Here is a 144,179-nt window from a genome sequence, read left to right as displayed (position 1 = left end):
CCAAACACGAAACACACTCATACTATGTCATAATATTGACATTCAGTCCAGGAATCCTCCACTGTAACAGCTCCTTTACTTTGCAGTGAAAATTGATTTGTATATTTTTTGCCTCTGAGTCCTTGTGGGATTTTTTTTTTATTCAAACAGAAAGTCACAAAAGTTATAATCATCCTTATCAGTTCACTCCCATGTAATTAATTTTTTTTTCATCTTGATCTTTTGTTAGCACTTTGATGAGTTCATCAGTTTTCCATTAGAGTTCTGAAAACGCTTATTCATTCAGTTCAGCAGTATAGTCGGTGACCAGAAACCTGTACTTTGGTCAGAGTCTTTTCCATGAATTCCTTGAAGATGAAACCCTTTTATAGGAACATATTTGCAAAAGCATCAGAGTACACCCAGAACTGTCTGTAAATGACAAAAGACTTAAAAATGACCACGGTTAAAGATTTGATGAAAGTTCATAATAATGCAATTGACAAGGAAATTTAGTTATTTCTGAGATATACATTTTAAAGTAATAACTAGAATTATGACTTATAACATTATACCAGAACATATAAGATTTTCAGAAATTTCATGTAATGTCTGAAACATTTATATTAACATATTTCCATACAAATAACCCAAAGAAAGTTTAGTATTAGTTGTTGTTTTTTTTTTTTTTTTTTTGCGGTACGCAGGGGCACAAACCCGTGTCTGCTGCATTGGCAGGCGGACTCTCAACCACTGCGCCACCAGGGAAGCCCATAGTTTGTTTTTTTATACTGCAAGTTCTTATTAGTTATCAATTTTATACACATCAGTGTGTACATGTCAATCCCAATCGCCCAATTAAGCACACCACCATCCCCACCTCACCGTGGTTTTCCCCTCTTGGTGTCCATACGTCTGTTCTCTACATCTGTGTCTCAACTTCTGCCCTGCAAACCGGTTCATCTGTACCATTTTTCTAGGTTTCACATACATGCGTTAATATACGATATTTGTTTTTCTCTTTCTGACTTACTTCACTCTAGACAGTCTCTAGATCCATCTACGTCTCAACAAATGACTCAATTTCGTTCCTTTTTATGGCTGAGTAATTCCATTGTATATATGTACCACAACTTCTTTATCCATTCGTCTGTCGATGGATGGGCATTTAGGTTGCTTCCATGACCTGGCTATTGTAAATAGTGCTGCAATGAACATTGGGGTGCATGTGTCTTTTTGAATTATGGTTTTCTCTGGGTATATGCCCAGTAGTGGGATCGCTGGATCATATGGTAATTCTATTTTTAGTTTTTTAAGGAACCTCCATACTGTCCTCCATAGTGACTGTATCAATTTACATTCCCACCAACAGTGCAAGAGGGTTCCCTTTTCTCCACACCCTCTCCAGCATTTGTTGTTTGTAGATTTTCTGATGATACCCATTCTAACTGATATGAGGTGATACCTCATCGTAGTTTTGATTTGCATTTCTCTAATAATCAGTGATATTGAGCAGCTTTTCATACTAATTGATTTTTGAATAGTGAACCAGCCTTTTATATTTGGAATAAATCCCTCTTGGCCATGGTGTATATAATTTTATTTATACATTGTTGGATTTGATTTGCTAATATTTTGTTGAAGCTTTTTGCATCTGTGTTCATGAGAGATATTGGTCTATAGTTTTGCTTTCTTGTAATACCTTCATTTGGTTTGGTATTAGAGTAATGCTCTCCTCATAGAGTGAACTGGGATGTGTTCCTTCTGCTTCTATTTCCTGAAAGATTTTGTAGAGAATTGATATCACTTGTTCCTTCAGTGTTTGGTAGAATTCATTAGTGAAACCATCTGGGTCTGGTGCTTTTTGTTTTGGAAAGTTATTAGTGATTGATTCCGTTTCTTTAATAGATGCGGGTCTATTCAGAGTATCTATTTTTCCTTGTGTGAGTTTTGGTAGATTGTACCTTTCAAGGAATTGGTCTGTTTCATGTAAATTATCAAACTGTGGGCATAGAGATAGATTTGTTCACAATCTTTTATTAACCTTTCAATGTCCATAGACTCAGTAGTGGTGGTCTCGTCTTCACTTGTGATATTAGTAACCAGTGCCTTCTCTTTTTTTCTTTTGGTTAGCCTAGCTAGAGGTTATCAATTTTATTGATCTTTTCAAAGAACCAACATTTTTGGTTTCATTTTCTCTATCATTTTCCTGTTTTCAATGTCATTGATTTTTTTGCTGTCATTTTTATTTCTTTTTTAAAAATTTTATTGAAGTGTAGTTGACTTACGATATTCTGTTAATTTCTTCTGTACAGCAAAATGACCCAGTTATACATATATTTTTTTTTCATATTCTTTTCCATTATGGTTTGTTACAGAATATTGAATATAGTTCCCTGCGCTATACAGTAGGACCTTGTTGTTTCTCCATCCTATATATAATAGTTTGCCTCTGCTAATCCCAAACTCCCAGTCCTTCCCTCCCCTAACCACCCGCCTGCACCTTGACAACCACACGTCTGTTCTCTACGTCTGTGAGTCTGTTTCTGTTTTGTAGATAAGTTCATTGGTGTCATATTTTAGATTTCACATATAAGTGATGTCATATGGTATTTGTCTTTCTCTTTCTGACTTACTTCACTTAGTATGATAATCTCTAGGTCCATCCATGTTGCTGCAAATAGCATTATTTCGAAAAAAAAATAGCATTATTTCGTTCTTTTTTATGACTAATATTCCATTGTGTATATATACCATGTCTTCTTTATCCATCCGTCAATGGACGTTTAGGTTGTTTCCATGTCTTGGCTATTGTAAATAGTGCTGCTGTGAACATAGGGGTGCATGTATCTTTTCGAATTATAGTTTTGTCTGGGTATGGGTATGCCCAGGAATGGGATTGCTGGATCAATATGGCAGCTCTATTTTTAGTTTTTGGAGGAACCTCCATGCCGTTTTCCATAGTGGCTGCACCAATTTACATTTCCACCGGCAGTGTAAGGGGGTTTCCTTTTCTCCACACCCTCTCCCGCACTTATTATTTGTAGACCTTTTAATGATGGCCCTTCTGACTGGTGTGAGGTGCTATCTCATTGTAGTTTTGATGTCCATTTCTCTAATAATTAGTGATGTTGAGCATCTTTTCATGTGTTTGTTGGCCATCTGTATGTCTTCTTTAGAGAAATGTCTATTTAGGTCTTCTGACCATTTTTCGATTGGGTTGTCTTTGTAGTTGTTGAGTTGTATGAGCTGTTTGTATATTCTGGAAATTAAGCCCTTGTCGGTCACATCGTTTGCAAATATTTTCTCCCATACAGTAGGTTTTCTTGTTGTTTCTGGTTTCCTTTGCTGTAAAGCAAAAGCTTGTAAGTTTGATTAGGTCCCATTTTTTAATTTTTGCTTTTATTTCTATTGCTTTGGGAGACTGACCTAAGAAAACATTGGTACAATTTTTGTCAGAAAATGTTTTGCCTATGTTCTCTTCTAGGAGTTTTATGGTGTCATGTCTTATGTTTAAGTCTTTAAGCCATTTTGAGTTTATTGTTGTGTATGGTGAGAGGGTATGTTCTACCTTCATTGATTTTCATGCGGCTGTCCAACTTTCCCAATACCACTTGCTAAAGAGACTGTCTTTTCTCCATTGTATATTCTTGCCTCCTTTGTCGAAGATTAATTGATCATAGGTGTGTGTGTTTATTTCTGGGCTCTTTATTCTGTTCCATTGATCCATATGTCTGTTTTTGTGCCAGTACCACACTGTTTTGATTACTGTAGCTTTGTAGTATTGTCTGAAGTCTGGGAGGGTTATGCCTCCTCCTTTGTTGTTTTTTCCTCAGGATTGCTTTGGCAATCCTGGGTCTTTTATGGTTCCATATAAATTTTAGGATTATTTTTTCTAGTTCTGTGAAAAACAGCATGGGTAATTTGATAGGGATTGCATTAAGTCTGTAGATTGCTTTGGGTAGTATTTTAACAATATTCTTCCAATCCAAGAGCATGGGATGTCTCTCCATTTCTTTGAATCGTGTTTCGTTTCCTTTATTAATGTTTTATAGTTCTCAGCATGAAAGTCTTTCACCTCCTTGGTGAGGTTTATTCCTAAGTATTTTACTTTTTTGGATGCAATTTTTTTTTTTTTTTGGATGCAATTTTAAAAGGGATTGTTTGTTTACATTCCCCTTCTGATATTTCAGTGTTAGCATAAAAAAATGCCACTAATTTCTGTATGTTAATCTTGTATCCTGCTACCTTGCTGAATTCATTTATCAGTTCTAGTACTTTTTGTGTGGAGTCTTTAGGGTTTTTCTATATATAGTATCATGTCATCTGCGTATAATGACAATTTTACCTCTTCCCTACCAATCTGAATACCTTTTATTTCTTTTCTCTGATTGCTGTGGCTATGACTTCCAATACTATGTTGAAGAGAAGTGGTGAGATTGGACATCCTTGTCTTGTTCCAGATTTTAATAGGAAGGCTTTCAGCTTTTCACCATTGAGTATTATATTGGCTGTGGGTTTGTCATAAATAGCTTTTATTATGTTGAGATATGTTCCCTCTGTACCCATTTTTGTAAGGGTTTTTTGTCATGAATCGGTGTTGAATTTTATCAAATGCTTTTTCTGCATCTACTGAGATGATAATGTGGTTTTGTCCTTTCTTTTGTTGATGGGGTGTATCACATTGATTGATTTGCGTATGTTGAACCATCCTTGTGACCCTGGGATGAATCCAACTTGGTCGTGGTATATGACCATTTCTATGTGTTGTTGGATTTGGTCTGCTTATATTTTGTTGAGAATTTTTGCATCTAAATTCATCAAAGATATTGGCCTATAATTTTATTTTTGGGTAGTCTTTGTCTGGTTTTGGTATCAAGATGATGGCAGCTTCTCATTTTTATTTTTTTCTTCTGCTTGCATTTGGTTTATTTACTTTTCTTTCTCTACTAAAGTGGAAGCTTAGGTTTTGATTTTGTATCTTTTGTCATTTATAATATAAAATATTACAATATTATTATAAAACGATAAGTTGTATTTTCATCTAGTTCAAAATATTATTTTAATTTGTCTTGAGATTTTTTCTTTGGTCCATGTGTTATTTATAAATGTGTCATTTCATCTCCAAATATTTTTAGAATTTTTCAGCTATCTTTCTTCTGTTGACTTCCAGTTTAATTCCATTGTGGTCTTAGAGCATGCTTTGTATGATTTCTGTTCTTTTAAGTTTGTTGAGGTGTATGTTATGGCCCAGAATGTAGTCTATCTTGGTCAGTGTTCCATGTCAGCTTGAGAAATATATATATTCTGCTGTTGGGTATTGTTCAGTTCTACTATATCCTTACTGATTTTTTGCCTGCTGGATCTGTCAATTACTGATAGAGATGTGTTGACACCTCCAAGTATAATAGTGGATTTATCTATTTCTCCTTTCAGTTCTATCAGTTTTGTTTTTTTTGCGGCATGCGGACCTCTCACTGCTGTGGCCTTTCCCATTGCGGAGCACAGGCTCCGGACGCGCAGGCTCAGCGGCCATGGCTCATGGGCCCAGCCGCTCCACGGCATGTGGGATCCTCCCGGACTGGGGCACGAACCCGTGTCCCCTGCATCGGCAGGCAGACTCTTAACCACTGAGCCACCAGGGAAGGCCCCAGTTCTATCAGTTTTTGCCTCAGGTATTTTGCATGTTCTCTTGTTAGGTGCATATATGTTAAGGATTGTTATGTTTTTCTTGGAGAATTGATCCTTTTATCATTATATAATGCCCCTTTCTATCCCAGATAATCTTCCTCGTTTTGAAGTCTGCCTTGTTTAAAATTAATATAACTACTACCGCTTTCTTTTGATTTGTGTTAGCATGATATATCTTTCTTCATCTCTACTTTAAAAAAATTTTTATTTTTAGTTGTGGTTAAAAAAACCCCACATAACACAACAGTTACCATCTAAACCATTTCTAAGTGTACAGTTCAGTAGTATTAAGTATATTCATTGTTGTACAGTGGATATCCAGAAGTTTTTCTTCCTGCAGAACTGAAACTCTATACCCATTAAGCAACAGCTCCCCACCTTCTTCCTCCCCAGCCCCTGGCAACCACCATTCTACTTTGTTTCTATGAAGTTAACTACTCTAGATGCTTCATTTAAGTGGACTCATACAGTATTTGTCTTTTTATGACTGGCTTGCTTCACTTGCCATGATATCCTCAAGGTTTATCCATATGGTAGCATATGTCAAAATTTCCTTCTTTCTTTCTTTATATTTTTTAATAGATCTTTATTACAGTATAATTGTTTCACAATACTGTGTTTCTGTTGTACAACAAAGTGAGTCAGCCATATGCATACATATGTCCCCATATCCCCTCCCTCTTGAGCCTCCCTCCCATCCTCCCTATCCCACCCCTCTAGGTCATCGCAAAGCACCGAGCTGATCTCCCTGTGCTATGCTGCTGCTTCCCACTTGCTAACTGTTTTACATTTGGTAGTGTATATATGTTGATGCTACTCTCACTTTGCCCCAGCTTCCCCCTCCACCCCCGTGTCCTCAAGTCCATTTTCTATGTCTACATCTTTATTCCTGTCGTGGCACTAGGTTCATCAGTACCATTTTTTTTTTTTTTTAGATTCCATATATATGTGTTAGCATACGGTATTTGTTTTCCTCTTTCTGACTTACTTCACTCTGTATGATAGACCCTATGTCCATCCACCTCACTACAAATAACTCAATTTTGTTTCTTTTTATGGCTGAGTAATATTCCATTGTATATATGTGCCACATCTTTATCCATTCATCTGTCAGTGGACACTTAGGTTGCTTCCATGTCCTGGCTATTGTAAACAGAGCTGCAGTGAACATTGTGGTACATGTATCTTTTTGAATTATGGTTTTCTCAGGGTATATGCCTGGTAGTGGGATTGCTGGGTCATATGGTAGTTTTCTTTTTAGTTTTTTTAAGGAACCTCCCTACTGTTCTCTATAGTGGTTGTATCAATTTACATTCCCACCAACAGTGCAGGGCGGTTCCTTTTTCACCACACCCTTCCCAGCATTTATTGTTTCTAGATTGTTTGATAATGGCCATTCTGACTGGTGTGAGGTGATACCTCATTGTAGTTTTGATTTGCCTTTCTCTGTGACATTGAGCATCTTTTCATGTGCCTCTTGGCCATCTGTTTGTCTTCTTTGGTGAAATGTCTATTTAGGTCTTCCACCCATTTTTTAATTGAATTGTGTGGTTTTTTGATATTGAGCTCCATGAGTTGTTCATATATTTTGGAGATTAATCCTTTGTCCATTGTTTCAGTTGCAAATATTTTCTCCCATTCTGAGGGTTGTCTTTTCATCTTGTTTATGGTTTCCTTTGCTGTGCAAAAGCTTTTAAGTTTAATTAGGTCCCATTTGTTTATTTTTTTTATTTCTGTTACTCTAGGAGGTGGGTCAAAAAAGATCTTGCTGTGGTTTATGTCAAAGAGTGTTTTTCCTATGTTTTCCTCTAAGAGTTTTATAGTATCTGACCTTACATTTAGGTTTTTAATCCATTTTGAGTTTATTTTTGTGTATGGTGTTAGGTAGTGTTCTAATTTCATTCTTTTACATGTAGCTGTCCAGTTTTCCCAGCACCACTTATTGAAGAGTCTGTCTTTTCTCCATTGTATGTTCTTGCCTCCTTTATCGTAAATTAGGTGACCATATGTGCATGAGTGTATCTCTGGGCTTTCTATCCTGTACTAACTGATCTATATTTCTGTTTTTGTGCCAGTACCATACTGTCTTGATTACTGTAGCTTTGTAGTATAGTCTGAAGTCAGGGAGCCTGATTCCTCCAGCTCTGTTTTTCTTTCTCAAGATTGCTTTGGCTATTCGGGGTCTTTTGTGTTTCCATACGAATTGTAAAATTTTTTGTTCTAATTCTGTGAAGAATGCCATTGGTAGTTTGATAGGGATTGCATTGAATCTGTAGATTGTTTTGGGTAGTATAGTCATTTTCACAATGTTGATTCTTCCCATCCAAGAACATGGTTTATTTCTCCATCTCTATATGTCGTGTTTGATTTCTTTCATCAGTGTTTTATAGTTTTCTGAGTACAGGTCTTTCACCTCCTTAGGTAGGTTTATTCCTAGGTATTTTATTCTTTTTATTGCGATGGTAAATGGGATTGTTTCCTTAATTCCTCTTTCTGATTTTTCGTTGTTAGTGTATAGGAATGCCAGAGATTTCTGTGCATGAATTTTGTATCCTGCAACCTTACTAAATTCATTGATTAGCTCTAGTAGTTCTCTGGTAGCATCTTTAGGATTTTCTATGTATAGTATCGTGTCCTCTGCAAACAGTGACAGTTTTATTTCTTCTTTTCCAATTTGTATTCCTTTTACTTCTTTTTCTTCTCTAATTGCAATGGGTAGGCCTTCCAAAATTATGTTGAATAAGAGTGGTGAGAGTGGATATCCTTGTTTTGTTCCTGATCTTAGAGGAAATGCTTTCAGTTATTCACCATTGAGAATGATGTTGGCTGTGGGTTTGTCATATATGGCCTTTATTATGTTGAGGTAGGTTCCCTTTCTGCCCATTTTATGGAGAGTTTTTTTTTTATCATAAATCGTTGTTGAATTTTGTCAGAAGCTTTTTTTGCATCTATTGAGATGATCATATGGTTTTTATTCCTTAATTTGTTAATGTGGTGTATCACATTGATTGATTTGCATATGTTGAAAAATCCTTTTATCCCTGGGATAAATCCCACTTGATCATGGTGTATGATCATTTTGATATGCTGTTGGATTCCGTTTGCTAGTATTTTGTTGAGGATTTTTGCATCTATGTTCATCAGTGTTATTGGTCTGTAATTTTCTTTTTTTGTGATATCTTTTTCTGGTTTCGGTATCAGCATGATGGTGGCTTCGTAGAATGAATTTGGGAGTGTTCCTCCCTCTGCAATTTTTTGGAAGAGGTTGAGAAGGATGGGTGTTAGCTCTTCTCTAAATGTTTGATAGAATTTGCCCGTGAAGCCATCTGGCCCTGGACTTTTGTTTGTTGGAAGATTTTTAATTACAGTTTCATTACTTGTGATAGGTCATTTTATATTTTCTAGTTCTTCCTGGTTCAGTCTTGGAAAATTGTACCTTTCCAAGAATTTGTCCATTTCTTCATGGTTGTCCATTTTATTGGCATATAGTGGTTTGTAGTAGTCTCTTATAATCCTTTGTATTTCTGCAGTGTCAGTTGTGATTTCTCCTTTTCATTTCTAATTTTATTGATTTGTGCCCTCTCCCTTTTTTTCTTGATGAGTCTAGCTAAGGGTTTATCAATTTTGTTTATCTTCTCAAAGAACCAGCTTTTAGTTTTATTAGTCTTTGCTATTTTTTTTGTTTCTATTTCATTTATTTCTGCTTTGATCTTTATTATTTCTTACCTTCTACTGACTTTGGGTTTTCTTTGTTCTTGTTTCTCTAGTTGCTTTAGGTGTAGGGTTAGATCATTTATTTGAGATTTTTCTTGTTTCTTGAGGTGAGACTGAATTGCTATAAACTTCCCTTTTAGAACTGCTTTTGCCGCGTCCCATAGGTTTTGGGTCGTTGTGTTTTTGTTGTCATTTGCTTGTATGTATTTTTTAATTTCTTCTTTGATTTCTTCAGTAATATCTTGGTTATTTAGTAGTGCACTGTTTAGTCTCCATGTATTTGTGGTTTTTACAATTTTTTTCCTGTAATTGATTTCCAATCTCATAGCGTTGTGGTCAGAAAAGATACTTGATATGGTTTCAATTTTTTTCTTAAATTTTCCGAGGTTTGATTTGTGACCCAAGGTGTGATCTATCCCAGAGAATGTTCCATGTACACTTGAAAAGAAAGTGTATTCTGCCACTTCTGGGTGGAATGTTCTATAAATGTCAATTAAATCTATCTGGTCTGTCATTTAAAGTTTGGGTTTCCTTATTTATTTTCTGTTTGGATGATCTGTCCATTGGTGTAAGTGGGGTGTTAAGGTCTCCTACCATTATTGTGTTACTGTCGATTTCCCGTTTCATGATTGTTAGCATTTGCCTTATGCATTAAGGTGCTCCCATGTTGGGGGCATAAACATTTATAATTGTTATATCTTGTTCTTGGATTGATCCCTTGATCATTATATAGTGTCCTTCCTTATCTCTTGTAAGTCTTTATTTTAAAGTCTATTTTATCTGATATGGGTATTGCTACTCCAGCTTTCTTTTGATTTCCATTTGCATGGAATATCTTTCTCCATCCCTTCACTTTCACTCTGTACGTGTCCCTAGGTGTGAGGTGGGTCTCTTGTAGACAGCATATGTACTGGTCTTGTTTTTATATCCATTCAGCCAGTCTGTGTCTTTTGGTTGGGACATTTAATCCATTTACATTCAAGGTTGTTATTGATATGTATGTTCCTGTTACCATATTCCTAATTGTTTTAGGTTTGTTTTTGTGTTTTCTTCTTTTGTGTTTCCCGCCTAGAGAAGTTTCTTTAGCATTTGTTGTAAAGCTGGTTTGGTGGTGCTGAATTCTCTTAGCTTTTCCTTGTCTGAAAAGCTTTTAATTTCGCCGTTGAATCTGAATGAGATCCTTGCTGGGTAGAGTAATCTTGGTTGTAGGTTTTTCTCTTTCATCACTTTAAGTATATCCTGCCGCTCCCTTCTGGCCTGCAGAGTTTCTGCTGAGAAATCAGCTGTTAACGTTATGGGGATTCCTTTGTATGTTATTTTTTGTTTTTCCCTTGCTGCTTTTAATATTTTTTCTTTGAATTTAATTTTTGTTAGTTTGATTAATATGTGTCTTGCTGTGTTTCTCCTAGGGTTTATCCTGTATGGGACTCTCTGTGCTTCCTGGACTTGGGTTGTCTCTTTCCTTTCCCATGTTAGGGAAGTTTTCCACTATAATCTCTTCACATATTTTCTCAGACCCTTTCTTTTTCTCTTCTTCTGGGACTGCTATAATTTGAATGTTGGTGGGTTTAGTGTTGCCCCAGAGGTCTCTGAGATTGTCTTCTTTTCATTCTTTATTCTGCTCCTCAGCAGTTATTTCCACCATTTTGTCTTCCAGCTCACTTATTCATTCTTCTGCCTCAGTTACTCTGTTATTGATTCCTTCTAGTGTATTTTTCATTTCAGTTATTGTGTTATTCATCTCTGTTTGTTCTTTAGTTCTTCTAGGTCTTTCTTAAACATTTCTTGTATTTTCTCAGTCCATGTCTCCAGCCTGTTTCTGAGATTCTGGATCATCTTTACTATCATTACTCTGAATTCTTTTTCAGGTAGATTGCCTATTACCTCTTCATTTATTTGGTCTTGTAGGTTTTTACCTTGCTCCTTCATCTGTGACGTATTTTTTTGCTGTCTAATTTTTTTTTTCCCTTTATTTTATGAGTGGGATTGTGGTCTTGTCTTACTGGTTCTTTGGCCTGAGGCTTCCAACACTGGAGTTTATAAGCTGTTGAGTAGAGGTGGGTCTTGGTGCTGAGATGAGGACCACCGGGAGACCTCACTCTGATGAATATTCCCTGGGGTCTGAGATTCTCTGTTAATCCAGTGGTTCGGACTTGGAACTCCCACCACAGGAGCTTTGGCCCGACCCCTGGCTCGTTAATGAAGATCCTGCAAGCCACATGGGGTGGACAAAAAAAAAGAACAATAACTAAGTAAAAAATAAGATTAGACTAGAAAACGAACAGATACGTTAGAAAAAAAATAAAAATAAAAATATAGATGAAACAACAACCAGAAGGACCACAGTAGTCAAAAAGAGGAGGAGAAAAAAAAAGGTGGAAAAGGCCTGGGTTGTGGGGAGAGGGGCATAAGCAGGGGTGAGGTTTGGGCGGTGGGCAGGGCCTATGCTTAGGACCCACAGGGCTGGAAAGGTGTGGGAGGTGTGGGGTGTAGGGCTTAGGCTCAACAGAACAGAAGGGGCCCAGGCTGCCTCCCGCCTCTGGCCTCAGAGGGTGGGGGACCCTACCCGGAGGGCCCCTCCTGCCTGCCTCATTTCCCCAGCCTCTCTCCTATGCCCCCAGGACCCATGTGGCCTGGAGAGGGCTTTGCAGGGCTTCCTTCTTTTTTTAAAGTTGAGTAATATTCCATTGTTTGTCGAGGCCACAATTTGTTTATCCATTCATCCATCCATTGATGCATACTTGGGTTGCTTCTACCTCTTGGCTATTGGGAATAAGGTTGTTAGGAAAATGCGTGTGCAGAAGAACCAAGGTGGCAGAGTAGAAGGACATGCTCTCACTCCCTCTTGCGAGAACACCAGAATCACAGCTAGCTACTGGACAGTCATCGACAGGAAGACGCTGGAACTCACTAAAAAAGATACCCCACATCCAAAGACAAAGGAGAAGCCACAGTGAGATGGTAGGAGGGGCACAATCACAGTAAAATCAAATCCCATAACTGCTGGGTGGGTGACTCACAGACTGGAGAACACTTATACCACAGAAGTCCAGCCACGGGAGTGAAGGTTCTGAGCCCCACATCAGGCTTCCCAACCTGGGGGTCTGGCAACAGGAGGAGGAATTCCTAGAGAATCAGACTTTGAAGGCTAGTGGGAACTGATTGCAGGACTTTGACAGGACTGGGGGAAACAGAGACTCCGCTCTTGGAGGGCACACACAAAGTAGTGTGCACATCGGGACCCAGGGGAAGGAACAGTGACCCCAGGGGAGACTGAACCAGAACTACCTGCTAGTGTTGGAGGGTCTCCTGCAGAGGTAGGTGTGGCTCACCATGGGGACAAGGACACTGGCAGTAGAAGTTCTGGGAAGTACTCCTTGGCATGAGCTCCCAAACTCATTCTATGAGGTCACCATCACCCTGATACCAAAACCAGACAAAGATCTACAAAAAAAAAATTACAGACCAATATTGCTGATGAATATAGATGCAAAAGTCCTCAACAAAACACTAGCAAACAGAATCCAACAATACATTAAAAGGATCATACACCATGATCAAGTGGGATTTGTCCCAGGGATGCAAGAATTCTTCAATATACACAAATCAGTCAATCTGACATACCATATTAACAAATTGAAGAATAAAAACCATATGATCATCTCAATAGATACAGAAAAAGCTTTTGACAAAAGTCAACACCCATTTATGATAAAAACTCTCCAGAAAGTGGGCATAGAGGGAACCTACCTCAACATAATAAAGGCCATATACGACAAACCCACAGCAAACATCATTCTCAATGGTGAAAAACTGAAAGCATCTCCTCTAAGATCAGGAACAAGACAAGGATGTCCACTCTCACAACTATTATTCAACATAGTTTTGGAAGTCCTAGCCACGGCAATCAGAGAAGAAAAAGAAATAAAAGGAATACAAATTGGAAAAGAAGAAGTAAAACTGTCACCATTTGCAGATGACATGATACTATACATAGAGAATCCTAAAGATGCCACCAGAAGACTACTAGAGCTAATCAATGAATTTGGTAAAGTTGCAGGATACAAAATTAATGCACAGAAGTCTCTTGCATTCCTATACATTAATGATGAAAACTCTGAAAGAGAAATTAAGGAAACACTCCCATTTACCACTGCCACAAAAAGAATAAAATACCTAGGAATAAACCTACCTAGAGAGACAAAAGACCTGTATGCAGAAAACTGTAAGACACTGAAGAAAGAAGTTAAAGATGATACCAACAGATGGAGAGATATACCATGTTCTTGGATTGGAAGAATCAATTTTGTGAAAATGACTATACTACCCAAAGCAACCTACAGATTCAATGCAATCCCTATCAAATTACCAATGGCATTTTTTATGGAACTAGAACAAAAAATCTTAAAATTTGTATGGAGACACAAAAGACCCCGAATAGCCAAAGCAGTCTTGAGGGAAAAAAACGGAGCTGGAGGAATCTGACTCCCTGACTTCAAACTGTACTACAAAGCTACAGTAATCAAGACAATATGGTACTGGCACAAAAACAGAAACATAGATCAGTGGAACAACATAGAAAGCCCAGAGATAAACCCACGCACCTATGGTCAACTAATCTATGACAAAGGAGGCAAGGATATACAATGGAGAAAAGACAGTCTTCAATAAGTGGTGCTGGGAAAACTGGACAGCTACATGTAAAAGAATGAAATTAGAACACTCCCTAACACCATACACAAAAACAAACACAATGGATTTGAGACCTAAATGTAAGACTGGACAGTATAAAACTCTTAGAGGAAAACATAGGAAGAACACTCTTTGACATAAAGCACAGCAAGATCTTTTTTGATCCACCTCCTAGAGTAATGGAAATAAAAACAAAAATAAACAAATGGGACCTAATGAAACTTCAAAGTTTTTGCACAGCAAAGGAAACCATAAACAAGACGAAAAGACAACCCTCAGAATGGGAGAAAATATTTGCAAACGAATCTACAGACAAAGGATTAATCTCCAGAATATATAAACAGCTCATGCAGCTCAATATTAAAGAAACAACCCAATCCAAAAATGGCCAGAAGACCTAAATAGACATTCCTCCAAAGAAGACATACAGATGGCCAAGAAGCACATGAAAAGCTGCTCAACCTCACCAATTATTAGAGAAATGCAAATCAAAACTACAATGAGGTATCACCTCATACCAGTTAGAATGGGCATCATCAGAAAATCTACAAACAACAAATGCTGGAGAGGGTGTGGAGAAAAGGGAACCCTCTTGCACTGTTGGTGGGAATGTAAATTGATACAGTCACTATGGAGAACAGTATGGAGGTTCCTTAAAAAACTAAAAATAGAATTACCATATGATCCAGCAATCCCACTACTGGGCATATACCCAGAGAAAACCATAATTCAGCAATACATATGCCCCCCAATGTTCATTGCAGCACTATTTACAATAGCCAGGTCATGGAAGCAACCTAAATGCCCATCGACAGACGAATGGATAAAGAAGTTGTGGCACATATATACAATGGAATATTACTCAGCTATAAAAAGCAATGAAATTGAGTCACTTGTTGAGATGTGGATGGATCTAGAGACTGTCATACAGAGTGAAGTAAGTCAGAAAAACAAATATTGTATATTAATGCATGTATGTGGAACCTAGAAAACTGGTACTGATGGACCAGTTTGCAGGGCAGAAGTTGAGACATAGATGTGGAGAACAAACATGGAGACCAAGGTGGGGAAAGCTGCTGGGGGGTGGGGATGGTGGTGTGCTGAATTGGGCAATTGGGATTGACATGTATACACTGATGTGTATAAAATTGATGACTAATAAGAATGTACTGTATAAAAAAATAAAATTCACAAATTAAAAAAAAAGAAAATGGGTGTGCAAATATCTCTTTAAGATCCTGTTTTCAGTTCTGTTGGATACTCAGAAGTATAAATTGCTGGATCAAGTGGTAATTATATTTTTAATTTTTTGACGGATCACCATGCTGTTTTCCATAGTGACTGTACCATCTTACACTCCCACCACAAGGGTGCACAAAGTTTCCAATTTTTTCACATTATTGGTAACACTTGTTATTTTCTATTTTTTGTTTTGTTTTAGTAATAGCTACCCTAATGGTATGAGGTGATTCCATTCCTTTACTTCTAATCTATGTCTTTGTATTTAAAGTGGGTCTCCTGTAGATAACATATAATTGGATCTCATTTTTTCAATATCCTCTCTCAGTCTCTGCCTTTTAATTGGTGTGTTTAGGTAATTTATATTTAGTGAGTATTTATTATACATTGCTGTTTATAGCTGTTTATTATACATTGCTCTCATTTGTTTTCTTTTTAAATTTTCCCTCTTTTTCTGCCTTCTCTGGATTTATCTGAGCAAATTGTTAAGATTCTATTTTCTCTCATTCCTTTTTTTAAAATTAATTAATTGATTTGGTTGCGCCAGGTCTTAGTTGCAGCAGGCAGGCTCTTTATTTGCGGCTCGCTGGCTCCTTAGTTGCAGTATGTGGACTCCTTTAGTTGCGGCAGGAGGGCTCCTTAGTTGCAGCTTGTGGGCTCCTTAGTTGCTGCTTGCCGGCTCCTTAGTTGCGGCATGCAGGCTTCTTAGTTGTGGCATGTGAACTCTTATTGCAGCACACATGAGATCTAGTTCCCTGACCAGGGATCGAACCTGGGCCTGCTGCATTGGGAGTGTGGCCTCTTAACAACTGCACCACCAGGGAAGTTCCTTTTCTCTCATTTCTTAGAACTTCAATTATACTTCTTTAACAAATTATTTTTTACTAGAAGCCCTAGGGTTTGCAGTTTGCATTTACACTAATCTATGTCAACTTTCTTTTTTTTTTTTTTTTTTTGCGGTCCGCAGGCCTCTCACTGTTGTGACCTCTCCCGTTGTGGAGCACAGGCTCCAGACGCGCAGGCTCAGCAGCCATGGCTCACAGGCCCAGCCGCTCCGTGGCATGTGGGATCCTCCCAGACCGGGGCGTGAACCCGTGTCCCCTGCATCGGCAGGCGGACTCTCAACCACTGCGCCACCAGGGAAGCCCTGTCCACTTTCCAATAACACTATTCCATGCTTCATGGGTAGTGCAGATACCTTATAATAGAGTATTTCCAGTTCTTCCTTCTTGTCCCTTATAGCATGGCTGTCATTCATTTCACTTACATATAAGCTATAATCAGCAAATATATTCTTGCTGTTATTTTGAATAGTTACTATTAGATTACGAATTTTGAAAGTAAAAGGTTTTATTTTATTTTCTTTCCTTTTCATGTTCTTCCTTTCTTTATGTAGATCTGAATTTCTGACCTATATCATTTTCCCTCTCTCTGAAGAATTTCTTTTAATACTCTGTGCAAGGCAGGTTGACTGGTGACAAATTCCCTCAGTTTTTATTTGTCTTAGAAAGTCTTTATTGCTCCATTTTTGAAGGATAGTTTTGTTTGATACAGAATTGTAGGTAGGTGGATTTTTTTCTTTCACTACTTTAAATATTTTAATCCAGTCCTTTTTTGCTTGCATGATTTGTGAAGATAAGTCTGATGTAAGTTTTATCATTGTTCCTCCATAGGTAAGGTGTTTTTTTCTTCTGGCTTCTTTCAAAAATTTTTGTCTTTGATTTTCTACAGTTTAAATATGGTATGCCTAGGTGCAAATTTGGTGGGGTGGGGATTTATTCTGCCTGGTGTTTCGGAGCTTCCTGGATCTGTGGTTTGCTCTGTGACATTAATTTTGGAAAATTCTCAGTCATTATTACTTAAAATATTTCTTTTTGCTCCCTCTCTCTCTCTACTTCTGCTATTCCATTATGCATGTGTTACACTGTAATTTTCTCTCAATTCTTGAATAGTGTTGTCTTTTTCATTGTTTTTATTTTCATTTCAGTTTGGGAAGTTTTTATTAACATATCTTCAAATCCACTGACTCAGTGTCAAGTCTACTGTGAGCCCATCAAAGGTATTTTTCATTTCTGTTACAGTGTTTTTGACTTTTAGCATTTCCTTTTTTCAAAAAATTGTATTGAAGTATTGTTGATTTACAATGTTGTGTTAATTTCTGCTGTACAGCAAAGTGAGTAAGTTATACACACACATATATATATACACATTGTTTTTCATATTCTCTTTTTAAAAAATATTTATTTTTGGCTGCGTCAGTTCTTAGTTGCAGCACATGGGATCTTTCGTTGCAGGACACAGACTCTCCGTTGAGGCACGTGGGCTTCTCTCTAGTCGTGGTGCATGAGCTCCAGAGTGCATGTGTTCAGTAGTTGCAGTGTGCAGGCTCCAGAGCACGTGGGCTCAGTAGTTGCAGCACGTGGGCTCTCTAGTTGTGGCAGGCGGGCTCCAGAGCACATGGGCTTTCTAGTTGTGGTGCACGGGCTCAGTGTTGTGGTGCGTGAGCTTAGTTGCCTCATGGATTGTGGGATCTTAGTTCCCTGACCAGGGATGAAACCTGCATCCCTGCATTGGAAGGTGGATTCTTAACCACTGGACCACGAGGGAAGTCTCTCATATTCTTTTCCATTATGGTTTATCACAGGATATTGAATATAGTTCCCTGTGCTATACAGTAGGACCTTGTTGTTTATCCATTCTATATGTAATAGTTTGCATCTAGTAATCCCAAACTCCCACTCCATCCCTCCCCTACCCCGCCCTTTGCAACCACAGTTCTGTTCTCTATGTCTGTGTGTCTGTTTCTGTTTTGTAAATAAGTTCGTGTCATATTTTAGATTACACATATAAGTGATATCATATGGTATTTGGCTTTTTTTTTCTGACTTCATTTAGTATGATAATCTCTCGGTCCATCCATGTTGCTGCAAATGGCATTATTTCTTTCCTTTTTATGGATGAGTAGTATTCCACTGTCTATATGTACCACATTTTCTTTATCCATTCATGTGTCAGTGAACATTTAGGTTGTTTCCATGTCTTGGCTATTGTAAATAGTGCTGCTGTGAACATAGGGATGCGTGTATCTTTTTGAATTATAGTTTTGTCTGGATATATGCCCAGGAATGGGATTGCTGGATCATATGGCAACTCTATTTTTTTGTTTTTTGAGGAACCTCCCCACTGTTTTCCATAGTGACTGCACCAATTTACATTCCCACCAACGTGTAAGGGGGTTTCCTTTTCTCCACATGCTCTCCAGCATTTATTATTTGTGGACTTTTTGATGATGGCCCTTCTGACAGGTGTGAGGTGGTATCTTATTGTAGTTTTTTTTTTTTTTTTTTTTTTGCGGTGCGCGGGCCTCTCACTGCTGTGGCCTCTCCCGTTGCAGAGCACAGGCTCCAGACGCGCAGGCTCAGCGGCCATGGCTCACGGGCCCAGCCGCTCCGCGGCATGCGGGATCCTCCCAGACCAGGGCACGAACCCGTGTCCCCTGCATCGGCAGGCGGACCCTCAACCACTGCGCCACCAGGGAAGCCCACTTATTGTAGTTTTGATTTACATTTCTTTAATAGTTAGCAGTGTTGATCATCTTTTCATGTGCCTTTTGGCCATCTGTATGTCTTCTTTTTTTTTTTTTTTTTTTTATGGTACGCGGGCCTCTCACTGTAGTGGCATCTCCCGTTGTGGAGCACAGGCTCCGGATGCGCAGGCTCAGCAGCCATGGCTCACAGGCCCAGCTGCTCCGTGGCATGTGGGATCTTCCCGGACCGGGGCACGAACCCGTATCCTCTGCATCAGCAGGCGGACTCTCAACCACTGCACCACCAGGGAAGCCCCTGTATGTCTTCTTTAGAGAAATGTCTATTTAGGTCTTCTGCCCATTTTTCGATTGGGTTGTTTTTGTTGTTGAGTTGTATGTACTGTTTGTATATTTTGGAAATCAGCCCTTGTTGGTCGCATCATTTACAACTATTTTCTCCCAGTCCATAGGTTGTCTTTTCATTTTGCTTATGGTTGTCTTTGCTGTATAAAGACTCGTAAGTTTTATTAGGTTCCATGTGTTTATTTTTGCTTTTATTTCTATTGCTTTGGGCGACTGACCTAAGAAAACATTGGCATAATTTATGTCAGATAATGTTTTGCCTCTATTCTCTTCTAAGAGTTTTATGGTGTCATGTCTTGTGTTTAAGTCTTTAAGCCATTTTTTTTTAACATCTTTATTGGGGTAAAATTGCTTTACAATGGTGTGTTAGTTTCTGCTTTATAACAAAATGAATCAGTTATACATATACATATGTTCCCATATCTCTTCCCTCTTGTATCTCCCTCCCTCCCATTTAAGCCATTTTGAGTTTATTTTTGTGTATGGTGTGATGGTGTGATCTAATTTCATTGATTTTCATGTGGCTGTCCAGCTTTCCCTATACCACTTGCTGAAGAGACTGTCTTGTCTTCATTGTATACTCTTGCCTCCTTTGTTGAAGATTAATTGATCATAGGTGTGTGGCTTTATTTCTGGGCTCTCTATTCTGTTCCATTGATCCATATGTCTGTTTTTGTGTCAATACCACACTGTTTTGATTACTGTAGCTTTGTAGTATCGTCTGAAGTCTGGGAGGTTATGCCTCCTGCTTTGTTGTTTTTCCTCAGGATTACTTTGGCAATCCTGGGTCTTTTATGTTCCATATAAATTTTAGGATTATTTGTTTTAGTTCTGTGGAAAATGTCATGGATAATTTGATAGGAATCTCATTAAATATGTAGATTGCTTTGGGTAGTATGGCCATTAAATTTCTAATATGATAATTCCAAAGTCTGGTAATCATGCTTTGTCTCTTCAGATTGTGTCTTTTCTTGCCCTAGCTTGTTTGTAATTTTTTTGTTGAAAGCTGGGCATGACATATTGGGAAATAGGTAAATAGGCCTTTAGTGTGAGATTTTATGTCTATTTTGCTGTGAGTTAGGCTCTGTTTAACGTTTGCCGTAATTGTAGGTGTTGGGGGCTTCAGTTTCCCCTAGTGTCCTTGTTTTTGTCTCCCCTCTTTCTTTTGGCTTTCCCTAGAAACTCTTTTTTTAAAAAAATTCTTGAGATATAATTCATATACAGTTTACGCATTTTCAGTGTACAATTCAGTGGTTTTTGATATATTCACAGGTACATGCAACCATCACCACAATTAATTTTAGAACATTTTCATCACTTCACAAAGAAATCTGAACTCTTTCCCTATCACCCACCTATACCACACTCCCAGCCTAAAGTAATCACTAGTTTTCTTTCTGTCTCTATATGGTTCTCCATTCTGGATGTTTCATATGATTGTAATCATACACTACGTGGTCTTCTGTGACTAAGTGCTTACACTTAGCAAAATGTTTTCAAGGTTCATCCATACTGTAGCATACATCAGTACTTTATTCATTTTTATGGCAAAATAGCCATTTGTCAAATGTATCCATTTGTCAGTTAATGGACATTTGGGTGGTTTGCTTCCTTTGTCTGTTATGAATAAAGCTGCTGTAAACATTTGTGTACAAGTTTTTGTGGGAACATATTTCATTACACTCAGGTAAATAACTCGGAATGGGATTGGTGGGTCATCTGGTAAGTGTATGCTTAACTTTTTAAGAAACAGCCAAACTGTTTTCCAAAGTGGCCATACCACTTTGCATCTTCATCAGCAGTTCATATTGTCAGTTTTTAAAATTTTGAATTATTTTCATAGGTGTGTAATTGTAGTGGATATACCGCTACACACTATTGGAAAAGATGTTGAACATTTTGAATCTGTTTTCATGTGCTTATTTGTCTTTCATATATCTTATTTGGTGATGTATCTGTTCGAATCTTTTGCTTGTTTTTAAATTGGGTTGCTTACTGAGTTTTAGTTCTTTATGTATTCTTGATATGTTCAAGATATAAGCCTTTTATCAGATATGTGATTTGGAAATATTTTCTCTCATGCTGTGGCTCTTCATTCTTTCTAGTGTCTTTCAAATAGTGGAAGTTCTTACTTTTTTCCAAAGTACAACTTACATTTTTTCTCCTATGGATCATGTTTATAGTATAATTTCTAAGAAATCTTTGCCCAACCTAACATCACAAAAATTTTCTCTGATGTTTTCTGTTTCTATAGAAGTTAAACGGCCTTAGGTTTATCATGTATGTCCACGTTTTACTTTGAATTAAATTTTGCATAAGATATAAGGTATGTTTGGAGTTGTGGGTTATTATTATTTTTTTTTTAGCATATGGACATACACTTTTTGAAAAGATTATCTTGTCCATTGAGTTGCCTTAGCGCCTTTGTAGAAAATCAATTGACTATTTAAGTGTCAGTATATTTGTAGGCAGTCTGTTCTGTTCCATTAATCTGTCTTTATGCCAGTACTACACTCTCTTGACTACTATACATTTATAGTAAGCTTTAAAATCTGGCAGTGTAAGTCTTACAACTGTTTCCTTTTTCATAATTTTCTTTGATTACTATGGTTCCTTTGCCTTCCCATATAAATTTTAGCATCAGTTTGATATGTACAAAATGTCCTCCTGGAAACTTTGATTGGAATTGCTTTGTGTCTATAGATCTGTATGGAGAGAACTGAAAAATCTTAACAATTTTGAGTTTTGATACATAATATGTATCTCTATTTTTTATTATCTTTTTGATTTCCTTCATCAGCATTTTTGTAGTTTTCAGCACACAAACCTTTTACATGTTTTCTAAGATTTATTTTATGGATTTTGGTGCTTTTATATAAAGTATGTTTAAAATTTTCGGTTTCCAATTTTTTATTGCCAAGTATAAAAACACATTTGACTTTTTGTATATTGACTTTGTATCCTGAGAACTTCCTAAACTCAATTCTAGTAGCTTTTTTGTAGATTCTTCGGAATTTTCTACATAGACATTGTAAGTCAAAAGTTTTGTCTCTTATTTTCTGATGTGTGTGCTTTCCTTTTATTGTCATATTGCACAAGGAAGGACCTTAAGTTTATCTTTGATCTATCTTTATGCCAATACTACACTCTCCTGAATAGGAGTGGAGAAAGTGGACACTGTATTTGTGATTTTAATTTCTTAAAATTTGCCAGGACTTGCATTATGGCTCAGCATATGGTCAATTGTGGTGAATCTGCCACATAAGCTTCTAAAGAATGTATTCTGGAGTTGCTGGGTATGTCTAGGTATGTCAATTAAGTCACATTTGTCAACCATATTATTCAAATTGTCTATATCCTGTTGCTTTTTTTTTTTTTTTTGCCTGCTTGTTCTACTGAAAGAGATGTGTTAAAATCTCTAACTATGACCTTGGACCTGTCCATTTCCTTTTATGTAGTTGTCTATTTTTCCTTTATGGATTTTGAGGTGTGTATCAGTTTGGAGTTGGTATAACCTCCTGGTTAACTGAAATCACTTTATCATTATGAGGTACCCCTCTTTACTGTAAGTAATATTTTTTGCCTTGAGGTCTACTACTTCTGAAATTAATGTAACCATATCAGTTGTTGGCTAAGGTATCCTTCCTCCTCACTGGTCTTTAAGCTTCTCCCATTGTGTTTGGTACAGAGTAGGAAGTGATCAATACGTGTTGTGCATGTGACTGTCAGTTTTTTTTTTGTTTGTTTTTTTTTTTTTTTCGGTACGCGGGCCTCTCACTGTTGTGGCCTCTCCCGTTGTGGAGCACAGTTTCCGGACGCACAGGCTCCGGCCATGGCTCACAGGCCCAGCCGCTCTGCGGCACGTGGGATCTTCCCAGACCAGGGCACAAACCCGTGTCCCCTGCATCGGCAGGCGGACTCTCAACCACTGCGCCACCAAGGAAGCCCTGTCACTCAGTTTTTTATGTTTCAGATGTGAAATAACCATATATGTGATTTGTTTGTATATCCCTAAACAGTGTTTCATTTTTACCTGTTTTCAGTCTTTATATAGACTGAAACTATACATATTTTATTTTTTTCATTCAACATCGTTTTTGAGATTTATCCATGTTTTACTATAGTCATTGATTTTTCACTGCTGTATACTACTTCACTATATAAATAACACCACAGGAGACCTCATTCAGTCCCATACATTCCTTAAAAATACTATCTTCCAAATTTCTCTCTCTAGTCTTGACCTTTCCTTTGAGCTCTAGATTCAACATCTCTCCTTTGATATAACAAGGATCTCAATTTAACAACCAAAAGACAATTCTTGATTTCCTACTCTCCCCCTTCCCAATCTGTTCCTTTTTCAGTATTCTGTATCTCCCCATGACACCAAGCTGTACAAGAACCAAAATCGAGATGGAAACACATTTGGTTTTACATTGAGGCATTAGCAGGGGGACAGACTGACTTGACTGGGGTAAATATGGTGGGATATGATGAAAGTGAGAGAGATGGGCAGGGGCCAGAACATGTAGGGCTTGTATACCATGGTAAGGAGTTCAGATTCAGTATGAGTGTTATACGAAGTCATGGGAGGCTTGGCAAGAGGGAAGACCAGTTAGAATACAGTAGTCCTGAAGAGTCAAGATGATGGTGGAAACTATAGCAGTAGTAGTAGAGATGGAGAATGGTGAACAGACTTGGAATATATTTTGGAGCCAGAGATGGTAGAACTTGCTGATAGACTGGATGCAGGGGTGTGTAATAATTAGAGTTAAGTCAAAGACGACTTCGTCTCTTTTCCCATATCCCATTCCTTCTGGACCCTCCTATGAACTGTATTATTAGGTGCTCTCATTCCCTCTCCCATTTTTGCCTGCCCTTTCATAGTTTCTATCAATCCATCTCTGCATCCCATCATAGATGATTTTATAAGATCAGTCTCCCAATTCACATTCTCTCTTCACCTGTGTCTAATCTGTGTTGATGACTATCAAGTTTTCAATTTATGACTTTTTTTCATTTATGAATGTTTCAAATTTGCCTTTTATTTTTATTTATTTTTGCGGTACGCGGGCCTCTCACTGTCGTGGCCTCTCCCGTTGCAGAGCACAGGCTCTGGATGCGCAGGCTCAGCGGCCATGGCTCACAGGCCTAGCCGCTCTGTGACATGTGGGATCTTCCCAGACTGGGGCACGAACCTGTGTCCCCTGCATCGGCAGGCGGACTCTCAACCACTGTGCCACCAGGGAAGCCCTGCCTAACTTTTAAATAATGTTTTCCTTATTTTCATATCTAATTAATCATTACTTTATGGTCTTTCAGATTATTCTATTTGCAGTTTTTATTCTATTTTTTAAAATAACTTTATTAAAGATTATTTAATTTTTGTCTGCATTGGGTCTTAGCTGCAGCACGCAGGATCTTCGCTGAGGCATGCGGGATCTCTCGTTGTGGCACATGGGCTTTTTTTTGTGGCACGTGGGCTTCTCTCTAGTTGTGGTGTGCAGGCTCCAGGGCATGTGGGCTCTGTAGTTGTGGCTCGTGGGTTCCAGAGCATGTGGGCTCTGTAGTTTGTGGCACGCAGGCTCTCTAGTTGTGGCGCGTGAGCTCAGTAGCTGTGGCGCAGGCCTAGTTGCCCCGTGGCATGTAGGATCTTAGTTCCCTGACCAGGGATCAAACCCTCGTCCCCTGCATTGTAAGGTGGTTTCTTTACCATTGGACCACCAGGGAAGTCCCTATTTGCAGTTTTGAAATAACGAATTTTCCTATTTGCATCTGCTGACTCTTCCTCCTGGTAGTTCATTGCCTCCTGTAGATTGTGTGTGTGTGAGTTTAATCTTAGAAGCTTTTCCCTGTGGCAATCCTAAGGGACCCTATCTGAAACTGTTCCTATAGGGCAGTTTTGTTTGCTTCTGCTAGGGTCCCAGAGTTGATATGTTATTTTCTTAATTTGTGGTTCTTATAGCTATACATTTAAAATAACCCAACCTTACTTACCTTTGGTACAGGTATTCTGGGATTCTGATTTCTCATAGATGACTTTGTGATTCTGGGCTCTTGGACAGTTCTACTAGTCCTGTTTCAATACGTGAACTCTTTGTGGCTTTATGGAGAGGATTAAGTTATAGTTCCACTTTCTCCTGTGAGCCTGAAACCATGGCTGTTGTCCCTACACAGGTAGTAGGATATTAGCCCCTATATTCTTCAACAGAACTTCACTGGTTTAAGGGAATTTACTAGAGACTGGTGGGAACCCTTTCTTTAAGCAGGAGGCAGTTTTTGATGTCTGAGACTGATTTGTGTGACTAGCAAATATTTTGTTTATTGACACAACTCAAGTTTTTGCTTCGTAGATTCACACTGAGTACTCTGGCACTTGAAAACAGATGTTCCTGCAATCAGTTTCACTTAGATTCCACTGATGCCAGCATGTATTCTGGGAAAGTGGGAGGTCTATCTTTAATCGGGAGGTATACGATTGTACTGGGATTAAATATTTGGAACAGATATGTGATGCAACACTGTTACTTTTCTGTCATTTCTATTATGCTCTTATAGTCCCCCCACTTTTGCCTCTGAGTGGTCACATTCCCAAACAGCTTCTCTGTGCTATGTACAGTGGATATTCTGTATAAAGTCAAGAATTTCCTTTTTGTCTTCCACCAAATTTGACTGTAAATCCTAAATAATGAAAAAATAACCATTTAATTAGTAAGAAAAAAGATCTTGAGCATTTTTTGACCATATCTAAACTAATAATCTTTTGCTTTTTCTAGTGATCATTTCCTACAAATAACACACAGTTGCACATATTTTTACGGTTAAATCTTTTTTTTATTCTCTTGTGGAATGCTATGTTTAATGTTACAGTATGGTTGTCAAAGCTACTGAAATGTGACACATATCCATGTCTAAATGCTGCAGAACAATATAACTTTATTTTAACAAAAAGTTATTTTACAGCTGAGGTCTGATGGTTTTGAAACCAATGCCTATGTGTATGGCCAGCCACAAACCTGGGGGATGTTTATTTCCTGTACATGTATATACAAATATATCCCATACATATATATGCACACAGGCATGTATTAATTTATGTGTGAAATATATAAAATTATATACATACACATACATGCATATCTATATACATATACCCACCCTCACTATTGAGCTCACTTTTCTAACACTAATCAGCTTCATGCCCACTTATTGCTGCCCGGTATAAACTACACGATTTTAGTGCCAATACCAAGCACCCTTTCGGATGCAGGATAGGTACATCTGTGCATATAGATATGTGTATTTATGTATGTTTGTGTGTATAAAGGAATCATTTCTCCCTTTTATGCTACAGTCATGCATTACTACGATAAACAGTCTTTTCACCATAGGTTTTGAAATTCTAAACAGTGTAAAATCTACTTCTGGAAAACTGTATAGGTTCATAGTTACAAAAAATATATATTTTATATATATATATATATATATGTGTGTGTGTATATATATATATATATATATATATATATATATATATATATACACGATTGAAACCTATTGAGTAGATATGTCCTCAGAATCTGGCTATATCCTAGCCCTTAGATAAATTAAAAGAACACCCTCTTAATAGGATGTTATGATAGCCTTAAATAGAACATTACCTGTATTTAGAATAGTTGATGTTTTAAAAGTTAACAAAATGATGTTAAAGATTTGAACAACACTATGCCATTGCATTAAATATATAAACGTTTCCACCAAAGGTTTGGTTCAATTACTTGTCTAAGATTTTCATGTTCCAAGAGTGACCAGTATTGCGGTCATTATTCTTAAAATTATGGCTCATTAAAGGCTTTTATACAAAAAAAAAAAAGCCCTAGTTTTAATCATTTATAAAAACAAGTTCTCTTTAAAAGGAAAAATGTACATGAACACTAACGTACTCATGGATACTATCCTGTACAAAGTGACTGCTATGTAAAGATAGGAACACCTCATGGTAGCACATGTAAACTGGTTTGGTTCCTCGGCTCTGCAGCGATTCAGCATGTGTAAAATTTAAACCACTCACATCAACATTTAAATTTAATACAGTGCAAATGTTTGAGAATAACCTGTTCCCCCCAGTGAAACAAGAACCAGCGTTATGCTGAATATTCTTCAGATCTATTTACACATTGAGCTAAAAAGTTCACCATAAACTTTGAAATTTGCTGAATATCAGCAGAAATGTTACTGAACTAGCAGCAATTGCATTTACAATATCTGATAGTTATTTGAGAGAATGCATGAAATTTTCCAGGCTGTACTCTGAATCGTATTGCTCTTGATCCCACAGATCGCTCAGGTTTTCAAGAACTGATTTCATACTTGCTTTTCCAGAAGTAGAGGTGTCAGCTTTTTCTGCTTTGCCGTCCTTAAGAAAAATTGGCAGAAAGATAAAATGAAAGATTAATTTCAGAAATTTTATTTTCCTTTAAAATATCATAGTTGTTTCTAACATTGCACTTTTTCAAGAGTTAAACACTTCAAAACATGGGTAAGTTCGTGAACTCATAAAATAGCCTATTTTCCCACAGCCCTAATAATTTATCATTTTACGCTTTGTATTTGAGAAGAATTTTAAGAACATTGCAAAGAATTCACTGTTAACTGTGTCACTTGGCTTTGTCATTCTTCTCCCCTGTGTGTGTGTGTGTGTGTGTGTGTATATATATATATACACACACCTGTGTATATGTTAGATATATAGTTAAATTATCAGCCTTTCCCAAAACCATCTGAGAGTAGGTTGTAGATATTATGCCCCTTTATCCCAAGAACAAGGACATTCTCTTACATAACCAAAGTACAAAGATCAAATTAAGGAAATTCAATATTGGTATATTAACATGATCTCATATGTAGTCCATATTCAAATTTTGCCAATAAGATCCTTTATGGCAGTAGTTCTTGCTTCCTTGGAACACCCCTTGAGCCCAGTTTCTGCTCACTGAAAGTCACCCATAAGAATGTTCTTTCAAATGGAATAAAATACATTTGAAGCAATCCATGTTTCTTTGAGCCTTTTTTTCTGGGTTACACAGATCCTGTTCTTTCAATCTCCCTTATGTGACATGATTGAAGAACTCTTCTCCATTCTGGCCATCTTTTGGGGATTCACTGATTTGTTACTGTTTAAAATGCAGCACCCAGAACCAGACAGTATTCTAAATGTGGCTTAACACACACAGAGTAGAGTGGAACTACTTTCTCTCACATTTGGACACTATAATTCTGTTATTACAGCTGGTTTAATTGCATTATATAAGGCCATTTCTCACCCTAATTTATACTGAGTGTACAGTTGGTTTTCTGAACCTACACAGGACTTTAAATCCAACCCTATTAGTTTTACATTATTAGACCAACCAATATTTCCAGCTGGTGCATCCTTTGATAATGGATTGTTATCTGATATATATTAGTTCCATCATCCACATTAACAACAATAGCTACTATTTATTATTTTCATAACTCTAGTAACATAGGCATTGTTATTCTGCCAAGGCTGAAGATGGTCAGAGAAGTTAATTTGCCTAAGGTCGCCAGTTAATAGGAGGCAGGGCAAGAAACACAGACCCAGGTCTAGCTGACTCCAGAAACAGCTGTCCTTTAGCAGGTAGGGACTAAGAAAGAAAACCTGGGGAAGACACTGGAGACATCAATCAGAATGTCAGACCTTCAAACATGCCCTAGTATCCTGGAGAGTTTTAGCTGGACATCAAAAATTCCCTCAAAGGGTTGTCTAGGTGATACTAAAGTGAATGGCTTTTGCTGCTCCTTTTAATACTTTTACCAAGCAGTCCCAGGAAGTCTGTGAATACATTAAAGATACAACAAATTGTATAAGAAGTTCTTTACCTTATCAAGAGTAAACAGATCAAGGAGTTGATCTGTCCCCATAGTCTGCAAACTGGAATTCTCTTGGCTAATAACAGTATTTGCTATGTTCATCTTGAACTTCTGCAAACCCATTATTTTCTCTTCCAACGTTCCTCTGGTTATCAATCGGTACACGTTAACCACACGTTTCTGAATGAGAAAAAGAAGTTAAGCAACTGTAGCATGAATAAATGGGTAAGTAAATTTTGAGATTTACGAAGTCAGAGGGCTTGCATACTTGTACTAAGTGCTTAACTACCATTGAATTAGGATTGTGTTTTCTTTATCTGTGCCCATGACCTTAAAATGTTTGTAGACGATCACAGAATATTAGGAATGGACAGTTTCCCAGGTTTTCTTAGCCCAGGCACCTCATTTAGCACGTGAGGAAATGGTGCCACAAAATTAAGTGACTTGCCTAACGTCACAACCCTTACTAACATAAGAGCAGGAACTTAAACCAAGGCTTCCTGTCTTTTGGGGGGAGTTATTTTTCCCAGTGCACAAGTTAACACTTGTGAGTGCTGACTTTTTACCTGCCCAATGCGATGGGCCCGGTCCATGGCTTGTAGATCACGCATGGGATTCCAGTCATGCTCCACAAATACCACTGTGTCAGCGCCTGTTAAGTTAAGCCCCAGGCCACCAACGTGAGTTGTAAGTAAGAGAACATCTATGGATGGATCGTTGTTAAACCTAAAAACATAGATATTAAAAAATAAAATTAGTACATTTCTTCCTAAAGTTCAAGTAACAGAAACTGAACTGTTTAATAAAAATTAAAGAGCACAAATGAGAACACTGCTTTATAATCCACGACATAGACATTTCTGTGACCACCTGAGTTCAGACTATCTTCTTTTAATATACATAACATCTTTAGTAGTAGAAAGAAGGTATTCTAGAACATGTCAGAAATTTCATACCTAGCAATTAAGTCCAATTGCAAAATGGATGCAAAAATGGAACACTAATTATAATTAAGACAAAACCCAACTATGAACCTTTAACATATGGAGACAGAAGAGTGTAGAGAAAGGTTAGATCAGTCAGGGAAGTTAGAAGATTAGCGTGCTGAGGGTTGCTAAAATTGTACTAGTCCTAGAAGATATTGACAAAGGACATCTGGTGGCTTCTAGGAAAAAGAAAAACTAACATTACTAAGCTACCATTTATTACTCACTCTGAGTCAGGCAATGGGCTTTGTACTTTATATGCTTTATGTTATTTCTTACAATAGCTCTATAAGATATTATTATTGTTATTTGAGAGACTCTCAGGCTGTATGGATAATAAACAGGCCCAAGAGAACACTGCCTCAATGGTAGAGTCAGAGTCAAACCCGGGTTCAAAGTCCCTTCGTGGGTCTCTGTTTTGTGCCTAAAAATCTCTTAGGGATGCTTGTTAAAAATGCCCACTCTTGAAGTCAGCAGGCCTGGGACAGAACCTAGGAATATGCATTTTTAAAAATGAACCCCTGCGATTTCCAGTGCAGAGGGAGCAGACCACACGTAAGAACACTGTACTCAGTGATTCTGCTTCCAAGCTAGGCCAGCTTCCAACTTGTTTTCAGCAGAGACAGAGGGATCAGGATAAAGAGCTTAGTTAAGCCACTTGTTTGCTTCCTCCTGCCCCAACTCCCATAAACAGATGAGGGGAAAGCAGTTACCTGTTTTTTGTTGATGCCTTAAATTTCTTTCATGCCCTTAGGAGTGCTTTCCTAATACAGTCACACTTTTTTCCCCCTAACTAAACAAACTATTCAATTATATTTCTGCAGTTCTGTATTTTAAAAAGGTAAAGGTTTAGTTGGGTTGAATTATACAAAAAAAACCACATTTGCAAATATCTAGCCAAAGAAGATATTTCATGAGGCAAACTTCTATGTAAGTAATAATAATAAATTGACTATAACTTGATTTGTAAGATTTTAGAAGCCACTCACCGTGAAACAATGGAATGCCTCTGACCAGGAGGTATGCTACCATCTAATCTCAAGTAAGTGACAGAGGGTAAGTGAGGCTTGAGAAGATCGTGCTCTACTATATCAAGCATGCTTTTAAGCTGACAGAAGATCAGTATCCTGTGCTGGGCTACAACAGACTCTGTGCCACTCTCGGAAGTGCTGCCATTTCCCAAACCACAGTCCAACAGCAACTTGAAAAAAGAATCAATTGTTACACAGATGTCCAATAAAAGTAGGCAGTCAATCTCACCAAAATAAATATTCCTCTTTGTGGTGAGAAAAGGTTAACTTACCTGTGACCTGAAAAGCAGATTAGCATTTGGGGCTCTCATTTATAACATTTTCTACACTAGACCATGTGAAATCTAAAATCTTCATCTGTTATTTATTCTCAATAAAATTTAAGCCAGAATAACTACAAAAAGCTAAAACAATAAAGTCCAGGTTTTACAATAAGATCTTAATTTTTAAGGCTAGAAAAACTAAATGGTATTAACATTTACATTAACTTGAAATTGGTTCCTTTAATTTAAGCTTTCCAAATTCCAGAATTTTTTAAAACTCCATTTTTAACAGTTATGCCAAGAGTGACATGAGCAAATGGCAGAGCAAGCAGTTCCTAGAAAAATTAATTCCAGTGATCCACACTGACACATATAATCAAGCTGTTGAAAGACAAAGACAAAAAGCGAAATCTTGACGACACCAAGAGAAAAGTGACCACCCCACCACCACCACATGACCTGTGGGATCTTTGTCTCCCAACCAGGGATCAAACCCGGGCCCCGGCAGTGAAAGCGCCAAGTCCTAACCACTGGACTGCCAGGGAATTCCCAAAAGTGACTTCATGTAAAAGGGATTCTCAATGAGATGAACACCCCTTTTCTCATCAGACACCATGGAGGACATGACCAAGAAAGTTAAAAGACCATCTACAGAATGGGAGAAAGTATTTGCAAATCACGTATCTGATAAAGGCTTAATATCTAGAATATAAACTCCTAAAACTCAACCAAAAGACAACCCAATGAAAAAACAGTCAAAGGACTTAAACGGGCATTTCTCCAAAGAAGATATACAAATGTCCCAATAAGCACATGAAAACAACATCATTAGTCAATAGGAATAGCAAATCAAATCAACAATGCGATACCACTTCATACCTATTGTGACGGCTATACTAAAAAAAAAGGAAAATAAGTGTTGGTGAGGATGTAGGGAAATCAGAACCCTGGCACATAGCTTGGGAATGTAAATGTTGCAGCCACTGTGGAAAGCAGTTTGGCAGTTCCTGAAAAAGTTAAACATAGAATTGCTATATAATCCAGCAATTCCACTCTTAGGTCTAATATCTAAAAGAACTAAAAAGAGGGACTCAAACAAGCTAATGTTCATTGCAGCATTATTCACAATAGCCAGAAGGTGGAAACAACCCAAGTGTCATCAACACATGACTGGATAAACAAAATGTACTGGTGGTGGTAATAACAACAACAACAAAGGACTATTATCCAGCCATAAAAATGAATGAAGTGCTGATATGTGCTCTAACATGAATGAACCTTGAAAATAAGTGAAATAAGCCGGCCACAAAAGAACAACAATATGGTTCCACGTACATGAAATATTTAGAACAGGCAAATTCATACCGACAGAAAGTAGATTCGAGGTTCCCTGGGGTTACAGAAAGGGGAGTGGGAAGTTATTGCTTAACAGGTACAGAGTTTCTATTTGGTTGATGGAAAAATTTTGGAAATAAATAGTGGTAATGGTTACATAACACTGTGAATGTTGTTAATGCCATAGAATTCTAGTTAAAAATGGTTAAAACGGCATATACTATGTTATATATTTCACCACAATTTTTTAAAAAGCTGTATCAAAAATTTAACAAGCCAAATTTTAAAATAAAAGAAATAGTAAACACCTCAGTAATCTTTTGGAAAAGCAAATTTACCTACTGTTACAGACCAAGAATGTACAACACACATCTAAGCACTTAGAAGACCTACTTACTTGTTTCAAAGCCGAGAGTTTAGGGGCATGTTGAATATCATGGAGAGAAGAATTCTGAACCGCGAGTTTCTCAGTAGTATTCTTGAACTCTGGGTGTTGAGGTGTTAAGACTAATGCTGGATGGTTGCACAGTTTACGCAGGTACTGTAATGCCTTTAAGAAAGGGGAAGAAAGTATATACAAGTCTCCTTCACGTGCCACAAATGTTCATGTCAGTATCTTTCCTATGCTAGTCCATCTATCTAAAATGCCTTTCTTCTCCTTCTCACTACTCCTCTGCTCATTCTTCAAGAAACAGTTCAAGTACCTCATCTGTGATGTCTTCATCTTACACAACTTGTATTTATTTTTGTGACAGCATTTATAACTTGTATAAATTGTACTGTTTATGTCTGTCACCCCCACTAGACAATGAGCTTTTCGTGAAAGAATGTCTTATTTATTAGCTCCTAGCTAACTCTTTCCCACTCAAAGTGCCTGATAATGCTGATAGATGATTCTAGAACTAGACATCATTTTCTAAAGAAAGGTTTCTCAAACTTCAGTGGGTATAAAAACTTCTTGAGGACCTTATAAATCTGTAAATCTCTCCCCTCTACACAGTATTTTGATTCAACAGGTCTGGTGGTGGGAAAGGTAAGGTGGAACTAGGTGGTTGTGTTTCAAGTGGTTGTGTTTGAGAATCAGAACCCCCTCAGGTCTTTTTTTTTCTTTCTCTGATTCAGCCATACCCTTTGTCTTTTGTCATTTACTTGGCTTATAGTTTGGGTCTCAACTGTATCCGTAAGCACTATGACAGAAACTGTGGGAGAGGTATAAGCCTTCAAAATCACCTTTTCCCATTTCTATCCTTAAAACTGCTACAAGTATTTAATTTATTGGTGACAAGGGGGTTTGGAAGGTATTCTACAGTGGAATATTTCAAAAGGGAAAGAAAAAAAGTGAGTTGATACTCTTTTTTCTCAAGCACATTCATCATGTGTCTCAGGACTTCTGTGCTCTATGTATCCTCTGCCTGGAATCACTCCCCACCACCACATATCTGCATGTCTCAATCTCCCTTCAGATCTTCCCTCAAATGTCACCTTCTCAGTGACATCCCTGATCACTCTATTGAAAACCACAACCTACTGTGACTCCTATACTGTATAACCCCATACTTGCCTTTATTTTCTTTTACATGATATATATATTTTACTTACTTAATCAATTTTCACCTCTACAAGGGAAGGGGTCTGTTTTGTCCACTGCTTTAATTAACCCCTGAGGTTATAGAAAAATTACTGCCTTGTGGTAGATGTTCAAATATTTTTTGAATAGAAAATAAGTTTCTCTATTTTAAAACCCTTCTTTTAATGTAATATACAAACATATATTGTGGTTTTTACTTTAATTTTAATATTAAATTACTTATTAATTACTAATTATGAATATGAAAATAAATTGGTACTTTTACCTATTTTCAAGAATGTATACACAATACTGAAAAAAACTAAATAAATCCGTATTTCAGTGTCCCATGTAAAAACTGCTGCACTGAAGAACATTGTTCAACAACATTTAAAAAGTGGACTGTAATATATACCTGGAATACATGGCCTGTAGCTTTAAGCTTTGGTTTTTCAGTTTCTTCAGAAAGTGCAGCTGAAGAAACTGTTTCATCAACATCACACTTGGCACGAGACTTAGCAAAATCCTCATAGAGCTGAACCTGTAAAATTCCCCCCATGAAAGCAATAAGTATAATTATTTTCAATTGTTCAAAACATAACTAGCGGGCTTCCCTGGTGGCGCAGTGGTTGACGGTCCGCCTGCCGATGCAGGGGGCATGGGTTCGTGCCCCGGTCCAGGAGGATCCCACATGCCGCGGAGCGGCTGGGCCCGTGAGCCATGGCCGCTGAGCCTGCGCATCCAGAGCCTGTGCTCCGCAGCAGGAGAGGCCACAACGGTGAGGCCCGCGTACCGCAAAAAAAAAAACCCCAAAAAACCCCACATAACTAGCAAAGGCCAATAAAAGCAGTAATTTAAATCAGCCCTCATCAAAGAAAATAAATTATGATACCTATATTTCACTACTTGATTACAGATGATCCACTGCATCTTGGTAAATTCCTTTTAAATTACATTTAGAAAACAAGTTTAACACATTGTTTGGCTGCTAAAATATTTTTAAAAATAGTCAAATAGTCCTAGACCCAATTTTTCCACTCTGTTCAAGAAGAGAAATACATTACCAATAAAAGAGAACTTTAACCCTTACAAGTAAATGAGGAAATCTTCCTTAAGTGAAGTTATGTGGTCAAGACCCTAATAGGTATATTTCAAAAGACCAAGTTTAAAAAAGGATACTAACTGCAGAACCCATACCAAGTTCAAAGTATTATCTTGGAGTCTGGGTTCCTGCCTTGTATATGCTAAAACAATGTGAAAGGGAAGAGAATCTAGAGTGCTAGAGAACAGAAGTCAGAGAATAAAAACCTGCAGGTGCAAAGCGAACCCAAATGTCACTTCCCTCCCCAGCCCCCTTCCTCCAGACTACTTAAATGTGTTTTATGAGGATGTTATAATACCACCACCAGTATATCATCTCAGGTTTTTTCATATGGCACCTTCTCTTTATTATACTTAACTTTAAAAAGTCTTGATTTCATTACCTCTAAAAATTTTTCCTTCAAGAAATATTAATCCAATTTTTACAAATGAGGGATGGAGGCTCAGAGAGATGAGGTAGATAATATAAATGATCACAGAGCTCTTAGCATCTAAATTAGTGTCCTGTCCACTAAACTCAGGTTGTATAGATAAATACTAAAAGGTTAAATGTCTATACACTGGAGGGAAAGCAGCAGTTTTCCAGGTATGTCTGTATATCTTTTTTTCATTTGACTATACTAAATCAACTCTAATACTGAAACAGACTGATGCTCACTAACCTAGAACACAAAGTAAACGTTCAAACAGAAAATTCTGCTTATAGGCCATATCTTACTAAGAGAAGAGACAGTTTCCCCTTACAAAATTACTGCACAAGGAAAGGCATACAATAAATTCCTTTGATAATAGTCTCTATGTACAAAATCAGAACTGTGCAGAAGCCAATACTTATTTTGAAAATTTATTGGCAATACTTTAAAAGGGACAAGGTCCCACTTCCCAACTTAGCCCTGATGTATACACCTATAATGCTGCTGCAAGGATATGACATTATAGGCAGACTTCTGGCCCTTATAAAACATTGGCTTACTTCTATATCATTTTAACCTTTCAACTTTTTCAATTAACTAGACATATATAACAAAGCAATTATGATACTGGATTTTGTTTTAATGCTATATTCAAAATGCACATACCCAAATGTGTACTTACATATCCAAACAGATTCATTTAGGTTTTATCTACACCTGTTTGAAACTGAGTATTCCTGAAGTCTAAGGAAGTAGAAGCTAGATCAGAGTGATAAACCAAAGGCTAAATCCCCTTTATTCAATACTTTTGTGGCTTGTTCAAAACATTCCCCTAATAAACATACCACCAACAACCACAATTGCGATCACCAGATTCCTAACCTGGAGAGTACTAAGAGTACAGTAATAGTCTTGAATAATTTTGGGCGGTAGATCCTGCAAAACATCTTCTTTCATTCTTCTCAAAAGAAATGGCAGGACTTGGCGGTGCAGTGCATCCATCGCGAGAACACCTATTAATAATAAGAGAGTTAACTTAATTCTATTTATTATTATTATTATTAATTTCTCTTAATAATAAGATTAAATGGCTTCCCAAAAGTTAGATATAAATTATATTCACTTGCACAGAGTATATAACTGTATCTCTTTTTCATACCTGCTTCTTGTTCACGACTGGAGCTTCGAGCATCCCTACTTGCTAATATAGGTTTACCATATCGTGCAGCAAACTGGCGTTCAGTCCCCAAAAATCCTGGCATGAGGAAATCAAATAATGACCACAGCTCCAAAACGTTGTTCTGAATATAAGAAAGGAACACCAGTTATCTTGTGTACTAGGATTATTTCCTTACACTTAAAAATGGAACATTAATGAAAGCCCACTGTGATGGCATAGATTATCACCACATTTTTGGGTATAAGTCTATATATACATATATTTTAAAGATTTTTTTGATGTGGACCACTTTTAAAGTCTTTATTGAATTTGTTACAATATTGCTTCTGTTTTCTGTTTTGGTTTTTTGGCCGTGAGGCATGTGGGATCTTAGCTCCCCGACCAGGGATCAAACTCGCACCCCCTGCAAAGGCAAAGTCTTAACCACTGGACAGCCAGGGAAGTCTCTATAAGTCTATATTTTAACGTGTAAAATTTGGAGAAAATACTCTATCCTATTTGGAGGAAACTTTCAAGTCTCTTCCACCAGAATAAGCCTTGGTCCGTGGTATTTAAATCCTACTGGTAGGTTCCATCAAGTAGTAAATAGAAGAGAAAGATGAATACATGTCTGATTCTTTTAACTTTGAGACTCAGATTAGCAGCAAGATTTAAGAAATTTGGCCAATTACCACCATTTCTTCAACACAGGAAAACCTAGAAGAGTTTGGTTATAGGTCAAGTCTACCCAGTATTTATGGGTCATGAGGAACAGGCACAGGTTCTTTCCAATTCTGTTGGAGTTTCATGAAAAAAGAAATCAACACCTTTTCATTTTAGATGCTTTCCCAGTATGTGTGGATCCTAAGGTACCATCCCATCTGTTTACCCCTTCCAGAAGCCCTCCTCACCAGGCTCAAGCAGTGGCTCACCATGCTGGGCTGCCATTCTATACTGAAACCCTTCTAATCCCACCTAGGCTCTGCCCCATGACTCATGGGCTACCATGGCTGTTTGGTGCAGAAACCCACCCACCTTACAGCTTCAGAGCTAAACTGTTGAGGTGTGGAAGGGGAAAAGAGAGCCTTTAAGCAAACAAATACTTCTTTTGTTGTGAAAGCTATAATCAATTTTAAAATACTGTGAAGTTTCCATATAAGCAAAACAAATCTTGATATATCAAACCTAAAGAGTATGCTGCGGAGCAGCTGGGCCCGTGAGCCATGGCTGCTGGGCCTGCGCGTCTGGAGCCTGTGCTCTGCAATGGGAGAGGCTGCAGCAGTGAGAGGCCCGTGTACCACACACACACACAAAAAAACAAACCTAAAGAGTGATTTTTTCCTCTTATTTATTTATCTATCTATCTATTTATCTATCTATTTATTTAGGCTGTGCCATGTGGCATGCAGGATCCTAGTTCCCAACCAGGGATCAAACCCATGCCCCCTGCACTGGGAGGGCAGAGTCTTAACCACTGGACAACCAGGAAAGTCCCTTTTTCCCTTTTAAATGTACTTTTTCTTACTTCCATTAAATTTTCATATGTTTGTAATTACGTTCTCTCTTGTGGTTATTAAAATCTGAAGTGTTTACTTAATAGACAAAACCATAATACTTTAGTAGTCAGTCTATCACCAAAAATAAATTTAAAAGAAAAGTAACAAATACATAAAGAACCATCATTTTTTTAAGAGTCAGAAGCAATCTTAGAGGTCACTTGGTGTCTACCCTCCTGCCAACTGGAGAAGGATGGAGGGTATCTTCCCATCAGACTTGGCTATCCAAGCTAGATGTGAACATTTGCAACCAATTCCTCTGGAAGATAAGAGAATCTTTCAAAAATATCTAAAGGCATCTACATACTCAGCCATCTCCTTCCTTTTCTAAGATAAACTGTTACAATCTCTTTCCTTCAACTGCTTCCTAATCTCAGGTATTCATACCTCTCCTATATGATGAGTCACCTCTGAATCATCTCTAGCTTCTCAATGTTAAATCAGATTGTATTATACTGCAGAAGGAAGATGGCCAATGTGGAAGACTTATGTCTTATAAGACTTATATTTACATAGCCTAAAATTACATTTTAAATATGAGATTTAAAACCTAGTTTGCTCACATACTGCTACATACCAAATGAACCATTATAAAAGCAAGATAATTATTGGAAATTATCATTCCTATAAACTAAAAAAACCTCTTTAATTCACTGTCAAATGCCAAGCCTTCTCTCCACATGGCAAATATTAAAAAAAAAAAAAAAAAAAAGGTAAATAATTACCTGGATTGGTGTTCCAGAAAGAATAATCCTATAATTAGCAGTCAGTTGTTTTACTGCTTTTGACAATTTTGTTTTTCCATTTTTGATGACATGGCCTTCATCAAGAATACAGTAGTTAAATTTAATATTTCTGAAGAAAAACAAAAATGTTAGCATCTTTTACTATATGTCAGGAACAATATGAAGTCTTTGAGGCAGGAAAATACTAAGTCTCTCTGAATTTGATACTAAGTCTTTCTTTAAAAAAGTTTAATTCTTACCTAAAGAAATCTATGTCGTTTCTCACAACATCATATGAAGCCACTATCAGATTGTGCCTTTTCACCTGATGCTGTAACCTGTATTTAAAAATACATAAGATTACAAAATGGGGAATCTGCAAAGTTTATAATATGCTTTCAAAGGGAAAACCACAGATGCCATTGTATAAAGTGCTTTCAATCTACCTAAGCCCAATATTCCCTTCTGCTTACTCTACATCCATGACCCTGACACCTGAAGGCCATTCTTCTTATGACTTGGCCTTGTTGCCCTAACTCAGTCTGATTAGAAAAGAGACAGGTACCTGACTCAAAATGTGGAGGTCATTTTAACTTTATTTGCCAACACCTCTTCCTTGGAGGCACTCACTATTCCTTCACCATTCCATGTTGTGCTCGGGGGTAGAGGGGGAGCTATCAATCACACGTCCTCATAGTCACCAAAGAGATGAAGCATTTTAATCAGGTCAAGCCATTCACAATATTTTATCCCCTGACCACAAAGACTGGTTTGGGGGCATGACCCAGTCAAGGCCAGTCAGTCATCTCAGGTACTGATATATTCATGATGGGAGAGAGAAGATTTCTGTTTATTATAGTTGCCAAGCTAGGAGAATGCCCATGGTCATCTTACCTACCAACAGTAGACTGAAGTCCAGTAGAGATCAACAGAACAAGTTATACGTGGGGAAGAATAGTAAATTAGATGTACCTGAAGCAAGAATTCACCCCCTGAGATTCTCAATTTAATTAATGAATTTGCCATTTGCTTAAGCTAGTCTGAGCTGAGCTTCTACCACTTGTAAATGGATGAATTCTTTTACAATAAATTCTTTAAGAGTACAAGCTGTTGAGCTGCCTGTGTTCCAATCTTCATTTAATTAGCTGAGTGACCTTCTTCCCAGACCCCATGTCTTGGACTCCTCATCTGCAAACTGGGAATAATAGTACCCATACCTCATAAGGTAATTATGAGAATACACAATTTTACCTAAATGTAAATAAAACTGCTTAGAATAATGCCTAGCCAGTAAGTGCTCAATATATGTTAGCTATTATTAACAGAAGGGCAGCAAATCTATGGACTAATCAGCAATCTATGACCATCCAAGCTTTAAAAGATTAACTGAAATCAGGGCTTTCCTCATGGCACGGTGGTTAAGAATCCGCTTGCCAATTCAGGAGACACGGGTTTGAGCCCTGGTCCGGGAAGATCCCACATGCCACAGAGCAACTAAGCCCATGCGCCACAACTACTGAGCCTGCGCTGTAAAACCCACGAGCCACAACTACTGAGCCCGTGTGCCACAACTACTGAAGCCTGTGCACCTACAGCCCATGCTCTGCAACAAGAGAAGCCACAGCAATGAGAAGCCCACGCACCACACCGAAGAGTAGCCCCTGCTCGCCGCACCTAGAGAAAAGCCCGTGTGCAGCAACGAAGACTCAGTGTAGCCAAAAATAAATAAATAAATTTATTTTAAAAAAAGATGAACTGAAATCAATGATATACCACCCTTCAACATTTGTATTTAGGAACAGAGATGTACTAGTTGATAGAAAGAAGGTAAAACTAATAGAACTCTAGCGTTTCTGTGGTATCAGGGCAACTAGAGCAAGCCACTGTGGACCAAAAAGCATTTTTGAGGAGAGAGAAGAAGAAAGAGGGAGCACTTCGGGAAAGTGAGTAGAAAATGACGATACAACAGAAGCACCTAGAAGATACTATGATCAGAAGACTTCCAAGAAAGGCATAGAGAATGGTTTTGGTTCCTGACAGTTTCCTGGCTCCAAAACTTAGAAAGCCCAACTGATTGTTAACAATGGCTAAAGTCCTTGAATTTTGATGAGTCTCACTGATTATATCTTTATTATTCACTCACCTTTCTTAAATAAGTAAGTTGCTATGTCTGACAACCAAAAAAGCTAACTAGAATTCATTTTTAATCGATTTTATTCTTCCAAACTACTTAAAGCAAAAGATAAAACATTTTTTTGTTGGATAGTTCTTACCTTATTCTTTCAGTGGGAGGTCCAGTATAATGCAATGGATTGAGATATTCTCTGGAGCAAAATTTACCTACTTCATCCACCCAATGACCTGTTAATGTTGGCGGACAAACCACCAAGGAAGGAAGTGGCATACATTCTGCCAATTTTGATCTTGCATATTCCTGGGCCCTTTAGACAGCAAAACACAAGGAATTAACCAGTTCGTTTAAACTGCTCAGCACCTGAAAGCCTTCTTTTAAAATAACATTTAAAATTACCTGTGACAATGATCTCCTGCTAGAATGCAGATGGACTGTAAAGTTTTTCCTAAACCCATGTCATCACACAGAATTCCATGAAGCTTATACTTATTAAGAAATGCTAACCAGTTCACACCATCCTGAAAGGTTGGGAGAAAAAGAAAAATGATAAATGTGAACAGATCATAACAAATTTTTTCTTGTAAAGAACATGTTTACACAGACCAAAAAATCTGTATTTTTACAGGCAATGAGAAATAAATGGGTATAAGACACTAGACAGAAGAACTGAATTAATAAATCAATTTTTAAACTCTTTAAGGCACATTTACAAGGAATAGTCACTATTTATAAGTATAAAACTTTACCTGCTGATATTTTCTGAGTTCAGCATTGATTGGTACTGGAATCTTGTAATTTTCTAATTTTTTCCCATCTAACAATTGCTCCAAAAAGTGTCGTTCCTTGGCTTTCAACTGGATTAATTCTTCTGACATATTTGGAGGGTCTGGAATGCCTGCCTAAAATTGTTTTTTAAAGTGTATTAAAACTATTTGCTACTATTTATTAATTTTTCCATCCTCAGATTATGAAATCATTTCACATCTTATCAAAATACAAATGCAGAGATAACACAATATTGTAAACCAACTATACTTCAATTATAAAGAATACCAAAAATAAAACATATATATGTATATATATATAAATGCAGAGAAAAAAGCAATTCAAAAATAGTATGATTTTAAAGACTGGAAGACAAATATTTAAGAATTTGACAGGTATTAAAAGTGCTATAATGAGACTACTAAATAAACACATTTGAGATATTTTAAAGAACACAACTACAATTTATTTTTTCCAGTACCATGGCATTACTTGATAAAGAGGCAAATAAAATTGTACAGTTTATTTTAAGTGAAATCCTGTTACTGGAGCTTCTCAATTTTAGTGTTATGATACCCCAGGGTATTGGTTCTCAAAATGTGGTCTGCAGACCCCTCAGGATTTCTAAGACCTTTTCAAAGGGTTATTGACGTCAACTATTTCATAACAAAAGAAAGACTACTTTTTTCACTGTGTTGACATTTGTTCTGATGCACAAAAATAATGGGCAAAACTGCTTGTGCCTCAGAAAGAATCAAGGCAATGTCACCAAGTGTACTGGTAGTCACTGTAGTATTCCTCACAGCCATCCACCAGCTTTTTTTTTTTTAATATATATTTTTTTTTTGCTGTAGGTTTTTTTTTTTACATCTTTATTGAAGTATAATTGCTTTACAATGGTGTGTTAGTTTCTGCTTTATAACGAAGTGAATCAGTTATACATATACATATGTTCCCATATCTCTTCCCTCTTACGTCTCCCTCCCTCCCTCCCTCCCTATCCCACCCCTCTAGGTGGTCAACACCAGCTTTTTTTTAAAGGTGGTTTCACTTAAGAATGTCCTTGGGGGCTTCCCTGGTGGCGCAGTGGTTGAGAGTCCGCCTGCCAATGTGGGGGACATGGGTTCGTGCCCCGGTCCGGGAAGATCCCACATGCCACGGAGCGGCTGGGCCCGTGAGCCATGGCTGCTGAGCCTGCACATCCGGAGCCTGTGCTCCGCAACGGGAGAGGCCACAACAGTGAGAGGCCCGCGTATCACAAAAAAAAAAGAAAAAAGAAAAAAAAAGAAATGTAAAGTGAAAGTTAAGAAATGTAAAATTCTCAGAAAAGAACTTCAATTAAATTCAATTAAAATATATGTTCCTTATAATACCAGAAATAGTATCAGGAGTGAGGTGTATACACTGAGTCTTAAGATGATTGCATGTTATATTTTCAGAAGGTTTTTTTTTTTTGCTGCGCTGCAGGGCTCGAGGGATCTTAGTTCCCCAACCAGGGATCAAACCTGTGCCCCCTGCAGTGGAAGCGCAGAGTCCTAACCACTGGACTGCCAGGGAATTCCCTCAAAAGGTTTTAGAATTAACAACTTTGTCAAGTAAGATAGAAACTAACATTTTAACACATCTAATACCATAATGACAACCATCAAAATGAAGCCTTTCTGCACAGTGCTTTATAAGTAAGAAATCTTCAAACATTTATCCTCATGGACCTTTTAATAAATGACCACCAGATATAAGGCCATACAATAGGGACATTTCCTAACAACGATTAGGATTCATAAATACTGTTTAGTGCCAGGAACCCTTCCTTTGAGTATCTTCCTCACCCCAATTCCTATAAAAGCAGCAAGAGTTACTAATAGTGCAAGGAATTAAAGCTTCTATCAAAACCACTGGTTTATATTCTCTGAATCCTTGACTGAAAAGTACATGATTCTTCCTATGAAGATGGGGCAGAGCAAATCAAGATAAAGTGAAACAGGAATTAACTTGCATGACATTCTTGTTTCTATTGCTGCATCTTCAAACTCATAGCATCTAATCTGCTATTAATCCTATCCAGTGTGTTTTTATTTGTAATTATATCTTTCAACTCAAGAAGTTCAATTTGGGTTGTTCTTATGTCTTCCATTTTGCTCCTTATCACACTCATGCTTTCCCTCTACCTTCTTGAACATATGGAGCATATTTTAATGTCCTTGTATACTAATTCTATTATCTGGGTCATTTCAGGGTCTGCTTCTATTGACTGACTTTTCTCCTGGTTAACTTTTTTTTGGGGGGGCAGGATCTCAGTTCCCTGAGCAGAGATTGAAACCTGGCCATGGCAATGAAAGCCTGGAATCCTAACCACTAGGCCACCAGGGAACTCCCTCTGGTCAATTTTCTGATGGGTGCTAAACGTCGTAAGTTTTACGCTGTTGGGTGCTGAACTTTTGGGGGTTAAACAGTTTTTTCTTTTGGGGATATAGTTAAATTACCTGAAACCAATTTGATCCTTTTCAGGCTTGCTTTTAAGCTTTATTAAGGTGCGTTCAAATCAGTCTTCTGTCAAGGGTTAATTTGGCCCTGCTACTCAGGCAATATACTTCTAAGGACTGTACTCAGTGCCCTATATGGTAGGTCCTCTGACTCAGCTTGGGGGAAATACCTATTCTTGACCCTGTGTGAGCTCTGGGAATTGTTCCACCTACTCCTTTCTGATTTTTCCCCCCAGTCTCAAACATATTCTCATACATATGCACAGATGAATGAATACTCAGCCTTTGTGTGGACCTCTGGAGCTTCCTCTCTGTGCAGCTACTTCCTCTCAGGTACTCTGCCTTGCAAATTCTACCCATCTTGTCCTCTCTGCACTCTGACTCTGCTAGCCTCTGTTTAGGTTTCACTTCCCTGTCCTATGGTCTGGAAACTCACTCCAGGCAGTAAGCTAGGGCATTTCATTTGTTCCCTTGTTGTTCAATGTCTGAAATCCATTGTTTGATTCATTTTGTCTGTTTTTCTAAGTTAAGGTAGGAGGATAAATCTGTTTTATCATGGCTGGAAGCAAAATATGCATCACATCCTTGTAATTTTCACATCTATCAAAGGGAATCTTATCAATCTTTTCTCAATCTCTAAAGTTCAAAATCTCTTTTCTTTGCCAACTTGTTATCAAGTACTGTTATTCTCCCTTAAAAAAAAAGTAGTTTAAAAAAAAAAAAAAAAAAGTAGTTTAGACTCTTTATCACCTCACAGTGGATCTGGGCTCTGGGGGCACTTACATTCTAATCCACATTCAAACAGCTATTAAACTGATTTTCCTAAAACACTGCTTTCATCATCTACTCCTTTGCTCAAAGAACACATGATGGTTTCTCATCACTCATTGATTTCAATGCCAAAAAAGACCAAGGGGACAAAGCATAATCAACTTAGTTCACAGATAAGATGATGCAAGGCCCAAAAGTTAAAGGATATGAATAAGACCTAGGAAGCAGAGGATGGAAACAATTCAGGAAATGTCACTTGGGTCTTTTGATACAGTAGTCTAGTATTTTTTTAGTCACGGTGGTTATTTTAACATATTGTGGAAAAAATATTCATGCAGAGAAATATATAAACAAATGTACAGATCAATAAATTAGAAAACAAACAGCTCTCTAACTACTGCCTGATTAAGAAAAACAGCCCTGCCATCATCCTACAAGATCCTGTGAGCTCCTTCCCAGTGATAACCCACTCTCCTTTCCTCAAGAGGTAATCATTTTACTGACTTTTCATGGCAGTTTCTTTTTTACCTTTCTTTATACCTTTATCACCTAGGTATGCATCCCATGTACTTTTGCCTATTTTTGAACGTCATAAAAATAGAATCTTACGTTAAGGATTCACTAATTGTCGTATGTATCTGTACTTTGTTCGTTCTTATTGCAGTATAATAATCCACAGTTAACATATCTACTCTACAGATAATGAGTAGCTGAGTGGTTTTAGACTACTATAAATAATGGTATAAATAGTATTCTTGAAGGTGTGTCTTGGATGTATTCTGAATTTCTCTAGGATATATACCTAGCATAGATTTGATGGGTCATTGGGATGGGAATCTTCAACTTTACCAGATATAGCCAATTTTTTTTTTTTTTCAGAGAGGCTATCATCCAACTTACGCTTGTATTTTGCTGGTGGAAATATAAAATGGTAGAGTTACTCTGGGTAAAATAGTTTGGCAGTTTCTTAAAAAGTTAAACATGATATGATCCAGTAATTCCACTCCTAAATATCTGCTCAAAAGAAATAAAAGCAGGGACTTCTCTGGCGGCCCAGTGGTTAAGAATCCATGTTCTGGGGCTTCCCTGGTGACGCTGTGGTTAAGAATACACCTGTCAATGCAGGGGACATAGGTTCGAGCCCTGGACCAGGGAGATCCCACATGCTGCAGAGGAACTAAGCCCGTGCACCACAACTACTTAGCCTGTGTGCCACAATTACTGAAGCCTGTGTGCCTACAGCCTGTCCTCTGCAACAAGAGAAGCCACTGCAACGAGAAGCCCGTGCGCCACAACGAAGAGTAGCCCCTCGCTCGCCGCAACTAAAGAAAGCCTGCGCGCAGCAACAAAGACCCAACGCAGCCAAAAATAAATTAATTAATTAAAGGAAAGAAATAAAAGCATACATCCACACAAAGACTTTATAAGTGCATAAAGTGCACATTCATAGCAGCATTACTCATAATAGCCAAAAGCTGGTAATAAGCCAAATGTCCATCAACTGGTGAATGGATAAACAAAATGTGGTGTCTCCATAAAATAGAGTATTATTTGGCCAGTAATACTCTAAACACACCCAAAAGGATAATACATCCAAAAGGAGCTACTGACATACTACAACACGGATGAACTGCATATATACTTACTTCCTGAATTACAAAAATCCCATAAAAATATATAAGTGGCTAAGTGGAAGGGTCCTGGCTTTTCCCTTGCTTCAAGGCACTTCTATTTCCCCCATTGGCCACATATATTATTTCTGTAGCATGAATATACTCCAAAATTCTCCAACTTCAGCCTTCTAGTCTGCTTTCTCCATAATCCAACAGAGACATCATTTGCTTTTTACACTTTCAATTACTATCTTTCAAATTTACCTTTCACGTAAACTTCAGAACAGAATCTTTACATAGATGTTACCAGGGATACTTAGGAACAATTCTATTTCTAGAAGAGCATCATTGAATTATCATTCTTTTAGGAACCATAGTTTTTGTTTGTTTTTTAAATTTTTGGCCGTGTCGTGTGGCATGTGGGATCCTAGTTCCCTGATTGAACCCGTGCCCCCTGCAGTGGGGTCTTAACCACTAGACTGCCAGGGAAGTCCCAGAACCATAGTTTTATGTAAAACACTGTGTTAAAAAAAAATTACCCATTAAAGCATAAAATTCTTAACACTTATAACATAAACATATTCAAATCTTTTTTTAAACCTGACATGTTCTTTAAAAAGGGTTACAATTACTATGAAGTTACTGAAAACATTAAGTCCATAAACCAAGAATCTTCAACTTACCTCAAGTGGCATGAGTCTAATTAGTGTTGCAAAGCACTGTGTAGCCATGAATCTTACACTGTCCGTCTGATCACTCATTCTTCCCAACACAGGCACGACTAAAAGGACAATATATGGAACAATACCAACATCCAGTTGTTCCATTACACCTGAGTAAGTTATTAAGGAAATTTCCAACTGGTTCCAAGGTAGATGTTTTCACAAACTAAGACCATGACTTCTAAAACAGTTCCTCATTTTCTCACCTGTATTATGAAGAACTGACTGTCCCTCAAGGTCTATGATTCAACTATAACAGCATTTGTACAATGTTACTCCTTTGTGAACATTATGTAACTTTCTCATGATTAAGAAGATAAAATGATGTTTTTCACCTGAGGAAGGCTGGAGGTAACTTTATTAATAAGACTTTTTTCCATAGAGAAATTCCTACAAGTTTCTAGAATTCCCATACCAAAATTGAGTTACAATTGCAAGCAAGGGAGCACAACTCAGCGTCAAAGATTAATTCCAAATTTCCCACCAACATCTCAACAATCTTAAACTGGACATAGCAGGCCCAGTGAGTTCAGTCCTCCTGTAATCTTTAGCATTTCTGAGCCAGAGTTTCTAACTGATTTGATCTCCACCCGTCTTTCTTGCTCTTATACCGAAATATCTTTCGGGTTATTTCGAGAAAAGAATGTCAGTGGATGCCATACCCTTGGTAAAAGCTCGCCTGTAGGGCTTCCCTGGTGGCGCAGTGGTTGAGAGTCTGCCTGCCGATGCAGGGGACGCGGGTTCGTGCCCCGGTCCGGGAAGATCCCACATGCCGTGGAGCGGCTGGGCCCGTGAGCCATGGCCGCTGAGCCTGCGCGTCCAGAGCCTGTGCTCCACAACGGGAGAGGTCTCAACAGTGAGAGGCCCGTGTACCGCAAAAAATGATAATAATAATAAATAAATAAGCTTGCCTGTATATTTCTAGTTATTTAGTATATACTTAGTCATTTTCTACCCAAGTAATGAACAAAGCAAACATAATATGTTTATAAGAACTACCTATATCTGATTAATATTTTAAAAAATTGATTATAAACCAAATAAACAGATTAGTTACTAGATAAATAGTTCATGAGGTACATAAAATTTTTGCCTGTAAAAAGATCTCTTAAAATTAATAGTAATTCTTCAGACTTTCTGTGTGAATATTTTCATAATCAAATGTAAATATATTTATAATGTATTATAATGTAATAAAAATACACTTCAAAATAAAATCTAAAAAAGTAGGTTTCTTTTTGGAACAAGGCAGGTTATGTGCGTATTAGTTTTTGTTCTGTTTTGTTTTGTTTTTGCTGCACTGCGCAGCTTGCGGGATCTTAGTTCTCTGACCAGGGATCAAACCCATGCCCTCAGCAGTGAAAGCATGGAGTCCTAACCACTGGACCACCAGGGAATCCCTGTGCATATTTGAATAAATTTTATTTTAGTCATCCTTAAATAAAATGAATATAATTTCTGAATAGTTTGTCAAAATAAAAAAGGATACAGGCAAGTGCTTCAATTGCACCCTCTTGTTTGATATTGTCATCAATTGCTCCCAGCCATGGAAGAACCTTCTCCAAAAAAATATTCATTGTTTCCATGGTACCTATTTTGCTCATGACGCCTATACAACGAGCAGCCATGTGCCTCACTGCAGTGCTGGGGTACTGAAGGCACATATAAAGATGAGGCAAATGCTGTACCAACTAAAAACAAAAAGTTTAAGATAATCAGAACACTCATTAGGGAATCTACTGTTTAAAATATAACTATAACGGCCCATACTCAGAGGCTCTTAATATTCTAAGTAACTCTAAATCCAAGAATATCTCCAATTACCTCAAAACATTACTGTCAAAACATCCTCAATAAAAATTTAAATCTAAGTTGTTATTATAATGCTTTTAAAAAGAATAGAAAGGAATCTCCCCTGTTCAATATCCTCTTAGGCATCAGGGAACACTCAATTCTTTCCAAAATTAGCAGGGAACGCATCAAAGGGACTTGCAAAAATCTCCTACTAAGGGTGGGAAAATGACACCACACATCATCAGCCCCCTCCCAATATGGCTTAGTTTTAGGTACATACTTTTTTATTCACTGGGTTGAGTGATCTCGATTTTGTTCTGGGCACTATACTTTGGTAGGTATTTTCCACTTTAACTTCCTGGCTTACCAAAGGCAATATGATCACAAGACCACAACATATCCCATTATTAAATGTCTGCTGCATGGAAGCCAGGATTAATGCTCATGAGATCCAGGTACTTGCTCAACAGACTAGCCTTACAGCTCAGCTGAATGCATGCTGTTGATCACGGAGGGTGAGCATATAAAGGATTCTGCCCTTCTTTACTAATGATAAATCCGCAAAATTTAACAAGAATATGCTTTATTACTATATAAACAGAAAAATTTCACTCTTCTCTACTCTCTCCTAGATTCTCCCTCTTATATTAGATGGGAATAGAGAATTGGAGATAGCACCCTTCACAATGTTATAAACTGCAGAGAGCTTCCTATTGCAGTTATACGGAAAGAGTAATACTTTCTTCAATGGAAAAACCAGACAATTAATTCTCTAGTCTATGTTCCTCCTCCCTCTGTTCCAATTTTTTGGTAAGAGATATTTTAACAGTCAAAAAATAAACCCAGGTTCTATCTTTGCCACTGACTAGTTTCATCTCTGAGAGGTAACTTCCTTCTACCATTACATTTATCTTGGAAAGAGGTTTTATTTCATGTACTCTTCCTTTCCTAGACTATATTATTAAGATGGTATAGATGAATAGGGATGCGGCTTTCTTTCCTGTTTACACCTGGCTTCTGTGTCATCAGAGCCCTGTCCCTACTGCCCTGTATTCTAAGCTCCCAGAGTGGGTTTTCTATCATTCATGCACCCAGCTCTGCCTCAAAGCCCATAAGAGTTGAGTTGTCAGGAAAGAAGGAATCTAGATATAGCATATAAAAGAAAATGCAATTATAAGAGATGACATCAAAGTTGCACTTTTCATTCAAGCCTTAAGTCTAATAAGACTACTTGTTTTACTAGGAAAAAAAACTACACTTGCATTAGTTAGTTACCAAGGGATGAAGCTCAGAATCCATTGACACTGCTGCTGTTTCAAAAACTTGCAGAGAATTCACCAGTTCTTGGGCAGGGCCATCTCCCTTTTCCAGGAGGGACTTTCCATCTATTAAAACATATTGATTTAAGTGCATATTACCTTGCAAATAATTCTTTAAAATCTAGAGCCCACAGAAAGTTTTAGCACTCCCCCAGGTACTGTGGGAGAGTCTATTTTGCTTTATAATGTAAAATGAAATACCATGCCCTTAATTTAACTGCTGAGGTACTACACCTAAAGCAACTAAAGATGTTTAACATAATGATCCATTTCAAATATCTGTTTCTAAATATGTAATAGAAAAAGTAAAAAGCAAAAAGTATGCAAAATGACATGAAAATAAATTAAATGTTTGTACCAACCTTCCATTTAAAAACTTACCAGCTGGCCTGGGATAAACAGGTATAGGCATTGTTATTTTATAAGGACATACGTAATGAATATATACTGAAATTTGTTTAAAATGCAACTCGGAAAAATATGTACACACCAAAATTATTTATGTCGATTGTATTCCTCAATGGACCAACCATAGCATCCCAGAGATGTGGTAACTTCACTGTCATTTCACCACCAAAATGCTTCACTATAGTTGTCAAGGCAAATTCAGCTCCTCTCCGTTGTACCAGGTAAGGCTTCTGGGCCTAAAATTCAATGTTAGTTGAAAACGAAATTTGAGAAAAAAGTATAATGCATTTGAAATGTTATTAAGATAATTTAAAAGTCACTACCTAAGAATTCACAGTGTTACCATTAACTAATTAAGCAATTACTGGACATATTTACCATAACTATAAACATTTCTCAATAATTAAACTTACATGGGCATAAAATCCCTAACTAGATTTTCACATCCAAAGTAAAATACTTTCGGGGGGTTGGAGATAAGGAATAGACAAATATGTGCTGTTTCTAGAGACAGTTCTAAGTAACATGTTTTTTTCTTCTCTCCACCCCAAAGAAACAGGTAGAGAGAGGAAAAGGAGATAAAATGATGGGCCCTTATTTATATTTGCTTAAGGGATAGAATATGAGCATCTATTTAATTTAACCACAAGATTAATAACCTCTTACTTATCAGTATTTTTTTTTTTTTTTTTGCAGTACGTGGGCCTCTCTGTTGTGGCCTCTCCCGTTGCGGAGCACAGGCTCCGGACGCGCAGGCTCAGCGGCCACGGCCCACAGCCCCAGCCGCTCCGCAGCATGCGGGATCCTCCTGGACCGGGGCACGAACCCGTGTCCCCTGCATCGGCAGGCGGACTCCCAACCACTGCGCCACCAGGGAAGCCCAGTAATTTAATTATAATTAAATAGAAAAGAAACTGTCCCCCCAGAAAGATACATATATATTTTTAAATGAAGGAACTATGTAAACCATGTAAGTATAGATATTAAAACTACAATAAATTTTTGATTAAAATTATGGGAAGAATATAGATAGTGAAAAAACCTTCATTCACAGAATATTTTAAAAGAAATATACACAATAAGCTAAGATTTTGGTTTAAAAAAAGAAACTTAAAATAGGCCTATACTTTATAGAAATATATTAAACACATGTCTTTTAGCATTGATAGTTTATTGCTGAACTCAGGTTAAGTTCCTATGTCTTGCAACCAAAAGAGCTACCTAGAGCATTCATTCCATTGTTAACAATGTGACTGTAAGATTTTCCAAAACCAAACACTTTTTAAAATCATCTTTAAAGAAGACTGTACTGTAGAATAAGTAGACCAATGAAACAGAATAGAGAGCCCAAGGAGATCCTTATATATACAAAGCATAACATAAAACAGAGGTACCATTATAAACCAGGAAGGAAAAGATTCAACGGTGGGATAAACTGGCTGTTCATGTGGGCAAATAAATTTAGATCCCTACCTCCCTCACATCACATAGTTAATAAATTCCAAGTTGACTAAAAGTCAGATAGGTAAAACTCTGACGTGTATAAACTTATCCTCTGAATATCAACAGCAATTCCTGACACTGATAGGACTGGGAAAAGTTAGCTTTCACTATTACTTAACATCTCTGTAGTCACTGTTATAGGAATTAGTTTATATTCATGAATGACTCTTGTACCCACTACTGAGAAGGTTTCTTGCCTAGGAAGATAATCATCAAGTTAAGCTGGTAAAAATAATAAGAGGCATGAGAAATTTGAAGAAGTTTTCAGTTTTTCTGGACCCTGTTGCTGCAGTACTCCAAAAAGTTATTAGCCCCAGTTCCTTCACTTAAAAATATTAAAATACAATTCTAGAAGCTGATATGACAATTTAGCTCTCAATCTGTAAGATATTTGTTTTAAAATCAGAGTATTCAAAGAAGAAAACTATTTACCTCATCAAGTTCAACAAGGATATTTCCACTACCTCCTGCAGGAAGATCTGCTATTTGAGCTTTTACTGCTTTGGGGGTAGGACCTCGCCTACTTGTGATAGCAAAAGCAGCTTTTTGATGCCTATAGAGTGTAATTATACCCCTGTGCTTGGTGACAGTATGATGCATTCCATCTTTTTCAGAGTTGGATCCTATTAAGGAAAAAGGTTAAATAACTTTTAAAGCATAATATAGGTGACCAAATGTTTCCTGCTCCAAAAGAGATACAACACATTTTAAAATTGTCTTTTAAGCCTCAATTTTTATAGGCCAATAATATTTTCTTTAGACAATGAAGTGGTAACAAAAATCAATAATTTATACCATTGAATGCTTTAATATTTGCATAGGACCATACTTAATACAACCAAATTTGCAGCATCATATTAACAACAAGAAATATTACATGCAAGAACGAAGGTACCTTCAGTTAAAAGTACATTAATTCTTTAAAAATGAATGCTTCCAGGCATAAAAAGAAACATTAAAAAACAATGCAAGTAAGTTTTCTTTTTAAAAAAAAAAAAGTCCATAGTTACCATGAATTCAGAAACACCAACCACTGTAAAATATTGCTGCCTCACATAGCTCTCAGGGACAGGGATGGGGGAATTTAGGACTAAGGTATGTGAAGAAACATTGGTCCTTGAGATTAGCCTACAAAGAGCAGTTACTTTCCATATAAATTTTCTGGATGAAAATAGAAAAGCTGTTTAAGCATTATTTGCTAAAGGTAACAGAGCCCACTTATCTCATAAGACATGTACTAAATTAGAGAAACCAGAATTTTACAGGAAGAACTTTTATTCACCACTGGATATAATTAAGTTTTCTAGCTCTGTTAACAGTAAACCCTATAATTATGGTCTTGAAAGAGAAGTTAAGCGTTAACACCTGTCTCATAGAATTCAGTCATTTTATATATCAGGTCTTTTATGAATAACTTATTTAAGTTAAGAGGTTGTGATTTTATTAGCAATATGTGCAAATTCTCTCAAAATGGGAAAAAGCTCCAACATAAACTGGATTTGTGCTTAAATTATACCTGTAAGTGACTATAAACAAATTTAAATGGTTAATTCTTTCTCTACCCCAAATAAAACTTTAGATATATACCTTTAGAATTTTCCTGGCCACTTTGTGTTGGTACTGGACACGTGACAGAAGGAGTTAGATATGGGTCCACACAAAGTGAGCTACAGAGATTTTTAATAATTTTTGAATTGGGACAGGGCGTCCTTCTTGTGCACTGCTGAAGCAGTTTGGCTATGCACTGAGCCGCGTAGTTCTGCACTAGAGTATTCTCTTCTTTTTTAATTGTCTCCATTAATGGTTTTATAATAGGATTTAATTTCTCCGGAAGTTGCTGCAAGCTTACAACTGCACATGCAGCAAAAGTATGCACTCTCAACTGCAACACCTGCCACTCCTGGTTGGTCTCTGTAACGGTCATTTGGACCTGCTGTCGTTTACTATCTAACTGCTGTAACACTTGAAGATTTAAATCGAAAGATGATGTGACTTCATTAAAAACAGCAGTGACCTATTAAAAAAGAGAAATCAAAAATCATTAAGGACATCAACCCCAAATAGCCTGTAAACTCCTAAAGGGCAGACAACAAACTTTCTGTTTCAATTTTAAGTTCCATGATATCTAGTACTATTTTAGTATTCAGTAAACTAAATAAATGTCTAAAACCTTCCAAGTAAACTTTATTTTATTTTTTATTTATTTATTTTTTTGTGGTACGCGGGCCTCTCACTGTTGTGGCCTCTCCCGTTGTGGAGCACAGGCTCCAGACGCGCAGGCTCAGTGGCCATCGCTCACGGGCCCAGCCGCTCCGTGGCATGTGGGATCCTCCCGGACCGGGGCACGAACCCATGTCCCCTGCATCGGCAGGTGGACTCTCAACCACTGCGCCACCAGGGAAGCCCTAAACTTTATTTTAATCTGACTTAATTTAACATTAGTATTATATTGTTTAAGAAAGACAGTTTCTTGAGAGACTTATTATATCTAATAAGTTTGAGTGAAAAATCACACACAATACCCATATAGTGAAATGAGAACGCTGTAAGCAAATATAAACCAACAGTTAAGAGAGGATGGTACAATAGTCATTAATTATTTAATTACCAAGAGCTGCTTAAAGCTGTAAGACTATGGCATCAGACTACTTTACAAGCCCCATTAAAAGACTGTTCAATACATCTTCTTAAAACAACTTTATGAGATATAACTCACATACAATACACTCATTTAAAGTGTACAATTCAATGGTTTTTATTATATTCAGAGTTGTACAACCATCACTACAATTTTAGAACATTTTCATCACCCCCATGTAACCACTTATCTACTTTCTATCTTTATAGATTTGCCTATTCTGGACATTTCATATAGATGGACTAATATAATGTGTAATCTTTTGTGACTAGATTCTTTCATTTAGCATAATTCTTCCAAGGTTCACTGATGTTGTAGCATGTATAATAACTTCATTCTTTTTTTTGCCAAATGATATTACACTATATGGATATATCAGTTGCATTTTTCCATTCATTAGTTGATGAATGGATGGGTTGGTTCCACCTTTTAGCTATTACGAATAATGTTGCTATGAACGTTTATGTACAAGTTTCTGTGCACACATTTTTTAAATTACCATTTAAAGACTGTGTGATGGATTACACAACAAAAATAGTCTTCTTGTTTGATGGGTAACTGCAATCATAAAGGGGCTCCATAAATCCAATCTGATCAATGTTGGTCAGAAAAGCCTGTAACATTAAAGAACCTACCTTTTTTTTTAATGGAGAACCCAATTTTTCAGACTTAGAAATAATCAATTCCCTTATGGACAAGACTGATAATGCCAACCTCTATTATAAAAAGCAAAATAGGCACACAAATAAGATCTTCTTTTATCATTATAAAATACCAAAGACTTTAAATTGAGCTGTATCTGCTTCATCTTGATCTGTTCTCTACAAAGGAACATGACCACATACCACTTCTAGCTTATACTCTCCACTTTGCTTTGTCTATTTTATGTGTTCAAGCTTTGCATAAGATTATTTGAAACAGGTTTCATTACTAAAAGTTTAAAAACATTGTCCTAAATACACTATGCTTCTGTCAATTTTCAATGATTCTAGGCAACTTAGGAAAAGCTTTCCAATTACCCCAAATTCACTCAACAAATATTTAATGAGCAATACTAAGAGATGAATATCAATGTCTTCATACACTCAAAAAATGTTGAGAATAATGTGGGAGACAGATACGTAAGTAAACAAGACAATGTAACATGAAACTGAGGTAGGTGCAAGTTGCTGTGGTAGCACAAGGATAGCTTAACTCTTCTTAGAGGAGACAAAAGTAGAGAAGGCTTGCCAGAGGCAGTTAACACTTATGCTAGGTTCTTAAACAATGGATAAGTCTGGAGTTATGGGGACATCTTGGCAAACAGAGTGAGGTAGGGAGTGCAAAGTGAGGCACTGTCCAAGGAACTGACAACAGCTTACCACGGCCTGAGCACAGGGCGATGAAGGAATGTCAAGAGATGAACTTGGGATGAGCATAGAGGCTGGAGGGTAGGGAATTTCTGGCAAAGGAAAGAGGAGCTCAGACACCAAAGTGAGAATGAGTGAAGCAAAGAAAGTGAGTGAGGGTGGTGTACTTCTGCAAGAGAATAACTAGGCTTAAGTGGAGGAAGTTTGAGAATAATGAGGAGAAAAGAGATGGGGAATTTAGAGAAGGTGTTGAAAGTAAGAAAAAAACTAAAATCAAGGAAAAAGAAAATAATGTTTTTAAGTAGGGGAGGAATGTGTTCAGAGTGGCACTAAGAATTTCATTAGTGTGGCACAGCAAGCAGGATGGAATGAACCAGAGACTGCCTGGAGCCTTAGAGATGAGTCAGGACCTAGTCATAAAGTACTAAGGCCTTTGACTGGGTTGTGGTGATGGAAACAGAGAAAGGATAAACATATGAAACTTTCTGAAAGGAAATGTTAACAAGATTTGAGACTGTGCTTATAAAGGGTTATTTTCTGTTAAAAAATAAATCCCAATTTTGGTTGTGTTAAGTTTGAAATGATAGTGAGATATCCAAGCAAAAATGCCTAATTGAAGAACATAAAAGATCAAGAGAAGATAGCACAGTACATGGTTAAGAACTAAATTGTGAGAATGGTGACAGACAAAGGAAGACCTTCAGGAAATGCCTATATGTTGCAGGTAAGAATAAAATAGGGATGCAAAGAAAGTTACAAAGAGCAGTGGCTCTTAGCCAAGGCCAAGACTAATCTTTTAAAATTGCTCTTCCCTCAAATATGCTCTTCTAGAGACTCTGATATCCCAGGTCAAAACCACTGGACTAAGGAAGCTGATGAAACAGAATAGGAGTTTCACTGGGGAGTGAGAGGTTTGAATAAGAAAAGCTTTAAGAGTCCATGTAATAGCTTTAGAAAGAAATGTTGTCAGAAACAGTAAGAAGGGAACCCAGACCTTAAAGAAAATTTGAGGTTTTATTCCAGGAAGGCAAAATATGGGGGAGGGGAGGCAAAAAGGAGAAATTATAGAAAAACAACAATCAGAAAAACTCAGAAAAAAAATTGAAGCAATTTTAGCTTTTTTTCACAGGTGAGAACAAAAAAAATTTCAACTATATTATTTTTTTCAATAAGAAAGGGGGATAAGAAATGAAGCATGCTCTTTCACAGCAATCAACACAAGTGAAGCAGCTGAGTTTCTGGTTCTTGAACTCATAAAAGGAAGAACTCATTTACACCACCTAACCTCAAAGACTTACTAAGTACAAAGATACAGTAATCAAGACACTGGTGCTAGCATAACAGACAAATAGACTGAACAAATAGAGCCCATATACAGACACACATTTACATTTCAATTAATTTTTGACAAAGGTGCCAAAGAAATTCCATGGCGAAAGAAAAATCTTTTCAATAAATGATGATGGAAAAATTAGGTATCTATATGAAAAACAAAACGCAATCTCTACTTCACACTATATATAAACATAAATATGGATGATTGAACAAAAACTAAAACTACAATGCTTTATAAGAAAATGTGTGTGAATAACTTCACCACTTGGAGATAAAAAAAGGTACCTTAGGTCACAGAACACAATAACCATAAAAGAAAATAACTGATAAACTAGACTTCATCAAACTTAAAAATATCTGCTCATCCAAAGACACCATTAACAAAATGAAAAGGCAAGCCACACAGTGGGAGAAAATATTCGGAAAGCATCTATCTGACAAAGGATTGGTATCCAGGATATATAAAGAACTCCTACAACTCAATAATAAAAAGACAACAGACAAAAGATTTGAACAGACATTTCAGAAAGGAAAATCAACAAACGGCCAATAAGACATAAAAAAGTGTTAAACATATTAGTCATCAAGGAAACACAAGTTAAAACCACAATGACACTATCACACAACCACCAGAAAGGCAAAACTTACAAGGAGTGACCATCATCAAATGTTGGTGATGATGCAGAGCAACCAGAACTCTCATATATTGCTGATTAGAAGGTAAAATGATACAGCCACTTTGGGAGAAGTGCAATTTTTTATAAAACTAAATAAACACCTCACCCTATGACCCAGCAATTCCACTCCTATGTATTTACCCAAGAGAAATGAAAATATGTCTTTAAAAAACTTGTACAAAAATGTTTATAGCAGCTCTGAGCTAAGAACTTGGAGTAGCCCAAATGTTCATCAAGCAGAGAAGGGCTTACACTAGTTGTGGTATATTTATACAATGAAAGAAAACTCAGCAATAGAAAAGAATGAATTAGTGATACATATAACAACATGTATTATTTTACAAAACATCGTGCTGAAAAAGATCCTTACACCAAACAGCACAGAGTGTATGATTCCATGTATATGAAATTCTAGAACAGGCAAAAGTAATCTATGGTGAAGGTAAAACCAGAACAATGGTTATTTGAGGGCAGGGGATTGACTGGGAAGTGTTATGGCACTGTCTGTATCTTGATAGAGGTTTGGGTTTCACAGGTATTTGCTTCTGTTAAAATTTATCATATGTTCCACTGGAGATTTGTACAATCCATAGTACATAAGTTTTACCTCAAAGAAGAACAAAAAAACGTAACTCAATTTTAGTTAATGACACAAAAAAAGAGAAAAAAACATAAAAACTGAATTTTAGTTTAAGTGTACTGATATCTGTCTGTAACTTACTTAAAAATGCACCAAAAATTAATGGTTGAATAGAGGGGTAGAGAGTTGCATATATATGTGATAAAGCAAATTTAGTAAAATGTTAACTGTGTAATCTAGTTGGTAGGTATATGAGACTTCATTGTGTAATTCTCTTATGTTTGAATATTTTCATTGTAAGTTGGCAAAAGGGGGGGGAAGTACTCAAGAACTTAGAGAATCAATTTTTTCTATACTCTGCCAGTCTTAAGCAAAACTGAGAAGTGACAAAAATGTAACAGTTTTTTCTAATAAAGGTATATTGGTTTGTCAAAGCAGAGATTAAAAAAAAAATCCCTTCCCCATTCTCTTATTTCAAGGAAAGTCAATACAATGAAATAACCTTTCTAAAGGGTAGTGATGACAGGCTACCAAGCCATAAATAGATTCAACAAATTAGTGTTTTTGTGGTAAACATGACATGACAAAGTTCTTATCCTTATTTCATGCTCTAAAATTAAGAAGGTTACTTCTTTACTCACCAGGTCATTAGCTTGATCAATTGTAAAAACATTGTTGTTTACTCTATTACCAACTTCAATATGTGCATCAGCTAATGATGAAATAAGCTGTTTACACTCATTCTGCATTCGTGTGAATGGAACGGCAATTTCATCATAATATAAATGTTCTGAAAGGATATCAAGTAAACGTGGCTGCACAGCTAGGGTAACAGCTCTACACTCCTAAAATATAACAGACAACAAATATTCAGGGCAAATATGCAAACATAATTCCAGAAATGCATAAATCTTCGCTTGCAAACTACCAAGTCTAAATTTCTATTGATTTTGAACCTATATTCTCTTATCTCCCAGAACAACATAGTTATTAGTTGCACAGAGAAAAGGTATCACACCCAAACTACTCTAAAATTTTAATATGAATGACTATAGCACATGCACATGGAACTATTACAATTCCATTAAACTTTCCACTTAATTACTCTTACTTTATTCTGAATTTATTCCAAGTTTACATATATATTATATACCACAGATTTTAAAATATACAACTGTAAAAAGAAATCAGCCAGAAAAGAACACTTAGCATGCACTAAAAATGTTATTTAAAAACTCATTAGATTTCTTAACAGTTGAACCCACAGCTTCACATGCCATACTGTAGAAATGGATATATAATTTAAAGGCTACTTACCTGCCCCCAAATTTAACTAACCCTTCCCACTCTCTCTGGTTGTTGCCTGCCCCAACCAGAGGGGGAATGACCTCAGTGGTGAGCCATGAGGGGTTCTGTGGGATCTGGGTGATCAGCCTGGGCTTCACAGAGTAAGTCCAGAGAAGCTCTGTGAGGGTCCAGAAACCGAACTGTCAACACTTGCTGCTGAGTCTGAGAGGCACAAAAACACAGCATCACTGCCTCTCCAGCACACCGAGTCCTGCCTAAAAACAGATGAGCCTTGCTTCTTTCCAGAGGCAAAGCTGGGGTTTCAGTTGCAATAGAGCATGGCTCAATTACTTTTAGACACAGCTCTGACAAACTGCTAAGAGGCAGTAACAAGCAGCTCTCACAGCAAGTGCAGACAGTTAAATTTCCAGAATTCCAGTCAATGGAATAAACAAAGCCAGCAGGAAGTTTCTCTGATTTACAGAAGCAAGTCTTACACAAAATCATACGTCTTACTAGAAGTTAAAAATTAAAGGGGCTGTAAGGGAATGGCTTATTTGGAAACATAAAGATTTGGGTTTAAATGTCAAGATTTTATTCTTCCTGTGACCAAAAATCTGCCCTTGCTACTAGTCATAAAAATGGATTTCTATCACTCAAAGCCTCTTATCTTTTGTAGTTCTCAAGTACAAGACTGGGGGTTCTAAGAAAAAAGTCTAGGGTTAAAGGCAAATGAGAAACAATATTGCAATATAATTTGAATACTTTTCTATAAATGTTGGATCTTTATACAGAGAAAATTTTCACTTTTCTGTTTGTAAAATATAATGAAAATAATCCTAACAGCTAAGGAAATTGGTTTAAATTGTCTTCATTTATTTTTGGGCAAAATCTTACCTTCTGTAAAGCAGCCCATTCACAGATTACCAAAGCTACACTAATTCTCTGTAAGGCAGATTTGGAGTTCAAATGGAAGAGTAGTAACTGGCCAAGGGATTCAGCTGGTTTAATTTCTTGGGTTACCACATTTACACCTGGATCACAGATACAACAACAAAGTGCTCCTAACAACCTAAGAGGGAGAAAAAAAGAAGTTACTATAGAATTGCTTGAAGTTTCCCCTATTGAAGCTATAACTTTTCCCAAGGAAGACATAACTCCTATCTTATCTTCATAAAAATATATAAATCTTACTTTTAAAACTTCAAAAAAATTAGAAACTTTTTCTTATGCTTTAATTTTTTCCCTACTCTGTAACTAGTGTGATGGAGGAAAGACTGACAGACACATCAGAGGAATCTTTTGGTTAAATGACTTTTGAGTTTATGTATACTTACTTGGCTGCCATCATTCTAGCCCGCATAACAACAAAATCCCTGGTGGCAGGGTCTTCCATGATGGTGTCTGCACCTGCAATGTACTCCTGAAGTACTTCTTTACTCTGGCTTTGGCCTTGACGCACCTTACCACCTGTTTTTTCCTAGAGGGAATAAGGGGGAAGAAAACAATAATTAAAGATTAACCATTAAAATTTAATAGACAACATCAAAAACACTCTCATTTGTTATAATCCCAGTAAAATACAGTTCTTTTCACAAAATTTTAATGGATAAAAATTGCTATGCATTTTGTCAAGGTTCTAGTGATATAATTTTTCCTTATGTTACAATAATGGTATCATGCTTATAATAAAGCAATACAGATTTCTTACATGGTTACTGTATTAATAATTATGAGTTGAAAAAAATAATAATTATGAGTTGAACATACAAATACATTATGTCCCTCTACACTTACCTTGGCTCTAGCTTTTACTTCAAGCAGCATATTTAAATCAATAGGTAAATGAGAAGGCTGCATCATTAAGCAAAGCCAAGCACCCATCCATGGACAAGCAGCTGCTACCACATACTGAACTGAAGCCTTGCTCAACAATTCCATCCAAACCTGCAGAATGAAAAGGGAACAAGAAAGTGAAATTTTTCTAGCAAGGCCTAAAAAAACCTAATACTTACTTTTAGGGATACTGAATCAAAAAAAAAAAAAAAAAAAGTAGGAAATAGCACAGAGATTAATTTTAAAATTCAATATAGAGGCTTATTTTTAAATACTGTTTTTGGGTAGGTAGGTTCATATACTAAAAAAAAGTAATACACGAGAAAGTCTTTTAAAAAAGGAATACAAAGTATTTTCCCCAGTATTTTATGAAAATCACTTAAAAAAAAAGATACCCATAAAAATAAGTTATCAAAATCTCAGTAAGTCTCTGAAATCCTTTGTATGTATCATAAAGCTCAATATGCAGTCCTATATTCAACACTGCTTCAATATATAATAGCTCCTATAAATAACCTCTGCTAAATTCAGAGGTAGTGATATCCTAGTATAAATTAAGAACAGTATAAGTCTTGATTCATGATCTTACTCAATAAAGCACCTTTTTTGATGCCTAGCATTAAATGGGCTAGGGCCAGCATGTAGAAATAATACCAATGTTAACCCAAGGCTGTTAACAATGAGCCACCTCAGAGGTCAGTGATTCAAGATTAACTTAACAGGTTTTAAAGGTACAACAGTGCCATTTCCTCCCATAAATATTATTAAATACATCAAATGTCTATTCTTTAAAGGTTCCAACACATATGAACAATCTTGCTAAGTAATAAAAAAGTACAAGTCTAAACTATGACAATCAGACTCTATATATTACCAATAAATCCCAAAGATGCTCTGCAGGATCAATAAGCATGCTGATAAACAGCAAAATGAGGGATGGAGAAAAGCAGCCTTTCCTTCATTTTATTTTCTGTATTGAGGCTATAAAGAAAGCGCTTAAAACGTTTGCCAGGTAGGTCACACAAGCAGCAGGGCTAACCAGGACTTAACTACTATATTCCATAAGAAGCCTATTTCCTTGTCTCATTTTGCAGATCTCCAGACTATTCAAATCTCTTGGATGATTTCTAATTTCTTAAAATCCCTGATCAACAACAGTACAGAGTTATGAAAATTTTTTTACATCTACCAAGATACTGGGAAAGGAGTACAGATATATTCACCATATACCTTGTGAATGAGGTCCAGAATTTCCTGGCTGCTTTCTAAAACACAAAACTGAAAAATGTGTCGAAGCATATCAGGAAGGATAGGTATAAGCCAAGATGAAGAGTTCTAAAAACAAAAACAAAATCAAAATTATAGCATATAATTCTTTGGTGTTAGCTTATTTAAAAAGCTGTAAGTCAAATAACAGAAGTACTACCATGAAAAGACTGTATGACTTCATCAATAATGTTCAACTGGTGATAAATTTTGACAAGATTCTGGAGCAACAATACCGCATTTACTATTCCAATGCTTTGGAGAAATTAAATGGCACACAATCACTAGGAAGCTGGAGAAAGTCTGATTATGATTAACAACACTGAATTGTGCTTCTAATAAATTGAAATCATCCTCTATATGGGAGCAAGCTCTAACCAGCAACAACTCTTTGGTTACATTATATATCACTGCTCAGTCAGGGAAATTTGACAAATGATCAGATTACTGCTGCTGTGCTAAACAAACAGTTTAAGTTCTGTGTGCTCACCATTAACGCAAGTAATGAACTGTAAGATGATATCCAACCTAGAAAATTCAACTTTGAGTTCACTACAAAATTAAGGCAACTGTTCTTTTTTTTTTTTATATTTATTTTTGGCTGTGTTGGGTCTTCGTTTCTGTATAAGGGCTTTCTCCAGTTGCGGCGAGCGGGGGCCACTCTTCATCGCGGTGTGTGGGCCCCTCACTGCCGCGACCTCTCCCGATGTGGAGCACAAGCTCCAGATGCGCAGGCTCAGCAGTTGTGGCTCACGGGCCTAGCCGCTCCGCGGCATGTGGGATCTTCCCGGACCGGGCATGAACCTGTGTCCCATGCACTGGCAGGCATACTCCCAACCACTGCGCCACCAGGGAAGCCCCAAGGCAAATGTTTTTAATCTATTTTGGGTTAGGGACCCTTTGAAAATCTGGTGAAACTATACACAGAGGAGGAACCAAGATGGCGGAGTAGAAGGATGTGCTCTCACTCCCTCTTGCAAGAACACCAGAATCACAACTAGCTGCTGGACAATCATCGACAGGAAGACACTGGAACTCACCAAAAAGATACCCCACATCCAAAGACAAAGGAGAAGCCACAATGAGATGGTAGGAGGGGCACAATCACACTAAAATCAAATCCCATAACTGCTGGGTGGGTGACTCACAGATTGGAGAGCACTTATACCACAGAAGTCCACGCACTGGAGTGAAGGTTCTGAACCCCACATCAGGCTTCCCAACCTGGGGGTCCAGCAAGAGGAGGAGGAATTCCTAGAGAATCAGACTTTGAAGGCTAGTGGGAACTGATTGCAGGACTTCGACAGGACTGGGGGAAACAGAGACTCCACTCTTGGAGGGCACACACAAAGTAGTGTGCACATCGGGACCCAGGGGAAGGAGCAGTGACCCCAGGGGAGACTGAACTAGACCTACCTGCTAGTGTTGGAGGGTCTCCTGCAGAGGCGGGGGTGGGCTGTGGCTCACCATGGGGACAAGGACACTGGCAGCAGAAGTTCTAGGAAGTACTCCTTGGCATGAGCCCTCCCAGAGTCTGTCATTAGCCCCACCAAAGAGCCCAGATAGGTTCCAGTGTTGGGTTGCCTTAGGCCAAACAACCAAGAGGGAGGGAACCCAGCCCCACCCATCAACAGTCAAGTGGATTAAAGTTTTACTGAGCTCTGCCCACCAGAGCAACAGTCAGCTCTACCCACCACCAGTCCCTCCCATCAAAGCTCTTACATAGCCTCATCTGCCGGAGGGCAGACAGCAAAAGCAAGAAGAGCTACAATCCTATAGCCTGTGGAACAGAAACCACATTCACAGAAAGATAGACAAGATGAAAAGGCAGAGGGCTATATACCAGATGAAGGAACAAGATAAAACCCCAGAAAAACAACTAAATGAAGTGGAGATAGGCAACCTTCCAGAAAAAGAATTCAGAATAATGATAGTGAAGATGATCCAGGACCTTGGAAAAAGAATGGAGGCAAAGATCGAGAAGATGCAAGAAATGTTTAATAAAGACCTAGAAGAATTAAAGAACAAATGAACAGAGATGAACAATACAATAACTAAAATGAAAACTACACTAGAAGGAATCAACAGGCAGAAGGACGGATAAGTGACCTGGAAAACAGAATGGTGGAATTACGGAACAGACTGAAGGAAAAAGAACGAAAAGAAATGAAGACAGCCTAAGAGACCTCTGGGACAACATTAAATGCAACAACATTTGCATTATAGGGGTCCCAGAAGGAGAAGAGAGAGAGAAAGGACCAGAGAAAATATTTGACGAGATTATAGTTGAAAACTTCCCTAACATGGGAAAGGAAACAGCCACAGAAGTCCAGGAAGCACAGAGAGTCCCATATAGGATAAACCCAAGGAGAAACACGCCGAGACACATAGTAATCAAACTGGCAAAAATTAAAGACAAAGAAAAATAATTGAAAGCAGCAAGGGAAAAATGACAAATAACATACAAGGAAACTCCTATAAGGTTAACAGCTGATTTCTCAGCAGAAACTCTACAAGCCAGAAGGGAGTAGCATGATATACTTAAAGTGATGAAAGGGAAGAACCTACAACCAAGATTACTCTACCCAGCAAGGATCTCATTCAGATTCGATGGAGAAATCAAAAGCTTTATAGACAAGCAAAAGCTAAGAAAATTCAGCACCACCAAACCAGCTCCACAACAAATGATAAAGGAACTTCTCTATGTGGGAAACAAAAGAAAAAGACCTACAAAAACAAACCCAAAACAATTAATAAAATGGTCATAGGAACATACATATCAATAATTACCTTAAACGTGAATGGATTAAATGCTCCAACCAAAAGACACAGGCTTGCTGAATGGATACAAAAACAAGACACATATATATGCTGTCTACAAGAGACCCACTTCAGACCTAAGGACACATACAGACTGAAAGTGAGGGGATGGAAAAAGATATTCCATGCAAATGAAAATCAAAAGAAAGCTGGAGTAGCAATACTCATATCAGATAAAGTAGACTTTAAAATAAAGAATGTTACAAGAGACAAGGAATGACACATAATGATCAAGGGATCAATCCAAGAAGAAGATATAACAATTATAAATATATATGCGCCCAATACAGGAGCACCTCAATACATAAGGCAACTGCTAACAGCTCTAAAAGACGAAATCGACAGTAACACAATAATAGTGGGGGACTTTAACACCTCACTTACACCAATGGACAGATCATCCAAAATGAAAATAAATAAGGAAACACAAGCTTTAAATGACACAATAGACCAGATAGATTTAATAGATATTTATAGGACATTCCATCCAAAAACAGCAGATTACACTTTCTTCTCAAGTGCGCATGGAGCATTCTCCAGGATAGATCACATCTTGGGTCACAAATCAAGCCTCAGTAAATTTAAGAAAACTGAAATCATATCAAGCATCTTTTCTGGCCACAACAATATGAGATTAGAAATAAATTACAGGGGAAAAAACTTAAAAAACACAAACACACGAGGGCTAAACAATACGTTACTAAATAACCAAGAGGTGACTGAAGAAATCAGAGGAAATCAAAAAATACCTAGAGACAAATGACAATGAAAACACGACGATCCAAACCCTATGGGATGCAGCAAAAGCAGTTCTAAGAGGGAAGTTATAGCTATACAAGCCTACCTCAAGAAACAAGAAAAATCTCAAATAAGCAACCTAACCTTACAACTAAAGGAGCTAGAGAAAGAAGAACAAACAAAACCCAAAGTTAGCAGAAGCAAAGAAATCATAAAGATCAGAGCAGAAATAAATGAAGTAGAAACAAAAAAAACAATAGCAAAGATCAATAAAACTAAAAGCTGGTTCTTTGAGAAGATAAACAAAATTGATAAACCATTAACCAGACTCATCAAGAAAAAGAGGGAGAGGACTCAATAAAATTAGAAATGAAAACGGAGAAGTTACAACAGACACTGCAGAAATACAAAGCATCCTAAGAGACTACTACAAGCAACTCTATGCCAATAAAATGGACAACCTGGAAGAAATGGACAAATTCTTAGAAAGGCATAACCTTTCGAGACTGAACCAGGAAGAAACAGAAAATATGAATAGACCGATCACAAGTAATGAAATTGAAACTGTGATTAAAAATCTTCCAACAAACAAAAGGTCAGGACCAGATGGCTTCACAGGTGAATTCTATCAAACATTTAGAGAAGAGCTAAAATCCATCCCTCTCAAACTCTTCCAAAAAATTGCAGAGGAAGGAACACTCCCAAACTCATTCTATGAGGCCACCATCACCCTGATACCAAAACCAGACAAAGATACTACATAAAAAGAAAATTACAGACCAATATCACTGATGAATATAGATGCAAAATTACTCAACAAAATACTAGCAAACAGAATCCAACAACACATTAAAAGTATCATACAAAAAAAAAAGTATCATACAACACGATCAAGTGCGATTTATCCCAGGGATGCAAGGATTCTTCAATATACGCAAATCAATCAATGTGATACACCATATTAACAAATTGAAGAAGAAAAACCATATCATCATCTCAATAGATGCAGAAAAGCTTTTGACAAAATTCAACACCCAATTATGATAAAAACTCTCCAGAAAGTGGGCATAGAGGGAACCTACCTCAACATAATAAAGGCCATATATGACAAACCCACAGCAAACATCATTCTCAATGGTGAAAAACTGAAAGCATTTCCTCTAAGATCAGGAACTAGACAAGCATGTCCATTCTCACCACTATTATTCAACATAGTTTTGGAAGTCCTAGCCATGGCAATCAGAGAAGAAAAAGAAATACAAATTGGAAAAGAAGTAAAACTGTCACTGTTTGCAGATGACATGATACTATATATAGAGAACCCTAAAAATGCCACCAGAAAACTACTAGAGCTAATAATGAATTTGGTAAAGTTGCAGGATACAAAATTAATGCATAGAAATCTCTTGCATTCCTATACATTAATGATGAAAAATCTGAAAGAGAAATTAAGGAAACACTCCCATTTACCACTGCAACAAAAAGAATAAAATACCTAGGAATAAACCTACCTAGAGAGACAAAAGACCTGTATGCAGAAAACTATAAGACACTGTTGAAAGAAATTAAAGATGATACCAACAGATGGAGAGACATACCATGTTCTTGGATTGAAAGAACCAAAATTGTGAAAATGACTGTACTACCCAAAGCAGTCTACAGATTCAATGCAATCCCTATCAAATTACCAATGGCATTTTTTATGGAACTAGAACAAATCACCTTAAAATCTGTATGGAGACACAAAAGACCCGGCATAGCCAAAGCAGTCTTTAGGGAAAAAACCAGAGCTGGAGGGCTTCACTGGTGGCGCAGTGGTTGAGAGTCCGCCTGCTAATGCAGGGGACATGGGTTCGTGCCCCAGTCCGGGAAGATCCCACAAGCCACGGAGTGGCTAGGCCCGTGACCCATGGCTGCTGAGCCTGCGCGTCCGGAGCCTGTGCTCCGCAACGGGAGAGGTCACAACAGTGAGAGGCCTGCGTACCGCAAAAAAACCCACAACAACAACAAAAAACAAACAAAAAAATGGAGCTGGAGGAATCTGACTCTCTGACTTCAGACTATACTACAAAGCTACAGTAATCAAGACAATATGGTACTGGCACAAAAACAGAAACATATATCAATGGAACAAGATAGAAAGCCCAGAGATAAACCCACACACCTATGGTCAACTAATCTATGACAAAGGAGGCAAAGATATACAGTGGAGAAAAGACAGTCTCTTCAATAAGTGGTGCTGCAAAAACTGGAGAGCTACATGTAAAAGAATGAAATTAGAACACTCCCTAACACCACACACAAAAAGAAACTCAAAATGGATTCCCGACCTAAATGTAAGACCAGACACTATAAAACTCTTAGAGGAAAACATAGGAAGAACACTCTTTGACGTAAATCACAGCAAGATCTTTTTTGATCCACCTCCTAGAATAATGGAAGTAAAAACAAAAATAAACAAATGGGACCTAATGAAACTTAAAAGATTTTGCACAGCCAAGGAAACCATAAACAAGATGAAAAGACAACCCTCAGAATGGGAGAAAATATTTGCAAATGAATCAATGGACAAAGGATTAATCTCCAAAATATATAAACAGCTCATGCAGCTCAATATTAAAGAAACAAACAACCCAATCCAAAACGGGACATAAGACCTAAATAGACATTTCTCCAAAGACATACAGATGGCCAAGAAGCACATGAAAAGCTGCTCAACATCACTAATTACTAGAGAAATGCAAATCAAAACTACAATGAGGTATCACCTCACACCAGTTAGAATGGGCATCATCAGAAAATCTACAAACAACAAATGCTGGAGAGGGTGCGGAGAAAAGGGAACCCTCTTGCACTGTTGGTGGGAATGTAAATTGATACAGCCACTATGGAGAACAGTATGGAGGTTCCTTAAAAAATTAAAAATAGAATTACCATATGATCCAGCAATCCCACTACTGGGCATATACCCAGAGAAAACCATAATTCAAAAAGACACATGCACCCCAATGTTCATTGCAGCACTATTTACAATAGCCAGGTCATGGAAGCAACCTAAATGCCCATCGACAGACGAATGGATAAAGAAGTTGTGGTACATATATACAATGGAATTACTCAGCCATAAAAAGGAACGAAATTGAGTCATTTGTTGAGACGTGGATGGATCTAGAGACTGTCATACAGAATGAAGTAAGTCAGAAAGAGAAAAACAAATATCGTATATTAACACATGTATGTGGAACCTAGAAAAATGGTACAGATGAACCGGTTTGCAGGGCAGAAGTTGAGACACAGATGTAGAGAACAGACGTATGGACACCAAGGGATGAAAACCACGGTGGGGTGGGGATGGTGATGTGCTGAATTGGGCGATTGGGATTGACATGTATACACTGATGTGTATAAAATTGATGAATAATAAGAACCTGCAGTATAAAATACAAACTAACAAACAAAAAACAATACTAAACTTTCTTTGGGTTATTTGTATGGACATATGTTAATATAAATTTTTCAGGCATTACTTGAAATTTCTAAAAATCTTATATGTTCTGGTATAATGTTATAAGTCATAATTGTAGTTATTACTTTAAAATGTATATCTCAGAAGTAACTAAATTTCCTTGTCAATTGCATTTTATGAACTTTCATCAAATCTTTAACTGTGGTCATTTTTAAGTCTTTTGTTATTTACCGACAGTTCTGGGTGTACTCTGATGCTTTTGCAAGTATGTTCCTATAAAAGGGTTTCGTCTTCAAGGATTCATGGAAAAGACTCTGACAAGTACAGGTTTCTGGTAACTGACTATACTGCTAAACTGGATGAATAAGCATTTTCAGAACTCTAATGGAAAACTGATGAACTCATAAAAGTGCTAACAATAGATCAAGATTAAAAAAATTAATTACATGGGACTGAGTGAACTGATGAGGATGATTATAACTTTTGTGACTTTCTGTTTGAATAAAAAAAAAATCCCACAAGGACTCAGAGGAAAAAAATATACAAATCAATTTTCATTGCAAAGTAAAGGAGCTGTTACAGTGGAGGATTACTGGACTGAATGTCAATGTTATGACATAGTATGAGTGTGTTTCGTGTTTGGTAATTGCAATCATTGTTGCTTTTGTTGTGGTCATCCATTTACAATGCTTGGTGTCAGTCTATTTATCTGTTGTAGAAATAAAATACAGTGTGTGTGTGTGAAAAAAAAGTATCGAGAAAATAGACACTGATAATACAGATATCTTTGAACAACAACAAAAAAAACTATACGCAACCTTTTCTGAAAAAAATACACTTATATACACACTTAGGTGTAACATTTTGCTTTCAGTTTCAGAGGGTTCAGGGATTTCCTTAAACCCAGGTTTAGAACCTTAATCTAAGGAATTTCTCAGGAATGCAAAAGCCAACCCAAATCAAGCAATCAAATAGTGCTTAATTAAATATCTATTGTGTGCCTAAAATTCTAAGAAAAGGAATCTCACATGTTGTCTATTGTTCAAAATTACAAGCTTGTTGAGAGCTAAAAATTCTATTAACTAGTTCACAGTACTTAACATTACCTCCTTACACAATTTTTTTTTTTTAAAGCAAAAACTGTGTTGTCTGGAAGAGACTGAAGAGAAATTTGAAAAATTTAACTGAAATTCCAGAAAGCGAGAAGATCTAGGGATAATGTATAACTCAGAAAGCTACCTATAATTTTCTAGCCAGTGGAAAACTAACAACCCTGGTCCTATCTTTTTAATATGTTTCTCAAAATGGTTTGAAAGAAGTTTAAAACAGACTGCAAAATCAACAGCTGGGGGAGCCTACTCACTGATTTGCTATGCCTTAACTACTTTCCATTGAAAGGGAAAGGGAAATTGGAAAGAAGAAAAGTTCTCTTTCTTTTCTCAGCAGAGAGAATTAGGGACAATCTTAATAGAATTAGGAAAGCTGTAACAGCAATAACCAAATAATTTGATATTACTCTCCCATAATTTCTTCTCATTTCTCCCCACCATATTTACCAACTCTCTTAATTCTCCCCTAACCCCATCACTGGAAATCCAAATAGTTGCTTGTAGATCCCAAAGCCACACCTATAGAGGAAGCGTTTTCCCCTATATTTACAAACAATGAATATAATATAAATTGTAGTAGCCTTCTCAGGCTATAATCTTTCTAACTGTAGTAAATTCTACTTTATAATTATTAAAAACAACCAGGGGAAGAAAGGGATGAAAGAGCACAGGGTAGAGTATTTTTAGGGTAGAGAAACTATTCTGTATGATACAATAATGACGGAGAGATGTCACATTTGTCAAATTCAGCAGAATGAACGTGCAACATCAAGGGTGAAGCCTAGGGAATTCCGTGGCAGTCCAGTGGTTAGGACTCCACACTTTCACCGCCAAGGGCCAGGGTTCAATCCCTGGTTGGGAAACTAAGATCCTGTAAGCTGCGTGGCGCAGCCAAAAAAAAATAGTGAAGCCTAATATAAACTATGAACTAGCTGATAATGATAATGTCAACGTTCGTTTACTGACGGTAACAAATGTACCATCCTGGTGTGGGATGCTGATGGTAGGAGAAGGTGTGTTTGGGGGAGGGTAGGGGGTATATGGATGGGTACTCTGTTTAGTTTTGCTCTAAAAAGTGAAGTCAATAAATAAACAGAAAAATAAAATTTAAAAAACAGGGCTTTCCTGGTGGCGCAGTGGTTGAGAATCTGCCTGCTAATGCAGGGGAAACGGGTTCGAGCCCTGGTCTGGGAAGATCCCACATGCCGTGAAGCAACTAGGCCCGTGAGCCACAACTACTGAGCCTGTGCGTCTGGAGCCTGTGCTCCGCAACAAGAGAGGCCGCAATAGTGAGAGGCCCGCGCACCACGATGAAGAGTGGCCCCCACTTGCGACAACTAGAGAAAGCCCTCGCACAGAAACGAAGACCCAACGCAGCCAAAAATAAATAAATCAATTTTAAAAAATAAATTAAAAAAATAAAGAGAAACCAAAAACCTAACCAAACAAAAAAAACCCAACCCAGCATACGCAGATCACCATCATCACAGGAACCAGTATTTTAAAAAACACATATTCTCCAGTAGCACAACATAAAGTCTGCCTAGCAGAAAATACAAGATACAAAATACAAGTTGGGAAAACAGCCGTAGGCCAAATTCAGTCCATCTAAACAACTGTGCAAGCATCTCCTTTTAGATATGGTTGCAAAAAGTTACATGCTTTAGCTCACTATTAGTATTTTCTCAAAGTATCACTAAGTACAATTTGGCCCATCCAGAGTCAACTTGCCTCCTGCAAATCTGAAAGTTCGTCCACCTGCTTTCATTAATTTTGTGCCTGTCTTCCAGTAGACAATGATTTATTAGGCAGGTAACCTAATGTTGTTTTTATTTATAGTTTATTAAATTAAATTGGTTGGGGAGTAGGGTACAGTGAGGGGTGTAGTACTTTCAGTCCTTTAGACATTATCCACCTTGGGATTTTCCATTCCAAAATTTAAAAAAATAGTCAATAGACTTCTAGTATGCTACTAACTAGGAGTCTACTAGTCAAAAATTTCCTTCCTAATCTTAGGCAAAGTCTGGAAAGTTCTGATGACTTTAGTATTAGTCTAGCAGAGTGCAATCTAAAATACAGAAATACAGAGTGCAATCTAAAATACAGAAAAATTCCTACCACAGACTGTTTACTTCACCAGGTTTAAATTAACTATAACCTGGACTACCACAACTCAAGCTATAAGTAAATTCATGTTTTAAGAGGGCTTTTAAAAATATTCTTTTGTTTTGTGTTAAATAATTAACATGATATTAGCACTAGCGCTTTATGTTAGTGCTAAATGTGGTCCCCAACATTTCTATAGTGAGGGTCAGATGGAGGGGAGGGCATTTATGGGAATTACTCAGGGGAATGAAAGACAGTTATTTAATTTGATGAGAATGGGGCAGTCTCTTTCCAGCTCCTTTATTCAGATTGGTGTTCCCTCCTGTGTTCTGCCTTCATGGAACTAATAAGGAAAGCTGATGACAAACAAAAATAAGCCTATCAGACACGTCACTCTACCAGAAAATCAAGGTTAAACTTCTAGCCATCTATACTCCCTTACACTCTATCCTTCAGCCGGACCAATTTCCTTTCACTTCCTCTTTAGTGCCGTCATGCTCACTCCTACTCCCAGAGTTTAACACACGTTCCTTCCTCTGACTGTTACCCTGCTCTTCACCTGGTTAAATTCCACTCATCCTTCAGGTCTCAGTTTCAACTTCACTTTTAGCTAGTGGGGACCCAGTAGCACTGTCCTCTTCCCCTCCCAGATACTTACTTCATTATGTATTGATAGTTTTATGAAATGACCATTATATAATTATAAGGGCTTGTCTAGTTGTCTTCTCCCGTCTTGCTTAGTTTCCTGTCTTAAGTTCAACAGAAGGGCAGAGACCTTGTCTCTTACCAATAAGTATCTAGAAAATTGTAGGCACATGGTAGGCACTAAAATATCTGTTAAATCTACCTTGCTTAGGGGAATGGTCCAAAGTCACAGGGAATAGTTGGTAATATGCAAAATTTTCCACAACTGTAGTTGGCAATAAATCCCTAACTGGCAAAATTGGCATCTTAGGTGGGATAAGATCTTGCCTGTACCATTTTGCTGTGCCCCCTCTTTTATCTTCCCCCAAGCACACCCACAAAGTGGGAAGATGTGGGAAAAAAAAGCAGCAATCTGATTATCATTACCATGAACACCTGATTCCTGCCTGCAGGCAAATGCATCATCATTTCTATCTCCATATCAAATGATCTGGGGTTGCAGGGAAGAAAATCTGGAAAGAAGCTACAACAAAGTGATGAATCATACTGAGTTCTATGTTCTTCCACTAATTGGGTCTGAAATCCTATTTTGGCCCACTGCCAAAAACAAAAACAAACCCAATTCTATATTTAGACAATTTATAATGCCTTGTTTTATTTATTTGTCCAACCAATATTTATTGAAAGTCAACTAAATATATAAACTTTGCTATCCTCTTTTCATACCTTTATAAAACCTGGTCAATACCTAATTATGCTAATGTTCTCAAATGCCAAAGTTTTAGCTCTATTCTTTTGGTCTTTCTTTCCTTCTCTACATATGCATATGTTAAATTTTCTTACATCCTGGACTAACTATGCCCCAGATTCCAACTCAATCTCATGTATGTCTTCATGCTAAATATAAGCGTCATGCTAATGTTTGCCTTTCAAACAAAAATCAATACTGTATGTATTGAAATTCTGGATTGACTCACAAAGTGACTGATGCAAATGGAATGGAAAAGTTGACCCAGTCAACAAAACATGGCTAAACTAGATTAATGTCCAGAAGCATATTTTCCTAGATCGTGAAGTCGAGTTCTGGTTAAAACAGATAGTGGTTATCAAGAAAATTAATCTAGACATTCCAGTAAAGTAGTTCGCTGATAGACATATACATTCATAGATAAACTCACATGAATAAATAGTCTATAGAAAGAAAAAACAAGTAATGACTCATATGAGAATAGAATCTAAAAAAGAGTGAATATATGGGTATGTATAACTGATTCACTTTGCTGTACAGCAGAAACTAACACAACATTGTAAATCAACTATACTCCAATAAAAAATACTTTTTTAATAAAAGGAAAAGTGATCAATTACTTCACTTTGTCAAGCTGTACAGCAGACACTAACACAACATTGTAAATCAACTATACTCCAATAAAAAACACTTTAATTAAAGGAAAAGCAAGTGATCAATTACTTCATTTTGTCAAGCTCCTAGTTCAGAAAAAAAAAAAAGTTACATCTTGATTTTAGTCATTACCAAATGAAATTAATTTGGTTTGCTTAAGAGTTCTTATTTCATACTCCCTGAGAAGCCAGGCTTGCCAATACTTTCATATGTTAACAACAGAGATAAAGGCACAGGGATTAAACAATTTATTTTCACAGATGCCAAGGTATGTCACATGGAAGTGTAAAAGAAATGAGATTTCGGGAATTCCCTGGTAGTCCAGTGGTTAGAACTCTGTGCTTCCACTGCCAGGGGCCCGGATTTGATCCGTAATCAGGGAACTAAGATCCCCCACAAGCTGCATGGTACAGCCAAATAAATAAAGAAATGAGAGTTTATTATTTCATAAATAACTATATTAACTGTGATTCTACACAAAAACATTTTAGAGATGAGCATATCTGCATATGCACTTTTCTTTTCCCATCTTTACTGGAGTATAACTGCTTTACAATGTTGTGTTAGTTTCTGCTGTACAACAAAAGTGAATCAGCTGTATGTATACATATATCCCCATACCCCCTCCCTCTTGAGCCTCCCTCCCACCCTCCTTATCCCACCCCTCTAGGTCGTCACAAAGCATCGAGCTGATCTCCCTGTGCTATGTATACACACTTACGATCGGATAAATTTTAAGATTTAGGATATCTTCTTATAAAGTCTTCTGGTTTTACAAAGCAAAACAAAACACAAAATTACTAAAGATAATCAAAATACTTCCAATGGAACAGAGGCATCAGCCTTTATGAGGTACTGATGCACTGAGCTACAGTGAGGTTTGGCATCACCAAATTACCTTGGAATTATTGAGGGGAATAGGTTGAGAAGCTAGGAACTGAAACCAAAACAGAGCTAACTAGTAAATTAGCTCTGAAGTTTTTTTCACTTTGGACTTAAGGTGACTTCATATTCAGAAATGGGAAGGTAATGCAAGAGACACATTCCATTTTGTCTTCTAAAACTAGAAGCTGAAAGTCAGCAAGAATTGGATCTAAATCTGAGTTGAGTCGCTTACTATGAGATGTGTAGCTGTGAGTTTGGGAAGGTTTCTTAATTTTTGATCATCAGTTCCCTCATGTGCAAAATAGGAATGGCAATAGCCACCCCATTTATAGTGCTTACTGAAATTCACAGCATAAAGTTAAGCTCTCAATAATAGCCTGGATTATTATTACTACAATTACATATCATTCTTACACCCTAGAATACAAATTAGATTTTGAAATTGTTAGGAAAGATTTCCAAGAAGTGTAAGTGTTAATTATTATTGTTATGTCTGTACTATTAATAATTTGTATTTGTACAGAATTAAGGCACTTTCATATACAGTATCTTACTTGGTCAATATATTACTCTGAAAAAGGATCAATAGAGATTATCACCAGAGGGTTAAATAAACTTGATCAAGGTCATAAAGCTAACAAATGGTAGAGCTAAGGTTAGAACCCAGATTCTCTGTTTAGTTAAGGGATCTTTTCATTAAACCACTGAAGAGGAAACAACAGTGATAGAATGCAGCTCAGAAAAAAGTAAGGCAAGCTATATGAAGGTATATTTTATTGTCACAACAGGCCTAACATCTGTAGTCCAAATTCCCTGGAGCCAAATATGTTTTAAAATTCAGAATTTTTTCAAATTTTAGAACAGTAATGAGGTGGTATATACCATATGTTATGTAATATCCTCAATAGAGTCTGAGGCAGCATTTGAATAAAATATATTAATATTTCTGCAGCAAAATTTGTGAATAGGCACATTAGGTAGGATAAAGACTTACTCAGAATGGTCAGGTTTTTCTGCCAAATAAGTAGTTTTATAAGTTGACCCAACTTACAGAAGTGCTGGATTTCAAAATTGCAGGTAAGAGACCATGGGCTTGCATTACAAGAGTCTGTGCATAGCTATTAATCAGTCTATAATAACTATCAGGTAATGCCATGGGAGGAACACAATAACAGATAAAAGCATCACACATGGTTTACTCTGCTATCTTCTCAGAAAGCAAATAATGTTGCCAAAATCACAAGATTAACAATAACCATTAAATAAATGCTTTTCACTGCATAATGACTTTATTTAAATAATGTTTTAGATAAAGAAAAATCATAGTGAGTTGTATAAGTCAGAATAACTTTATGGCCCTAGAAATCTGACCTGTTTCCTGAAGGAAAGTTACAGCGAGGAAGAAACGGAGCGAATATTTAGGAGAGAAAATGTGTGTGTGGCTGGGGGCAGGTAGTGTTGGTGATGAGCCATGTACAAAGATACTCTCATCAAAAGAATGTAACATGGTTACAACTGGGATACAGGGGTAGACGTGGACAATATTAGGGAATAGCAGAGGAAAAGGCTGACAAGAGCGAAATAACAGAAGAACAAGAAAGACTGGAATTTAATTCTAATGTAGTAGGCAATGACAAATTACTAACAAGTTTGCAAGTAAATGAGGCTATGGTCCCCCAAATTATCCTGAGACTTAACTCAAATTCTCCCCTTTTAAAAATACTATGACTGCGTAGAAACTAAATATACAAAGACTGATTCAAAACCTTAAAGAGCCAACTATTAGGGAAAGGACAATAATATTTTTTTATAAATATACAGAAGAAAGAAAATGGGTAAATTAGAAAATAGGTGATGTTCTAAGGGGGTTACCATTTATTCTTTATATTTTTCATGAAAAAAACTTGAAGCAAGTAAGAATTATAACAAATGCCAAGTGTGGATAGTGGATAGATGAATGTTGTTTTATAATTCCCTCTTTTTTCTATTTAAATAATTTCCCAAAATTAAAAAAATGAAAAAGAGGTGGTGGTAGTAAGAAAAGTAATCTGAAAGGGTTTGGCTTTATAGTATTATTTTGGGAAAAAACAGAACAAAAAATCAAACAAAATAGTAAAGGATATATGTGGGGGCCAAAAAGTGGAATGTACTAAGAGTGGGTGATATGCACCATAACTACAGCCTCCAATGGTGAGGCTACTGGAGAGCAAGGCTCAGGGCAGTGACAAAGCACAAAATAATCTACATGCATCAATATTAAGTTTCACTGACAGCAATGCTTTTAGTAAAAAGACACTCTGAAGATACAGGATAGATAGTAACAATGGGAAATTTCATTAGTGACACCATTAAAATTTTTTTAAGAAGAGAAAAAGAAGAGGCATAGATAACAAACACAAAAGGACACAGGAAATACAATAAATATTAAAACCTAGAAAAATAAAGGATTATGCACATATCAGAATAACTGGACGGAAGATATGGAAGCAGGATAGATTTAAATGTCTAAAAGGAGGAGAATGGAAAAGCTCTTTTGTTTAATACAGTCTGTATAACTTGCCTAATTTGAAACTGACATATTATTCAGAAAAATGAGATGCTTATAGAAGTATGTATTAAAGATATTAGATGTTAAATAGGAAGAAGTAAGGGAAGATGACTTTTTTTAACCTTATAACCCAAATCCTCCTGATCTTTCAGCACTTAGTCTAGCCTTCAATGCTGCTTCCTGACACCTGTCTTATTCTGGTCTTCCATTATTTATTTGCAGAGGTTATTAAACTTATTACATAAGAGTCTTATCACAATCATACCATAAATTTTTTCAAATTAAGAACCATGTAGGATTTTTTCTTATTGATAATTTCCCGTAACACCCTGAACTGAATTTTATATAAATTTATTTAACAAATATTGAGGGCCTATGCATAAGTGATGGCTGACGTACCACAAATCACATACAAACACAATAGAGTTCTGGTATAAGAAATGACAGTCATCATCATCAATCTTTTACATATGCTAAGGCCAAAGCATTCATTTATAAGCCAGTAAAGGCAAATTCAAATTTGGTCAAAGGACATAAATAAATAAATAAATAAAGCCCCGAATAAAAAGAAATCAACATCACAGAACACCGTAGAGATGTTTTCACAACCACATAATTTTAATAGCCAATATCAATAATCATTGAGGACTTCCCTGGTGGCACAGTGGTTAAGTATCTGCCTGCCAATGTGGGGGACACGGGTTTGAGCCCTGGTGCAGGAATATCCCACATGCTGCAGAGCAACTAAGCCCGTGCACCACAACTACTGAGCCCACGCGCATAGAGCCTGTGCTGCGCAACAAGAGAAACCACCGCAATGAGAAGCCCGCGCACTGCAACCAAGAGTAGCCTCCACTCGCCTCAACTAGAGAAAGCCTGCACGCAGCAACGAAGACCCAACGCAGCCAAAAATGAATAATAAATAAATTTATTTAAAAAACAAACAAACAAACCAATCACTGAGGGGCTAAAACAATTTTGAAGGGGATTTAGAGCAATTCTGGGATCAAAAAATTTTGAAACATGAGAGGAGGAACCAGATTTTAAGATGGATAAAAGTGAGAAATCACAATTGACAGCTGAGAGGGAAAAAAAAAAAAAAACACCTAGGAAAAAGCAACTGAAAAAGAAGCAGTGTGACTCATGTATCTCAATATTCCCATGGTATACTGTAATAAGCAAGCACACTATTGACCAATAAATCATCTTGGTGACTCATACATCAAAAAATATTAACTTATGGGCTTCCCTGGTGGCGCAGTGGTTGAGAGTCCGCCTGCCGATGCAGGGGACATGGGTTCATGCCCCGGTCCGGGAGGACCCCACATGCCGCGGAGCGGCTGGGCCTGTGAGCCATGGCCGCTAAGCCTGCGTGTCCGGAGCCTGTGCTCCGCAACGGGAGAGGCCACAACAGTGAGAGGCCCGCGTACCACAAAAAAAAAAAAAAAATTAACTTATGTTTAATATACTTTAAGATGATAACCAGGTTTGTCAATGATTTTAATGGGTAACTATTTTTGGTGGCAAAAAAGTATGTTTCAACTATTTAGAAAACTGATTTATATGAAATACCTGATTTCCTAATAATGTAAATAAAGTTGACATTACTAAAGAAATAATGCCACAAAAGTTAAGTTTAAAAGAGACTGCAGGTGGCTTAACCACCTTATAAAGAACAGAAAGGCTTAAAAGAATAATGAGGAACTCATATACAAAATATCCAAAGGAATCTTAAAATTCAACAGTAAGAAAACAACCCAATTTAAAAATGGGGAAAAGATCTGAACACTTCATTAAAGAAGAAATATAGATGGTAAAAAGCATATGAAAAGATGTTTAACATCATATATCATTAGGGAACTGCAAATTAAAACTATAGTGAGATACCACTATACACTTATTAGAAAGGCTGAAATCCACAACACTGACAACATCAAATGCTGGGAGATGATGTAGAGCAACACAAACTCTCATTCACTGCTGGTGGAAATGTAAAATGGTGCAGCCACTTTTGGAAGACACTTTCTTATAAAATTAAACATACTCTTACTATATGATCCAGCAATTATGCTCCTTGGTATTTCACTGAAAACTATGCCCATACAAAAACCTGCAAGTGAATGTTTAAAACTTTGTTCATAATGGCCCAAACAGAAAGAAACAAAAATATCCTTCAATAGGTGAATATATGAACTGTGTTACATCCATACAATGGAACATTATTCAGTGATAAAAAGAAATGAGCTATCAAGTCACAAAAAGACATGGAGGAACCTTACTTCTGTATTGCTAAATGAAAAAAAGCCTCTCTTAAAAGGCTACTTACTACATGACTCCAACTATATGACATTCTGCAAAAGGCAAAACCATGAAGACAGTAAAAGGATCAGTGGTTGCTAAGGCTCTGAAGGGAGGAAAAGTAGAAATGCATAGGTGGGGCTCAGGCATTTTTTAGGGCAGTGAAACTATTCTCTATGTTACTCTAATGGACACATACCACTGTACATTTATCAAAACCCATAGAATCTACAATACAAAGAGTGAACCCTAATGTAAACTGTAGACTTTGTTAATAATATATCAATATTGGTTTATCAACTGTAACAAATGTACTACACTAATGCAAGATCTTAGCTAAAGGGGAAACTGTGTGCATATGGGTAGGGGCATATGGGAACTATGTACTTTTCGCTGTTTTTCTATAAACTTAAAACTGCTCCAAACAACAACAACATGAAGGGAAGAAATTTGATAACTTCAAGAGGTCTACCGAAAGTGAATTTAAGAATATTTACATCAAAAACATTTAGGCAAAACTCACAAAAGTAAAACAAAAATGAAGTGAAAACTCAGAACAACCCATGCCGGTTTTGTCATATGAACCCATGCCTTATCAACTAAGGATTATAAAACAGACCTGATAGTTTTTCCTTAGAAGACTGTGATTAGACAAAAAAGATAATGTAAAACGAAACTTTACAAACATTGATTCATGGTAGTGCAACACAACATCATGTTGTAGATTAAAGTAGGTCTACATGGAATATTCCTAATTCACATATGAATGCATGGTTAGTGAACACAAAAGAGACATTTATCCCTACTATATTGTCTAAAAAATTAATCACTGCTTTTTGAAGACAACCGTCTCAAACTGCAGTATCTATAAATAACAGCATGATAGAAGAATAGATTCCTTATGGTGTTTCCCTAAATTCTAGTATTTTGTTTGACCTTTAGGGCTATTTTTAAAATAGGAATGTGAAGCCTTTTACAGACAGGGCAAGGACTCCTCAGCTCATTAACAGATTCCATTCACACAGTGCTATTACCTGAAGGTTCTCTGTAGGCATTTCATTGTGTTACTCCTGAAGTATACTATCCTTTGAAATACCATGCTCTTAAGATTGCGTAATCCTTAAGAGAAGGTAAGTGCCTAGCAATTTTATTATCAGTCTTTAGAGTCATACTGCAGAGCTTCAAATGTCATCCAACTGTCAACCACACAGAGCAAGAAAAGAATGAACAACAAGTCTCTGACAGGAAGGGAATATTCAATCAATCTTTCATTTGACAAATACTCACTGAGGGCCATCCATGTGTTAAGCAATATTCCAAGTGCTGGGAATACAACCTACAACAAAATATTAAAATATTTCCGCCCTTATGGTGATTACATTCTTATGTGTCTACAGAGTCACCATACAATTTTACTAGGCCTAGCATTCTCCTGATCTTTATGTGAAGCAAGGGTAACCTGGTGATCATATTTATTTTACAAAATTAATTTATATAAATTTCAAGATTACTATGGTAATTAGTTCTTACCTGGTCTTGAGTTGATAATAAAGTGAACAGAGTTTCCAATGCTGCTCTTCGAACTGATGATATAGTGTGATGCAAAAAAGGCCAGACTCGTGGAACTAAAACTGTGAGTGACTGTTGAATACTAATAAAGAAGACACAAATTAATCTTACTCATTCTCAATTGAAGCTCTATTGATACATTATCTAAGTATCAATTCCTTGTGGACCTAGCATCTTTTTTGATGAATAAATTCTAAAAAGACAATACAATTTCATATGAACATTCGCTTAACACCCTCATTCAAAACCGTTATTATATAGTACCAGTACAGACAGAGCAAATGTGGTCATAAAGAAGAGTAGAAATATTAACATTAGGTTGTTCTGTGGCACTAATGCCATGAATTAACCTTTATCAAATTAGAACTTTCCAATATAACTGCACTTATTCTCAGTCTGTTCTTACTCAGGAAAATGGGGGCATGTATCTTAGCTGGTAGTCAGCCTACACAAAATCAGGATTGCTAATCCTTACTACTTTCCCATGGCTAACCCCAATGGGTAACCAATAGGTGCACATAACCTACAACCCCCTTTGGGGCCATCTCTATCACATATCAAAAGAAACAAGAGATGGTATGGTAGTAGATTTGAAATATGTTATCCTGATCTAGCATTACTAAGTTAGGAAAATTCAAATTATCTTCCTTCTCACAGATTAGATTTTTTTTTTTTTTTTTTTTTGCTGTACGCGGGCCTCTCACTGTTGTGGCCTCTCCCGTTGCGGAGCACAGGCTCCGGACACGCAGGCTCAGCGGCCATGGCTCACGGGCCCAGCCGCTCCGCGGCATGTGGGATCTTCCCAGACCAGGGCACGAACCTGTGTCCCCTGATTCGGCAGGCGGACTCCCAACCACTGCACCACCAGGGAAGCCCCTCACAGATTAGATTTTAAATGGGAAAGCAAGCAAAGCCACGTGTAGGCTAACAACTTGGACTAAGATTCCTGTCACATCCGTGAGTCATTTATAAAAGTTACCTCAAATTAGGAAATTATTTATAACTAGCACTTGAAATATATAACTCTGTAGAAAAAGAAATGAGGAAAAAAGAATACGTCGTTGTAACTATTTATCTGTTCTTTTGGTTCCTCTCAGGAGGTCCATCTTTTAATGCTATTTTCATTACTTGCAGGTTTGTATGAACATCACTTCTTAAATTTATTTACACATTTAGTAAATTTACTTATAAAATTATAACTTAAAACACATGCACACACGGACATAAAACAGTCAAATATGTATTATAAAAGCATTATAACAGGTCTTGTTAATAGTGTAACTGTTCATGCTCCAAATACATGCTGCATTTCTTCTTACATAAGCTGGAAAGTATCTGCCAAATATCAAAACATATGAAGCAAATTTTCTAAGGCAATTTTGAAAAAAAAAATCAAAAACTACATTATTTCTCATTGAATTAACAGAATTTTCACTACATTCTTTCATTTTTGTTTACATTATCTAGCTTTCCAGACACTGTCCACTTGATTATTTTTTTTTAAAGTCCAAAGTCTTTATTTAGGGCAGGTGCCAACAAACTAAGGCTCACAGTTCAAATCCACTCTACTTGGTTTTTTTAAATAAAGTTTATTGGATCGCAGGCATGTTCATTCCTTTATGTATTATCTATGACTACTTTTGTGCTACAATGGCAGAGTTGAGTAGTTTTGACAGAGATCATATGGCCCACAAAGCCAAAACATCACTATCTGGGCAGAAAAAGTTTGCCAACCCCTGATATAGAGTAATTAAGAACTCTTGCATTTTGAAGCTTGAGAAGGGTTTTCATATAGATTAACTGATTTAATCCTTATACCAATGAAAGCATCTGAAAATTAGGAAACGCCATATATGCACTACCACTTCAACTTTTTTCTTCATTTTATAGGCATTTATTTTGCTACTCCAATTTGTGAGCTGTCCTACTAGCCTAAATTTAACACTGAAGGACTACCAGCAGGTCAGTATTATTTGAAACATTTTTCACACATTGATGATTTTCATTGGAAATAGATGCACTCACAGAACCAGAAATCATTTATAATCATAACCACATAAACATTCATTGAACACTCTCACTAGGCTAAGAAGAATAACTTTCTCATCTGTGATTTTTTTTTTTAAGTTGCATACGATTTTCTTCTCTATCTCCAAGGATACTATTAATAGAAAATAATATTCAGGAGCCAGTCTAAAAGGTAGGGAATACATTAATTAGCTGAGCTTCATTTCAAATATCAGGATAGGAAAATAAACAACACTTTAAATTTTTGGTTTATGTTTTGGCTTCACCCAGACTCTGCCTTTGGACATTATATTACATTATTATGTATTCCCTTCCTGACGACTGATTATTGAAATCAAGAACAAGAGTTGAAGTGAACATCACAAAGAAAAAGTTTACAGAGTAGCAAATTTTGGAAAAAATAAAACTGATGTTCAACGGTAATTCTATTAACTAAATGTCACAAAGGCTAAAATTCCATAGTCTGGGGCTAGAGGTGAAAATAATATGTAATAATTGTATTTCTAATGTTAACTATTACAGGATGAACAAATCGAAGAATTATATAAATGAACTAACCCAAGAATATGACCTAAGTTCCTGCCCCAAAAGAGCTGGTGGCTAGACAGTCAAGAAGAAAAGTCCTCCTGGAAATAACTGTCTTTGGCATCCCCAACTCACCGTACTGTTCTAAACGGTGCTAGACTATTGTATTTTTAGGCTTAATTATCTGGAAATGTGTGTAAACACTTTTTACTTTTTCCACTGAATAGAAATAATTACCTGCATTGTTGAACCTGAGGATAAGTTAACAAGGATGAAAGAAGAGTCATAATACTATTTGTTGAAGCTGTTAGATCATCTAGTTCCAGAAGAGCATCCCATAATGTATTTATAATGAAGGGTACCTGTAAGATTAGTTATCAAGAAAACAGTTATTAACTTTGCAAGAAATATTCCCGAGTCGTGTCAAATTGTATCTCAGGAGTCACTACTGATTCAACAACATATACAATCCCAATGACCCTGGATAATGCCAGTTTTGAGCAAAGTTAAGAAGCCTTTAACAATTCTCTACCTCTCTTTTTAATGCCACTCAACTCTACTTTGGCACTGCCCTTTCTCATGAGGCTCATAATGGGATGGAGAATTCAGGAAATAAGTTATCCAATACTCTATTTTATGTAAAAAACTAAACTTTGAAACCAATACAGTGTAGACACACATGTCAGGACTCTCTGAGTAAAGTAATTTAATATATTTAATATATTCCTAATCATCATGGAAGGACAAATTTAGTTTCTGAGCTTTCAAAGTACTGCTTGCCACACTCCCAAATACATGTGTTCCAGTTTTGATTATACAAAAGGAAGTCAGATAGATCTTAAAAGAGGCATTTCAAAGATGAAACCAGATTAAAAAACCAAAAGCCAAAACCAAAATCAAAACAAACAAAAATCTCATATGCCTAAAAACTGGGAATGAAATGAAGAAGGGATGGTTGCTTCCTTCTCCAGGAAGTTCCCTACATATTCTGTACATGAAAGGGAAAGATAAATAGACACAGTTCACTCTTCCCAAGGATAATATATAATCGAGATTCCATGCATCAGAGGGTTATTTGTCATAAGAAAAATGGAGAATGGCGAAAAAAGTCTGTTTTTCCTAACATGCTACACCTCAAATGTAAACAGGCTCTACATGAAGAAAATGCAAAAATATTTACTTTTTGTGTCTGAAGATACACAAGGCTTTCTACCACAGGTACTAATGATGCTGCAGCAACAGCTCTCACATCATCATCAAGATCCTGGAGTCCTTCAATTATTCTAGTTAAAACTTTAGGCAATAAAGTATTAATTACATCCTGTAAAAGAGTAGATCAAAATAGATTAATTTTCTATAGTACAATTATTGTGCTTAAACATCTTTTATTAAATTTACATATGGAAGCACAAATTCCAATATTTATTTTAAAAGAATCACGTAAATGGAAACGAAAAATAACATCAACAGATGCCTATGTAACTAATCTCATTTCAAAAAGAACATAACAGTATCAAGTACTTCATTTTTCATTGTGACTTGAAACATCAGAACATGTTTTCAAGGCGGGACTATGAATTCCCAGTGTGAATACACACACATACACACCCCTGTGCTAGAACCTTAACTTCTATTTCTCATTCAACACCACTGACAACCAAAGGGAATACAAGAGAAGAGGGAAAAGAAAGCCATCTCTTCCTGCTTCTCATTACTCCAAACTACCCTTTTTTCAATCGCCCCAATAAAGGCAGCTCCCAGAGGCTACTCCTGTGATCATACAGTAGGAATCTCACCGAGAACTGGTCTTGCTATGAAATAGAAACAGGTTTCCAAGCCTATCTTTTAATTTGTACTTGAATTCTTATTAGCATCACCTATCTCTATGATACTACCTCAACAAGGCAAATCTTGAAGGACTGGCTTACCTGTAACACTAAGAATCTAGGGCCAATTCATTTAATTAATGAAAATAAACTAAGAGGGGGAAAAAACTCTCCCATACATGCTTCAAAAACTGAAGTGTTTACCTGACGAACTGCCAAAGCATATTTTATTCCTAGCAGACCACCATGTCTAACTTCCCATTGTTCTTGTGTAAGTAATTTAAGCAGCACGTCCACAGTCTTATGAACTCCTGTTTCATTCATGTGTTTTAACACCACACCTAATGTCTGAGCACAAGTTTCACGAACTGGTGCCACAACCTACAAATGAGAAAGTAAGATAACCCATATTTGCAAAAAAACTTATTTTGTAAGAATCTGAAATTTGATTGGGTAAAGCCTCCCTTAGGTGATACTTACTTCATCAGAAACAAAGTCTCCAAATCTGTCTAATGCAAACACACAAAGGAGTCTAATAACCAAGTCTTCCAACCACTCTTGATGCTGTTGAATCATCTGTTAAAATGATCACTTTTTAATAACGTATTAAAACATATTAGGTCCAAAAACTAAACTATTATAGTATAGTAAACTGAAACAAAATACTGGGACAGATTATTTTAGCTGTAGGAACAATAAACAAAATATGGAATAGTCCCAATTACTATCTTTAATATTAATCACATCCTCTTCGATGATTATTATATACTGTACCAAAATTTTTAAAATTCATGAATTCTATTATTTTACTTGCACTCCAAGAGAAATTAAGAAACCACTTAAGGCTGCTCTGATATTAATTATATCTATCATGTATCTACTATCTAGCCTATTACCAGTGTCTCCATTTTAACACCATATTACTTACTGACCTTTAAACTATCCTTTCATTCACCTTACTCTACATTCTAATCCCTTATATCCTGCTCAAATACTAGTGCTTCTACATATTTTTCCACTCAATATTTCCAGACATATCTTTCCCTTGAACTCATTCTTCCTGTCTATAAATAATATAAATAAATCTCTTCCTAACCTTTTTATCTTTTTCCTTATGTTCACCTTTCCATGTTTCTTATTATTTACCTCTCATTTCTGCTTCATGGCTCCGTTACTTCCCTGTCTTGGAAAGAGAGGCCACCTACTGAAACTTGGTGATAATTATTGATTTTCTACACTTACACTTACCTCTTCTAAAGTGCTGTCTCCCATTTTACCACCACTTTTCCCATGAGCTTTAAGGATTTCCCTAAGTCCAGTGCCTGCACCATGTCGAACCTAATAAGAACCAAGAAGCAAATATCAGAGGTTAAATGCTTAAGAAACAGTGTTTACCTTTGCTTCAATATGAAAAAGGGATATTAGATTTTTAAGAAATTGGAACTAAGCAGTACTTCACAAGAATGTGTTTTTCTTCTATTGTCCAAGAAGAATTACATATATTTATTTCACAGTTTTGATTATGTGGAATTTTTTTAAAAATCAAGGCAAGAAAACAGCTATTCTAAATTCCTTCTGAGATATTAATCCACCTGGCTGTCACTCCTCTAACCTCTACTTGCATTCAGCATCATCCACAGGAAAGGAGAGAAAAGCATCATATAATGTTCTTTATAGCACAAACACCAATATTTTAGAAATAAATACATCAATACTAAGTTCCAAAGCTACCAGTGTTAAGCATCAAAGGAAGACAATTCAAATAAAATGTCTCATGACTAATACTTTACTGTAGCCCTGTAGCCTTCTGCAGTGTCATCTGGAAGGGAGGAAACATGCCACTGACACTGCATCCACTTACTCAAGACCCCATTTAAGACTTGAATAGCTTTAAATAGAAGTACATCAAGGAGCAGCAAGAGTGCTAAAGGGTATTCCAAAACAGTGTTTTAAAATTACTCAGAAGCCAAATGAAGTGAGACAGAATCGTTTGAGACTACCAACCCTCAATTTCAACCAGAGGAACTTCAAGTTCATCTCTTTTACATGAGACCTGTTCAAGATTTTCTTTGAAGAAATATTTCTGAGGCTAAGCTACTGCTTGGAAACTACTGGTCTTAATCAAAATTGTCCACTTCCAGATGAAATTTTTACTGTCTGGAAGATATGCAACTCTTTATATCATAGCTAAAAGAATGAAAAGAAATGAACAATTCACTAAAGAAATATGTCAAAAGGGGTATGAAAGGTGAAAATCAGTCTAAAGCTTTCTATTTAAGAGGCGAGTGATAAGAAGTGCCCTGACCAGTGGTTCTGAGAAGGATACAGGGCAAGAACAGGAATTCTGACAAAACAGATTGTGCTTGACATGGTTCTTATCATTAGCCAAGAAAATAGAGCTGAGAGAAACTGTAATGAAGAAATCCTACCTCCCAGGAGGGATTAAAAAGGTCATTGCAAAGTTCTTCGCAAAAGCTTTCCAAAGGCCATTCATTTGTCTGAATAAGAAAAACAGAATTACTACTAATTTAAAAGATCTATCTTATGCTAATAATTTAAGTAATACGGTGTATTTATTTGTAGGACTAATAATAATAGTCAGGCTTTAAAATTTTTAAATAATTAACAATTTTTACTAATGAAGTAAAGATACTTAGATTTTTAATAATAAAAGTTCTCTCAAGTGACAGATTATTATATACCATCTACTAACACATTAGTATGAAAAAATTATAAATAATTTCAAAGGACACTTTAGGGCATTTCAATAGTACCTCTTCAATTAAGGGAGAACTGTCTGGAATATTATCAATCAGGACTTTGGAATCATTTGCAGACTGATTAATAACAACATTGGCTATTTTTCGTCTCTTTTCTTCTGGTTCCCCATCAGTGCTATCATTGCTAAAAAAAAAAAAAAAGTCAGCATTTAAAAAAAGTGAATAAAGGATAATGTTAACCATAATGAATGTAAGAGAATCCATCATTTGAACAAATGTTTTGCCATTTTCTGCTTATATGGTTTACTTACAATTTCATGTATCAAATAACTAAGATTAACTGCTTAAAAATGTTTGAGCAAACTTTATCCTACTACTCTTACTGATAAATGTAAAAAGGTCAAAGACGTCTTGCTTTCAGACTGGATCTCAAATTTAACAATGTATTCTTTTTTCCCCTTCTCTCTACAACCAGCTCCTCTCCTTTTTATTTTAAACTCTTTTGGCCTAACAACCTAAATCTGGCCTAGCGTAACTTTTTTTTAAGGCTTTTGTACCCTGAAAAAAACTAATATACTGAGCAACACACTATAATCTTACTAGTTCTTGAAAAATATAGAGATAAGACTATTAGAAGATGAAAAATGTGTGCAGAAAATTTGAGGAAAATTTTATGACTAAAAGAACAAAAACAGAGGCTAGACTAATAACAAAATATTACAAAGGAGAAGACAAGTAACTGCTTTATTGAATTATTAACAGAAAGAAAGAATTAGCATTGTTAAGGTATACACAGCATTATTTTCTATAGATATCCACCAGGCCCCACCTTCCACCTTAATAGTGCAATCTTGGCCAACAATTTTTTCTGTAAGGTGATGAAAGAAATCGGAGACTATTATTATTCTAATTCTTTCTAATTCAATCTAGTCACACTGGTTGGTCATTTTACTGTCTTTGAACTTGTTAAGCATGTTTCTACTTCCAGGCTTTTGTCCTTGCTATTCCCTCTATTTGGAATGTCTTTTTAAGATGTTCACAGGGCTGGCTAGCAACCTTACTTCTTTCATATCTTTACTGAAAAGTAACCTCTGTGAATCTCTCCCTGACCATCCTATCTAAAATTTAAAACTCCCTCCCCACAAAACATTTCACTTGTTCGTTCCTTGCTTTACCTCTTTTTTCCTTCTTAACCCTTACGTTAATATAATTATTTATCTTATTCCTCATCTATCTTTCCCTCTAGAATGTAAGCTCCACGAAGACAGGAGTGCTTACCTATTTTATTCACTACTGTATCATGAGAGTGTAGAACAGTATCTGGCACATAAAAAGTATTTAATAAATATCTGTGTAATGAATGAGTCATGGGCTCTGAAAAATAAGGTCTATTATTTCTAATATTCAGATATTTGGGTAAAAGTCTTAAATGAATACAAGTCAGTAAAAACACTTACTAGGTTACTACACGATCCTAATGAGCTGTTAACTTAAAAAAAAAACCTGTAGTTAACAAGATCAATAAAGATTTTATACTTAAAAAAACAACTTCAAGTAAAAATTTATACCAAGTAGATGTTTATTGTTTACCCCACCATATGCCTAGCTTTTAAATAAACGCTGTAAACACTTAACTTTTTAGCTTTATATGAATGGAAAGAATAACAAAAGTTCTGTTATCTGCAACAAAAGCTTATTTTCATAGGCTCTCATGTGTTTATGAATGCACCATTTCCTCAAACATTTCTTGGACACCATTAAAGATTCTGATTTAAGAGTTAAGTGGGGCCCAAGAATCTACATTTTAACAAGCTTCTCAAAATGTTTATGAAGGGGGTTGTTTTGAACCACTCCTTGAGAAATGCTACTCCAAGCCACAAAGGTATGATTTTTATGAACTCATTAAGAAAGTGAGGACAGTGATTTTACCCACAGAGTTCTTTCCTACAGCAGAATTAGGTAAACAAGCCTGGATTATTACCCGCTATTTGGCTTAGCCCCCAGCCAGGGAACAGGTGATATAATACCCTGTTTATAAATGTAGTATTCTTAACTTGTAGTCCTCAGGCCATCTCTCTGACTTCATTCTCTACTACTCTTCCTTCTGTCTACTCATTCCAGTCATACAGCCTTTCTTTCTGTTTCTTGAATATTCCATGATTAAGGCATTTACACTTGGTTCCTGCTACCTGGAATGCACTCCCCTTGGGAGATCTTCAATCCTCATTCAGGGCTCATAATTATTAAGAAAAAAAAAATGTGCATACATGGATTTTTCTGGGAAAGTTGTCCTAGTCCCTAGTAATAGTAAATACTCTCTGACAATTCAGAAAGACAATCCAAATGGTACTCCACAGCCAAAGACAATGTCATCAAAATGTTTTTAGAAATCAAGCAGACCCAGATTTAAGCTAACCAACATTACTGTTTTAAATAAGCAGAAAAAGATTATTACCTCTTCTCATTAGTTTCCACTGCATCCCTGGATCTCTGTTTTGCAAATAACTTGGCCATTCTTTTAGCTTTGTTCTTTTGTCTATTGCTCATTCCTGTTCGAAACTCTGAGTCAATCAATTCAGCTGCCTGGAGAGTCTAAAAGAATAAAGAATGCTGAATTTGAACTTCTGAAGTTAGAATATATACCCATAGTCTCGGCCTCAGAAGGGGACTAAAGTCTGTAAATTTCACTATATAGAAATTGATTACATTCTGCTTTGACAGCTTCATGCTATTCTGTTGTATGACTGTACCATAATTTCACTCTCTTCTTCCTTCTCCCCTATTCTTTCAATTGCCAGGAAATGCTCATTTGTCACAGATAAGGCAAAAATGTATGATCCTGACCCCAGTGAGGGCTTTGAAGAGGTGAGACTTCAAAATAACCATACTAGGACTTCCCTGGTGGCATAGTGGTTAAGAATCCACCTGCCAATGCAGGGGACATGGGTTTGATCCCTGGTCCGGGAAGATCCCACATGCCTGTGGGGCAACTAAGCATGTGAGACACAACTACTGAAGCCCACGTGCATAGAGCCCATGCTCTGCAACAACAGAAGCACCGCAATGAGAAGCCCACGCACCGCAAAGAAGAGTAGCCCCTGCTCGCCACGGCTAGAGAAAGCCCGCATACAGCAACAAAGACCCAACACAGGCAAAAACAAAATAAAAACCATACTACCATCCAAAAGTTATAATAAAGAATGTCAATTTTTAAACAATGATAATCATCTTCTACTGAAAAAAATAAAAATAACTATAGCCATATAGTTTTGTTTTTTTTTTTTTTTTTTTTTTTGCGGTACGCGAGCCTCTCACTGCTGTGGCCTCACCCCTTGCAGAGCACAGGCTCCGTACGCTCAGGCTCAGCGGCCATGGCTCACGGGCCCAGCCGCTCCGCAGCATGTGGGATCTTCCCGGGCCGGGGCACGAACCCGAGTCCTCCGCATTGGCAGGCGGACTCTCAACCACTGCGCCACCAGGGAAGCCCAGCCATATAGTTTTAGTAACTGGGCCAGCATCCTATAGTTAACTTAGCCTATATGTTTTTCCCCTCTTAATCACTCACTGCATACTGTTTTTGATCTCTTTTGCATTCATGGGAGACATTATTAAGGATGTGAACAAAAATGCTTTGAGCGCAAGCCTAAAAATCCTTTCTGCCCTTAACTGATTAAGAGTCAATTGAAATTTACACTTCTACAACCAATTAGGCTCACTGGTGTGGGTACCCTGCTACAGACTTGGTCCAGGGACCACTGGCATATACACAAGGCAATGCAGCAGTGATGACCCTATGGCAACAACTAACCTCAGCAACTCTTCCCAAAGGTCCACGACATCTAAAGCAATCAAACTTGGATCCTGCAAACCTCAAATTTGCTGCTGCCATCCCATATCCAATTATTCTGTCTATAGCCCATTTTCTCTAATACACCTACCCATTCATTTCCCTACACCATGTCGAAATACCACACTGTGATCACATTACTACATTTTTGTTTTCCTTTATTTTATTCTATTGTCTTCCTTATTTTTAAAAATTTTATTTATTTATTCATTTATTTTTGGCTGCATTTGGTCTTTGTTGCTGCGCGCAGGCTTTCTCTAGCTGTGGTGAGTGGGGGCTACTCTTCGTTGCAGTGCATGGGCTTCTCATTGTGGTGGCTTCTCTTGTTGCAGAGCACGGGCTCTAGGTGCGTGGGCTTCAGTAGCTGTGGCACATGGGCTCAGTAGGTGTGGCTGATGGGCTCTAGAGTACAGGCTCAGTAGCTGTGGCGCACAGGCTTAGCTGCTATGCGGCTTGCGGGATCTTCCCAGACCAGGGCTCAAACCCGTGTCCCCTGCATTGGCAGGCGGATTCCTAACCACTGCACCACCAGAGAAGTCCTGTCTTCTTTATTATTTACTTACATCTTATGCATCCCTTTGTACCCCATTTCTTTCTATTCCTTCCTGGTTGTTATTATATTTTCTGCCTCTGTACTCTTCTTTTTCCCTCCAGAATCTGCCTTTTTTACCCCCTTTTCGGCAAAAGTTCCATCATCATCACATACCCCTCAATGCCAAAAAATTTAGTTTATAAATTCTAATGGTTTAGAGGGCAACTGGTATAAAGGCAAATAGAACCCTTCTCCTCTTAAGCAAAGGGAAAGGCCAAGGGAATGAGAAGATATGGGTTTCATGTAAAGCAGGAATTCTTAATGGGACCCACAGATCCTTAAAAGGGTATTGCAGGGGCAGGAGAAAAGAGCACTAAACTCCCTGAAAGGTAATATCTCAAATGTATGTGAATTTTTCTGAGGAGAGAGCCACAGCTTTTACTGGAGCTTAAAAAGAGTCTATGGTATAAAAAAAAGAAGCATACAGGCATCCACTGGGAATTGGAAAAACAGAGGAACAGGAAAAATACAGAGCAGAATTATGGTACAGCCATATAAACAGCATGAAGCTGTCAAAAAAGAATGTGATCAATCTGTATATACTGATATATGAAGCCATATGAAGTGAGAAAAGGTGGACATGGCTTAAAAGAACTTATGTATACAGAGAAAATTTCAGGAAAAATGCACAAATAACGTAAAAAGGGTTGCTTCCTATTGTGTGCCCTTTTGCATTGTTTGAAAGTTTTCACCATGTTTGTTACTTTCTCAAATAAAAGAACCATAGCTGTAAAGATTTCTAGTATCATCATATCTGACTATGATAGCCCTTACTATCTCCCACCCTGAAATATTTTTTTTTGCTTCATTGAAGAACAAAGAAAGAGCAATTGATGCAACTAGGATTTTTCAACACCAGTGTCTCCTAAAAGATGTACCATACCTTTTATCTAATAGTCCAATGTCTATGCGGTAGGTGGCAACTTCTGTCTCCTTAGAATCTATCACTAGAAATCCAACTTACGAAGACACTAAATTATGTTGATGCTAAGCAACAATGAGTAGAATTAAAAAATGCATTTTTTAAAATTCCAATTGCATAGCAAAATAAAGCAAACCCCCTGTATTATTACTTGCAATCAACCAACCAGAGGTTTTACCTACAGGTTGTTTGTTTACAAGGGCTGCTGAAGTTGGGGTATAATCCAAATCTTCATCATTAAAGAGTTCTTCAGTGCTCATTCCAATAGCTTCTCCCATATTAAGGCCAAGTTTCTTCTGTAATAGTTTTCGTTGGCGTGCTATCCTCTCTTTAGGATCCACTTCACCTTTAAACAAAGAAGAAATACATTTTCTTCAAATCAGTTAAGCAGTTTTCTAATACGTGAAGATCAGACTCGATTAAAATTTTTTTTAAAATTTAACCAAAAAAAAAAAAAAAAATTTAACCATTAGACTACCTCTCTTGATAATAAAACAAACCACACTCACAATCTCTGAACATGTCATAAACTTTATTACCTAATAGAGTAAATATTTTACTGGATCTTGGAAAACAGTGTTCTAGCTAACAAAACAATCTAGCTAACAAAAATTCACTGAGATTACCCCATTGCCCTACTGTCAATTATAAAGTACATATATAATGAGATCTATTCCTATGAAAATAAACCAATCTTATTATTTTATAGCTAATCTCATACATTCTCTGAGAGCTCTAACCAGGCTTTAAAAAAAACAAATCTAGATTTTATTTTACAGAAAAAGATCTCAACAAATACATGCTTATTCCAAGTGTGGCCTTTATGTATTCTGAGATGACACAGTCCTGATAGCCCAAATAACAAAGACAAAGGCATAAAAGTAGATTTTGAATGTCCCAAGAAATATCCCTCAATATTTCAGTGGAAAACAGATCAAAAGGTATTATTTTAAAAATAAAAATTTGGGCTTAAACTAGCTAAGTTGCAAGAGATGGTTCTATAATGATTAACTTCCAATAATAGCTGATTAAGTTCTTATTGGACTACTCCACAGATAACAAATTCTAGCTAAAATGTAATAAACAACCACCTGAAGGCACTGGAAAGAGATCAAAAGTAGGCATATACTTGGAGGAGTTATCAATACCTGGAAGAAGGACACGACATTAGGTGAGTTTCCCATTTTTGAACGTTTTTAGCCTAAAGGTAGACCCAGTCCGTGGTATGTAGGGCAGCCACGCCCTACGTTTAAAAGTTGTGTAAAAACCCAGTCTGTCTGTTGCAGAATTAGAGGAGAGTCAGAGATCACTATAGCCACTGGAAGGTAGAGAGAAAAAACCCAGAAAGGAGAGAACCAGAGACAAAGCCCAAATTCTGTGAACTCAGCCAAATCTCTGGCTGACCTCTGAACTATGCATGCACAGGGCAGACTCCAAACAGTCCAACTAAAGCTAAAAATTGAATTGGGATTTGAGTTGTTGCCCAGTACAAAGGAGAATGAGTTTGAGTTTCACCAAATTAAATGCTTATTAAAACAAATAAGCAGGGCTTCCCTGGTGGCGCAGTGGTTGGGAGTCTGCCTGCCGATGCAGGGGACGCGGGTTCGTGCCCCGGTCTGGGAGGATCCCACATGCCGTGGAGCGGTTGAGCCTGTGAGCCATGGCCGCTGAGCCTGCGCGTCCGGAGCCTGTGCTCCGCGACGGGAGAGGCCACGGCAGTGAGAGGCCCGCGTACCGCAAAAAAAAAAAAAAAAAAACACATTTAAAAAACAAATAAGCAAAAACAACTAACTAAACCAAACAAATCAAAACATTCTTTGGAAGAATATAACAGAATCCAGCCTGCGGTATAAACATTTATAATGTGAGGAATACAATCCAAAATTAACTGACATACAAAGAATCAAGAAAATGTAACCCATTCCCAAAAGGAAGACAATTAATGGAGATCAACACTGAGATGACCCAGATGTTGGAAGTAGAAGACAAGATTTTTTAAGCAGCTAATATAACAATGCTAAATGTAAAGGAGGATATTGTCACAATGATGAAAAGATAGAATACCTCATTAGAGAAACAGAAACTATTAAAAAAATAGAATCATACACTTGAAAAGAGTAAATTATAATAGTTTTATAAGTGAATTCAAAGATAAAGCTATACAAAGTTCCCTCATCTAAAGAAAGGGAGGGGTGGGGCTTCCCTGGTGGCACAGTGGTTGAGAATCTGCCTGCTAATGCAGGGGACACGGGTTCAAGCCCTGGTCTGGGAGGATCCCACATGCCGCAGAGCAACTAGGCCCGTGAGCCACAACTACTGAGCCTGTGCGTCTGGAGCCTGTGCTCCGCAACAAGAGAGGCCGTGAAAGTGAGAGGCCCGCGCACCACGATGAAGAGTGGCCCCCGCTTGCCACAACTAGAGAAAGCCCTCGCACAGAAACGAAGACCCAACACAGCAAAATAAATAAATAAATTAATAAACTCCTACCCCCAACATCTTCTTAAAAAAAAAAAAAAAGAACAGGGAGGGGAAAAAACGATTTAAAGAAACAAACAACTTGAATATAAAATTAAGAAAATAATTCTAATAACATCAAAAGTAAAACTTAAAACTTATATTCTGAAAATTACAAAATACTAGTGAAAAAAATTAAAGATCTAAACAAATGGAAAAACATTCCATGTTCACGGGTCATAATACCTCATGGTAAGACAGTAATACTTCTCAAATTGATATACTGATTCAAAACAATTCCTATCAAAATATCAGCTGGCTTTTTGCAGACACTGACAAACTGATCCTATAATTCATACAGAAATGTAAGAGACTGAGAATATCCAAAATAATCCTGAAAAAGAACAACAAAGTTGAAGGCTCATACTTCTTGATTTTATTTTTTAATTTTTTTAATTTTTATTTATTTAGTCAGTTAGTTTCTGCTTTATAACAAAGTGAATCAGCTATACATATACGTATATCCCCATATCTCTTCCCTCTTGCGTCTCCCTCCCTCCCAGCCTCCTTCTTGATTTTAAAAATTACCAGAAAGCAATGGTGATTAAGACAAAGAGGTACTGGCTTAAAGAAAGACATCAATTGAATAGAACTGAGAGTCCAGTAATAAAACTATATGTCTGCCACCAACTGGTTTTCATGAAGGGTGCAAAGAAAATTCAGTGGGGAAAGAAGAATCTTTTCAACAAATGGTGTTGAGACAACAGGATAGCCACATGTAAAGAATGATGTTGGATCCTTAACCTCACAACATACAAAAATGAACTCAAAACAGATCAAATACCTAAGAGTAAGAGTTAAAGCTATAAAACTCTTAGAGAAAACACAGGGGTAAATGACCCTAGATTTGGCAATAGCTTCTTACATATGACATCAAAAAGCTCGAGAAACAAAAGAAAAAGATAAATTGGACTTCTTAAAAACGTTTATGCTTCAAAGGTTACCATCAGGAAAGTGAAAAGATGCACAGAATAGGAGGAAATATTTGTAAATCACATATCAGATAAGAGGTTTGTACAAAGAATATATAAAGACCTCTTATATCTCATTAATAAAAGAACAAATATCCCACTTAAAAATGGGCAAAGGACCTGAATAGACAGGTCTCCAAAGAAGATACAGAAATGGTCAATAAACACATGAAAATATGTTCAACATCATTAGTCATCAGAAAAATGCAAATCAAAACTACAATGAGATATCACTTCACAGTCACTGGTATGGATATAGTCAAAGTCAGTTAATAACAAGCAAGCGTTGGCAAGGATGTGGAGAGATCGGAATCCTTGTATCCTCCTAGAGGAATGTGAAATGGTGAAGCCAGTTTGGAGAACAGTCTGGCAGTTCCTCGAATGGCAAAACATAGTTACCATATGACCCACCAAGTCCACTCTTATGTATCTACAATAGGAGAAATGAAAACATACACCCACACAAAAATCTGTACATAAACATTTATTGGCAGCATTATGCATAATAGCCAAAAAAGTGGAAACAACCCAAATGTCTTCAGCCTATGAATGAATAAACAAAATGTGATATTCATACAATGGAATGTTATTCAGCCAGAAAATAACAAGCGTTGACAAGGTTATGTGGATAAGATGGAAACCTCATAGATTGTTGATGGGAATGTAAAATCGAACAGCCACCATGGAACTGCCAGTATGGCAGTTCTAAAAAAAAAAAATCAAAAACAGAATTACCATATGATCCTATAATTCCAATTCTTGGCATAAATCCAAAAGAACTGGAAGCAGGAATTCAAACAGATATTTGTACACCCACATACATAGTAGCATTATTCACAATAAGCAAAAGGCAGAAGCAACCCAAGTGTCCACTGATGGATGAATGGATAAACAAAATGTGGTATAAACATACACTGGAATATTATTCAGCCCTAAAACAGAAGGAAATTCTGACACATACAACAACATAGATGAACATGAAAGATTATGTTAAGTGAAATAAGTCGGTCACGAAAGGACAAATATTGTATGATTTCATGTATATGAAGTACCTCGAGTAGTCAAATTCAGAGACAGAAAGTAAAACTGGTTGCCAGGCAGTGAGGGGAAAAAGGAATGGAATTGCTGTTTAATGGGTATAAAGTTTCGGTTTTGCAAGACGAAAAGAGTTCTGGAGATTGGCTGTACAACAATATGAATGTACTTAATACTACTGAACTGTACAGTTAAAAATGATTAAGATGGTAAATTTTATGTTATCTATATTCTATCACAATTTAAAAACTGATACACCCTACTTAGTAAGTAAGTAACTACTACTTACGAAAAAAAATGAAAGCAGTACTAATATATATACTACAATATGGATAGATCTTGGAAATATTCTGCTAAGTAAAAAGAAGCCAGTCACAAAAGACTACATATTGTATGATTCAATTTATATGAAATGTCCATAGTAGGCAAATCTATAGCTACAGGAAGTAAATTAATGGTCCTTAGGGATGGGAAGAGAAGGGAAGGATGTAGGGGGATAGGAGGGTGGTTGCTAAAGGATACAGGGTTTCTTCTTGAGACAATGTTCTAAAATTAACTATACACAATTGAGAATCTACTAAAAGCCACTGAATTGGACACTTTTAAGATGGGAATTTCTATCGTATGTGAATTATACCTCTCTAAAGCTACATTAAAAAAAAAAAATTTAAGGCTACTCTACCCAGAGGGAAAAACACTAGGCATCCAAAACAAAGGCTGCTGGATTATAAGTTTAGTACACTTACAAAGAGCCTAAAATTGGTCCTCTCATTCCAGGAAAAGTACTATTGGGGAAAATAACCAACTGCAAAGGAAACTCAGACTGGCACCTATGCAAATCATATATGTGTAATTTATAAATATGTAGAGACCAACATAGATGAGCAGATATTTAAAGAAAACCTAATTAGAGGGTTTTAATGAGCGCTCTTCAGCATGCTATGACTTATCAGCATTAAAAACTGAATTCCAAGAAAATTGGGGTTCCCAATCCTGCTTACATATCAGTCACCTGTGGAGCTTTTTCTTTTAATATACAATTTCCCAAAACTCTCCACAGATGTATTAAATCAGAATCTTTAAGATACGACCCAAACACGTATTTTTTTTTAAGTGACAAAAGTGACACTGACTTTTATCCTTAGATAAGGGCCAATGATCTCTCACGATGTCCATGGGTACACTAGTAAGATTAGTAAACTTACTAATTAGTAAACTTAGAGATAACTTTTTCAAATTGGAAAGTTTCGGAAGACTTCTACCTCCCTTATTAAAAAAAAAAAAACTACGCTTTTCTGGAACTTAAGCAAATTCTCCTCTTAATTCTCTCCATAAATAATTACACTAGATCTTTCAATACAAAGTATATTAGGAAAGAAGAAATGGGTATTTGACATTTTTTTAAATGAACAAATTGAAGATCACTTCATTAACTCAGACAGATATGCTTTGACTAATGATAAATTAGCAACAAAACAAAACACTGTTCTGTTTTGGTTTTAGTCAAAAAAGCAACTTATTTACTTACAGAAATCCATTAAAAACATCAAGGTTTTTTCCACTCAAGGCATCAATCTTGAATGGCCAAAACATTTATTTATATCCAGATGGATTCTGTAAGTTTAAAGATAATGGGACAATTACCTATCTAAGACTTATTTTTCATTTTTAGTTTTTGCTTTGGTCATCAAAGTAGATCCAATTATTTAAATGTTTAAAACATATGATAAAAAGGAAACTATCATAGCCTCTTAAATTTCCAGAACTGTGAAAACATTACCACAATCTGTACTAATCCTGGCTTTTAAAATCTATTCAACTGAAGCTCTTGGGTACCACTTTACAATTTCTATATTGAAATACTGAAATATTAATATGTATCTATTAATGGTGTATATATATATATATATATATATATATATATATATATATATAGTACATATTCAACTAAGGGAAGAAAAATATTCCTATAGTAGCTTTAGACAAAGTGCTTCTGGTTACCTTCCCCACCTGCATGCCCCACACCTCAAACTGAAAACTTCAGTGAATTTGCATTTCATGACATCTATTAGATTTTGCATGACTGATAACATAGCACGCCAAGTAACAAACTGGTCTGAATGTACGCATTTCAGACTTTTTTCTGTAGGACTACTACTACATACCTGATTTTTCATCTTGTACTTCAAATTCTGCACCAGCAGATCCCAAAAGTGATGCCCCATGTTGTAATAATCTACATATATCAAATCTGTCAAAATTCAATCGATCTGTAGTAGATGAATCTTCCATAGCACCTTCTGAAGTAGTTTCTAGATGAGGTTTAAAAACATTTAATTTGATTATATAGCCAAAGTATAGAACGAAAGAAAATAGCATCACTTCAGGGGGGCAGGAGGGAGGGTATTTTAAGAAAAGTAAAATGTGGAAGAAGTAGAAAAGCTACTGTGAATTTACTTATGATCAACTCTTATTTATGAAAAAATTATTTAGTAGGTGGCTCCCTTACTACAAAGTATCAGAATGTCAGTGGGTGTGTGTATAACTTTTTGACTATGAAAGCACAATGTCATATGAAGAAATGCATCCCCATGTTGAAATACGTATGTTAAAAATCGTGCTCTCTGTTAAACAGTTAAAAAATACCAAGGCAGCTTATCATAGTGATAAATTGGAAAATAAACATATTCATAGAATATATTCATAAATAAAACTAGTGAGCATCATCATTCCCTATACCTGAGGAATATCTAGGATGTAAAGGAAGTACTCAATCAATAGGACTCTTTTCTCATAATATAAAGCAAATTACAATCTCCTGGCAAATCGCTAAAATTAAATATCCATCTGGGGTCTAAAACTATCTATAAAATGTTCCGTATTCCCCCAAAAAGGTTATGCCATTGTAAATTTTTAAATGTACTGTAATTGTTCACTGACTTAATAGTTTGTTTAACTGGCATTTGCATATAATTCATCTGTAACCTAAAGTATAATTGCTAAAGTGAAAGGGAACTGCTATGAATATCTTAAAGTTTTCTAATGATAACAAGTAACCTTACTATATATTTTAATGCTACTGTAACTACTTTAAAGTTTTTTTGGGGATTCTCTGGTGGTCCAGTGGGTAGGATTCCACACTTTCACTGCAGGAGTTGTGAATTCAATCCCTGGTCAGGGAACTAAGATCCCACAAGCCGCACAGCAAGGACAAAAAAAAATTTTTTTTTTTAAATGTGTTTTGAAAAGAATTTGAGTAATAGGCTGGAATGGAAAAGGTTGTTTTCTAAAACAAGTTATAACTTCTTCTGGTTACATATTTCTTTTGATGAGAGAAGACAAATTAACACAATCCCTCAAAATAATAGGTGAGGCAAATTAAAGCAAAAATTTTAGACGAGCTAAGACATATGATAAAAGTCATGTTATCAAAGTGACTTGAAAACGAAATGCATTTGCACCATATTAAATTCTCACTTAATTAAAATGTATACCTTTATCAATTTGTAAAAGCATACGTTCATTTTTAAATGTCATATATAATAGACAGTCAGAAAACAAGTAATTTCCACTAAAAGACATCTAAAAGACACATAAAAGAAACTAAACACTGACCCCTCCAAATATCCACACATAATCGTGCTTAAATTTAGTAAACAATTACACTATTTTCCCAGCAACAAGAATAAATAGACTGCTTCAAATATTTACATTGTATTGATTTCTTTTTTTAGAACATTAATCCTTGAGGGAAGTAATAATCTCTAAATCAAGCATACTGTAGAATAATTTAAAATATATGTGAGATAATGCAACTATACTCCAATAAAAATTAATTTAAAAAATAAAGAAAAATAAATAAAACATATATGAGAAAACATTGTTTGTCTAGTATGTTTTTTAAAACATGGTGAAAAATCACAGTATTCATTATTATTTCCTGACAAGACTGCACCTAAAAAGCATGAAAATTAAGTCCTTAAAAGTGAAATTACTAAAACATAAAATGTGTAGTTTTTATTGCAAACTACTTTTCCACTTAAAAGCACCTTGTTTGGTTCTTGGCATTGGATTCCATTCAGGTACATTTTTCACTATAGCTTCAACAGCTTGTCCTGCTGCAATCCGAGTATCCCAATTTGTACTCCTTAAATATATCAACACCTTAAAAAATTAAAAATTAAATAGTTATATAACAAAAAATATTGTTTGTTCAAAGTGGCCAAAACAGAATGCTTAAGTGCATTTTAAAAATAGCATAGTTTTTAACATACTAAAAAGCAAAGTGCATATTATTCATTAAGTCCCATTACTTAATACAAGAGTTATAAAACTAGTAGAAAAGATGAGTTCAGCAAGAGAGCAAGATGTAACATCAATATACAAAAATCAGCTGTATTTCTGTACACTTTCAACAATCTGAAAATGAAATTAAGAAAATAATCTCATTTATAATAGTATCAAAAAGTATAAAATACTTAATAAATTTAACAAAAAAAGTACAAGACTTGTATATTGAAGACTACAAAAAATTCAAAATACTACTGAAAGAAATTAAATAAGACCTAAATAAACACCTCATGTTCATGGATTGGAAGACTTAATATCGTTAAGATAGTATAATACCCCCTAAATTGAATACAGACTCAACACAATTCCTATCAAAATCCCAGCTGGCTTTTTTTCAGAAATTGACAAGTTAATCCTAAAATTTATGGAAATGTAAGGGACCCATAATCACCGAAAGAATCTTGAAAAAGAATAATAAAGTTGGCAGCCTCACACTTCTTGATTTCAAAACTTACTACAAAGCAACAATAATCAAGATCGCATTGTACTGGCAGAAGAACAGATACATAGATCAATGGAATAGAATTTAGAGTCCAAAAATAATACTATGTGTCTATGGTCAACAGATTTCAACAACAGTGCCAACACAATTCAATGGGAAAAAAGGTTTTTTTTCAGCAAATGGTACTAGAGCAACAAAATAATGACTTAAAATCCCTACCTCACACCAGACACAAAAACTAACTCAAAATAGGCCAGAAGCCTAAAAATAAGAGCTAAAACTATAAAACTGTTAGAAGAAAACATGGGGATCAACCTTTGTAAACTTGGGTTAGGCAAAGGTTTCTTAGATATGATCTCAAGAGCACACAAGTGATGTATTTAAAAAAAGAAAAAAAAGATAAATTCGGCCTCATTGAAATTAATAACTTTTGTGCTTCAAAGGATACCATCAAGAAAGTGAAAAGACAACCCACAGACTAGAAGAACATATTTGCAAACCCCATACCTGATAAGGGGCTTGTATCTAAAATATATAAAGAACTCCTACACCTCATTAATAAAAGAACAAATATCCCACTTAAAAATGGGCAAAGGATCTGGACAGGTCTCCAAAGAAGATACAGAAATGGTCAATAAAAAAATGAAAAGATGTTCAACATCATTAGTCATCAGGAAAATGCAAATCAAAACTACAATATCACTTCATACTCACTGGTACAGATATAAACAAAGTCAGTTAACAGTTAAGTGTTGGCAAGTATGTGGAGAAATCCAACCTCTCATACATGCTGTTGGCAATGTAATATGGTGGAGCCAGTTTGGAAAGCAGTCTGGCAGTTCCTCATAAAGTTAAATAAACACAGTTACCATATGACCCAGCAATTCTGCTCTCTGGTATACACCCATGTATGAAAACATACATCCACACAAAAACTTGCACACAAATTTTCATAGCAGCTTTATTCATAACAGGCCAAAAAGTGGAAACAACCAAAATGTCCATCAACTGATGAAGAGATAAATAAAATGTGCTATATCTATACAGCATTATCCATATCCATACAATGGAACAATATTTGGAACGATAAAAAAGAATGATAAACAAAACATGCTACAATATGAATGAACCCTAAAAATAATACTCTAAGTGAAAAAACCAATCACAAAAGGTCACACATTTATATAAAATGTTCAAAATAAGCAAATCTATAGACAGAGGGTAGATTAGGGGTTGCCTAGGACTGGCTATGGGAGGGGGAGTGATGGAGAGTGACTGGTAACAGGCATGAAGTTTCTTTTAGGGGTGACAGAAATGTTTTAAAATTAGATTGTAGTGATGGTTGCACATATCTGTGAATATGCTAAAAATCACTGAATTGTACACTTTATCTGGGTGAATTGTACGGTATGTAAATTATATTTCGATAAAGCTGTTTTTAAAAAAATAAAACCAAAGGCAATAGGAAAACACGAGGGCAGAGAGGGCATAGGAGGTCAGAAGGTGCTAAAAACAAACTTTGCCTCTTTTGGAATAACTTGATGGCAGCCATATGGTGGAGTCTGAGTTAAGAAGATTAAGAAGTTGAGAAGAAACCTTTTCTCAGTTCAGCACAAGTTAGTCTTGTTCATTGTTTCCAGTTTCAGCTCATTCAGTCCTCCATCTCTTCCCTTGGGATGAGAAAAAATGGGTATACCTCTCTATCCCCATTCACATGAGTATGGTATTGCCTCATACACACCCTTCTCCATTCTGAGAATATGGAGCCTGTAGATGTCAAATCACCACCTCTTCATCGACATCTTGGTTAGAAAGTTCTGATAGTATCTAAGTGGGGAGTGCATTGGAATGAGAATCGCTGTTAGCCTCTATGATAGGAACAACAGAGTGCAAGTTTGTGTATGATGACAAAGGGCTTAGAACTCCTACTCATAGGAAGCAGGGAGGGACAAATCAGAATGAAAGGATGAGATAAGACTGGTGGGAACAGGGATATATTGAGTCTTCCAATATCTGGGCTATCATAGTGCTTCCCACCTTATCCTCTATCCACCGCTCCCACCCCTCTAAACACAGATACAAAGCACTCCTGTTTTTACTTTGCATGCCAGAGAATTAAATACATGGAATTTGCTGCTTACTATCATACAGTCACACTTCTACAAGCCCACAGAGTTCAGTAAAAATAAAGCATTGCTTAGGGAAAGAACATGGGCTAGGATTATGAAAATACTTATCCACCAAAGCAGAAAGCCTCCACTTTCAAAGAGCTAATAACTAAGAATGTAACAACTAGCTTCTCATATATTTCCACCATTACCCATGAGTACTCATCCATTTGAAGACTGCCAACTAGTATAATTATTAGCTGCTAAGAACAAGTCAGACCACTAAAAAACTAGATTAACAACTTACTTTGTTACCAAATTGGATCAGATTCAAATTTGTGCCACAGGCCAAAGGTTCTATATTGTCAAACAAACTTGATGCAAAAAACAAAATATTTTAAACCTTGTGACAAACAAAAATAGCAAATATTTTAAAATATCTGGAGAAATATTGAGATATTTAATGGAATTTGAAGACCACAAAGTGTCACTAATAAGACAATTTCTTTCTCTACTTTTATGTTCCTGCCCATGGATAAATTTCTACAATTGTATTATACTAAAAGAAAAAAAAAAAAGAGTTCTTACTTTAGATAAGAGATTATTTAGCTCGTGGGGATGAAGCTTCACCACTTCTCCAAGTTGCTGTGCAGCAGCTTTTCTTGTAACTGGAGTAGTGCCAGTATCCAGTAAGATAAAAAGACGGTCAAGCCTAAAATAACAAAAATATAATGCTTATTCTGAAATGTTTCTTCATACGTATAAGTCTGAGTCAGTAAATGTACATATTAAGCACCTATGAAGAAAGATTTATGGTAGGGTCACAGGAGATAATCTAACCTCTACTCATAAGGAACTTGCTATGGAGGTGGAGTGAATGGGTAAGGCAAATACACAATTAGAATACAGGGTTCAATACAGGTATTGTACATGCATGGATACATACAATAAGACACATGTCAGAAAAGACGTACAAAGTGCTTTGAGGAGTGGGAATGGAGGCAACAAACACTACATCCCCAACTGTATAATACTGAGAAGGCTTTCTAAAAGAAATGGTGTATGAGCTGGACCTTAATGGTAGAAAAAAATTTCAATACTGGTGGAGATGAGGTGGTAAAAAGGAAAAGGGGGAGATACATCTGGAAGAGGGAATAAGAAGAGAACAGCAATAAAAGGAGACTATATTTAGGGCAGTGAGTAAAACAGCCTGGTTGTAATTCAGGGTACACTTAAGAGAACAGTGGAAGATACAGCTAATATTGTGGAGACCCTTGAATTACAGCTCAGCCATGAAAGTCTTGGGTCAAGAAAGTGATGGGACTGGAGCTATGCTTTAGAGAGATTAGTCTGGCAGCAGTGTGAAGCATGAAGTAAAATGGAAGGAAACTTTCAGAGAACTTTCACACCTGAACTACAATCTAAGACTAGAAAGAAGTTGGGGAAAACGCTGCAGAAGTAAAACACCACAGTATAGTAATTCCATGAAATGTCAAGGAAATGAAAGGATTCTGAGACTCTGAATTTTAGAAATGAAGATATCATTAAAAGATATGGAAATAACTAGTGGAAGAAATGTTATTGAGAAAAGATGACAAGTTTATTAGTGGCAGGGACAGGAAAGTTGGGGGAGACCAAAAAGGATAGTTGAAATAGAGATCTGACGTTCAGGAGAAATTCAAGACGAAAGGTATATAGATATATGAGTCATTCGTATAGAAGTGACCGATACAGCAATAAGATCTCTGAGGAAAGAGTTTGTAAAGATAAATAGCATAATGGGACAAATTCCAGAGCCACAGCCCCACGATTCAAATCCCAGTTCTGCCACTTATCCAACAAACAGTTTGGAATAAAACCACAATGCCTTATACCTGGAATAAGTGGGGAGAAATGGAAAACTGTGTCCCTTTGTTTCTGAGATACAGAAAAATCCTAAGATTTTAAAAAGGCAAAGAAACCAGTAACTACCACCAGCAGTCCACATGGTAGAAGATCTAGCCCTTCCACCACAGTACTCATCAGGCTCAATGAGGCAAATGGATGCCACAGGTAATGAAAGGAAGGCGGCTTCATATCCAGAATAAATGGGTACTTCAAGCAAGATGAAGGGTGAAAAGGTGCAAGGTTATATTAATTGTGCCCAATCCTATATGAGGGGAGATTTAGAGAATACACCTTTAAATGTCATCTAATGAGGAAAAGAAAGCAAGCAAGGTCCCAAAGTTAAGCATGAGCATTAAGTATTAATAAACTGCAGAGAGACTCGTATTTTACTTCTGGGATTATTTTTCTTTCACAAAGAGCTAAAAACTTAGAAAGCAAAGCTCTAAAAACCTTTTACGAGAAAATATAAAGCTATAAGGGGGCAAAATGAAATAAGCAGGGTTTTTCCTTTTCTTACTTTTTCTTTTCGAAGGGGTAGTATTTATAAAACTAGCCAGTCACTGATAAGCACAAAATCACTGTAACTGGTAAAAAATATATATATATAACTAAAATAGATCTTTTTCAGTCAAGAAGGCTAAGGGTACTATGAAAACTTTTCAACTGCTTCAGAACAAAACACTAAGAGGTGAGGTTCAAATTTTACAGTTAAGGGTATGTATAAGAAGGACATGTTTCAAGAAAAATATCTGAGGTAATTAAAGGCAGCAAAATAAAGGGGAAAAAAAGAGTAATACAACACATTTTTTGCTTCCAATATACTGAATGGCACACAGAGTGATTTTACAGAAATTATTTCTAAAAAACATGCAAAAATCAATTTATTTTATACACTGTGCATAGACACACCCCACCTTTTGACACAATATTTCTCCTTATCCATTCAAGGCTATCTAAATACTTGTCTTTACCCATTCATTCTTCAGGCCTTGCTACAGGATTTGATGAACAGTGACTCACAGATAATGGGACAAAAGGGAGAAAAAGAAATTTTCCTGACAGCTGGTTTTCTTAAAGTTCTAACACTAAGTCAGACCCCAAATCCCTTCCCCATAAAATGTCTTCCCTTATACATCCCATACATAACCCTAAGAATGCTCTTTGACGTATTTTCATCTTTATAACTGATTGTGATGTTAAAGTTACTGAAACTCTCTCAGAACCTTCACAACAAATAAATGCCTATTTCCATGACTCTGATTTTGAATGCCTCTGCTCAATGAAATTTGCAAAAAGAAATTTTAAATAATCTATAAACAACTTTCTATCAAGGCAAATATTCATTTTAAATCTATATTCTATGGCAGGCAAAATTATCAAAGATTAAATGTTTTATTATAAAAATTATGTCTTAGGTCAAATTTATGCAACAGTGGACTTATATTTGCATATGATGCATGCATTCTTTATAACAATATCGGGCTCTCTTGTATGTGTACAGTTCACATAAATCCAGGACTTTCTTACAGGAAAACAGTGGTAAAATGGAAAAACAAACTAGACTGGAAGTTAGGAGACAAAGCACTACTTTTGTCACTTGTTAGAAGACTTAGAGAAGCTCACTTAACCTCTTATTTTGTAGGGTTAAACTAGATTTAGCCATATTTTATAGCTTCACATCATTGTATTTGTTTTAATAGGTTTTTCTTCCCTTATACACCACAGTGTTTGTCATATCTTTGACTTACTTCATGCAAAGTTCCCTAGACTGCACCTCTGGAAAGACTTAAACTACTTCATAATTCCCTTTTTTTTTTTTTTGGCTATGCTGGGTCTTCGTTGCTTCACACGGGCTTTCTCTAGTTGCGGCAAGCAGGGCTACTCTTCGTTGTGGTGCGCGGGCACCTCACTGCAGTGGCTTCTCTTGTTGCAGAGCAAGAGCTCTAGGCACACGGGCTTCAGTAGTCATGGTGCGCGGGCTCAGTAGTTGCAGCACACGGGCTTAGTTGTCCTGCAGCATGTGGGATCTTCCAGACCAGGGATCGAACTCGTGTCCCCTGCATTGGCAGATGGATTCTTAACCACTGGACCACCAGGGAAGCCCCCATAATTCCTTTTTTGATGATGGAGTTTCTGCTTTTGTGACTAAAAGCAAAGCTGGCTGCAAAATGAACACTCTAAGGAAGTGACAATACTAACCTGTTTATAAATCCATGTGTAAAAAGTTAAAATAAAATTGATAGTTTTCCCCAATCATTTCCACTTACCTCAAGTCCCAGTTGCCATTCCCTATTCCTTAAAAAGGAATGGACTGAGTAGATCTCTAGATTATGGAACAAGAACTATCTTGTTCTCTACTCATTACCTCTAAAGGTCTTTACACTTAACCTCTTTCAATTTCAGATGAAAAGACAATCCTCACTCTTCTTCAAGACTTACATAAAGTCCCGCTATTTTTTTTTTTACCATCTCCTTCTACCCTCATTCAATTATCCTTTCTCCAGTATCTTAAATCACTGCCTTAGTAATCTATTCCCTTCTATCTTCAAATATCCAGAGGTCCATCTTTAATGAGAAGATAAACTGCTTGACTTCCATCTTCTAGAACACTTTCTTTTTGCTGCCAAGCATCTTGAACAAGTGCTTAAAATCACTTCTTTTATCTCCTCACCATACCCAATTTAATCCCTATAAATCAAGTTTCTATCCTTCTTTACTACTAAAATAGCACACCTGAAGGTCACCAATGAACTTCTAAGCCCCAAATCTAATGTTGTTGTGTTTTTTTGTAAATCCAATTTTCATGAATCTTCTATGACATGTGATTTCAGCAAGTACCCCATTCTTAAAATATTTTCCTTCCTAAGTTTTCACAACATTCTGTTACCCTGTTCTTCTCTGAACTCTTAATTCTTTCTGTGGTTTCCCTACTCTTAACACTCTTAATATGAACATTCTCCTAGATTCAATCCTTGGCTGCCCATCTCTCACCCATTTCTCCTGTAGGAAACTGTAATTTGTTTAAACTATAACACAGTAAAAATAATCCTCAAACCTAGCCCATCTGGGAGCTCCAGTGCCACACTTTCAACTGCCTGATGAGCATAACTCAATACTAATGTGATCTCATTGCTAAATTTACTTCCTAAAGCACTCTTTGATCAAATTATTACCTTACTCTAAAACTTTCAATGGCTCACCCTTACCTACCAGATAGCAATCAAAAACAAAAAAGTATCTCCCAAACAGGGTCCATTTTGGTTTCCACAATTTTGTCTACCCTGTTTCCGCTACTTGGAATGTCTTTCTTGGTCCAATTCTTCAGCTAGCTCCCACCCATCGAGGTTCAGTTCAAGTCCTTTACCTTCTTGAAACCAACTCAGACTACTATACTATCATATCCTCTTCTAAAATCCACAGGGATTCTCATCTTAAATAACCATTTTGGCATTTATTATGCATTTTTTGGCATTATACATTAATTTGTCACATGTTGTCTTATGCTCGTTAGGCTTCACCTTCTTCAATGATTCTTTTTTGTCCCCCACAATACTCTGCACAGTGTCTTTGCACAGTAGTCAAATATTTGTTGAATACTTGGTATTTACTGTAATTAAAATTATAGATAAAGAAAAGTTCAAGTTTCTTGGGACAGGTTTAAGCACCATTTTTAAGCAAAGAAAGAGGGTGTTATATTACAATTTTTTTTGCTTCCTTCAAGAAATATCCTTAATCTGTCATAGCTATATTACATAAAAACAAGTTATAAAAATAACAGAAGTGATGCTAAGGCAATGAATGTTTCAGTAAGTGAAAAGATGAACACAGCAGTACTTCAGCAATCTGAACATCATGGCAGTTACACTTGCTCCAAAGAGCAAGCGGAAAAAGACCGCACAGGAGGCACTGTATTCCTCCAATAACCTCTACCCTTCCTAAACTTTCCTTTAGTCCTCTGCTACCCAGCTTCATTAGAACCATATCCTGCTCAAAGACCTTCGACTCCTCTGTACCCTAATGCTGACTCTGCCTCACAACCACACAGTTCCTCCTGCTTTCTTCGAAGTCTTTTATCCCAATGCCATGTCATGTCAGCTCTGCTCCCTCACCAGCCAACTGCCCTGAAGGTAGCAGATCAGCTCACCCTCTCATCCAATTCCAGGCTTGTTTATTCTCACATCTCCCACCTTTTGATAGCCAAATTTGCCTCCCTGAATAGAGGAATGGGGACCCAAGAATGCTTCTTTAGTCCTCTTGACTCAAAGCCCCTTTTGGAGTTCTCCATTCCTCTCTCCAGGACAACAGATTAGATGCCACACAAAAGGAAGAACAAAGGGATGTGCAGACCAGGATCTCACAAGAGGGCAATCTGACCTATTACTCCAAGATAGCCAGCTATGAGGCAAGCAGGGTAAGCATCAGCGCCAGGCCACAATGGAAAAGGCTGGTATAATGAACTGGTAGGGGACAGGAAAGGGCATGAGACAGAGTCAGTATTATGTTGGAGGGCAGACAGGGCCCTTGATGAGGAAGAGGTCTGAAGGCTAGGTGATCAAAAGAAAAACGAAGTTAAAAGAAGGGCTGATTGAGGGAACACAGTACTTACCACGATACTTCTTTTGGCTAAACCTTATGTTGCATAACAGCTAATAGAAAAAAATGACATTCTTCATTCGCCGAAGGATAGACAGATGGAGGAGAAAGAGGTAACAGATGTCAAGCCGAATGGAAGGTACCAAAGACTGTAGACGAATAATTTTAATAAAACATAAGGCAATTATATTTGACAGTATCCACTGGTTATGAATCTACTGATGATGATAATCTGGCCCATTTTCAATTTGGATTTTAATTCACAGAAATAACTATAAAAGATATGATTCATGTTTATTTTACAAACCTGTGATTTCAGAAAACTGCTCTAAAGACTGCCTAGAGGGAAGAGGGAATGGGAAGACGTGTGTGGGATTAAGAGACACAAACTATGTACAAAATAAATAAGCAACAAGGATACATTGTACAGCACATAATAACTTTAAATGATGTATAATCTATAAAATACTGAATCACGACGTTGTACCCCTGAAACCAATATAATGTTGAAAATTAATTATACTTCAATTTAAAAAAAATGTTGTTAAAAAAAAAGACTGCCTAGAAAAAGGAAAGTACGTGGGAGTTTGTAGAGGTTATGCTGGCAACTGTGATCTAACTTCAGCTGTTCCCATTATGATAATTCATAAAGTAAAAATATAAAAAGAAATCATATGCATTTTGAACTATAAAATGTGTCCTAGATTACTACTTCATCATTAATAAACATATATATATTGCATTTCCACTCCTAAGCCATTTGAGGATGAAAAAAAAGTATAAGATATAACTTCCTCAATCTACTTCCAGTCTCAGTATTCTCAGAATAAATTTAATCACTCTGAAAATGTATGGAAGGTCTACTGGCAGAATACTTCACGCAGATGGCTTTGTAATCTTAACTAAAAGGGATTGGTCAGTGAAGTTTGTCCATTTTGTCATACATTTTTTACATTTACTATTTGAAGTTTTACTTTTCTGCGTTACTTAGGGAATAAGAAAATAAATAGCTGATATGAACACTGTACTTATTCCTACATAATATCATTAAGCAAGGAAGTTATGGTCAAAAGAAACAACTTCCAAGAAATTGTCTAGACTGATGTTTTAAAATGTATGCCTTCTAGTTCCTACTGTGGGTTATTTGAAACTATGTTAATGTTATGTTTTTTAAACAAGAAAGTAGATTAATTTGAAATACCACATAGGACACTAAGAACAAATATGAAGATGTGAAACCACACCAAAGCCAGGTGCAAGGGCAGGTGTGGCTAGATAATTTACATTCCCCCCACTCCCACTGTAGAACACAAACAAACTCCATGAGAATGGAAACTCCATTTTTGTTCTGTGCTGTATCTCCAGCACCTAGAACATAAAAAGCACTCTATAAATACTTGTTAAATGAGTGCTGAAAAAGGACAACCAAGTTGCGTTATGTCCTTCAGGCCATATTTTTTTCTAATCTCCGCCTCTTGCATGACTTTATCTTAAAGACAAAATCTAGGTTTTGCAGGAAAAATATCTGTGGTTTTAAAACTTCATTTGAAATTATACACTTTAAACCGGTGAATTTTGTTATGTGTGTAGTACTTTAAGAAATAAACTAAAACAGGGAGGAACTTACCACAGGGATTAAAATGGATACACATATAATGCCTCCTCCACCTTTCCTAGCTTTTTGTCCCTACATTTTTTAAATAACAAAATATTTGATACATTACAATTTACAACAGTGCCTTCTGTCAATCTTATAATGGATAGAAATTAGCAATGATGGAGGAATAGGTCTAGCAAACATAAGCAACCTGTGCTGTCCTATAGGTAAGATTATTTTAGCATTTTCCCTGTCAAGAGCAACGACCCACTGTAATTTGCCCCCGCATCATGAAACCTCCTTTTACTTGGCAGAACAGGCCATTGAAACAATGTTTCTCTGAAGTATCAGCAATGCACAGAGAGAATTATCAAAACGAGCAAAGTTCTGCTCACATGTAGCAATTTGTTTCTTCCAGAAGGGGTATGTTCCCTTTTTTCCCCTGAATCTTTTCTGAACACTGCATCATTTTTAAATGCAAAGAATATGTGTCACAGACTTAAGGCACGACTTCTAAAACAGTCAAGTCATAATTACCGTCTCGACATTTTAGACATGAACTTTACAGCAGAGATCACTCAGGAAAAATTCTCTAAATTATATTTTTACATTTTCTCTATATCATCAAGGAAAAACTAAGTTCATAATAGCTAATCAATGTATAACAACAGTCAATCAATTGTGGCATAAACAGGCAAAGGTATCAAAAACAATCTTTTTAAAAAATCTGTATTAAGCCATGGAACCCAACATCATCACACATTTCACCTACACCTTCTGTAATGAGCATGAGTTTTAACAACCCCTCTAAGGTTGCCTTTACTATTGGTGACTCAACCCCAACTAGATGACAGATAATACAGGGAGAGAGGCTCTTGTGAGCCTCTACAAAACAGTATTCAAAGATTTAACAATTATAATTCAAACTGTTTGCAAATAACACTGAAAGCCTGTAATATATACTAATTTGTTTTTTTGCTGAGGTTGATTTTATGGGAGCAAGTCAAGTAGCTAGTGAGTGAGCTTGGCTGACCTTCCAGTATTCACATCTTAAGGGCAACATTGTTCTCCTACATGTGTATGCTCTCTTTTATTTAGGGTCTAAAGGAGTCGTACATTTTTCAGTAGTATTTCACTGCATTTTACAGAGAAGTTCAAATGCTATCATTGTATTTGCAATTTTAGAGAGTCACAAAGGTTTTTTTCGGGGGGGGGGTGTTTGTTTGTGGCAAGATTTAACTCATCCATGGATCAAGAGTTGACCATACATTTCATGATCTGCTACATTCTTATAATTCAAAGTACATTAAAACTAGGCCTTTATAAAACTAAGTGGGGTCTAAAAATTTTGATTACACAAAATGCAGGGTTACATTATATCCAATTTGCATTATAAAAGACCATGTTATATAAACTTATAAAACTAGTTCTGGGGCTTCCCGGGTGGCGCAGTGGTTGAGAGTCCGCCTGTCGATGCAGGGGACACGGGATCGTGCCGGGTCTGGGAAGATCCCACATGCCGCAGAGCGGCTGGGCCCGTGAGCCATGGCCACTGAGTCTGCGTGTCCGGAGCCTGTGCTCCGCAACGGGAGAGGCCAAAACAGTGAGAGGCCTGCATACTGCAAAAAAAAAAAAAAAAAAAAAAAATCTAGTTCTGACAATGTTTATTATATTTTTAAAATTATAATTCTGGCTAATAGTCAAAGCTATAAAGTTTTTCTCCCTCAGGGAAAACTGTAAAACTCAGAAGCACTCATTGAAAAACACCAGAAATACTCTACTATATATAAATTACAGAAAAATCATGAGAGGAATTAAAACAAGAAACAAAAGCACTCATTTATTCCTTTTTTTTTTTAAATGTATTGAACACCTACCAGGAAGGAGGCACTTTCCTGGAGATAGAAAGATCAAAGACATTCCCTTCTCTCACAGAACTGATGCTCAAGCAGGGGAGAGAACAATTAAACAATCACTTACAAAGTATGATAAATATGACTGATAGGAGTACACATTGGTGCAAAGAGCTCAGATGAAGGAAAACCAGAGAAGGTCTCCCAAACAAAGTGACATATGTATAGGCTTAGGGTTTAGACCTAAAAACTAAGGTTGGAATTAGCCAGACTTGGGGGGAAGTGGGGGAGGTAGGAAAAATGTTCCAGAGATAAAGACTTGGAGGTGAGAACAGAGATTCAGAATGAAGGGGAGTGGAGAAGAGAGAGAGAGATGCAGAGAACCTGAGACAAAATGAAGCTTAAAAAGGTAAAGCAGGAACCAGATCACAAATGATCTGGTAAGATGTGTTGGTTACAGAATGTGGCCTTTATCTTAAGGCAACAGAAAACTAAAGGGTTTTTAGCAGAAAAAAGGCCATATTAAAATTAGCATATTAGCAAACAATAATATAACTGAAATGAAGAATAAATTAGAAAGAGATGCCATGGGAGGCAGGAAGAGCAGAGTGGCTGCCGTTACAGGTATCTCGGATTAGAGATGATGGTGGTATGGAGGAGGACTGTGGTAATTAGTATGGAAAGAAAAAGACTGGCCAGAGAAAGATTAGAAAGGTTGAACTGACAAGATTGGATGTGGGGACTAGCTAGACTGGGGGAAAGGAAGGGAGAACAAAGTCAAATATTATTCCTAGATTTCTGGATCTTGCAATCTGAACTTAATATTTCCCTTCTATTGGAAATACTTACAAGGTTCTAAAAACATTACAGTTTCTTTTCAGTTACACACATTGATATAAACAGTGCAAAAAATATTTTAGATTTGGTTCTAGCAAATATGATTTTTATCTCTTGAACCATCTTCCACCTTTTCTACAATAAAGTATTAAAATGAGTCTGTATTCCACACCAAAAGGAAATTTAGTTAATAAAGATAGGTGCTCAGTGCATGGAGAAGACCAGCTTGAAATTAAAGTTTGCTATCCAAAGTGAACCCTCAGATGAAAAAGTCAAGGACTGACAGTATCCCCAAACCAGAAAGTGTCTCAAAAGTGTCTTCTGTGAACCTATTATATTACCAAAATAAGCACAGGACTAGCTCTTTCATAAAACCATGACAGGCTTTCTTTTTACAGCAGAATTTGATAGAATTTTGGCAAGCTAAATAAAAAAGATCTATAGAAAAAAAGAGCACCACCCTTTGAAATCCTATGTCAAGAACAAAAAGCACTTGCTTTCAAAACTCACTCATTCATTCAGAAGTTTAGGTGCTCTAAACTTCTGTAAATAGATTAACATTGGCCAAGCAGATTAGGCGCTCTTTAATCTTTCATTTTGTCTCTATAAAACTATAACCAATACTGTGAACATATACCGTCTACTCAGGAACGAAATTTCAAGAGCTACTCATTCCCTTAAACGTTTTACCACCTTATAAACAGAATACCATATTAAGTTTGTATATCAATGTATTTATAAAGTATGTATTTATATATTCATATGGGGGTAACAAATTAGATGGTACACCTTTCTGTCTTTGCAAAAATTGAAAATACTACTTGTATACTCTCGAGGCGATTTTACATATCACAAAACAAGAATTTCCTCACATTGAACGGATTCAACTAATCTATGAAATAAAAATTAGATGCCCCACTACAGGTATCTTAGGAGCCCTTTCACCCAACTCCCATGGGTTTCTCCCATGCACTCTTTTATCAGTTATCTAGGGAGTCTGTGAGGGATGGGTTATCATTTCATTTGCAAAACAGGAATGTGTTCAGTTAACTATGAAAAATGAACAAAAACTATGTCTTCTGAACTATCATCATTTTCCCCTTTCAGTCTATGTGGCAGAAGGACCCATTTCTCACGAAAACTAACAGTAAACTTGGCGAATCCTGACTGCTATCAGAGGGACTACATACACACACACATGTCCACTAACTTCAAGCCTCTGACAAAATGTACTCTCCCCACTCTCTCATATTGGAGGAAAGGAGAACTTTCCTTCTATAGCTATACAAATCAATGTCTTGCTGGCCTTTCTACAGTTTCCTATCGATGGGCATCGCTTCAAACTAGTTTAAGACTCGCGATACATCTTTCACGCCTTAGGTGAGGAGGATGATGCTAATACAATAATTTGCTAAAGATTACAATGCTGACGACTGAATGTGTACTGTCAAACAAAGCGAAGAATTATACTGTAATGTAAGGAAAGAGTCCTCAGGAAAGAACATATCCCTAAAGCCGTAAACGCAAAATTTTAACATAATTAGAAGGCCACGTAGATAATATTCACTCAAAATCTCCCTGACTTCGACAGTTGCTACCAAGTTTTCCCGTGAAATGGAGGTTAGGGATCGGCCTTAAAATGCTCAGACAGAGAAGAGACTCTCCCAGAACTGAAAGGGGGAAGAGAAACCAGAGAAGAGAAACATGGTGAGGAAAGAGAAAAACTAGCCCTAACGCGCCAAAGGGTCTATTCAACAACAAAAAAGACATTTTTGAACCGATTTACGAAGGGTAACCCGATCCCAAACCCCCGCAGACCGAGGGGCGAACCGCGGAGTCTGGGGAGGAAGGCGCCCGAGCCCAGTGACAATAGGAACCGTTCCTTTCTAGGAGTGGGGGCTCCGAGAGGAGACCGTGCCTCGCCCGGGCCGCCTTCCCGTCCGCTCGGGAGAAGCTAGACCCACCTGGAAACCGCCATGGCCGGGGGCCGGCGGTTCGGAGCTCTCCGCGAGCGACGCGACGCGCTGCCGAGGCGCTAGTTTCCAGGGAGCGAAGCGGCGCAGGCCCAGGCCACGGAGCAGATAGGAGCGGCCGGTGCAGCGCAGGATGTCCCGGCGCGGACCCTCGGGCATCTGCCCCGCCGCCTACCAGAGCTCGTCCCTGCCGCGGCCCGGGAGCAGGGGTCTGAGACGGCGGCGGAGGCAGCACTCCGCCGACCCGCACGACTTCAAACCGGGTGCCCCCAACCCCGCTCTTTGCTGACGCAGGCGTCGACACGCCGGACTGAGCGTCAGCGCGCCGGAAGTGACGCCCGCTCACCGCCAGTGGCTCTGCTCCGCCGCTGAGTAGGAGTGTGAACCGTTACGGCCTGGCGGCGCGCGCCGCCAAAAAAAGCTGTCTTTGCTCATCTAGAGGGGGTCCGTAGTCTTCATACGAGGCGAGAGAGGAGAAATGAGTCCACTTATTTTCTAGGGAAGGAAAAGAAGCGATCTAGCCAAGGTTCTGGGAGTTAAAACCTTTGCTTCTAATTCCTCACTGCCCCGATCCCCATCTCACCAGACTGCTTCTAGAGAAAGCAGAAGCCACAGGACCATAGCATGCTCTAGTCCAGGTGGCGATGCCAGTGGGAGGGGTGAAATCCAGAAAGATCTGCAACGGCACTGAAGACACGGCTCGAATGTTTGCCATCTATCTGCCATATGTTCTGCCTAGGTATTGGAGGGAAGGTATTCTGTCAACCATTTTGTCATGTTTGATTTCTTAATTGCTTGTGTTGTTGGTACCATGATTTTCTCAAGCATATTTGAAAACTCTCAGCCATTTATTTATGTATTTATTTATTTGCTTATGTGGCTGTTCAGTCGCTTAATTAGGCTTTTAAACATTCTTCTGTCACCTAGTGCAGGCCCTTATCACCTTAAACTTGATTTTTATGATAGTAGTCAAAGTAATATTTCTCCAGCTTCAACTGAGCTCATCTTAAAGGCCTCCAGCAGATTAATCTTCATGAAACACTGCTTTCACCGTGTCACTCCTCTGCTTATAAAACTTATCCATTGGCTTCTTATTATCTGTAGAGGCTTTGCCTCAACCCTGAGTCTTTTTCATCTATAAAATGAGGCTAATGAGAAGTACTATAGAAATAAAATGAGGTCATGTATCTAGAAAAGCTTACAAGAGTTTATAAAGCATAAAGGGAAAGAAACTAACTTAAGAACCTATGTGTTAGGCATTTGGCATGCATTATCTCATATAATTTGTAGGCCAACCCTGTAAAGTAAGTTTTAATCTTCATTTACAGGTGAGAAAACTTAAGCTCAGGAAGGTTAAGTAATTTGCCCAAGATCCAAGCTACTAATAATATTTACTGTTCATTCTTAAACAAACATTAATTTGGCCCCTGCTCTATGCCAGACACTCTGCTCGGCACTGTTTTATACTATTAGACAATATCTGATTAAGCTGATGTTCACATGTCTTCATATTTCACAGCCTCCTCCCACCTGCCTTCTCAGTTCATCTAACACCACTGAAACTAACAAGCAGGTACATTTAATGATTGTACACTACATTCATTTATTCAGCCAAAATTAAGTACCTACCACATGCTAAACTCTGTACTAGAGATTAGGGCTTCTAAAGAAACCAAAAACAGATAAGGTGCCCACTCTAGTTGAACTTACATTCTAATGGGAGGAAAGAGAGCGAACAGATAAACAAGAAAATATCATGTTTGTATGCTATGGAAAGCAGAATGATGGGATAGAGAGGGTGATTAGAGACCCCAGACTGGGTGATTAGGGGGAAACAAAGAAGGAGCTTAATCTGAGACCTGAAGGACAAGAGGGAGCCAGCTATGTGAAAACCTGGGGAGCCTTCCAGATAGGGGATACATCTAGTGTAAAAACCTAAGAGAAACTGGCTATCTTGGGAGACAAGATGGGAGAGGTAGAAAGGGGCCATTGTAAGGTATTTGGATTTTAGTCAAGCAATAGGAAGTCATAGGAGGGTTTTAAACATGTGAGTAAAATGATCTGATATACATTTAAAAAAATGTTACTCTTTAGTATCCAAGAGGTAATTAGATATATAGTTCTAAAGGACATATAGAAGAGAAGAAAAGGCTGGTGTTACAGATTGGTAAGGCATAGTGTAATAATCAAATATATTGAAGTCAGACTGACTTGTTTTTAAATCCTTCCTCACCACACTTAACAGTTGTGTGTCCAGGGAGTTGTATAACCTTTCTAAGCTTCAATTGCTTCTGGGAAATGGGGACAATAATAGCACCTTATAGGGTTATGGTAAGGGTATAATGAATATAAAGCATTTAACCCAGTGACTGAAACTTTAAGCACTCAAAAACATTATTAACTACATTGAGCGTTCTTTTTGTTAACTATGCAACCTTAAGCAAATGACTTACCTTCCATGTCTCAATTTCCTCAGCTGTGAAATGGGGATAATATTAGTACTGGTACACAACCCTTATCTGAGACCCTGGCTAGAGATGGTTTTCTGAATTTAGAATTTTTTAGATTTTGAAAGGTAATCCAGTGCATATTATGTCACACCCTAGCAGCTTCTAGGGCAGCACCCCACAGTCAAGTACATTTATAGTTCTGCAGCAAAACATATGAATAGCCATACTAAGAGGACTAAATAAGAAACTCTAAATAGATGCATGGCAGTTTAGATCAGGTTTTGCTGCCAGATGAATTTTTTTAAAGTATCATATTCAGACCTCTTTCAATTCCAGAATTGTAAATAATGGATCATGAACCTGTACTTTGTAAAGTTGTTGTAAGGAGCAAATGAGTTGATACATGATACACTTAAGAAATACTAAATGCTAAATAAATTGTAGCTATTATTTTTTTTTTTTTATCACCAGAAAGGTGGCTTCAAAAATCAATGACAGGACTTCCCTGGTGGCACAGTGGTTAAGAATCCGCCTGCCAATGCAGGAGACACGGGTTCGAGCCCTGGTCCGGGAAGATCCCACATGCCGCGGAGCAACTAAGCCCGTGTGCCACAACTACTGAACCTGCGCTGTAGAGCCCATGAGCCACAACTACTGAGCCTGCACTCTAGAGCCTGCAAACCACAACTACTGAGCCTGCGTGCCACAGCTACTGAAGCTTGCGCGCCTATAGCCTGTGCTCCGCAACAAGAGAAGCCACCACAATGAGAAGTCTGTGCACTGCAAGGAAGAGTAGCCCCTGTTCGCTGCAACTAAAGAAAGCCCGCACACAGCAACAAAGACACAACACAGACAAAGAAAAAAAACTATACCCAGTAGGGTGGCTATTATAAAACACACACACACACACACACGCGTGTGCACAAGAGAGCAAACAGAAAAAGTAAATAACAGGGGCTTCCCTGGTGGCACAGTGGTTAAGAATCCACCTGCCAATGCAGGGGACACGGGTTTGAGCCCTGGTCCGGGAAGATCCCACATGCCGTTGAGCAACTAAGCCCATGCGCCACAACTACTAAGCCTGTGCCCTAGAGCCCACAAGCCACAACTACTGAGCCCGCGTGCCACAACTACTGAAGCCTACGCACCTAGAGCTCATGCTCCGCAAGGAGAGAAGCCACCTCAATGAGAAGCCTATACAACACAACAATGAGTAGCCCCCACTTGCCACAACTAGAGAAAGCCCACACGCAGCAACGAAGACCCAATGCAGCCAAAAATAAATAAATTTATATTTTTAAAAAAGTAAATAACAAGTATTGGCAAGGATCTGGAGAAATTGGGACCCTTGTGCACTGTTGGTTGGAATGTAAAATGGTGCAGCCACTATGGGAAACAGTATGGAGGTTCCTCAAAAAGTTAAAAATAAAATTAGCATATGATCCAGCAATTCCACTTTTGGGTATGTGCCCAAAAGAACTGAAAGCAGCCGTGGAGCAACTAAACCTGTGCGCCACAACTACTGAGCCTGCACTCTAGAGCCCACGAGCCACAACTACTGAGCCCACGTGCCACAACTACTGAAGCCCACATGCCTAGAGCCCATGCTCCACAACGAGAAGCCACAGCAATGAGAAGCCTGCGCACTGCAACAAAGAGTAGCCCCCGCTTGCTGCGACTAGAGAAAGCCTGTGCACAGCAACGAAGACTCAACACAGCCAAAAATAAAACAATAAATAATAAAAATAAATAAATTATTAAAAAAAACTGAAAGCAGAAACTCAAATATTTATACACACATATTCATAGCAGCATTATTCAAAATAGCCAAAAGGTAGAAGCAACCCAAGTGTTCATCAACCAATGGATGCATAAACAAACTGCACTATACATACAATGGATTATTATTCAGCCTTAAAAAGGAAGGAAAATTTGACACATGCTACAACATAGATGAGACTTGAAGAAGTTATACTAAGTGAAATAAGTTAGTCACAAAAGGACAAATACTGTATGATTCCACTTATCCAGAGTAGTACGTTCATGGAGACAAAAAGTAGAATGGTGGTTGCCGGGGGGTGGAGGAAGGTAGGAATGAGGAATTATTGTTTAATGGGTACAGAGTTTCAGTTTTGGAAGGAGAAAAAAGTTCTGGAGCTGGATGGTGGTGATGGTTGCACAACCATGTGTGAATGTACTTAATGTCACTGAATTGTACACCTAAAATGGTTAAAATGGTAAATTTGGGGGTGGGATGAATTGGGAGATTGGGATTGAAATCTATACACTACTGATACTATGTATAAAATAGATAACTAATGAGAACTTACTGTATAGCCCAGGGAACTCTACTCAGTGCTCTGTGGTGACCTAAATGGGAAGGAAATCCAAAAAAGAGGGGATATGTGTATACGTATAGCTGATTCACTTTGCTGTACAGCAGAAACTAACACAACATTGTAAATCAACTATACTCCAATAAAAGTTAATTTTAAAAACAAAATACAAAGAAGAAAAAAATGGTACAATTTATGTTATGTGTATTTAACCACAACTTATAAAAAGTAACTTCTAGTAAGACGTTACCCCTTTCTGACATGGCATAGCATATCTGTGTGCCCTTATGTTTGTTTTGGGGGCAATGTTTCTGACAGAAAGCATGGTCTCGAATGTCTCCTTTAATAATTATGACTTTCCAGTAGCAAACTTTTCCACTGTAATTAGGGAAAAATGTCACTAGATGTCACTCTTTAGCTGAAAAACTATTCCAATTTGGTTCAGTAGCCGATAGCTATAAGTAATTACAGAGCATCAGATAAAAGCCTGTATATAGTGCTTTGCTCATACAAATACGGTTTTCTGGGAAAGAGAAGGTTTCCATCTGTGAAATGTATTAATAAGCTACTCTGTTCATGAAATTTATGTTAATGTCTATTAACTTCATTGGTACTGTTTTTCACTATAAATTGAGTTTGTGTAATTAAGACATAACTAACTTTGTAAGTGATAGTGAAACGCAAAGCTGAAATGTAAAGATCATTTATCATTGAAAGTCAGGTGGCTTTACCACTAAATGATGTGTGACATTGGGTAAGTCCTTTAATCTCTCTGATTTCACCAGAGTAGTAGAAACATACTTTCTTAGGTCAATATACACTACCGTATATTTGCTCTGTGCTAAAACATATTTAAGTACATTCTAATTCTAAAATATTTTGGTTTTTATAGTAGTAATCCAATTGTAACTGTTGAAATACAATACCAATGGGAGTTCAGTAATAGAAAATACTGCCCACAAGAAGACATTAGGAAATATAATGAGACTTCTTGATGTCCTGAGGGAGTATTTTAGGAAAATACTTGTATTAAACAATTATAGTCAGAGGTATAAACTCTTGAAATAAAAAAGATCACATTTACTACTGAGAACAGTTTTTAAAAGGTAATGGAATATCCTAAAGTGTAAAAGAAAAATTGCTTTGTTTACCTGTAAAATTCTTAAGATTCAAGAACACATTGATTCTTAAAGATTAACCATTTGAATTGGTAATATTACACTATAATCAAAATAATTTTTTAAACTTCTAATTTTTGTAAGAAGTTTGTAATTGAGTTATAATACCTAAAAACAATCAAAAGACCAAATGCTCACCGCTGGATGAAATGCTGGACATTATAATGCATCAATAAATGAGGATATTACATTTTTATTAGTAGTAACAGTTATTAGGATTAAGAGTATTAGGATGAGAAAAACTATCAGAAATGGTGGGTGAAAATATAGAACTCAGAATGATATAAAAAATAGAGTGTAAATCGTGCCCAGTTAAGGACATTGACAGTTGTTTTGTTTAATTTCATTTTATTTAACTCTTAAAACTTAGATCTTTCTGTTTAACTTCTATCTTCACATGATTAAATATGTAAAAGGAGGGGGGGTGTAGTAGCTAAAGGGTACAGAGTTGCTTTTTGTGGTTATGAAAGTGTTCTAAGATTAACTGTGTTGATAGTTGCGCGTATGTGTGAATATATTAAAAACCATTGAATTTTACACTTTAAATGGGTGAATTGTATGGTATATGAACTATATCTCAATAAAAAGTAGGTGAAGGAAGCACTATTCAAGCTTTTTTTCTAATACTGCAAATATAGTTATGAATGCCTATTTTTAAAATAGCATTGAAAACAAGTGGTTCGGGGGTGAGGGATAAATTAGGAGTATGGGATTAACAGATGCACACTACCATACATAAAATAGATACACAAAGATTTACTGTGGAGCACAGGGAACTATATTTAGTATCTTGTAATAAACTATAATGGAAAAGAATTTTTTAAAAAGGAATATATATATGTATAACTGAGTTACTTTGCTGTATATCTGAAACTAACACAATACTGTAAATCAACTATAATTCAATTAAATAAAATTCAAGTAAAATATGTAAAAGGAAAGAAAAGAATGATTTGTTAAAATTCGCGTGATTATTTTAAACACTGGAAGCAAAAAAGATTTATATTTCATGTTACATTGCCACTTCTATCATACATCTGTGTGTCTGTGTGTCCGTGTGTGTGTGTGTGTGTGTGTGTGTGTGTGTGTGTGTGTGTGGCACGGTGGTGGGAAGTCTCCCAGGGAGAGAGAGAGAGAAGTCTGGGAGGGGCATAGTCGGGGAGGCCTGTTCCGTTCCATTGATAACACGTTCATTCACTGGAAGCCGGCTAAAACAGACTAATCCTTCTTGCAGTCATTCCCTCTATCTTAACAAGGCTCCGCCACCTCGCCCAGAACTCGGTAAGTTCAAAGTGCAGTAAAAGTGCGTTTTTCCAAAGAATAATCTGAAATGACACTGTAGATAATTTACAGGGGGGTGGAGGAAGGGGTGGAGGTGGTAATTATCAGGCATCGCTTTGCTATCATATTTGCAATGGGGAGAAAAACCTCAATGCGCAAATAGTTTCGAAAAGATTAGACAGTAATTGGCTTTTTCCCAGGAAACATCTTCAGAGGGGCCACTCGCAAACTGCTGCTGCCCACTGAAAACCGACGCCCAGAAAGTCTGGGGAGGAAGATTGGCAGGTACCTGTGCTTGGGCCAAGGGCTGTGCTCGACTCAGTCCGTAGCCGTCTCTGCCTCTGTCCCCAGGTCTAAGGGATGCTGCTATCCTGGGCCTGCTACCACTGAAGCGCTCAGGGGTACCTGGAAAGCCGACCTGAGTGCAGACACCACGAGCCATGAGTCCTCTGAGGCTGCGAGCGTCTCTCTCGTTGCTGCTGCTGCTGCTGGGTGGCTACCTCCTCGAGGGCGCCGGGAGAAACCAGGGGGCGGTCGGCAGCGCGGTCGAGTCAGCCCCGGGCCCCGCGGGCGGCTCCTCCGGTCGCTTCGTCAGCCCCGAGCGGCATGCGTGCAGCTGGCAGCTCCTGCCGCCCGCCCCAGGGCCCGCGGCGGGCAGCGAGCTGGCGCTGCGCTGCCAGGGCCCGGACGGGGCGCGCCACCAGTGTGCCTACCGCGGGGAGCCGGGGCGCTGCCCGGTCTATGCCGCCAGCCGCTCGCACTACTGGAAGCAGGTGCTGGGTGGGCTGCGCAGGAAGCGGCGGCCCTGCCACGACCCCGCGCCGCTCAAGGCCCGCCTGTGCGCGGGCAAGAAGGGCCAGGGCGCGGAGCTGCGCCTGGTGCCCCATACATCCCCATTCGTCAGCCCTACTGGGGCGGGCTTTCCCCGGGATCCCAAGCTCCGGGCCAGAAGCCGGGGGCAGCCCCGAGAGGCCGTGCGCAGCCCCACCGTAGGGGCCCCGCCTCCCCCGAACGCGCCGCCCAAAGGGAAGCCCTCTGAGAAGAAGACCAAAGGAGGCAAGAGAAAGGCTGCCTGGAACCCAGACGAGGAGCGATCTCTGGGGACCCGGCCCGATCCCGACGAGCTGGACGAGAACGCGAAGCTCACGGAGACCTACTGTGCTGAGAAGTGGCATTCCCTCTGCAACTTCTTTGTCAATTTCTGGAATGGCTGAGGGTGCGGGCCTGGGGAGGGAAGGGGAGAGGGAGGGAGGGGATCTGTGCGCAGCCCGGGAGGGGAAGCTAAGGGCATCCTAGGCCACAAGATACTGCATAGAGAGTGGGGAAGAGTCCAGGTTCTAGAATGGGTCTGGGGGGGTGGAGGTGGGGCTTGGGATGAGAGTATAAAGGCTATGGAGAGTCTCTGAGACAGCAGGGAAGTTAAAAATTATAAGGAGTCGACCCTGATTAAGAGCAGAAGAACTAGTAGAAACAGAAGTAGGCATACCCTAAATGTGCAAAAAATGTAGACTGGGAAGAGAGACGGGAACAGAGAGAGGCTGAAAAAATGAGTGGGAAAAATTGACTAAAGTGATGTGACTCTCGTGTGGGAAGCAGGATACAATGTACACTGTTCAACACATTTCTATTAAAATATACTCATGAGCAGCTGATAACCTGAGCCAGGTTGAATTTTCAGTGCCATCTCACCTACTCAGCTGACAAGATTACCAACTTTTTTTCTCTTTAGGAATTAGTATGAACTTGGGTGCTCTCTCCTGTCATAGATGATCCCTATAGGGATCGAAGCCATTCAGAGCTCAAAACTGACTCCAGTGAAAAGGTTTTCAGCATGATTGCCTTTGAATTCTTTTAGAAGTGCTGCTTTTAAACAGAGTGATGCCTAGTGTTCTGAAACTTTCCTATTAACCTTCCAAATTCAGAAGTGAATTATAAGAGTTGAGTGCTCCAGTAGGTTTTAAAAAACAATTCTCTTTGTATTTGATCGTATTTTTTAAAAAAGCTAAAATGTAAGTACATATCTCAGAGTCATTTGGACCATTATGGAAGTCATCTCTCTGTCTCATGTAATTAATTGTTAACATATTTCATTTTAAATAAGATGAAATGATAGACTTTGCATGTGTTAGGTGCTCAATAAAAACTGTATGGCTAGATTTAAAGAACTGGCAGGACAATGGAAATTTTGACTGCATTTGATCTAGTTCTGAGTATACCTTGAAGTTAGTTCCTAAAAACATCTTGAATTGTTGGGGAAAGACAAGAACAAGTCTGCATAAGGGAAAAATCACCAACTGACAAACCCTGGGTCCTATCATTGCTCTGTTTGGCCTGCATGCAGTTCTCTCATTTTTCCACTCTTCCTCCCTCCCTCCCAATTGGGATTTGTTGCTAGCATTTAAAAATTAGATAATTTCATATAAAAAGCCAGATGTCTGAATTCTCTTGTAAAATTAGATCTAATGACATTGGACACATCTTTCCACATTGCAACAACTGGCTGATGCTGAATATTGGCTGACCTCTTTAGATTAGATATATTTTCTTGGGTTTTCCCACTGCTGCTGCATGTCTTATAAATTGACTTTATTCATTTATATTACAGGGCTGAACCCATGAGACATTTAAGCCACCACCAGATATAAGGGTTTTTGGCTGACCTTCTGTTTTTCTCACCTCCTCTCCTTTAAAATAATGGTAAATGCAACAATCTTACAGATACTGAAGATCTCCTGAACTTTTTCCTCCCTGACCAGCCCCTAGAAGATGTAAACTATCTTTTACCTATTCTATACATTCTTCACACAATTGGCAAAACATTCAGATTGACCATAGTTTCATGCCACGTTTATGAATCACATTCTGAGTAACATTGACCATTAGATAAAATTCCTCTTGGCCAAGGAAAGGAAGCTCAGAGTAGCTTGAGACCACCCCCTAAAGATAGGAATGCAAGGTTTGAGGGATCTTAATTCCCCGACCAGGGATCGAACTTGGCCCCCCTGCAGTGGACTGCCAGGGAATTCCCCAAAGGGATTCAGCCTTACCGGGCACTTACACAAAATGGTGATCAGAAACTCTCCATCTCAGCTGGGAGCCACATAAAAAGAAATAAGCAAGAAATATGTAGTTGTAGAAGGGAGAATTATCTGATGAGGAGAACAAAATACAGTGCTCACATCCCTGACACGTAAGCAAGAGGGTATGTGTGATGTCCTTCGATGACAACGACTTGAAAGGAGATGAGAATGTTTCTGGTCTTCGAGGCTTGGGGACCACAGCTGCCCTCCCAGCTCCATGGTTTTCTTACAACTTCAAAGAGCATCTCTCCTTATTTCCTGCCCGATGCTTACAGCTGCAGAGCTTTGATGAACTTACCCCAAGTTTGTCCCTCCTGTGACCTCTGGCTCACCACATTCAAACTCTTCCCCATTTCAATTTTTAAAAGCAGACCAAAGCCTTCCTTTCCCTTTTGTAAAGCAAGACAGCTGCTTCAGCCATATTAAAATTATTAGGTGGTCATTATATACAGACAACAGCAGTTAGAAAAAGATAATGTAAGGTGCCATTAATAATAGCAATCCAATTCAATAAATTCAATAAAAAATATACAAGAGCTATGTGAAGAACACAGAAATACTTCTGAGGGCAGAACAGAAAGACTTGAGTAAATGAAAACATGTGTGGATTATGATTATGATTATGATTAAAGAAGTCTTAACATTTAAAAATGTCAATCTGTAAATAATCTGTACATTTAAACATGATAACAACAGACTACCAAAAGGATTTTTTGGTGTGAGAATTGGGCAAACTGATTCTAAAATTCCAAAGGAAAACCAAAACGAATTTGGGGACTGGAGGGGTGCAGTGTTGTATGTTTCAGAGAGCGAGAAAAAAAGGATGCTTTCATTGAGGTTAAGGGTACAATTTGAAATGGTTAAATATAGAATCTCCCCAAGGACTGCTGGCAGCACACTGCAAAACAATGTAAATGATGTGAGTGGACTGTTTCTAGGTAACCACAGGGACTCTCCATAGAAGGCCAGAAGCTTCCAACCAGCGCTTCAGTTGACTGTTGCTGCCTCTGAGCTGGGTGGTCATGTGATCGTGGAGGGGCTGAGGACCCTAAACCTTTGATCCATATGTTCTTTTGTTCCCATGCATAACGATCACAATGAGAACGATTCTTCTCCAAATCGAGACAGGGAGAGGGCCCTTATGCATTGATTTTAAGATGTGAGGAGAGAGGTGAAGGGAAGATGGCCAGTGTGGGATCCCCAAGAGGGTGAGATGTCACAGTTTATGTTTAATCATGTGTTAGTATTCCTTGGGAGTGCCACAGGATGAAATGTTTGCCAGCATTTAGAGGTAGCTCTTTACCTTCTCTCTTTTCTCCCTTCCTATTATTACTTAAGGCTTGGGAGGCTCTCGATTAAATTTTAAAAAAGCAAAGCAAAAGAACACACTACACAACAGAACACACACACACACACACACACACACACACACACACACACACACACACAGAGGATTGGAGTATTTTGAAAACTTACTGCCTGCAGTATGCCCAGAGGAAAGAAGTTGATTAGGACAGTCACGTCTTTCATTCCTTAGCTCACACCAGCAGTCTCCACCATGTGGGTATGCAACCAGCTTCTCAGATGGGTTTGGATGTTCCTGCAAAGCCCTGTTAAAATCCACAACATAAACCCTCAGGAAAATCTGGAGGGTGAAATCACTTTGAGTAACTGTGAATGGCTGGCACCTACACTGTTATAAAAACTTTGAGTCACCGAGAATGAAGGACCTCAGTGTAAGAGGACAGCACGTATGCCTAAAAGCAGGTGGGCTGCCTTAGGAAGGCTAGGGGCAGATTGAAGGCTGGAGAGCTGAAGTTATTTGCAGGAGGGATAATTAGCCTCATGGTAGGATGTAAGAGGGGATGGGCCAGAAGGGGCCTCGACTGAGCCGCTTCGACTGCAACCTCGAAATTTGGCTACTGTTTAATGGTAAATTTGTTCAAAATAGTAGAGGAGGCCTTCTCTTTTAATAGTCATGAAGTTTCATTTGCCGTTAAAAAATAATAGCTATTGTTTAATGTCAATGATCTTCTTGAATTTTGAAAATAACTTAGAAAACCATTTAGACATGACTGGGGCGTTATTTTGGTAATGAATGCAGTTTCACAAAATTCTATATCAATAACATAAAAGTCCCTTTGTTTACCATTCTGTTGTTTATCTCAAAGTTTGCCATTAAATCCTAATTGAAATTCATAGACTTCCTGGTCCTTGTTAAATATTGAAAGTGAGAGCTCAGATCTAAGAGTGAGAAGGGTTAATGAGCTTGTGAACTTGTGTTGGTGGCCTGTTCCCAAGTCTGAACTCCGCATGTGTTGGGGAATAATGGCCGCTTATTAACCTCCCAGGCGGAACAGCTGGTGGGGATCAAAGGCACACTGCACTACATGGTATTGCTCAAACTGACTTCCCACCTAACCCCCAGGAAAGCGTGCCAGGTCCCCAGGGAGGGGTGGGTTGCACTAAACCCAGGAGCACATTGAAAGAAGGTCTGTCCCACTAGAGCTTCTCTGGAAATGTACCAGGGGACCCCTTGGGAGTAAGGGATTGATTCTCAGAGCTGTAGAAATAGGGGTGGGAATACTATGATTATTTAGGCAGAGGCATCACTCCAAGTAGCATTTCCCTCTTTAGGTCCTCCTCCAACATTTGCAGGGCCTGTGGCAAGAGTTCCAATGGAGGGAAGTCCACATATGGTATGTCTAAATATTAAATAATCGTAACGCAAGCTAATGTATATAGTCTATTCTCCTATCTTGGCTATACCTTTGAACAACAGAATTATAAATATATACGTATGAAAACAATAATTTTTATACGATTGAAAGTTGGTAAAATGTCCAAGACAATGAAACTTAATGATCATGGTGCATGTCTGGGGTCCTCTTGATGGGCCGGTGAATGATGGATGAATAATAGTGACCTATATAATTCACAAGTTATTATATTGTAATTTTTTGTCTTCATTTCAGCAAAATTGCTAATTATGCTGTTTGGATTATAACGGCAAGATTTGTGCCAGAAATGCCAAATTACATAATAATTTTTGAGTCATCTTAGTTGTTAGGTGGCTTTTTATTCATTTCGATTTTGAGAAACTTCATTCTGCTGAGGCAGTAGCAACTGAATTTGTCAATGAATTTCTTAGATTCACAAATGAACCCGAAATTTTATAAATCACATTCAAGCACTGGTGTTGGAATTGCAAATGATAATTAACATTATTACAGAAAGTAGCATAAAATATTTAATATATTTGTAAAACATTTAAATTTAATCCTATAAATTGCTATCACTTATACTTCAGTGTTTCATCTCTTAAAGCAATATCTAGAACCATTCAATATCAAATTCAAAGTTTCCAATTTGTTCAAATCTCTTCAGTTGACAGGATACCTTGCTCTACAAAGGCCAGAAAATAGGCTCTATTGAAATTAGTTTAGAGTCAGTTATGAATAAATCTTTTCCTTCAAAGTCATGCAAACATTCTTTTCCATTTTGATTTCCTTATGTTTTATTAGAATGTCACTTTTGTTCATATGTCACATGTGGTTTCATTCAATTTAAATAACCAATTTTCACTAAAATTAAAAAAGTATTTTTAATTTTTTAAAAAGTGAAATAGGCAATCTTGAATCTATATGTTGTTCTTATAAGCTTTTGATAACCTTATTAATAGCAAGTGATATACCAAAAATAAGTACGGAGAGAGCACAGTTTAAATTAATTTCATTTTCTATCACCAACTACAATTTGTTCTTCATTTGAAGATCTGTTTCACTTAACTCATCTCACACATGTTCTGTCTTATCTAGCTTAAGTCCAATTGCTTTAACACCATTTCATAGGCTCTAACATTGTGTGTCAGAAAGGTCAATTTTAATATGTACTTCATCAAGATGTGACATCTCTGGGCCGATCCAGAAAATAGAGCATATAATCTTTGAATTGTTCCAAAGAATGCCATTGCTACTAGCACAGTTGAGACCCTGTCTCCTGAAATAAAGTCAAACTATGCACTGCACTGCCCAATATAGCAGCTATTAGACACATGAGGTTCTGAGCATTTGAAATGTGGCTAGTCTGAATTGAGATGGGCTGAGAGTATAAAATACATACTGGGTCTCAAAAGCTTGGTACCCCTCCCCCTACAACACAAAAATGTAAGATGTTTCATGAAAAAATTTTATAATATTGCTTGCATGTGGAAGTGATATTTTAGAGATATTAGGTTGAAGAAAGTAAATTATTAAAATTACTTTTACCTGTTTCTTTTTGTTTTTTTCATATAACTACTTGAAAATTTAAAATCACATATATGTGGGACTTCCCCAGCGGTCCAGTAGTTAAGGCTCCATGCTTCCACTGCAGGGGGCACGGGTTCGATCCCAGTCGGGGAACTGAGATCCTGCATGCCACATGGTGAGGCAAAAAAAACCCTTAAATTAAAAAATAAATCACATATGTGACTGGTATTATATTTCTATTGGACAGTGCTGGTGTAGAACACCAAGAATGCTTCTGGATTTTTGTCCAAAATTCTGGTTTGCACATCTTTCCCTTAACCAAGATGGTATAGGCCTATTTTATTTATTTATTTAGTCCTCTTGGAGCAGCATGCGGGGGGAGAGGTGGGGGGGTGGATTTTAGCTCCCTGACCTGGGATTGAACCCACATCCCCTGCAGTGGAAGCGTGGAGTCTTAACCACTGGACCACCAGGGAAGTCCCCAATAACCTTTTAAATCAATACCTACAGTTGACATTTTATTTTCGTTTCTTCAATTCTTGAGTGAAAACCTGTGCTTTTTACAACAGGTGTGAAACTAATGAAACATTAGTTTGGACTGTTCTGGCTATAACTTTTGAAATCATTTTAATCAAATCCAGAAACCTGCTGTTATTTTCTGTAAATATTGTGCTGTTAGTGCCATGAAAAATATCGTGTCTAGCTGAATACTGGATATGCATTATTATTTTATGACTATTATGTGGATGTTTTATATTGGTGTTTAGTTGTCCTTGTGAAATAATATTTTTTTAACATCTTTATTGGAGTATAATTGTTTTACAATGTTGTGTTAGTTTCTGCTGTATAACAAAGTGAATCAGCTATTGAAATACTATTAATTGTTTATTCAGCTTTTTTTTTTTCAGTTCTAGGGTTTGCATGTCTGTGTGTGTCTGTTTTTTTAATGCACAAGTGACAGTCATGTTCTTCTAATAGAGCATCTAAATGTGTCCTTTCACAAGTCCCTCCATTGGTCAAAGCTAATTATGACATAATTGTGAAACATGTAAGAGGAGCTACAGAATACTTTGCATTTGTGCTTAGAATTTAAAAGTCAGTTTTTCCATCTGAAGAAATTTTTATGTACAATGAAATATTAAACTTGGGTAATCATTTACTTGAACTTAACCTTTTTTGGGGGGTAGCGCTAGGAACATCCTCATGCTGGAAGGATGTGAGGGCCATTTTCCAGGATCCTAACCCCCCAAAATCGTTCCAGAGGTCTCCTCTTTTTCATCTAGTTTGCCGATTTCATGGCCTATATTTTAAATGTAATTTTCTTTATCAGCTAATAGTCCAGAGTAGCATTTGAAGTTTTGATTTGTGATTTAAAAGGAATAATTCTTTAAAATTTTTCATTGCTTTGATTAGTCATTACTTCTCCACTTAGTAAAGACTTTGGAGGCGCAGAGACCTTCATCTACTTATTCGAGCTGTAGATTTGATGAGAGTAATTTTCTAGCTGGATTTCATTGTTTTGAAAAGTAGTTAAATATTCATTAAAGAATTTCTAATGTCATATTTGCACATTTTATATGGTCATGTCCTACAGTTTAGGGTTTAAAAAATAAACAGATCACTCTGAAAATGTTCTGTTTCCTTTTTTCCTTCAGCTTTTTTTCTGCTATGAGTTCCATTTGGATATTTTCTATTACAATCTTGACTAACACTCATTCTCAGTGATCTAAGGGATTAAAAAATAAAGTGTAATATGGATAAACAACAAGGTCCTACTGTATAGCACAGGGAACTATATTCAAGATCCATATTGCACTGTAGGGCACAGTGCACAAATTTAAACTCCAGAAATATGCCAGGGAGGCTGAAAATAATAACAATAATAATATATAACAAAATTACTATAAAAAGAAAAAACATAACTAGATGCAATGCATGAAACTTTACTGGATTCTGGAATTTTTAAAAAAATCTAGTTAGGGCTTCCCTGGTGGCGCAGTGGTTGAGAGTCCGCCTGCTGAAGCAAGGGACACGGGTGCGTGCCCCGGTCCGGGAAGATCCCACATGCCGTGGAGCGGCTGGGCCCGTGAGCCATGGCCGTTGAGCCTGCGTGTTTGAAGCCTGTGCTCCGCAACGGGAGAGGCCACAACAGTGAGAGGCCCACGTACCGAAAAAAAAAAAAAAAATCTAGTTAAAAGGCATTTTGGGAAAAACTGAGAACATTTAAATATGGCCTATATTTTAAATGATATTTAAGCAGAGTTAATTATCCGAGGTGTGATAACAGTATTGTGTTTATGAAGAAAAACGTCCTTATGCCTAGTTCCTGCATGTGAATTATTTCAGGGCAAACAGTTATGACATGCGCAGTTTACTTGTAATTCAGGAGAAAGAAATCTCTCTATGCAGATACATGATAAAGCTAAATTGCAAAAGCTAACAAGTGTTGGACGTAGATGAAGGGTAGAGGAATGTTCATCTGTCTTATCGTATTACATTTTCAACTTTTCTGTAGATTTGAATATTTCCTAAATAGAAAGTCTGAAGAAAAACTAACTGGAAACTGATCACGCCTCTACTTAGGAATATAATAAAGTTACAGAGAGAGTAAGAGAGACAGAGCCATTGCCTTGCTGGCTTCTCTCCTGTGGGCTCTGTGCAACGGAAGCTTCCCAGGCCCCACGATTACCTTAAAATGTTTTCTACATTTGAATTGTAGTGAGAAAATGTGGTCCTGAGGAATGTAACCATGGTGATTAAATGGTAAGATTGAAAAAAAAAAAAAAAAAAAAGACTAAAAGAGCCACGGGTCTTTCCTGGTGGCGCAGTTGTTGAGAGTCCGCCTGCCGATGCAGGGGGCACGGGTTCGTGCCCCGGTCCGGGAAGATCCCACATGCCGCGGAGCGGCTGGGCCCGTGAGCCATGGCCGCTGAGCCTGCGTGTCCAGAGCCTGTGCTCCGCAACGGGAGAGGCCACAACGGTGAGAGGCCCGCGTACCGCAAAAAAAAAAAAAAAGAGCCACGAACACAAGTATATTTTAGAGGAAAATGAATTTGGCAAGCCAAAGCACTGTGCGCGGTGCTCGGGAGCGGGCGGTGCTCCGCGACCCGGGCGATGTTTTGTGCGTCCGGTGATGCTCCGCGCGCCGGGTGATGCTCCACCGCGGGCGCACACAGGGTTAACTGCAGGCCGAGGGGCCCGCGCATCTTCTGCCCGCCCACATTCCGCCGCTGAATGGAGGCGATGGCCTGATGCCGGTGGGGTGATGTCGCGGCTCCGCATCCAACCTTCCCACTGGCCAAGCTCGCGCCCCTCCGGGGCCGACCCTGCACTCTGCAGTCACGTTACCTTCCCCACCATTCACGCGGCCCGACGGGGGTTACAAAGCGGGACATTAAGAAGTCTATGGACGTCGTCGCAGAATCTAGAAATGATGGGCTAGGAACGTGGAGACAATTACCGTGATTCTTAAGGCCCCCGTCGTCGACTAGCCTAGTAATCTGACCCCTTTCGTGATGTGACAGGGGGCCTGTGTTTGCAGATCTGTTCCTTTGTCTGAATTTTGGAAATAAAGCGTGGTACAACTTGAGAAATGTGTGTGTGCGCGTGCGCGCGCCCTTTCATTAAATCCCTATGAATCAAACAAAAAAGAGACACTTTTCCTGATTTGCCCTTGTCTAATCTTATAAAGCACCTCTCATAAAATATAAACTTTTTTTTAAATAATAGAAGAACTGGGTTTTAAGTTTATAGAAACCTAAATGAAAAGAATATATTATTTTCATAAATAATGCTCCACCAAATCTAATAATTTATTCTTCTTTCTGTAAAAACCATATTTTAAAAATAGCTTCAGCTGGCAATATTTCCTAAACTATTTTATAAAATATATAAAACATAAAATAATGTAAATCCTTTATTTTTATCACCTATCCAATTACCATGAAAATTAGAGAAAGTGTGATTAAGTGGGCAATACAAAATGATATTATCACCAGAAAAAGTAAATTGGCATGTACAGAATGAGTAAAAGGAAATGTCCAATAGAAAATTAAATCACTCCTTTAACTAGTACTTAGAGAACCCACCATGCCCCAGGCGCTAGGGATTCAAGAGTGTGTGGAACACCGGTCTTGCCCTCCAGAATCTCCCAGTATTCCTGAGGAAGAGCGTTGATTGAGGTGGCCAGTATTATGAAAGAGTAAGTACCAGGTGCTGCAGGAGCCCAGGGTGCTGCAGGGACACCGGACTGGGTCAGGGTCATGGGTGTGTTTGGAGGTGTCAGAGAGGGGGAATCAGGAAGCCTTCCTGAAGAAGAAATACTGAGCTGAAACCTGAGAAAAGAAGTTAGGCCAGGGGTTCCCTAACTTCGTGGACATTAGAATCACCTGGGGAGCTTTTTAAAATCCCTGTGGCCCAGGTCACACTCCCATACATCAGAACGTCTGGGGGTGACAGCCTGGCAACAGTGTTTTTAAAAATTATTTTAAGGGACTTCCCTGGTGGTCCAGTGGGTACGACTCCGTGCTCCCAATGCAGGGAGCCCGCGTTTGTTCCCTGGTAGGGGAACCAGATCCTGCATGCATGCCACAACTGAGAAGTCCTCATGCTGCAACTAAAAATCCCACATGCCTCGAGGAAGAACCCGCGTGCCGCAACTAAGACCGGGCGCAGCCAAATAAATAAATAAATAAATGTTTAAAAAAAATAAAATTATTTTAAAACCCAGGTAATCCCAATGTATAGCAAAGTTGGGGGAATTACTAAGGCAAAGGGAGGGAAGCTGATGTTTTTTAGTTTTCTGAAGGAAAACATTTGCTCAGCAGGCATGTAGTAGTTGCTAGTCATTGTTCTTGTTTCCATCTCCTCTGCGCTGCCTGCCTCTAGGACACATTCAGGAAATGTCTATTGAAGTTGGAGAAAAAGCGAATCAAAATCCGGATGTATAAGAAAACCAGGCCCTCCTAAGGAATGCCGGTGGACTAATTGGGGTCTGAAACTTACAATGGCAGGTCCTTCCTTAAAGAGAAGGCAAAATGCAACATTTTGACAACTGGGGAAAAAATGCTGTAATTGTCGCTTCATAGGCAACAGTTAAAGGACTATCGTTTCTATCTTGAAAATGGCTCCCCTTCTTTATTAAAAAAAGCACAACGCCTGCCAAAATTATTAATAATTAATCACATTAATTAAGTACATTAATCATGAACAGCCTAAGGAGGAGGCCACTCGAAAGAATATTCCTTTAAGTAAGTGTAGGCAAGCTGTGCGGGGTGAAGCTAGGGCTCTCTCCGTCCACGGGCCACCTTCCCTGCCTGCTCAGGGAGCGGAAGGATTTTCCCATCACGCTCTCCTACCTAAGCGTTCTTTGAGATGCTACTCTACCTTAGCATGAAATAGCCTCTTGCAATTTACCTCTTGTTTTAAATGGTAGTTCCAAGCCTACAGGCATTTTAAAAGGGGTAGGGGGAAGAAAACCTCAATCCAGGCTGAGGCAGGCTGCACTTTCAGTAGATCAGACTACAGAATATGAACTCCTTTTTTTTGCGAGGGGCGGGGTGCTACTCTCGGACATTCTAGGAGACCCACTGTAGCCCCGAGGAAACAGCATGATGTCACACCACTCAAGGAGAGCCCCAGGGAATGAACCCCACAGTGCTCTACCTTATTAACCTCTAGGAACCTTCGCATCTCTCTGTAGGAAAGCGGGAAGTCAAAGGGAAGGCGTTTATTCCGTTTCATCTCTCCTCCTCCAAGCACCGGGTGCAACTGTGACCCCATGGGATTAACAAAGGCAATCCTGTGACCTAGATTCAAGTCACAAAGGCGCTCCTCAATCCAGGGGACTCTGAGGGGACAGGGCCAGGAATGGTCTGGAGAGAGAGAACTCTTTTCATTAGTCCCATACCTGATGCAATAACGGGTCCGAGCCTCTGAAACCAACCTATCAGCACAAACCCCTGCAAAATGGAAGCTGACCTAAAATGAAGCTAGTCCCAGGCAAAGCCCATGGACAAGGAAGGAGAGGATGTTTCGTAGGAAAACAAGTGTGGATTTTGCAGCAGTCTGCCCAAGGGTAGCTGGGAGCTGTTGCTGAGCCCTGAGAATCAACCAGGCTCTTCCGAATATCTTTCCCACTTGGGCACAGTGAAGTAATGCCCCTCACATGTATATGCGGTTTATAATCTGCCAAGTGTTTTCACAGACATGACCTCATCTGAGCCCCACAGCCACCCTGTAAGGTTGGCAGGGCATGCGTGATCTTTTCCCCCAATTAACATTGTGAGAAACTGAGGCTCGGAGCGAGTGTCTTGTAGGGAAGAGCTGCCCCATGAACCCATGTCTGACTTAAAGTGCTCTTTCCACTCAACGGCATTTCTTCAAATCTGGGCTGAACATTAGTAGCTCTTTGTAAACCACCCACAGAGCTCATGAAAAATACAGATTTCTGGACCACACTTGGATCTTCCGAAAGTGACCATCTGGGGCAGCACCGGGGAGACTATTTTTAACCTGCAGATTGCCCAAGCGATTCTGGTAAGAATCACGTTTGGTAACTTGTTACCCAGACAAGACCCCGGAGTGTTTCACTTTGATTCGTGGTTCCTATGAGCTCTTGGGTCTAGTGTTTCCTTGGCCTTGCACCAACTAGCCCTGTGTGCTGCTGGACAGGTCAGATGTCTACCTACTGCCTCCTTCCCCTGAAGTCCTCCCAGTGGTTCTTCTGGAATGCCTAGCGTGTCCACTCTTTAGGAAGTTCTTCAGGTTTGGGTGGTGTGGTGATAACATTCACAGGTGTTATCTGGTTAAACACTCTGCTGTCAACTTAGGGCACTAGCTGTCCTGAGAAGGTGGATGAGGGTCCCGGCATGAGGAGAGAAGGGTGTGGACCTTGCTTGGGAGACCCTCGTTCTGTTCCTGCACCTACCAGTTGGGTGGACTTAAATAAGTTGTTCAACCTCTCTTGGCCTCACTACCCTCTTCTGAAATCCAAGAAGGTATATCAGATCCAAATCCTTATTTCTAACAATATGTTATGTTGAAGACCAATGTATAGAACAGGGGAAGTCTGATATGACAGGTGTCCACCAGGACTTAGAAAGTCAGAGAGTGCAGAGCACACGCGAGGCTTCATTTAAAGTTTTACCTCCTTGAATCACCTTTCTTCCCTGACACCATGGCTCACAGAGATGGAGATGCAAATAAAACCAACTCCCAAATCACACACGTCTTAAAAACGGATGTAACCTCTAAGAGTTTTTTCAACGGTGTGAGAGTCTCAGACTTGAGCTAAACTGCCTTCTAGCTGGATGAGAAAAGAAATTTTAAAAAAGAATGATTACAACTGCAGCACACTGGAGTAGGATTAGAAAATTCTAAATTCCTCAATTTGGATTGAGGGAACACGATACTGATACAGAAGGATCTTGGAGAAATGTAGAGAGAAAAGCAAGCAAGGTGTCTTGTGTACTACTATTTGTGTTAAAAAAGAAAAGAGAAACAAGGAACCCATATACATGTATGAAAAGTGATAATGCTGGTTACTTCAATGAAGGGAACTGCGTGGCAGGGAGTGGTTTGGGAGAGAGGCTTGCTCTTCATGCTCTACCTTTTCTTACCTTTTGATTTTCACTATGTGCATTTTACTTTTTTAAACTACCCTTGGGTATCCCCCATCACTCCCTTTGACCCTTTGACCAGCAATTCCACTTCTGGGAATTGATCAAACAGGTCTACTCACATTCAAAACATGACATGGCCATATAGCTGTTCACTGAAGCTTTTTTTTTTTGGTGTTAAAATATGTACATACATATATACATTCATATTTGCTTGTGTATGTATTAAAATCTCTGGTAGGGTACACTAGAGACAAATAATAGCATTTATCTAATGTGGGAGAATTGGGTGACGGGAATGGGGATAGAAGAGAGATTTTATTGAATATCTTTATACTTTAATATTTTTGAACCATGTAAATATAATACCTACTCAAATTAAATAAATAATGTTTTAAAACAAACACATAAACATTACACTTTGGCTTCACGCTCCTTTATACCAGCATGGCCATTATGGCTTTGCTTCAGGGCCAGAACAACACACTCTTTTAAAGAAGCCAGTCCTCGGGCCTCCCTTCATCCTTTCAAATAGCGACTTGCAGAAAATCCAAAGCAGTATCTCTTCCCTCTAGCTTCCTAGTCTTCAGAACTGTTCCATGCTAGCATTAATCCCCCCTTTTTCTTATCTGTCCCCCTTACTCAAGTCTCATCAATCTTCCCTGGGCCTGTAGCCACCAGAGCTCTGATTTACAGCACAACTTCGTGCTTGGAATTAAAGGAAAGCAGAAGCACAGCTCTGAACACGGGGGTGTCCCAACAACTCCCTAGGGTCGGCCAACTCCTGTCTCTGTTGCAAGCTCGTAACTGGCGCCACATCTCAATGTCCTCACACAGCTGACGTCCCCGGGTCCTTCAAGGGATAAATAATTGCCTTTCACACTAAATCAGTCATTTCAAACTCAAGGCTAGCTGAGCCTGCCCCCAACCCTTGGTAAACCCCCCACATACCCTGGTCACCCATCATGTGCTTATCTTTACCTGCTTCCTCCAGTTACCTCCAAGCTTGGCAAAAACTGGTTCTCAGAGCCTCCAGCATCCTCCCAAAAGCCACTCAGGCCTTGAATCAATGAACTCCCAAGGATACCACTGCATTCATTTCAAACATGTGTCCACGGCACTGGGCAGGATGCTGGAAGACAGTCACGAACAAGACTGACATGGTCCCTGTCTACATGGAGCCAGTAGCCCAGCTGGAAAGGCAACTGAACAAGGGATCAAATACTGCAGCTCTCAACTCCGGCTGCACATTAGAATTTCTTGGGATCTTTTTTAAAAATGCCAATATTCTTGTATTGTCCCCTCTTGGCAAACTGAATAAGAATCTGGAAGTGAGGACCGTGCAGCATTTCTTAAACTTCCCAGGTGATTCTAGTGGCAACCAGGACTGAGAACCCCTAACACAAGAGTTACACAACTTCCTATTTGATAATACAATCTAAATGACTCCTAGATGACAGTCCTTAATTGAATCATAAAAATGGAAAGTATTTTCTATAGATACAAGGCTAGGAACTAGGGCACTGTTCTGAAACCCCATTTCATACCACAAACAACACTTTAATCCTGAAATAAATGACAAGAAGCCTGAATACATGCTTTAAAAAATATCCAGTGGCAGGCATACAATATTAAAACATGCCATAGAGTGATCAGGGCTTATCCACGAGACAGGATGGAATACCTTGGTGGTAAGAGTCCTGGGGAATCGAGAAGTATTTTCCAAACTTCTTAAATCACAGGGTTTTCTCATAGCCTCCATCCATTCCTTAGAGGGTTCCAGTGGAATTTCAACTACACAGATAACCGTCTAGTCATTTCTTGTCTCTATGACTGGGGGCCCAAGTGTGTGCTGCTGTGATGATGATGGTTCTACAGTCAGTGGGCCTCACACTGTAGAGTTATCACTCCTCCCACACCCTCTCTAGTGGGCAGCTCTGAAGATTTCAGAAGGCAGGTGAAGGACTATGCATAAGGATTTTCCTTTAAACTTTATTTGGGGGTGTGGGGAATAATGCTTTTATTATCTCTACTGGGGTCTAATCAGACCAAAAGAAAAAATAACAAC

At 37.6% G+C, this 144,179-nt stretch overlaps 2 protein-coding genes across 2 annotated transcripts; one reads left to right on the top strand and one right to left on the bottom strand.

Moving 5' to 3' along the window:
• Positions 1-27,062: 27,062 nt before the first annotated feature.
• On the bottom strand, positions 27,063-120,230 carry BTAF1 (B-TFIID TATA-box binding protein associated factor 1). The gene is made up of 38 exons (XM_032608293.1): positions 119,909-120,230; positions 107,766-107,889; positions 104,327-104,441; positions 102,443-102,589; positions 95,940-96,103; positions 92,852-92,988; positions 90,451-90,580; positions 90,106-90,174; positions 88,925-89,014; positions 88,157-88,252; positions 87,881-88,057; positions 87,031-87,171; positions 86,088-86,212; positions 83,259-83,379; positions 63,676-63,780; positions 62,407-62,556; positions 61,947-62,089; positions 61,507-61,681; positions 59,964-60,167; positions 54,331-54,757; positions 53,176-53,366; positions 51,323-51,476; positions 50,789-50,898; positions 49,209-49,410; positions 47,681-47,829; positions 42,112-42,264; positions 41,762-41,883; positions 41,505-41,672; positions 39,492-39,569; positions 39,232-39,361; positions 36,951-37,092; positions 36,674-36,804; positions 34,693-34,818; positions 33,108-33,260; positions 31,071-31,282; positions 29,662-29,821; positions 29,105-29,275; positions 27,063-27,617 (listed from the first exon to the last, which is right to left on the bottom strand). The coding sequence occupies exons 1-38, from the start codon at positions 119,920-119,922 to the stop codon at positions 27,474-27,476; spliced, it is 5,550 nt and encodes a 1,849-aa protein (XP_032464184.1). The 5' UTR covers positions 119,923-120,230; the 3' UTR covers positions 27,063-27,473.
• Positions 120,231-127,602: 7,372 nt separating this feature from the next.
• On the top strand, positions 127,603-128,376 carry FGFBP3 (fibroblast growth factor binding protein 3). Its single transcript, XM_032607432.1, has one exon. It carries the CDS (start codon positions 127,603-127,605, stop codon positions 128,374-128,376), a length of 774 nt encoding a protein of 257 aa, XP_032463323.1.
• Positions 128,377-144,179: the final 15,803 nt, after the last annotated feature.

Source organism: Phocoena sinus, chromosome 16, assembly GCF_008692025.1.
Source record: "Phocoena sinus isolate mPhoSin1 chromosome 16, mPhoSin1.pri, whole genome shotgun sequence".
In the NCBI taxonomy this organism is placed as follows: domain Eukaryota; kingdom Metazoa; phylum Chordata; class Mammalia; order Artiodactyla; family Phocoenidae; genus Phocoena; species Phocoena sinus.
Note: the sequence above shows the minus strand (reverse complement) of the source record. Positions and strands in the feature narration are given on the sequence as shown.

Coding starts and splice junctions, on each gene's coding strand:
- BTAF1 (XM_032608293.1), bottom strand. Junction 83,380..86,087: donor CCTCAGGTTCAACAATGCAG/GTAATTATTTCT, acceptor CTTCTTTATTAG/TATTCAACAGTCACTCACAG. Junction 39,570..41,504: donor CCTCCCACTGAAAGAATAAG/GTAAGAACTATC, acceptor TTTTAAATACAG/GTTACAGCATCAGGTGAAAA.
- FGFBP3 (XM_032607432.1), top strand. CDS start 127,603: ATGAGTCCTCTGAGGCTGCGAGCGTCTCTCTCGTTGCTGCTGCTGCTG.